Raw genomic sequence first — 144,179 nt, 5'->3', positions numbered from 1 at the left:
AATGGGGAATGGGTCACATGCTTCTGTTCGTGGCATTGGCACGGTGGATCTGAAGTTTACTTCGGGAAAGATCGTGCAACTAAGGAACGTGCAGCATGTCCCTACTATGAACAAGAATCTAGTTAGCGGCTCCCTTCTATGTCGAGATGGATTTAAGGTAGTTTTAGAGTCCAATAAAGTAATCGTGTCAAGATTTGGACAATTTATAGGAAAAGGCTATGAGTGCGGAGGCTTGTTCCGCTTTTCTCTTTCAGATTTTTGCAATAAATCAATAAACCAAATTTGTGCTAATGTTAATGATGATGCAAGTATTTGGCACTCTCGTTTATGTCATATTAATTTTGGTTTAATGTCTCGGCTATCCAGCATGAGTTTAATTCCGAACTTCACAGTTGCCAAAGGTTGTAAGTGCCATAGTTGTGTGCAATCTAAGCAACCTCGAAAGCCTCATAAGGCTGCCGAGGAGAGAAACTTGGCACCTCTAGAACTCATACATTCTGATCTTTGTGAGATGAATGGTGTGTTGACAAAAGGTGGAAAGAGATATTTCATGACTTTGATTGATGATGCGACTAGATTTTGCTATGTTTATTTGTTGCAAACTAAAGATGAAGCATTAGACTACTTTAAAATCTATAAAGCTGAAGTTGAAAATCAACTAGAGAGAAAGATCAAGCGTCTTAGGTCCGATCGTGGTGGAGAGTATTTTCCAAAAGTTTTTGATGAATTTTGTGAGGAACATGGTATTATTCATGAGAGGACGCCTCCCTATTCACCTCAATCAAATGGAGTGGCTGAGAGGAAAAACCGCACATTGACTGACTTGGTGAATGCCATGTTAGACACTGCTGGTTTATCTAAGGCATGGTGGGGGGAGGCTCTATTGACTTCATGTCATGTCCTGAATAGAGTTCCCAACAATAATAAAGAGAAAACCCCTTATGAGGAGTGGGTTGGGAGAAAACCATCACTTTCTTATTTGCGCACTTGGGGATGTTTGGCAAAGGTCAATATTCCTATTCCTAAGAAACGCAAACTTGGACCAAAGACAGTGGATTGTGTCTTTCTAGGGTATGCTCAACGGAGCATTGCTTATAGGTTTTTAGTGGTAAAATCTGAAGTACCTGATATGCATGTTGATACTATAATGGAATCTCGTGATGCAACATTTTTTGAGAACATATTTCCTATGAAAAATATGCATAGCATTGCTAGATTTTCTTCTGAGATAATTCCTGAATCTAGTACAACTGATGAATATTTCGAACAATCACATGAGGAAGTCGATAACAATGAAGTTCCTAGAAGGAACAAGAGACAAAGGATTGCAAAATCCTTTGGTGATGATTTCATTGTATACCTTGTGGACGACACACCCAAGACGATTGCAGAAGCATATGCATCTCCGGATGTAGATGATTGGAAAGAAGCTGGTCATAATGAGATGGAATCAATTCTTTCTAATGGAACTTGGGAACTAACTGATAGACCATATGGTTGTAAACCTGTGGGCTGTAAGTGGGTGTTCAAAAAGAAGCTAAAGCCTGATGGTACTATTGATAAGTACAAGGCGCGGCTAGTGGCCAAGGGCTACACTCAGAAAGAAGGCGAAGATTACTTTGACACCTATTCACCCGTTGCTAGAATGACCACCATTCGAGTGTTACTTTCCTTGGCTGCCTCTTATGGTCTTATCATTCATCAAATGGATGTAAAGACAGCTTTTCTCAATGGAGAGTTGGAAGAGGAGATCTATATGGATCAGCCTGACGGGTTTGTGGTAAAGGGTGAAGAGAGAAAGGTGTGCAAGTTGTTAAAATCTTTGTATGGTCTGAAACAGGCACCTAAGCAATGGCATGAGAAGTTTGAAAGAACTCTGACTTCTGCAGGATTTGTCATTAACGAGGCTGATAGGTGTGTTTACTATCGCCATGGTGGGGGCAATAGTGTCATATTATGTTTGTATGTGGACGACATACTGATCTTTGGTACAAACATTAATGGAATTAATGAGGTCAAGTCTTTTCTATCAAAAAGTTTTGACATGAAAGATCTGGGAGAAGCCGATGTAATTCTAAACATCAAACTTATTAAGGATGAGAGTGGGATTACATTAACGCAATCTCACTATGTTGAGAAGGTCTTGAACCGATTCGGTTTTATGGATAGCAAGCCTGCTCCAACACCTTATGATCCCAGCGTGACACTCAGAAAGAACAAGAAAGAAACGAGAGATCAATTAAGATACTCTCAAATTGTCGGTTCACTCATGTACTTAGCTAGCGCTACAAGACCAGATATCTCTTTTGCTGTGAGCAAACTGAGTAGGTTCATGTCCAACCCGGGTGATGATCATTGGCATGCACTAGAAAGGGTCTTGCGCTATCTGAGAGGTACTATGAGTTACGGAATTACTTATTCAGGGCATCCTGCTGTGTTGGAAGGATATAGTGATTCAAATTGGATCTCCGATGTTGATGTACTTTACGCAACAAGTGGGTATGTATTTACTCATGGTGGTGGCGCAGTGTCATGGAGGTCTTGCAAGCAAACCATATTGACGAGGTCAACTATGGAAGCAGAATTAACTGCTTTGGACACAGCTACTGTTGAGGCAGAATGGCTGCGTGAGCTCTTGATGGACTTACCGGTTGTTGAAAAACCTGTACCGGCTATTCTTATGAATTGTGATAACCAAACGGTTATCGCTAAAGTGAACAATTCTAAAGATAATGCAAAGTCATCAAGACACGTGAAAAGACGTTTGAAGTCTGTCAGGAAGTTGAGAAACTCCGGAGTAATAACTGTTACGTATATACAAACAGACAAAAACCTGGCAGATCCCTTTACAAAGGGACTATCACGAAATGTGATAGATATTGCATCGAGGGAGATGGGTATGAGACCCATAGATGTTACACCATAGTAGTAACCCAACCTTTGTGATCGGAGATCCCGTGAATTAGGATCTGGGAAGAACAAGCTATTGGTTAACTGAGGAGAGTAATAACTTATGATCGTCTCCAAGTGAAGATGCAAAACTCTCAGAGCTGTAAGGCTCAGATCTGTAAGGCAGGTTGGCAACATGCCTTAATGTGGTTCTATTGGCTATAATTAGCAAAGATGCTGTCCTACAGAGCAGTCTTGAAAGAACACACCTATATGAGTTGTGACTGTAAACGTCGCAGTCTATGAGATTTGGGTGATCTCTAGTAAGCTCACGAAGAGACCAGGGAGTATGACGTATAAGCTCCAAACCGCGGGGTAGCCTACTGGCGGTCAGGTACTGGTTAAGACTTTGAGTGAAACCTGTTCACACAAAACTAGCAATTCAAGGCATAGTCCATTGTCAAGTTGTGAATGGATGTAGCTTAAAGTTCTAGGCAGAAGTTCAACTTAACAGTCTCTGCTGAAACACTGGTATATTAAACAAGTGGTGAGAGAAGGCAAATCTCTAAATGGGTATTTGAGATCTGGTGGGGGATTGTTAGAATTAATGGGCTAGGCCCATAGCAATTTCTGAAATCTCAAAGCCCATGTGTAAAATGGCAAGTGGTGGTGCTAAGTTTAGTCCCACCTTGGAAGTTGAAGAAGAGTTGGACCTCTTTATATAGTGGGTTCTCTCCACCACTCTAAGTGGTGTGTGAGAAGAGAAAGGGAAAACCACACGCGCGCGCTCGCTCGCCTCGCCTGGCCTGGCCTGGCCTGGCCGTGGCGAGGCGAGGCGAGGCGAGGCGGCGCGTACATGCGACATGCGCGTGAATGGTCCGCCGAAATCCGGTCCGTCTCCTTGCAGGAGCGCAGCTTCCTTTTGCCGTTTTATTTTTATGTCTTGGCAGACAAGTTTTTGATTTCTTGTCCGGTAAGTATACGAATTAGAAACCGAGTCGGTTTGGGATTGTGGTCGCGACACAATACCGCCTCTGGTCCTAATATATATACAGCTACCGGCTGCGGCCAGAGACACACCGAAAAACACCTAGGGTTTTGCCTCATCTCACAACTTGCGCCGCCATCGTAGTCTACTCCATCCCAAACGCTGGCGTGCATCGGGGCGTGGGAGAGCAGGTCTCCGGAACCGTTCGTCTTTGCGATCCTGCACCGGGAGAGGACGAATTAGGTTTTTGGGAAGCGCTGTGCGCGACTGCTCAAATTCAACAATCACTGGTCGTCTTCCGTCCAAGTCGGGCGGTGCTACTCATCGTCGTATTCATCGCTGTCAGCAGCAGATCGTCGCCAACATCGTCATCAACACTGTCGCACCCATAATAGCTAACGATCAGTACGTCCAACATCCTCTGTTCATGTCTGTTTCTACAGCTATTGTTACGTGTTTGCTGCTGTTATGCATGTCTTGCTGTTCTTCTAGTTTGCTACATTATTGCATGCTAGTATCTCTTCTAGTCATGAATTATTTACTGGAATTAATCATGAACTTGCCTAATATTCCAACAATCCAAAAACCTAATTATAGGCAATTTCCTGAGTTAACTATGGCTGGATTCGCTGATGCACTGAGGCCGGATAAGTTTACCGGTGTGCACTTTAAGAGGTGGCAGGTGAAGACCACGCTCTGGCTTACTGCTCTGAAAGTTTTCCACGCTAGTGTTGGTGCTCCAGAGGGAATGACCGACGAAGATCGGAGAAAATTCCAGGAAGTCAATACTATGTTTGTGGGATGCATTCTGAGTGTTCTTGCTGACCGTCTGTGTGATGTGTACATGCACATAAACGACGGAAAAATTCTGTGGGATGCACTGAATGCAAAATTCGGTGCAACAGATGCAGGCAGTGAACTGTACATCATGGAGAGTTTTCATGACTACAAGATGGTGAATAACCGTTCTGTGGTTGAACAAGCTCATGAGATACAGTGCATTGTGAAGGAATTTGAACTCCTTAAATGTGTTCTACCCGACAAATTCGTGGCTGGGTGCATGATTGCAAAGTTGCCTCCTTCATGGAGGAATTTCGCCACAACTCTGAACCATAAGAGACAGGAGATATCAGTTGAAAATATGATTGCATCTCTTGATGTTGAAGAAAAAGCTCGGGCTAAAGATACCACTGAAAAAGGAGGTGAGGTTCAGCCTACTGCTAACATGGTGCAGAGGTACCCACAGAACAAGAACAAAGGGAAGAACAAACCTGTTTTCAACAAGCCTACCAAGACTACTACCTTCAAGAAGAAGAAGTTCAACAAGGCTGAGCTAGAGTGCTACGCCTGTGGGAAGCCTGGACACTTTTTCAAGGAATGCCCTGAACGTGCAGACCGCAGAGGGAAAACAAGCTCCAAGACTGTCAACATGGTGACCGCTAGCAATACTGATGGGTATGGTAATTTACCTATTGTGCTTTCAGTATTTCAATCATCTTCGTGGTGGATTGATTCGGGTGCTAACGTTCATGTGTGTGCTGACATCTCCCTGTTTACTTCTTATCAGGTCGCAAGGGATTCTTCCGTCCTAATGGGGAATGGGTCACATGCTTCTGTTCGTGGCATTGGCACGGTGGATCTGAAGTTTACTTCGGGAAAGATCGTGCAACTAAGGAACGTGCAGCATGTCCCTACTATGAACAAGAATCTAGTTAGCGGCTCCCTTCTATGTCGAGATGGATTTAAGGTAGTTTTAGAGTCCAATAAAGTAATCGTGTCAAGATTTGGACAATTTATAGGAAAAGGCTATGAGTGCGGAGGCTTGTTCCGCTTTTCTCTTTCAGATTTTTGCAATAAGTCAATAAACCAAATTTGTGCTAATGTTAATGATGATGCAAGTATTTGGCACTCTCGTTTATGTCATATTAATTTTGGTTTAATGTCTCGGCTATCCAGCATGAGTTTAATTCCGAACTTCACAGTTGCCAAAGGTTGTAAGTGCCATAGTTGTGTGCAATCTAAGCAACCTCGAAAGCCTCATAAGGCTGCCGAGGAGAGAAACTTGGCACCTCTAGAACTCATACATTCTGATCTTTGTGAGATGAATGGTGTGTTGACAAAAGGTGGAAAGAGATATTTCATGACTTTGATTGATGATGCGACTAGATTTTGCTATGTTTATTTGTTGCAAACTAAAGATGAAGCATTAGACTACTTTAAAATCTATAAAGCTGAAGTTGAAAATCAACTAGAGAGAAAGATCAAGCGTCTTAGGTCCGATCGTGGTGGAGAGTATTTTCCAAAAGTTTTTGATGAATTTTGTGAGGAACATGGTATTATTCATGAGAGGACGCCTCCCTATTCACCTCAATCAAATGGAGTGGCCGAGAGGAAAAACCGCACATTGACTGACTTGGTGAATGCCATGTTAGACACTGCTGGTTTATCTAAGGCATGGTGGGGGGAGGCTCTATTGACTTCATGTCATGTCCTGAATAGAGTTCCCAACAATAATAAAGAGAAAACCCCTTATGAGGAGTGGGTTGGGAGAAAACCATCACTTTCTTATTTGCGCACTTGGAGATGTTTGGCAAAGGTCAATATTCCTATTCCTAAGAAACGCAAACTTGGACCAAAGACAGTGGATTGTGTCTTTCTAGGGTATGCTCAACGGAGCATTGCTTATAGGTTTTTAGTGGTAAAATCTGAAGTACCTGATATGCATGTTGATACTATAATGGAATCTCGTGATGCAACATTTTTTGAGAACATATTTCCTATGAAAGATATGCATAGCATTGCTAGATTTTCTTCTGAGATAATTCCTGAATCTAGTACAACTGATGAATATTTCGAACAATCACATGAGGAAGTCGATAACAATGAAGTTCCTAGAAGGAACAAGAGACAAAGGATTGCAAAATCCTTTGGTGATGATTTCATTGTATACCTTGTGGACGACACACCCAAGACGATTGCAGAAGCATATGCATCTCCGGATGTAGATGATTGGAAAGAAGCTGGTCATAATGAGATGGAATCAATTCTTTCTAATGGAACTTGGGAACTAACTGATAGACCATATGGTTGTAAACCTGTGGGCTGTAAGTGGGTGTTCAAAAAGAAGCTAAAGCCTGATGGTACTATTGATAAGTACAAGGCGCGGCTAGTGGCCAAGGGCTACACTCAGAAAGAAGGCGAAGATTACTTTGACACCTATTCACCCGTTGCTAGAATGACCACCATTCGAGTGTTACTTTCCTTGGCTGCCTCTTATGGTCTTATCATTCATCAAATGGATGTAAAGACAGCTTTTCTCAATGGAGAGTTGGAAGAGGAGATCTATATGGATCAGCCTGACGGGTTTGTGGTAAAGGGTGAAGAGAGAAAGGTGTGCAAGTTGTTAAAATCTTTGTATGGTCTGAAACAGGCACCTAAGCAATGGCATGAGAAGTTTGAAAGAACTCTGACTTCTGCAGGATTTGTCATTAACGAGGCTGATAGGTGTGTTTACTATCGCCATGGTGGGGGCAATAGTGTCATATTATGTTTGTATGTGGACGACATACTGATCTTTGGTACAAACATTAATGGAATTAATGAGGTCAAGTCTTTTCTATCAAAAAGTTTTGACATGAAAGATCTGGGAGAAGCCGATGTAATTCTAAACATCAAACTTATTAAGGATGAGAGTGGGATTACATTAACGCAATCTCACTATGTTGAGAAGGTCTTGAACCGATTCGGTTTTATGGATAGCAAGCCTGCTCCAACACCTTATGATCCCAGCGTGACACTCAGAAAGAACAAGAAAGAAACGAGAGATCAATTAAGATACTCTCAAATTGTCGGTTCACTCATGTACTTAGCTAGCGCTACAAGACCAGATATCTCTTTTGCTGTGAGCAAACTGAGTAGGTTCATGTCCAACCCGGGTGATGATCATTGGCATGCACTAGAAAGGGTCTTGCGCTATCTGAGAGGTACTATGAGTTACGGAATTACTTATTCAGGGCATCCTGCTGTGTTGGAAGGATATAGTGATTCAAATTGGATCTCCGATGTTGATGTACTTTACGCAACAAGTGGGTATGTATTTACTCATGGTGGTGGCGCAGTGTCATGGAGGTCTTGCAAGCAAACCATATTGACGAGGTCAACTATGGAAGCAGAATTAACTGCTTTGGACACAGCTACTGTTGAGGCAGAATGGCTGCGTGAGCTCTTGATGGACTTACCGGTTGTTGAAAAACCTGTACCGGCTATTCTTATGAATTGTGATAACCAAACGGTTATCGCTAAAGTGAACAATTCTAAAGATAATGCAAAGTCATCAAGACACGTGAAAAGACGTTTGAAGTCTGTCAGGAAGTTGAGAAACTCCGGAGTAATAACTGTTACGTATATACAAACAGACAAAAACCTGGCAGATCCCTTTACAAAGGGACTATCACGAAATGTGATAGATATTGCATCGAGGGAGATGGGTATGAGACCCATAGATGTTACACCATAGTAGTAACCCAACCTTTGTGATCGGAGATCCCGTGAATTAGGATCTGGGAAGAACAAGCTATTGGTTAACTGAGGAGAGTAATAACTTATGATCGTCTCCAAGTGAAGATGCAAAACTCTCAGAGCTGTAAGGCTCAGATCTGTAAGGCAGGTTGGCAACATGCCTTAATGTGGTTCTATTGGCTATAATTAGCAAAGATGCTGTCCTACAGAGCAGTCTTGAAAGAACACACCTATATGAGTTGTGACTGTAAACGTCGCAGTCTATGAGATTTGGGTGATCTCTAGTAAGCTCACGAAGAGACCAGGGAGTATGACGTATAAGCTCCAAACCGCGGGGTAGCCTACTGGCGGTCAGGTACTGGTTAAGACTTTGAGTGAAACCTGTTCACACAAAACTAGCAATTCAAGGCATAGTCCATTGTCAAGTTGTGAATGGATGTAGCTTAAAGTTCTAGGCAGAAGTTCAACTTAACAGTCTCTGCTGAAACACTGGTATATTAAACAAGTGGTGAGAGAAGGCAAATCTCTAAATGGGTATTTGAGATCTGGTGGGGGATTGTTAGAATTAATGGGCTAGGCCCATAGCAATTTCTGAAATCTCAAAGCCCATGTGTAAAATGGCAAGTGGTGGTGCTAAGTTTAGTCCCACCTTGGAAGTTGAAGAAGAGTTGGACCTCTTTATATAGTGGGTTCTCTCCACCACTCTAAGTGGTGTGTGAGAAGAGAAAGGGAAAACCACACGCGCGCGCTCGCTCGCCTCGCCTGGCCTGGCCTGGCCTGGCCGTGGCGAGGCGAGGCGAGGCGAGGCGGCGCGTACATGCGACATGCGCGTGAATGGTCCGCCGAAATCCGGTCCGTCTCCTTGCAGGAGCGCAGCTTCCTTTTGCCGTTTTATTTTTATGTCTTGGCAGACAAGTTTTTGATTTCTTGTCCGGTAAGTATACGAATTAGAAACCGAGTCGGTTTGGGATTGTGGTCGCGACACAATACCGCCTCTGGTCCTAATATATATACAGCTACCGGCTGCGGCCAGAGACACACCGAAAAACACCTAGGGTTTTGCCTCATCTCACAACTTGCGCCGCCATCGTAGTCTACTCCATCCCAAACGCTGGCGTGCATCGGGGCGTGGGAGAGCAGGTCTCCGGAACCGTTCGTCTTTGCGATCCTGCACCGGGAGAGGACGAATTAGGTTTTTGGGAAGCGCTGTGCGCGACTGCTCAAATTCAACAATCACTGGTCGTCTTCCGTCCAAGTCGGGCGGTGCTACTCATCGTCGTATTCATCGCTGTCAGCAGCAGATCGTCGCCAACATCGTCATCAACACTGTCGCACCCATAATAGCTAACGATCAGTACGTCCAACATCCTCTGTTCATGTCTGTTTCTACAGCTATTGTTACGTGTTTGCTGCTGTTATGCATGTCTTGCTGTTCTTCTAGTTTGCTACATTATTGCATGCTAGTATCTCTTCTAGTCATGAATTATTTACTGGAATTAATCATGAACTTGCCTAATATTCCAACAATCCAAAAACCTAATTATAGGCAATTTCCTGAGTTAACTATGGCTGGATTCGCTGATGCACTGAGGCCGGATAAGTTTACCGGTGTGCACTTTAAGAGGTGGCAGGTGAAGACCACGCTCTGGCTTACTGCTCTGAAAGTTTTCCACGCTAGTGTTGGTGCTCCAGAGGGAATGACCGACGAAGATCGGAGAAAATTCCAGGAAGTCAATACTATGTTTGTGGGATGCATTCTGAGTGTTCTTGCTGACCGTCTGTGTGATGTGTACATGCACATAAACGACGGAAAAATTCTGTGGGATGCACTGAATGCAAAATTCGGTGCAACAGATGCAGGCAGTGAACTGTACATCATGGAGAGTTTTCATGACTACAAGATGGTGAATAACCGTTCTGTGGTTGAACAAGCTCATGAGATACAGTGCATTGTGAAGGAATTTGAACTCCTTAAATGTGTTCTACCCGACAAATTCGTGGCTGGGTGCATGATTGCAAAGTTGCCTCCTTCATGGAGGAATTTCGCCACAACTCTGAACCATAAGAGACAGGAGATATCAGTTGAAAATATGATTGCATCTCTTGATGTTGAAGAAAAAGCTCGGGCTAAAGATACCACTGAAAAAGGAGGTGAGGTTCAGCCTACTGCTAACATGGTGCAGAGGTACCCACAGAACAAGAACAAAGGGAAGAACAAACCTGTTTTCAACAAGCCTACCAAGACTACTACCTTCAAGAAGAAGAAGTTCAACAAGGCTGAGCTAGAGTGCTACGCCTGTGGGAAGCCTGGACACTTTTTCAAGGAATGCCCTGAACGTGCAGACCGCAGAGGGAAAACAAGCTCCAAGACTGTCAACATGGTGACCGCTAGCAATACTGATGGGTATGGTAATTTACCTATTGTGCTTTCAGTATTTCAATCATCTTCGTGGTGGATTGATTCGGGTGCTAACGTTCATGTGTGTGCTGACATCTCCCTGTTTACTTCTTATCAGGTCGCAAGGGATTCTTCCGTCCTAATGGGGAATGGGTCACATGCTTCTGTTCGTGGCATTGGCACGGTGGATCTGAAGTTTACTTCGGGAAAGATCGTGCAACTAAGGAACGTGCAGCATGTCCCTACTATGAACAAGAATCTAGTTAGCGGCTCCCTTCTATGTCGAGATGGATTTAAGGTAGTTTTAGAGTCCAATAAAGTAATCGTGTCAAGATTTGGACAATTTATAGGAAAAGGCTATGAGTGCGGAGGCTTGTTCCGCTTTTCTCTTTCAGATTTTTGCAATAAGTCAATAAACCAAATTTGTGCTAATGTTAATGATGATGCAAGTATTTGGCACTCTCGTTTATGTCATATTAATTTTGGTTTAATGTCTCGGCTATCCAGCATGAGTTTAATTCCGAACTTCACAGTTGCCAAAGGTTCTAAGTGCCATAGTTGTGTGCAATCTAAGCAACCTCGAAAGCCTCATAAGGCTGCCGAGGAGAGAAACTTGGCACCTCTAGAACTCATACATTCTGATCTTTGTGAGATGAATGGTGTGTTGACAAAAGGTGGAAAGAGATATTTCATGACTTTGATTGATGATGCGACTAGATTTTGCTATGTTTATTTGTTGCAAACTAAAGATGAAGCATTAGACTACTTTAAAATCTATAAAGCTGAAGTTGAAAATCAACTAGAGAGAAAGATCAAGCGTCTTAGGTCCGATCGTGGTGGAGAGTATTTTCCAAAAGTTTTTGATGAATTTTGTGAGGAACATGGTATTATTCATGAGAGGACGCCTCCCTATTCACCTCAATCAAATGGAGTGGCCGAGAGGAAAAACCGCACATTGACTGACTTGGTGAATGCCATGTTAGACACTGCTGGTTTATCTAAGGCATGGTGGGGGGAGGCTCTATTGACTTCATGTCATGTCCTGAATAGAGTTCCCAACAATAATAAAGAGAAAACCCCTTATGAGGAGTGGGTTGGGAGAAAACCATCACTTTCTTATTTGCGCACTTGGAGATGTTTGGCAAAGGTCAATATTCCTATTCCTAAGAAACGCAAACTTGGACCAAAGACAGTGGATTGTGTCTTTCTAGGGTATGCTCAACGGAGCATTGCTTATAGGTTTTTAGTGGTAAAATCTGAAGTACCTGATATGCATGTTGATACTATAATGGAATCTCGTGATGCAACATTTTTTGAGAACATATTTCCTATGAAAGATATGCATAGCATTGCTAGATTTTCTTCTGAGATAATTCCTGAATCTAGTACAACTGATGAATATTTCGAACAATCACATGAGGAAGTCGATAACAATGAAGTTCCTAGAAGGAACAAGAGACAAAGGATTGCAAAATCCTTTGGTGATGATTTCATTGTATACCTTGTGGACGACACACCCAAGACGATTGCAGAAGCATATGCATCTCCGGATGTAGATGATTGGAAAGAAGCTGGTCATAATGAGATGGAATCAATTCTTTCTAATGGAACTTGGGAACTAACTGATAGACCATATGGTTGTAAACCTGTGGGCTGTAAGTGGGTGTTCAAAAAGAAGCTAAAGCCTGATGGTACTATTGATAAGTACAAGGCGCGGCTAGTGGCCAAGGGCTACACTCAGAAAGAAGGCGAAGATTACTTTGACACCTATTCACCCGTTGCTAGAATGACCACCATTCGAGTGTTACTTTCCTTGGCTGCCTCTTATGGTCTTATCATTCATCAAATGGATGTAAAGACAGCTTTTCTCAATGGAGAGTTGGAAGAGGAGATCTATATGGATCAGCCTGACGGGTTTGTGGTAAAGGGTGAAGAGAGAAAGGTGTGCAAGTTGTTAAAATCTTTGTATGGTCTGAAACAGGCACCTAAACAATGGCATGAGAAGTTTGAAAGAACTCTGACTTCTGCAGGATTTGTCATTAACGAGGCTGATAGGTGTGCTTACTATCGCCATGGTGGGGGCAATAGTGTCATATTATGTTTGTATGTGGACGACATACTGATCTTTGGTACAAACATTAATGCAATTAATGAGGTCAAGTCTTTTCTATCAAAAAGTTTTGACATGAAAGATCTGGGAGAAGCCGATGTAATTCTAAACATCAAACTTATTAAGGATGAGAGTGGGATTACATTAACGGAATCTCACTATGTTGAGAAGGTCTTGAACCGATTCGGTTTTATGGATAGCAAGCCTGCTCCAACACCTTATGATCCCAGCGTGACACTCAGAAAGAACAAGAAAGAAACGAGAGATCAATTAAGATACTCTCAAATTGTCGGTTCACTCATGTACTTAGCTAGCGCTACAAGACCAGATATCTCTTTTGCTGTGAGCAAACTGAGTAGGTTCATGTCCAACCCAGGTGATGATCATTGGCATGCACTAGAAAGGGTCTTGCGCTATCTGAGAGGTACTATGAGTTACGGAATTACTTATTCAGGGCATCCTGCTGTGTTAGAAGGATATAGTGATTCAAATTGGATCTCCGATGTTGATGTACTTTACGCAACAAGTGGGTATGTATTTACTCATGTTGGTGGCGCAGTGTCATGGAGGTCTTGCAAGCAAACCATATTGACGAGGTCAACTATGGAAGCAGAATTAACTGCTTTGGACACAGCTACTGTTGAGGCAGAATGGCTGCGTGAGCTCTTGATAGACTTACCGGTTGTTGAAAAACCTGTACCGGCTATTCTTATGAATTGTGATAACCAAACGGTTATCGCTAAAGTGAACAATTCTAAAGATAATGCAAAGTCATCAAGACACGTGAAAAGACGTTTGAAGTCTGTCAGGAAGTTGAGAAACTCCGGAGTAATAACTGTTACGTATATACAAACAGACAAAAACCTGGCAGATCCCTTTACAAAGGGACTATCACGAAATGTGATAGATATTGCATCGAGGGAGATGGGTATGAGACCCATAGATGTTACACCATAGTAGTAACCCAACCTTTGTGATCGGAGATCCCGTGAATTAGGATCTGGGAAGAACAAGCTATTGGTTAACTGAGGAGAGTAATAACTTATGATCGTCTCCAAGTGAAGATGCAAAACTCTCAGAGCTGTAAGGCTCAGATCTGTAAGGCAGGTTGGCAACATGCCTTAATGTGGTTCTATTGGCTATAATTAGCAAAGATGCTGTCCTACAGAGCAGTCTTGAAAGAACACACCTATATGAGTTGTGACTGTAAACGTCGCAGTCTATGAGATTTGGGTGATCTCTAGTAAGCTCACGAAGAGACCAGGGAGTATGACGTATAAGCTCCAAACCGCGGGGTAGCCTACTGGCGGTCAGGTACTGGTTAAGACTTTGAGTGAAACCTGTTCACACAAAACTAGCAATTCAAGGCATAGTCCATTGTCAAGTTGTGAATGGATGTAGCTTAAAGTTCTAGGCAGAAGTTCAACTTAACAGTCTCTGCTGAAACACTGGTATATTAAACAAGTGGTGAGAGAAGGCAAATCTCTAAATGGGTATTTGAGATCTGGTGGGGGATTGTTAGAATTAATGGGCTAGGCCCATAGCAATTTCTGAAATCTCAAAGCCCATGTGTAAAATGGCAAGTGGTGGTGCTAAGTTTAGTCCCACCTTGGAAGTTGAAGAAGAGTTGGACCTCTTTATATAGTGGGTTCTCTCCACCACTCTAAGTGGTGTGTGAGAAGAGAAAGGGAAAACCACACGCGCGCGCTCGCTCGCCTCGCCTCGCCTGGCCTGGCCGTGGTGTGGCGAGGCGAGGCGAGGCGAGGCGGCGCGTACATGCGACATGCGCGTGAATGGTCCGCCGAAATCCGGTCCGTCTCCTTGCAGGAGCGCAGCTTCCTTTTGCCGTTTTATTTTTATGTCTTGGCAGACAAGTTTTTGATTTCTTGTCCGGTAAGTATACGAATTAGAAACCGAGTCGGTTTGGGATTGTGGTCGCGACACAATACCGCCTCTGGTCCTAATATATATACAGCTACCGGCTGCGGCCAGAGACACACCGAAAAACACCTAGGCTTTTGCCTCGTCTCACAACTTGCGCCGCCATCGTAGTCTACTCCATCCCAAACGCCGGCGTGCATCGGGGCGTGGGAGAGCAGGTCTCCGGAACCGTTCGTCTTTGCGATCCTGCACCGGGAGAGGACGAATTAGGTTTTCGGGAAGCGCTGTGCGCGACTGGTCAAATTCAACAATCACTGGTCGTCTTCCGTCCAAGTCGGGCGGTGCTACTCATCGTCGTATTCATCGCCGTCAGCAGCAGATCGTCGCCAACATCGTCATCAACACTGTCGCACCCATAATAGCTAACGATCAGTACGTCCAACATCCTCTGTTCATGTCTGTTTCTACAGCTATTGTTACGTGTTTGCTGCTGTTATGCATGTCTTGCTGTTCTTCTAGTTTGCTAGATTATTGCATGCTAGTATCTCTTCTCGTCATGAATTATTTACTGGAATTAATCATGAACTTGCCTAATATTCCAACAATCCAAAAACCTAATTATAGGCAATTTCCTGAGTTAACTATGGCTGGATTCGCTGATGCACTGAGGCCGGATAAGTTTACCGGTGTGCACTTTAAGAGGTGGCAGGTGAAGACCACGCTCTGGCTTACTGCTCTGAAAGTTTTCCACGCTAGTGTTGGTGCTCCAGAGGGAATGACCGACGAAGATCGGAGAAAATTCCAGGAAGCCAATACTATGTTTGTGGGATGCATTCTGAGTGTTCTTGCTGACCGTCTGTGTGATGTGTACATGCACATAAACGACGGAAAAATTCTGTGGGATGCACTGAATGCAAAATTCGGTGCAACAGATGCAGGCAGTGAACTGTACATCATGGAGAGTTTTCATGACTACAAGATGGTGAATAACCGTTCTGTGGTTGAACAAGCTCATGAGATACAGTGCATTGTGAAGGAATTTGAACTCCTTAAATGTGTTCTACCCGAAAAATTCGTGGCTGGGTGCATGATTGCAAAGTTGCCTCCTTCATGGAGGAATTTCGCCACAACTCTGAAGCATAAGAGACAGGAGATATCAGTTGAAAATATGATTGCATCTCTTGATGTTGAAGAAAAAGCTCGGGCTAAAGATACCACTGAAAAAGGAGGTGAGGTTCAGCCTACTGCTAACATGGTGCAGAGGTACCCACAGAACAAGAACAAAGGGAAGAACAAACCTGTTTTCAACAAGCCTACCAAGACTACTACCTTCAAGAAGAAGAAGTTCAACAAGGCTGAGCTAGAGTGCTACGCCTGTGGGAAGCCTGGACACTTTTTCAAGGAATGCCTGAACGTGCAGACCGCAGAGGGAAAACAAGCTCCAAGACTGTCAACATGGTGACCGCTAGCAATACTGATGGGTATGGTAATTTACCTATTGTGCTTTCAGTATTTCAATCATCTTCGTGGTGGATTGATTCGGGTGCTAACGTTCATGTGTGTGCTGACATCTCCCTGTTTACTTCTTATCAGGTCGCAAGGGATTCTTCCGTCCTAATGGGGAATGGGTCACATGCTTCTGTTCGTGGCATTGGCACGGTGGATCTGAAGTTTACTTCGGGAAAGATCGTGCAACTAAGGAACGTGCAGCATGTCCCTACTATGAACAAGAATCTAGTTAGCGGCTCCCTTCTATGTCGAGATGGATTTAAGGTAGTTTTAGAGTCCAATAAAGTAATCGTGTCAAGATTTGGACAATTTATAGGAAAAGGCTATGAGTGCGGAGGCTTGTTCCGCTTTTCTCTTTCAGATTTTTGCAATAAATCAATAAACCAAATTTGTGCTAATGTTAATGATGATGCAAGTATTTGGCACTCTCGTTTATGTCATATTAATTTTGGTTTAATGTCTCGGCTATCCAGCATGAGTTTAATTCCGAACTTCACAGTTGCCAAAGGTTCTAAGTGCCATAGTTGTGTGCAATCTAAGCAACCTCGAAAGCCTCATAAGGCTGCCGAGGAGAGAAACTTGGCACCTCTAGAACTCATACATTCTGATCTTTGTGAGATGAATGGTGTGTTGACAAAAGGTGGAAAGAGATATTTCATGACTTTGATTGATGATGCGACTAGATTTTGCTATGTTTATTTGTTGCAAACTAAAGATGAAGCATTAGACTACTTTAAAATCTATAAAGCTGAAGTTGAAAATCAACTAGAGAGAAAGATCAAGCGTCTTAGGTCCGATCGTGGTGGAGAGTATTTTCCAAAAGTTTTTGATGAATTTTGTGAGGAACATGGTATTATTCATGAGAGGACGCCTCCCTATTCACCTCAATCAAATGGAGTGGCCGAGAGGAAAAACCGCACATTGACTGACTTGGTGAATGCCATGTTAGACACTGCTGGTTTATCTAAGGCATGGTGGGGGGAGGCTCTATTGACTTCATGTCATGTCCTGAATAGAGTTCCCAACAATAATAAAGAGAAAACCCCTTATGAGGAGTGGGTTGGGAGAAAACCATCACTTTCTTATTTGCGCACTTGGGGATGTTTGGCAAAGGTCAATATTCCTATTCCTAAGAAACGCAAACTTGGACCAAAGACAGTGGATTGTGTCTTTCTAGGGTATGCTCAACGGAGCATTGCTTATAGGTTTTTAGTGGTAAAATCTGAAGTACCTGATATGCATGTTGATACTATAATGGAATCTCGTGATGCAACATTTTTTGAGAACATATTTCCTATGAAAGATATGCATAGCATTGCTAGATTTTCTTCTGAGATAATTCCTGAATCTAGTACAACTGATGAATATTTCGAACAATCACATGAGGAAGTCCTTGAGAAGGATAACAATGAAGTTCCTAGAAGGAACAAGAGACAAAGGATTGCAAAATCCTTTGGTGATGATTTCATTGTATACCTTGTGGACGACACACCCAAGACGATTGCAGAAGCATATGCATCTCCGGATGTAGATGATTGGAAAGAAGCTGGTCATAATGAGATGGAATCAATTCTTTCTAATGGAACTTGGGAACTAACTGATAGACCATATGGTTGTAAACCTGTGGGCTGTAAGTGGGTGTTCAAAAAGAAGCTAAAGCCTGATGGTACTATTGATAAGTACAAGGCGCGGCTAGTGGCCAAGGGCTACACTCAGAAAGAAGGCGAAGATTACTTTGACACCTATTCACCCGTTGCTAGAATGACCACCATTCGAGTGTTACTTTCCTTGGCTGCCTCTTATGGTCTTATCATTCATCAAATGGATGTAAAGACAGCTTTTCTCAATGGAGAGTTGGAAGAGGAGATCTATATGGATCAGCCTGACGGGTTTGTGGTAAAGGGTGAAGAGAGAAAGGTGTGCAAGTTGTTAAAATCTTTGTATGGTCTGAAACAGGCACCTAAGCAATGGCATGAGAAGTTTGAAAGAACTCTGACTTCTGCAGGATTTGTCATTAACGAGGCTGATAGGTGTGTTTACTATCGCCATGGTGGGGGCAATAGTGTCATATTATGTTTGTATGTGGACGACATACTGATCTTTGGTACAAACATTAATGGAATTAATGAGGTCAAGTCTTTTCTATCAAAAAGTTTTGACATGAAAGATCTGGGAGAAGCCGATGTAATTCTAAACATCAAACTTATTAAGGATGAGAGTGGGATTACATTAACGCAATCTCACTATGTTGAGAAGGTCTTGAACCGATTCGGTTTTATGGATAGCAAGCCTGCTCCAACACCTTATGATCCCAGCGTGACACTCAGAAAGAACAAGAAAGAAACGAGAGATCAATTAAGATACTCTCAAATTGTCGGTTCACTCATGTACTTAGCTAGCGCTACAAGACCAGATATCTCTTTTGCTGTGAGCAAACTGAGTAGGTTCATGTCCAACCCGGGTGATGATCATTGGCATGCACTAGAGAGGGTCTTGCGCTATCTGAGAGGTACTATGAGTTACGGAATTACTTATTCATGGCATCCTGCTGTGTTGGAAGGATATAGTGATTCAAATTGGATCTCCGATGTTGATGTACTTTACGCAACAAGTGGGTATGTATTTACTCATGGTGGTGGCGCAGTGTCATGGAGGTCTTGCAAGCAAACCATATTGACGAGGTCAACTATGGAAGCAGAATTAACTGCTTTGGACACAGCTACTGTTGAGGCAGAATGGCTGCGTGAGCTCTTGATGGACTTACCGGTTGTTGAAAAACCTGTACCGGCTATTCTTATGAATTGTGATAACCAAACGGTTATCGCTAAAGTGAACAATTCTAAAGATAATGCAAAGTCATCAAGACACGTGAAAAGACGTTTGAAGTCTGTCAGGAAGTTGAGAAACTCCGGAGTAATAACTGTTACGTATATACAAACAGACAAAAACCTGGCAGATCCCTTTACAAAGGGACTATCACGAAATGTGATAGATATTGCATCGAGGGAGATGGGTATGAGACCCATAGATGTTACACCATAGTAGTAACCCAACCTTTGTGATCGGAGATCCCGTGAATTAGGATCTGGGAAGAACAAGCTATTGGTTAACTGAGGAGAGTAATAACTTATGATCGTCTCCAAGTGAAGATGCAAAACTCTCAGAGCTGTAAGGCTCAGATCTGTAAGGCAGGTTGGCAACATGCCTTAATGTGGTTCTATTGGCTATAATTAGCAAAGATGCTGTCCTACAGAGCAGTCTTGAAAGAACACACCTATATGAGTTGTGACTGTAAACGTCGCAGTCTATGAGATTTGGGTGATCTCTAGTAAGCTCACGAAGAGACCAGGGAGTATGACGTATAAGCTCCAAACCGCGGGGTAGCCTACTGGCGGTCAGGTACTGGTTAAGACTTTGAGTGAAACCTGTTCACACAAAACTAGCAATTCAAGGCATAGTCCATTGTCAAGTTGTGAATGGATGTAGCTTAAAGTTCTAGGCAGAAGTTCAACTTAACAGTCTCTGCTGAAACACTGGTATATTAAACAAGTGGTGAGAGAAGGCAAATCTCTAAATGGGTATTTGAGATCTGGTGGGGGATTGTTAGAATTAATGGGCTAGGCCCATAGCAATTTCTGAAATCTCAAAGCCCATGTGTAAAATGGCAAGTGGTGGTGCTAAGTTTAGTCCCACCTTGGAAGTTGAAGAAGAGTTGGACCTCTTTATATAGTGGGTTCTCTCCACCACTCTAAGTGGTGTGTGAGAAGAGAAAGGGAAAACCACACGCGCGCGCTCGCTCGCCTCGCCTCGCCTGGCCTGGCCGTGGTGTGGCGAGGCGAGGCGAGGCGAGGCGGCGCGTACATGCGACATGCGCGTGAATGGTCCGCCGAAATCCGGTCCGTCTCCTTGCAGGAGCGCAGCTTCCTTTTGCCGTTTTATTTTTATGTCTTGGCAGACAAGTTTTTGATTTCTTGTCCGGTAAGTATACGAATTAGAAACCGAGTCGGTTTGGGATTGTGGTCGCGACACAATACCGCCTCTGGTCCTAATATATATACAGCTACCGGCTGCGGCCAGAGACACACCGAAAAACACCTAGGGTTTTGCCTCATCTCACAACTTGCGCCGCCATCGTAGTCTACTCCATCCCAAACGCCGGCGTGCATCGGGGCGTGGGAGAGCAGGTCTCCGGAACCGTTCGTCTTTGCGATCCTGCACCGGGAGAGGACGAATTAGGTTTTTGGGAAGCGCTGTGCGCGACTGCTCAAATTCAACAATCACTGGTCGTCTTCCGTCCAAGTCAGGCGGTGCTACTCATCGTCGTATTCATCGCCGTCAGCAGCAGATCGTCGCCAACATCGTCATCAACACTGTCGCACCCATAATAGCTAACGATCAGTACGTCCAACATCCTCTGTTCATGTCTGTTTCTACAGCTATTGTTACGTGTTTGCTGCTGTTATGCATGTCTTGCTGTTCTTCTAGTTTGCTAGATTATTGCATGCTAGTATCTCTTCTAGTCATGAATTATTTACTGGAATTAATCATGAACTTGCCTAATATTCCAACAATCCAAAAACCTAATTATAGGCAATTTCCTGAGTTAACTATGGCTGGATTCGCTGATGCACTGAGGCCGGATAAGTTTACCGGTGTGCACTTTAAGAGGTGGCAGGTGAAGACCACGCTCTGGCTTACTGCTCTGAAAGTTTTCCACGCTAGTGTTGGTGCTCCAGAGGGAATGACCGACGAAGATCGGAGAAAATTCCAGGAAGCCAATACTATGTTTGTGGGATGCATTCTGAGTGTTCTTGCTGACCGTCTGTGTGATGTGTACATGCACATAAACGACGGAAAAATTCTGTGGGATGCACTGAATGCAAAATTCGGTGCAACAGATGCAGGCAGTGAACTGTACATCATGGAGAGTTTTCATGACTACAAGATGGTGAATAACCGTTCTGTGGTTGAACAAGCTCATGAGATATAGTGCATTGTGAAGGAATTTGAACTCCTTAAATGTGTTCTACCCGACAAATTCGTGGCTGGGTGCATGATTGCAAAGTTGCCTCCTTCATGGAGGAATTTCGCCACAACTCTGAAGCATAAGAGGCAGGAGATATCAGTTGAAAATATGATTGCATCTCTTGATGTTGAAGAAAAAGCTCGGGCTAAAGATACCACTGAAAAAGGAGGTGAGGTTCAGCCTACTGCTAACATGGTGCAGAGGTACCCACAGAACAAGAACAAAGGGAAGAACAAACCTGTTTTCAACAAGCCTACCAAGACTACTACCTTCAAGAAGAAGAAGTTCAACAAGGCTGAGCTAGAGTGCTACGCCTGTGGGAAGCCTGGACACTTTTTCAAGGAATGCCCTGAACGTGCAGACCGCAGAGGGAAAACAAGCTCCAAGACTGTCAACATGGTGACCGCTAGCAATACTGATGGGTATGGTAATTTACCTATTGTGCTTTCAGTATTTCAATCATCTTCGTGGTGGATTGATTCGGGTGCTAACGTTCATGTGTGTGCTGACATCTCCCTGTTTACTTCTTATCAGGTCGCAAGGGATTCTTCCGTCCTAATGGGGAATGGGTCACATGCTTCTGTTCGTGGCATTGGCACGGTGGATCTGAAGTTTACTTCGGGAAAGATCGTGCAATTAAGGAACGTGCAGCATGTCCCTACTATGAACAAGAATCTAGTTAGCGGCTCCCTTCTATGTCGAGATGGATTTAAGGTAGTTTTAGAGTCCAATAAAGTAATCGTGTCAAGATTTGGACAATTTATAGGAAAAGGCTATGAGTGCGGAGGCTTGTTCCGCTTTTCTCTTTCAGATTTTTGCAATAAGTCAATAAACGAAATTTGTGCTAATGTTAATGATGATGCAAGTATTTGGCACTCTCGTTTATGTCATATTAATTTTGGTTTAATGTCTCGGCTATCCAGCATGAGTTTAATTCCGAACTTCACAGTTGCCAAAGGTTCTAAGTGCCATAGTTGTGTGCAATCTAAGCAACCTCGAAAGCCTCATAAGGCTGCCGAGGAGAGAAACTTGGCACCTCTAGAACTCATACATTCTGATCTTTGTGAGATGAATGGTGTGTTGACAAAAGGTGGAAAGAGATATTTCATGACTTTGATTGATGATGCGACTAGATTTTGCTATGTTTATTTGTTGCAAACTAAAGATGAAGCATTAGACTACTTTAAAATCTATAAAGCTGAAGTTGAAAATCAACTAGAGAGAAAGATCAAGCGTCTTAGGTCCGATCGTGGTGGAGAGTATTTTCCAAAAGTTTTTGATGAATTTTGTGAGGAACATGGTATTATTCATGAGAGGACGCCTCCCTATTCACCTCAATCAAATGGAGTGGCCGAGAGGAAAAACCGCACATTGACTGACTTGGTGAATGCCATGTTAGACACTGCTGGTTTATCTAAGGCATGGTGGGGGGAGGCTCTATTGACTTCATGTCATGTCCTGAATAGAGTTCCCAACAATAATAAAGAGAAAACCCCTTATGAGGATTGGGTTGGGAGAAAACCATCACTTTCTTATTTGCGCACTTGGGGATGTTTGGCAAAGGTCAATATTCCTATTCCTAAGAAACGCAAACTTGGACCAAAGACAGTGGATTGTGTCTTTCTAGGGTATGCTCAACGGAGCATTGCTTATAGGTTTTTAGTGGTAAAATCTGAAGTACCTGATATGCATGTTGATACTATAATGGAATCTCGTGATGCAACATTTTTTGAGAACATATTTCCTATGAAAGATATGCATAGCATTGCTAGATTTTCTTCTGAGATAATTCCTGAATCTAGTACAACTGATGAATATTTCGAACAATCACATGAGGAAGTCCTTGAGAAGGATAACAATGAAGTTCCTAGAAGGAACAAGAGACAAAGGATTGCAAAATCCTTTGGTGATGATTTCATTGTATACCTTGTGGACGACACACCCAAGACGATTGCAGAAGCATATGCATCTCCGGATGTAGATGATTGGAAAGAAGCTGGTCATAATGAGATGGAATCAATTCTTTCTAATGGAACTTGGGAACTAACTGATAGACCATATGGTTGTAAACCTGTGGGCTGTAAGTGGGTGTTCAAAAAGAAGCTAAAGCCTGATGGTACTATTGATAAGTACAAGGCGCGGCTAGTGGCCAAGGGCTACACTCAGAAAGAAGGCGAAGATTACTTTGACACCTATTCACCCGTTGCTAGAATGACCACCATTCGAGTGTTACTTTCCTTGGCTGCCTCTTATGGTCTTATCATTCATCAAATGGATGTAAAGACAGCTTTTCTCAATGGAGAGTTGGAAGAGGAGATCTATATGGATCAGCCTGACGGGTTTGTGGTAAAGGGTGAAGAGAGAAAGGTGTGCAAGTTGTTAAAATCTTTGTATGGTCTGAAACAGGCACCTAAGCAATGGCATGAGAAGTTTGAAAGAACTCTGACTTCTGCAGGATTTGTCATTAACGAGGCTGATAGGTGTGTTTACTATCGCCATGGTGGGGGCAATAGTGTCATATTATGTTTGTATGTGGACGACATACTGATCTTTGGTACAAACATTAATGGAATTAATGAGGTCAAGTCTTTTCTATCAAAAAGTTTTGACATGAAAGATCTGGGAGAAGCCGATGTAATTCTAAACATCAAACTTATTAAGGATGAGAGTGGGATTACATTAACGCAATCTCACTATGTTGAGAAGGTCTTGAACCGATTCGGTTTTATGGATAGCAAGCCTGCTCCAACACCTTATGATCCCAGCGTGACACTCAGAAAGAACAAGAAAGAAACGAGAGATCAATTAAGATACTCTCAAATTGTCGGTTCACTCATGTACTTAGCTAGCGCTACAAGACCAGATATCTCTTTTGCTGTGAGCAAACTGAGTAGGTTCATGTCCAACCCGGGTGATGATCATTGGCATGCACTAGAGAGGGTCTTGCGCTATCTGAGAGGTACTATGAGTTACGGAATTACTTATTCAGGGCATCCTGCTGTGTTGGAAGGATATAGTGATTCAAATTGGATCTCCGATGTTGATGTACTTTACGCAACAAGTGGGTATGTATTTACTCATGGTGGTGGCGCAGTGTCATGGAGGTCTTGCAAGCAAACCATATTGACGAGGTCAACTATGGAAGCAGAATTAACTGCTTTGGACCAAGCTACTGTTGAGGCAGAATGGCTGCGTGAGCTCTTGATGGACTTACCGGTTGTTGAAAAACCTGTACCGGCTATTCTTATGAATTGTGATAACCAAACGGTTATCGCTAAAGTGAACAATTCTAAAGATAATGCAAAGTCATCAAGACACGTGAAAAGACGTTTGAAGTCTGTCAGGAAGTTGAGAAACTCCGGAGTAATAACTGTTACGTATATACAAACAGACAAAAACCTGGCAGATCCCTTTACAAAGGGACTATCACGAAATGTGATAGATATTGCATCGAGGGAGATGGGTATGAGACCCATAGATGTTACACCATAGTAGTAACCCAACCTTTGTGATCGGAGATCCCGTGAATTAGGATCTGGGAAGAACAAGCTATTGGTTAACTGAGGAGAGTAATAACTTATGATCGTCTCCAAGTGAAGATGCAAAACTCTCAGAGCTGTAAGGCTCAGATCTGTAAGGCAGGTTGGCAACATGCCTTAATGTGGTTCTATTGGCTATAATTAGCAAAGATGCTGTCCTACAGAGCAGTCTTGAAAGAACACACCTATATGAGTTGTGACTGTAAACGTCGCAGTCTATGAGATTTGGGTGATCTCTAGTAAGCTCACGAAGAGACCAGGGAGTATGACGTATAAGCTCCAAACCGCGGGGTAGCCTACTGGCGGTCAGGTACTGGTTAAGACTTTGAGTGAAACCTGTTCACACAAAACTAGCAATTCAAGGCATAGTCCATTGTCAAGTTGTGAATGGATGTAGCTTAAAGTTCTAGGCAGAAGTTCAACTTAACAGTCTCTGCTGAAACACTGGTATATTAAACAAGTGGTGAGAGAAGGCAAATCTCTAAATGGGTATTTGAGATCTGGTGGGGGATTGTTAGAATTAATGGGCTAGGCCCATAGCAATTTCTGAAATCTCAAAGCCCATGTGTAAAATGGCAAGTGGTGGTGCTAAGTTTAGTCCCACCTTGAAAGTTGAAGAAGAGTTGGACCTCTTTATATAGTGGGTTCTCTCCACCACTCTAAGTGGTGTGTGAGAAAAGAAAGGGAAAACCACACGCGCGCGCTCGCTCGCCTCGCCGGGCCGGGCCGGGCCGGGGCGGGGCGTGGCGTGGCGAGGCGAGGCGGCGCGTACATGCGACATGCGCGTGAATGGTCCGCCGAAATCCGGTCCGTCTCCTTGCAGGAGCGCAGCTTCCTTTTGCCGTTTTATTTTTATGTCTTGGCAGACAAGTTTTTGATTTCTTGTCCGGTAAGTATACGAATTAGAAACCGAGTCGGTTTGGGATTGTGGTCGCGACACAATACCGCCTCTGGTCCTAATATATATACAGCTACCGGCTGCGGCCAGAGACACACCGAAAAACACCTAGGGTTTTGCCTCATCTCACAACTTGCGCCGCCATCGTAGTCTACTCCATCCCAAACGCCGGCGTGCATCGGGGCGTGGGAGAGCAGGTCTCCGGAACCGTTCGTCTTTGCGATCCTGCACCGGGAGAGGACGAATTAGGTTTTGGGAAGCGCTGTGCGCGACTGCTCAAATTCAACAATCACTGGTCGTCTTCCGTCCAAGTCGGGCGGTGCTACTCATCGTCGTATTCATCGCCGTCAGCAGCAGATCGTCGCCAACATCGTCATCAACACTGTCGCACCCATAATAGCTAACGATCAGTACGTCCAACATCCTCTGTTCATGTCTATTTCTACAGCTATTGTTACGTGTTTGCTGCTGTTATGCATGTCTTGCTGTTCTTCTAGTTTGCTAGATTATTGCATGCTAGTATCTCTTCTAGTCATGAATTATTTACTGGAATTAATCATGAACTTGCCTAATATTCCAACACAAGGGCTGCATAGGGCCGCTCGTCGGGATGGGTGGTGAACTGGTGATGCGCCGTTCGCTGAGGAGGGCGTTGTGGTCCACATCGGTGGTTCTGTGGGCATGAAGGTGTGGCGCGATGGTCCGGCTTCAATAGGAAGGCGCCGAGGTCTGGTGCTGGCGAATGGTAGCCGCCGGGCACAGCTGCCCGGGGACGCAGTCATGCGTCCTCCACTACCGAGTGGGCTGCCAGTGTGCTTGTGGTGGCGCGGATCTATCATGGAGGTGCTCATCGAGGGAGTCCGGGGTGCGCCGGCCTTGGCATGGAGGGGATCTGGGTCCTTGCACCAGATCAAGCCGTTGCGGTTGCGGCCGTCGCGCGTTCTCGGGGACTTGAGCGGTGGCTTGGAGGTGTCCTGGCCGTGGTACGATGTTGTGTGGAGGAGGTGATGCAGCAGCTGCGGATCTGATGCGGATGAGGTCATCGGCTGCGCGACAACCTGGTGAGGAGGTCATGAAGGTAGGCTAGATCGAGTCGGATCTGGCCATGAGGGATCGTTGGTGGGCTTGCAGATGTGTCGGTGTCAGTGTGGATTGATGTGCGACTAAGGGTGTGTGGGGAGCTCGGTGAAAACCTAGCAATGGCAGCGGCCGTGGGCGTCGTTTGCCTTCTTGGAGGCATCGTGTCATTGCTGCCACACCCCTCTCACATGGATTCGATCGCCGTGGTAGCCTCGGGAGAAACCCTAGATCCTATGACCGGGCGATGGCGACACCTCGTCGTTGTTTTCCCTTTTAGGGGCTTCGTCTTTGGAGCTGAGCATCTGGAAGTGGGACCAGCGGGTGACAACTTTGTTGACATTGAGGCTTATGTGGCAACGATGATGGGGCGAGTGATGTCGGAGGCACGACAATGGTTGAGGTAGTCGATTCTTCTTCGACGTGTCAACGAGATTACCTCGGGATGTTTTGTTGCGGTGAAGTCGGACCTGTGGCGGTGGGCCCCTGTGGCAACGATGACAGGCAAGCGGTGGTCTGTTCGGTGATCTTCAACGACGCCAATCTTGCATAGTTTATTTTTCGAAGCTCTCCTTCAGAGTCGGAGCTGCGTTGCCATCGGCGCGGGTGGATGCGTTTTTGGCACGGGTCTTCTCGTGTTTCTACACTGCCTCTATGGTGAGGATTGGTTTGACTTCGCCTTCGGCGAAGTCGGAGTCGCTTGCTCGAAGTTTAGGGAAGGCGATGACGCCTGTTGGTGAGAAGTGATGACGATGACATCGATGTGCGATCTTGACGAGGCCCTCTATGTTGAGTTATGTGTGGGGTATTATATGAGTGCCGCTCAGCAGTTTGTGCCTGTCTTCGTCCGGTTTTTTATTAATTAACTGGGTTATTCTCTTCTACTTAATTAATAGACAAGGCAAATCCGTTTCAAAAAAAAGCTGGCAATAAGAATATTAGATGGCGGCTGCTAGGCGTCAGCCGGCTGATCTTCCGAAAAGATCAGCCGCCTGGCCAGCCGTTGATTTGCGTAAATAGAATTTGATTTGGGCCGCTTGATTCCCTGGTAGTATCACACTATCATTTCCATCCACACCGTACCCCCATGTCTCTTTGCAGCGTTTCCAGCCACCAACACAACATCACTGCTGTCCCAACACCACGGGCGTAATTCCTTAAGGAACTGGTGATGCCCCGACAGCTCAGGCGATGCTCCTCCATAGCGTCGGCGGTGCTTCGGCAATGCTTCGATGACCTGGCAATGCTCCAGCGCAGCACGGATGATGCTCCGGCAATGCTCCGTCCGTCGGCCGACGAAGCTCCACTAGAGCACCGATGATGTTTCGGCGGCCTAGCGATACTCTGACGACCAGAGAAGCTCCAGTGCGGTACCGATGATGTTTCGTCGGCCTGACGATGCTCCGTCGCAGCACCGGCGATGCTCTGGCAATGTCCAATGGCCCGTGAAGCTCCACTGGAGCACCGATGATGTTTCGGGGCCTGGCGTTGCTCCGATGACCCAAGAAGCTCCACTGCAGCACCGATGATGTTTCGACGGCCTGACGATGCTCCGTCGCAACACCGGCGATGCTCCGGCAATGCTCCGACGACCCGATAAGCTCCACCGCAGCACCGATGATGTTTCAGCAGCTCGACGATGCTCCGTCGCAACACCGGCAATGCTCTGACAACTCGATAAGCTCCACCGCAGCACCGATGATGTTTCAGCAGCTCGACGATGCTCCGTCACAGCACCGACAATGCTCTGACAACCCGAGAAAGCTCCACAGCAGCACCGATGATGTTTCAGCAGCTCAACGATGCTCCGTCGCAGCACCGGCAATGCTCTGACAACCCGAGAAGCTCCACTGCAGCACCGATGACGTTTCGGTGGCTCGACGATGCTCCGTCGCAGCACCGGAGATGCTCTGACAACCCGAGAAGCTCCACTGCAGCACTGATAATGTTTTGGCGGCCCGACGATGCTTCGGTGACCTATCGAAAGCTCCATCGCAGCACTGGTAATGCTCCATTTGCTGCACCGCTGATGCTCCGACGGCTAGGCGATGCTTCAAGTCTCTGGCCCAGCCGCTCACCACTCAGTGCCATAGCAACCAGCAATAAACTGGCCCACCGCGTGTCCCCTTCGCAGCACCAGTCGCAACGTCCGCGGCCAGTTCACAACAGCCACTCCACGGCCCCTCGCAGGATGGTCGATGCCCGCCGCAACGGTCGCCTGACGCAGCCCTGGCTAGCAGCAGTCACTTAAGACCGCCCTTGATTTTTCTGAGCAATTGTATAGAAGCGGCTTGTTGAAAACTATGTTGATAATCATCCATCAGTAGAATCTTCATCATCACATTGCTGAGGCTCTGCAAGGAGAAAACGTTATGAACTATGCAACAGCAGCAGTAGACCAACTAGATAAAAAACCACAGTATCTCTAAATTGGCCACTACTTGATGAAACAACATTGCTAAAATGTCACTGCATCTACATTATGCATGTTATGTTACAAATAAAACAAAAAAACACAACACTCCGGATATAAACCCCCACTGCATGCATGTCATCCATTAGCCACTGTCCATTGACAGCAAAACAAATATGCAGCTGCTGCTAAGAAAATACACATTGCCTAGCAGCAAACATACAAGAGAAGTAAGCCTGCTGGTGAAACAAAGGTACTAATGAATCATTATCACATTATCTAGCACACCATGCTTGTAATCGGAAGCCTCATTTTTGCCAAAAGGAGTCCTAGAAAATGAACAAAAACCACTAGAGTCTGTTCTGCAATGAAACACCGTTCCCCAAGTTGCATAGAATCAGACCCATGACTAGAAAAAAGAAAAGAAAATAAGTTGCATAGAATCAGACCCATAACTAGAAAAAAGAAAACAAAATGCAGATCCCAATCTGAAGAACGAACATTCCTGCTGCTGCGTACAACTGCTGCTCTGAAAATGAACAAAAAAACCACTAGTCTGTGCTGCAATGAAGCACCACTCCTAGTCTGGAGAACAACATTCTTGTTGCTGCTCTGAACATTAACAAAGAAACACTAGTATGTGCATCCCAGTCTGGAGAACAAATATTCTTGCTGCTGCTCTGAAAATGAACAAAGAAACACTAATCTGTGTTGAAATGAAGCACCTCCATCAGTCTGGAGATTAACATTTTTGTTGTTGCTCTGAAAATGAACACAACATTCCTGCAGCTGTGAAACCCCAGATCACACCCCCTGCCGCAGGGGATTGCTGCGCTGGCTGTGGATTCCTTATCTGAAACGAATCAAATCCGCCACACACGCATGATCTATGCAGCACCGCCCCCCCCCCCCCCCCCCTCCGGCCTAATCGGCCCTGATCTAAACGGTCCCGACGAGCCCCTCCGCCCTACAATCGCCGCGCCATCAGGTCCCCCTCCGCCCCAAGAGGGCCGCTCGTCGAGCCCCCGCATGTCTACCCCTAATTTTGAACCGATACCTTACCATTTCAGCTCGATTTGGGGCGGGTGTGAAATACCTGTGCGGCAGAGCGTCGGTCGATGCTCTGTCGTCACCACGCCTCCACTTCCCTGTCGTCGCCATGGCTTTGCTGCTCCAGATGCTCGCCGACGCGTCGCCTCTCGCATCAGCTGCTGCTAGATCTGACGCCTCTGCTTTCTTGTTCGTGAGACACCGCGTGGTTGCGGCGTGGTCGAACCAACGAGATTGTGTCCATGATGCGAGAGAGAGACGCCAGCGCCGCACAATCAAACTTGATCGGACGGCTCGCGGGGAGGTTTGCAATAGACAAAAATCAGTCGGTCTAAGTAAAGAGTTTTCCATATTAGATTGGGTGCATATGCTTCCAGCACCAACTATGTTTTTTTCATGGGGTATGCACGCGGCGTGTAAAGGTGCAACAGGCTTTGTATGATCATACTAGTGTAGCATAAGTCTTTGTAGCCCCAGATGAGGCAGGGGAACCCTTGCTGAATCATACTCTTACAAGCTGAATCCGTGGTATTCAAAAGCAAGGTATCAAACTTCGGGGGCCATAGATCTGGGCCTGTTACTGCCAATCTCTCCGTGCCGCCTCGTGTTTGTGCACATGTCCAAGAGCTATGATGCTTTAGGTCAATAGATAAAAAACAAAATCCAAAAAAATAAAAGTTAAACTGAAACAAGCCATATAAAAAACCATCAGTGCTTCATGGCATTTGGTTGCAGAAAAGGGTAAAATATGGTGTGTCCGCAACACTGTTTTAGCTGGTATACATTCCTGAATTCCTCCTATCCCTGACAGCTATAGTCGTCAAATTTACATAAACCGATATCATAATTGTGAAAGATAGATAATATTCGGACAGGAAGTGAAGGTTTTGAAGATATCATAAATGCTTATGTGGGTTCAGTAGGCAAATCATACCATGCTAGTTCGCTAAAATGATTCCGCAATCCCCTTGGGCTCGAGAAGTAAAGGCGTCCCTGGAAATAAAAGAAAAACAGGAAGTCTGAACTAATTAGAAATGAACTCACCTGAATTGGTAGTTTGCATGTGTTGATACGAATACCAATGGACTTGCTCTCCCAAAATATTTGCAACTCTCAACAAACACCAGACAGTTCTAAAATTGCATATCTATGACCTGATAGTCTTAGTGACAAAACTGAAATATAAGATGGAAAAGGGTCGATAACCCGCTTGGCAAAAAAACAAATTCATCTAGCAGTGTCACCAGAATTCACGGAACATATGCCCATCAACCATTTGCCATGAAAGCGATTGCTCTCGCTTCACAATATAGATGCATCACAAGTACGAAGAACGCACTGATCATGCTAAGTTACAATAAGTTAATTCTACAATTGGTCCCTGCACGGAGCTCACTAAGTCTTGAAAGTATTACTTGGATAACATTCCTGACTTGCAATAAACTCACTGACCATCATCCAAGGAAGCTAACCATTATATTAGAACTGGTGCTAAAAAGAGTTTTGAGAAAGACCAGCAAGAGAGGGGAGAACAGTGCCCAGAGTACCCAGAACTGAAACTTGTAAGGATGGAAATAAAGAGACGATAACTGACTTTAGCTTCTACATTATGCAAATCTGGCAGAAGAAGGATTATAGATGAACAAGAGAAGTTTCGTACAGCTATTTGCTCAGTATACAGAGCACTCTTGCCCTTGATGGTGAAGCAATTCGTAACTCCGATCAGCCAACTGGGTCCTGGCTTTTGAGAATCACATCCAACCTCATGCACCTTTATGTAACAGACACAATGAGGTGCAACAAGCAAAACAGCAGTAAAAAGGGTGGAGGTTCAGTCTTGGCTTACAGTTACATCACACTATCCAAATCCGAGCAAAAGAAAATTGTGGAATGGGACTCAGAATTGCGATTGAGACTAGCTAGTACATGACCATCTGGAAGTAAACTGTTGCATCACGATTCTTCCTCGGTACGGCATTGCTAGATCTATATCATATCATCACTTCTGTAGCCAACCACATCAAAAACCATTTATCTCTGCTAGTAATTGGCTATTTTAGTAAGACGGAAAAAATATCACTTACATGGTGGAGAAGATATAGGCAGCTAAGCAGAGAGAGAAAAGAGACGGGTTGACCGTTGGAGCACACCAGCACCATCCTGGCCCGCAAAAAGGCAAGGAGGAGGTTGTCGGCGAAGGAAGGCCGGCACTCGCCACCCTTGCCCAACGCGGCGGCAACATGTCCACCTGCAACAGCAATACAAATCAAGAAAAGATAAAAGATACTTCCAATGTGAATCAATTTAACAAAATAAATAAAGCTCAGCCATAAAAAAGTTGACTGTTACGATATTGCACCATGTTGCTTGGATGGACTTGGCAACAACCAATAACTAGCTACTACATTTAAAGTTCGCTTAGATATATTGCTTGATTGACTCTGTTGAGGAACAAAAGTAGCAACTTGACTTTTCTGGCTCTCAGAAGATCTCCCATATTTATTTATTTATTTATCATCTTATAAAAGAACTCCTTTTAGTCTTAGTAGCAGCCTGGATATATTTCCCCCTTTTTAGGTTAGGTTAGAACTTGGCAGAAGACACAAGATCAATAATTGTTGCTTCAATGGAAATTTGGTGTCCTGGAGAGGAAGAAATGGAGCATTCCCTTACAAAAAGGAAGCAATTTGGGGCTAGCGTAGATCAGTGCGTGATACCATCATCACCTGAAGCTTTATACAGCTACCTTCTTCACAATGGTACAGTAATTTCATTCTTACAGAATACTAGAATAGGAACAGAACATGGGTCGATGTTATCTTTTCTTTTCCCATACATGTAACTGTCTGCTTAAGTTCTTAGAAACGTAAAAATCTGTTCATATAGACATAAAGGAACAAATAAAAAAATACTAAACCCCTTATAACGCAACAGGATGACCCTCTGAATCTGTAGCAAACAAAGCATGGAACAAGAGAAACCTGCTATCATGTTTCTTCTGCAACCATTCCTATGCAAACGATGTCAAATTACTACAGCTTTCATAAAGCTTTACAGGTAAACATTGCCAAGAGAAACACCAAATAACTGCATAGAAACATTTTTTGCATAGCCATGGACATAATTAAATGATGCACTGAACTACACATCAAATTCTGCTATGAAATGGCCAAAGCCAAACTTATACAAAGGTTTGCTTACCCAAAGACATAATTAAGTTCAGCTTGTGTTAAGGTTTGCTTACCCAAAAACCGTGGGGGCTTATTTATTATCAACTTTTCATCGATGAGCTTGTACTGAAGTTTCTGCACAAGTTTTACAACAAATTGGATATTACTCTGTGAAGCTTGTTTGCAGGTACTACCCAAACTTTGCCCCCCATGCCTCTAGGCTAGTTGGTTCCTTCTCATGTAGAGATGTTTTCAAGCTTGCAGTTTAGTTGATATCTTCAGCCTCTTGCTCCATTTTCAAAGGCGACGCATCTCTTTTTTTTGGAGGGTTGCTGGGCTGGGGATCCTGTTTAGCTCTGTTCTTTCGACCCCTCTTGCTTTGCACATTCTCCTCTGATCTTGTGCACACCCACTGCTTGTTTTAAAATAAAAAATCACCATCGGGGCCTTCCTTACAGTTTTCGGTTAAAAAATTCATTTCACAAAAGATTGTATTTGTATTCATTGCGCTTCTTCTGGAAAGAACACATGTCGATACCTTCCCTGTTCACAAGCAAAAACCATTATTCCAAAAATTGCAACCATTTGAATTAGATAACTCAGTCCACCTTTCGTTGTCCCACAAAGATTAGAAGATTCACAGATACTTCACATTCTAGCAATTTCAACACACAAGAAGATGCAGTCAATGAAAGAATGAAGGACCTACTTTCCACAAGCAGGTAACTTGCATTTCTTATACCAACACAAGGGTCTGATGGCAAGCAACAAATCAACTGTACCTTCTGAGCAGTTAAGATCATAAACAATGTATCAAGTACTCAACTGTGGTTCACTCCACTGAAAAAATGATATTTTGCAGGGAGCAAGAGTATGTGCTCCTGGTATTTGCCTCCCCTTGAGAAGAGGGACATCAGCAATGAAGTAGTTGAAGCTTCAAGCAAAATAATCTTCCCATCAACTTTAGACATATATTTTCCGGCCTTGACTATCTCCCCTTTTTCCAATAACATTCTGATGATATAATTTAAAAAATGAGAGCTAGGAGCACAACCACTCTTCTCCATTGATGAGAACATACTGTCAGCTTCTTCCACTGCTCCTTCTTTTAGAAGATTATCTATCATTACTCTGTAAGTAGAAGCATTAGGCACCAGCCGGCTGGCTGGTAATGCAGCAAACAAATCATGAGCTTCTTCTCTTCTTTGAACATTGTATAATGCATTGATGATGGTATTGAGTGTTGTGATATTGAACTTCACATTCACTGCACGTAATTTCCGGAATAGGACGATCGCTTCATCCATGCAATTATTTCTACAAAGTCCTCCAAGAATTATATTATATGTAGAAATGCTCACCATTACTCCACTTTCGATCATCTCATGGAACATTTTCTTTGCAGCAGCAGTTCTCCCAGCATTAAATAACCCATCCAGTATGGTGTTATAGGAAACAGTGTCAGGTTTAATTCTCTTATGCAACATTTCTCTGAATAGTGTAACACCATCGTCGAGCCTTCCAGTCTTACAATAGCCACTAATAAGTGAGCTATAAGTAACAACATCAGGCTCAATGCCAACTGATACCATGGCATCAAGTACCTTGAATGCTTTCTCCATCTCGCCAACTAAGCAATATCCGACCATCAGCATATTAAATGTTATAACATCAGGTTTCACACCTATGTCTGTAACCAAGTCAAAGATATCATGTGCATTCATAATCCTTCCTTCGTTGCATAGACTGCCCATTATTGAACTGAAGAATGCAATGTTTGGACGAGCAATACCTTTATTCATCATTTCAGAAATCAACACCTTCGCTTTCACCAAATCACCATGTGTACATAAGCCCTGAACTAGGGAGTGATAAACAACTATGTTCGGTTGTACTCCCGTACCAATCATCTCACTGAACTTATTCATTGCATCAGCCAGCCTACCCATTCTGCAAAGTGAAGCTATCACAATTGAATAGGTGACTACATTTGGATTGACTCCTTGTCCTGGCATTTCAGTAAATATGAGCATAGCTTCGTCCATCATTCCTCGTTGAGCATATGCATCAATTAATATGTTGAAAACTTGGCAGTTGGCTACAATACCGTTGCCTACCATTGAATTAAAGAGTTTCATCATATCAGCAAAGCTTCCTTCATTGGCATACCCATGAAGAAGAGTAGTGTAGGAGACGATATCAGGCTTGTGGCCCCTTGCAGCCATGGAAAAGAAAATTTCTGCAGCTTCTTTGCTTTTTCCATGCTTGCAAAGGGAGGCCATGAACGAGTTCCAAGTGACAATATTTGGTATAAGGCCCCTGCTTGTCATTTCTCTTAACATTTTAGTCGCCTCTTTCCAGCGGCCCAAAGTGGAATATCCATGGATCATGCTAGTATATGTCACCGTATCCGGCTGAACACTGTTATCAACCATCTGCCGAAGGAACAACTCTGCCTTGTCCATTGCTCCAGCCTTGCACAGTGCATCGATAATCGAGCTATACGTCACCACATCAGGCACAACCCCTTGCCGCATCATTTCATGGAATAGATTGCATGCCTTGCCTACTTCACCTTCCTTAAAGAAGCCATAGATGACCGTGTTATAAGCCACCACGTCGGGGGAACAACCATCTCCTTTTGCCATCACATGGAGCAGGTTGAGCGCTTGCTGGCTCCTTCCCTCTTTGCATAAGCTCTTCAGAACTATGTTATATGAGAACTCATCAGGCACACAGCCGAGCACAGACATCCTATGAAGCAGCACGTTTACTGCTTCATCTGTCCGTTTCGCGCAGCAGAGGCACATGAGGACGGTGTTGGCGACGACCTCATTTGTTTTGAGGCTGGTCCTTAGGAGGCGGCCGAAGTAGGCAAGCCCTAGGTCCGGACGACGCACGCGGCAGCAGCAGTTCATCAGAATGTTGTAGGTGCGGACTGTGGGCAGCGCCACCCGCCGGCCGGCTTCTTCTCGCCATACGCGGTTGAAGAGCGTGAGGGCAAGGGAGGGGCCGTCTCTGCAGACTTCGGTGTCTGGCGCACGGGCACGGGTGAGGGCGGCAAGGAAGCCGTTCAGGGCTTGCTCGGGGACCGGAGTGGACTGCTGTAGCAATTGGTCGAACAGGTGGTGTGCGTCTTCCGGGCTGAGCGTCCCGGCGCGGACGCGCTCTGTGGCAGCGGTAAAGGCGGCGTGCGGAGACCAGGAGGGTGAGGGCGGCGAGGTGGGAGTGAAGGAGGAGGAGCGGTGGCGGAGGAGGTGGAGGCTGGACATCGGCGAGCGGCGGGGGAGGCGGGACGGGACTGGACTGGTCAGCCGTTTGGAGGAGGATCCGGTATTGCTTTGCTTGTGGAGGTATACCACTCTCTTTTTTTAATCACAAATACATATTCCCTCCTCCGTCCCAAAATAGTGGTCCTAGTAACTTGTAATAAATCGCCCGGCCGATGTTTAGACCGTCGCCTCGACGATCATTGGATGCCCGAGCTGATAGCCGTCCGATGTAGCGTCCACGCCCCAAATGCCCACTCGTTACATCCCGCGATAAACGCTCTGTTGCAGAAACAAGACCGCATGCCCACTCGTACTTCCCGCAACAAACGTTCTGTTGCAGAAAACAAGACCGCATGCCCACTCCTTATTTCCGGCAACAAACGCTCTGTTGCAGAAACAACATACTCTTGCTCCCGGCTCCGACAGAGCTGCACCCCGCGCGGCGCCGCCGCCATCAAAAGACACTTATTTTGGGGGCAGAGGGAGTATTATTTTTGAATATTAACATAATTGTACTGCATTTTTTTAAAGATCATATCTATTATAAAGATATCGAATATTATATCGAGGTATATGGACCACCGAATGACCATTGTCGCTGCCAGAGCAAGTCGTTGCCGCTTCCATACCGGAGCTGGCTTGACCTTATCAATGAAAGTCTGAAAGTCTATGCACGTGCCCCTAAGGACCAGGACCCCGGACTTGCAGGCGTCATTGTTGAATCCTTAAATCGATCTAAAGAACCTAACGAGGTATGCTAACCTCGTCGGAGGAGGAGCTGGTAGGAATCTACAGCGAAGCCCCATCTAATTCATCCCAGTGGACGAACTTGAGGACGATCGGAGCCTGAAAGATTGACTCGGAAAAGAAGCGTCATTATCCCCCGATCACTATCCCTGTGAGAAACTAAATCCTAGCTATCTACTAATCGGAGCCGAGACAGCAAGAATCCCCTCCTCGCCACCAGTCGCAGGAGCGGCAAGCGAAGGAGAGGTGAATCCCTCAACAGAGGAGATCGAGGGAAGGAAGGCTTTCCCTAGTCACCTTGCAAGATTGGAAAGAAGAATCCCATGGGTGTACTGCATAACATCGATCACCAATTTTACTGAATATGCCTATAAAAACTAAGAACATTACTATTGTAGAAATACTTTCCCGCAGCTCAAAATTTTTTTGAGGCAAATCTATATGTACGATTTCAAATTTAAAATGTAAAAAATTGAAATGATATTTGTAGTTTAGATCTAAGATTTTTGACTAAAGGTGCAAAGCTTCACTTATTTGTTATGTCAATGGAGTACGATTAATTGAAGAATCATATGTCATTATCTACAAGAAAATGAGAAGACAACTATGGTTTTCTTGCACGTGTCGCCGGCTGCCGGTTCACCTCGCCTCTGGCTGGCGCCGGCGAGGTGCGGGAAACCTAGTTTTGAGGGTTGGACTTGTTGTTTGGGTCCCTTTAGTTTTGGCTAGGGCTTATTTTAGGTGGCAAGGCAATGTCATTGTTGGCAGCGTGGAATAAGGTCTCCTCAACATGTTCTCGGTCCTATCCGCAAAAAAAACATTTTCTCATTCCGGTGAAGCTATTTGACGCCCACAAAGGGCTTGTCGTGATTTGGTTAGGGCCAGATATGGGTCCATGACTTGTCTTGGTTTCATGTAGGTGGTCTCGACAGCATTGCTTAACAGTGTGGATAGCGATGGTTCGTGTTTCGATTTGCTGTTTCCTTCTTCATTCGATGAAGCTTGATCAACATAAGCTTCACCAAGAAGCTAGTGAGGCAAGAGTTCTGTCTCGTGAGATCTAGGATGATTTTCCGATGCGAACTATCTGACCCCGAACACAAATACTCCCTGGTGAACAATAAAATTGAAAGGAAAAAAATTAAAAATATCTGAATTTTTTTTGGCAAACTTTGACAAAGGTTTTGTGTGTTTGTAAAAAATCATCATGAAATGACATTCTTGGAAGTCGTGGCAAAAAAATTGATGCTCCAAAAATGCTTGAATGCATTTGGAGTGTTGTTTTGTTTTGTTTTTTTGCCCTGACTTCCAAGAATGTCATTTCATGATGAAAATTTTCATTCACTCGAAACATTTTTTTGGTTTTTTTCTTTGAAATTTACTGTTCAAATTTCGGTTGATTGTCCAGCTTTCTTCATCGCCTTTTTCTTAGCTATAGTGATCTGATCCTCAGTTCACGGTCGCCAACATCTTCTAGCTCCGACCAACGACTTTCTCAGTTTGTTGTCACCGACATCTTCTCGCTCCGACTAGCAACTTCCTGGCCGCTGCGTTAAGAACATTGGCCTGCTATGAGAGGGTGTTCCAAAGATCCAGAAATGACATCGATCTTTGTTCATGGTGCTCTGTCGACAAGTGGAGGAGGAGGACATCGTCTATATACCTAAGGACATCATGTGTTATTTTCTGTTTTTGTAAGGATGGTGTTGTAAGGGTTGGATGACTTTAATATATGGCCTTAGTCTTCTCAGGAGGAAAAAGTTAATTTGATGCAACCCAAAAAAAAGCTGGCAATAAGTATATTAGATTGGGTGCATATGCTACCAGCACCAACTATGTTTTTTCATGAGGTATGCATGCGGCGTGTAGCATATCGGTCTTTGTAACCCCAGATGAGGCAGGGGAACCCTTGCTGAATCATACTCTTACAATCTGAATCCGTGGTATTCAAAAGCAAGGGATCAAACTTCTGGGGGCATAGATGTGGGCCTGTTACTGCCAATCTCTACGTGCCGCCTCGTGTTTGTGCACATGTCCAAGAGCTATGATGCTTTAAGGTCATTAAATAAAGAAACAAAATCCAAAAAAAGTTAAACCGAAACAAGCCGTATAAAAAACCATCAGTGCTTCATGGCATTTGGTTGCAAAAAAGGTAAAATATGGTGTGTCCGCGACACTCTGTTTTAGCTGGTATACATTCCTGAATTCCTCCTATGCCTGGCAGCTATAGTCGCCAAATTTACATAAACCGGTATCATAATTGTGAAAGATAGATAATATTCGGACAGGAAGTGAAGGTTTTGAAGATATCATAAATGCTTATGCGGGCTCAGTAGGCAAATCATATCATGCTAGTTCGCTAAATGATTCCGCAATCCCCTTGGGCTCGAGAAGTAAAGGCGTCCCTGAAAATAAAAGAAAAACAGAAAGTCTGAACTAATTAGAAATGAACTCACCTGAATTGGTAATTTGCATGTGGTGATACGAATACCAATGGACTTGCTCTCCCAAAATATTTGCAATTCTCAACAAACACCAGACGGTTCTATAATTGCATATCTATGACCTGATAGTCTTAGTGACAAAACTGAAATATAAGATACCTCATAAAGTCTGTATCTTCACCTGGAGGGCTGCCATTGATTCTCTCCCTACTAAGGACAACAAGCACAGGAGGACTCTTGAATTAGATGGTATATGCAACTTATGTGGAGCTGCGATTGAAAACACACATCATGCTACCGTTGTATGCACAAAACAGAGAGCCCTTCGTGAGGAAATGAGTAAAATATGGAAACTGCCGGAAGACAAATCAATCATGTTTCATGCCCTTCTCCCCAGATTGGCTTTTGCAAAGCTTGAGTATTTGCCATGGTGAGATGAGGGAAAAGCTTATGCTAGTTCTTTGGAGGGCTTGGCACCTTAGAGATGATGTCGTTCACAACAAAGGTGAAGCTACTGTACAAGATTCTGTGATTTTCTCGAGGAATTATTTGGAGTGCTTATCCAGCCCAAATCCGGTTGTAAACGATGTGAAGGAGAAGCAAAAGTTGCATGGAGTTAATATACAGTCTTCTAGCCTGCCTCCCCATGTTGATGTGCTTGGCTGGACTAAGCCGCCCGCGGATCACATAAAGATCAATGTCTGGCTGCGCTGGGAGCGGTTGGTAGGGATTGTTTTGGTGATATTGTCTTCTCAGCTGGTTGCCGTTTTCATGGATGCTCGGATGCCGAGGAAGCTGAAGTCCAGGCCCTTTCTTTCGGCCTCAACCAGGCTCGTAAACTGAATTTGAACAAAGTGCAGATGGAGACCGATTGCATCGCTGTAGTGGCCGCTGTGAATGATATTAATGTTAGCAGGGCCAGCTGGTGGGCTTGTTATGAGAACTCTAAGGATATGATCAAGGAGTTTGGAGCTTGTTCTGTTTCCAAAGTCCATAGGGAGAGCAATGTGGCTGCGCATGAGCTTGCTGCCTATGCTAGAGTGAATGGGGATTTCTTTCTATTAGCTGATGTGCCACAAGCTTCGAAGCATGTAATTGCTTCTGATAGTAACTCAGACTTACTGATATGAATGAAGCTCTCCCTTTCCTAAAAAAAACTGAAATATAAGATGGAAAAGGGTCGATACCCCGCTTGGCAAAAAAACAAATTCATCTAGCAGTGTCACCAGAATTCACGGAACATATGCCCATCAACCATTGCCATGAAAGCGATTGCTCTCGCTTCACGATATAGATGCATCACAAGTACGAAGAACGCACTGATCATGCTAAGTTACAATAAATTAATTCTACAATTGGTCCCTGCACGGAGCTCACTAAGTCTTGAAAGTATTACTTGGATAACATTCCTGACTTGCAATAAACTCACTGACCATCATCCAAGGAAGCTAACCATTATATTAGAACTGGTGCTAAAAAGAGTTTTGAGAAAGACCAGCAAGAGAGGGGAGAACAGTGCCCAGAGTACCCAGAACTGAAACTTGTAAGGATGGAAATAAAGAGACGATAACTGACTTTAGCTTCTACATTATGCAAATCTGGCAGAAGAAGGATTATAGATGAACAAGAGAAGTTTCGTACAGCTATTTGCTCAGTATACAAAGCACTCTTGCCCTTGATGGTGAAGCAATTCGCAACTCCGATCAGCCAACTGGGTCCTGGCTTTTGAGAATCACATCCAACCTCATGCACCTTTATGTACAGACACAATGAGGTGCAACAAGCAAAACAGCAGTAAAAAGGGTGGAGGTTCAGTCTTGGCTTACAGTTACATCACACTATCCAAATCCGAGCAAAAGAAAATTGTGGAATGGGACTCAGAATTGCGATTGAGACTAGCTAGTACATGACCATCTGGAAGTAAACTGTTGCATCACGATTCTTCCTCGGTACGGCATTGCTAGATCTATATCATGTCATCACTTCTGTAGCCAACCACATCAAAAACCATTTATCTCTGCTAGTAATTGGCTATTTTAGTAAGACGGAAAAAATATCACTTACATGGTGGAGAAGATATAGGCAGCTAAGCAGAGAGAGAAAAGAGACGGGTCGATCGATGGAGCACACCAGCACCATCCTGGCCCGCAAAAAGGCAAGGAGGAGGTTGTCGGCGAAGGAAGGCCGGCACTCGCCACCCTTGCCCAACGGCGGCGGCAACATGTCCACCTGCAACAGCAATACAATTATACAAATCAAGAAAAGATAAAAGATACTTCTCAATGTGAATCAATTTATAACTAAATAAATAAAGCTCAGCCATAAAAAAGTTGACTGTTCCGATATTGCACCATGTTGCTTGGATGGACTTGGCAACAACCAATAGCTAGCTACTACATTTAAAGTTCGCTTAGATATATTGCTTGATTGACTGTGTTGAGGAACAAAAGTAGCAACTGGACTTTTCTGGCTCTCAGAAGACCTCCCATATTTATTTATTTATCTATCATCTTAAAAGAACTCCTTTTAGTCTTAGTAGCAGCCTGGATATATTTCCCCCTTTTTAGGTTAGGTTAGAACTTGGCAGAAGACACAAGATCAATAATTCTTGCTTCAATGAAAATTTGGTGTCCTGGAGAGGAAGAAATGGAGCATTCCCTTACAAAAAGGAAGAAATTTGGGGCTAAGGTAGATCAGTGCTTAATACCATCATCATCTGAAGCTTTATATTGCTACTTTCTTCACAATGGTAAAGTAATTTCGTTCTTACAGAATACTAGAATAGGAACAGAACATGGGTCTATGTTATTTCCCCATACATGTAACTGTCTGCTTAAGTTCTTAGAAAATCTGTTCATATAGACATAAAGGAACAAAGAAAAAAAATACTGAACCCCTTATAACTAGCAACAGAATGACCTCTAAATCTGTAGCAAACAGAGCATTTGCAATAAGTTGCTAACTACAGGTTGGCAACAAGAGAAACCTGCTATCATGCTTCTTCTGCAACCATTCGTATGCAAACAATGTCAAATTACTACAGCTTTCATAAATCTTACAGGTAAACATTGCCAAGAGAAACATCAAATAACTGCATAGAAACATTTTTTGCATAGCCATGGCCATAATTAAATGATGCACTAAGGGCCTGTTCGGTAGTTGCCCAGCTTCGCAAAATCTCCAACTCCCGCTCCGCATGCCAGCTTCCAGCTTCTACCGGCCGGAGCATCGCTAAGAAAATCGTTCGGTGAGATCGATCCGGCTTCTATTTTTTTATACAGGCCGTCAGCCCAAGAAGGAGAGAAGTTGGCCCGTTAGTGAGGTAAGGTGGCCCATTCAACATATGGGGAGAGTGGGGAGACAATATAACGAACCGGTATGTGCCCCTCGAGTCACTTAGCGGTGGCATTCGTTCGTAAATTCGGCTAACTCCAGATCTCGTTTTTCCTGGGATCACCCAAGACGCTGCTCCAGCTTTTTATACGTAGAACCGCATCAGATCTGAGAAGCCAGCTTCCAGGAGCCGGACTGTTCGGTCCAAATCCATCGTGGATTTCGTGGATCTGGAAGCTAGGGAACTACCGAACAGGCCCTTAAACTATACATCAAATTCTGCTACGAAATGGCTACAGCCAAACTTATACAAAGGTTTGCTTACCCAAAGACATAATTAAATTCAGCTTGTGTTAAGGTTTGCTTACCCAAAAACCGTGGGAGCTTAGTTATTATCAACTTTTCAATCAATGAGCTTGTACTGAAGTTTCTGCACAAGTTTTATAACAAATTGGATATTCCTCGTGTCAAGCGATGTGTTCAAGCCTGCTGTTTAGTTCAGATCAGCTTGTTGTTTAGTTCAGATCTGCAGCCTCTGGCTCCATTTTCAAAGGTGGCACGTATCTTCGTTTGGAGGGGAGGGTTGCTGGGCTGGGGATCCTGTTTAGCTCTGTTCTTTCGCCCCTCTTGCTTTGCAGATTCTCCTCTGATCTTGTACACCCATCTGCTTGTTTTTCAATAAAGGCCTTCCCTACAGATTTCGGTTAAAAATTCATGTTACAAAAGATTGCATTTGTATTCATTGCGCTTCTTCTAGAAAGAACACATATCGATACCTTCCCTGTTGGCAAGCAAAAACCGTTATTCCAGAAATTGCAACCATTTGAGTTAGATAACTCAGTCCACCTTTCCTCGTCCAACAAAGATTAAAAGATTCACAGATACTTCACATTCTAGCGGTTTCAACACACCAAAAGATGCAGTCAATGAAATAATGAAGGACCGACTTTCCACAAGCAGGTAACTTGCATTTCTTATACCAACAACTCAACTGTACCCTCTGAGCATTTAAGATCATAAACAATGTATCAAGTACTCAACTGTGGTTCACTCCACTGAAAAATTGATACTTTGCAGGGAGCAAGAGTATGTGCTCCTGATATTTGCCTCCCCTTGAAAAGAGGGACATCAGCAATGAAGTAGTTGAAGCTTCAAGCAAAATAGTCTTCCCATCAACTTTAGACATATATTTCCCAGCCTTGACTATCTCCCCCTGTTCCAATAACGTTCTGATGATACAATTTGAAAAACGAGAGCTAGGAGCACAACCACTCTTCTCCATTGATGAGAACATACTGTCAGCTTCTTCCACCGCTCCTTCTTTTAGAAGATTTTGAATCATTACTCCATAAGTAGAAGCATTAGGCACCAACCCACTGGCTGGTAATGCAGCGAACAAATCACTAGCTTCATCTCTTCTTTGAACCTTGTAGAATGCATTAAGCATGATATTGAGTGTTGTGATATTGAACTTCACATTCATTGCACACAATTTCTGGAATAGGACGATCGCTTCATCTGCGCAATTATTTCTACAAAGTCCTCCAAGAATTATATTATATATAGAAATGCTCACCATTATTCCACTTTCGATCATCTCATGGAACACTTTCTTTGCAGCAGCAGATCTCCAAGCACGAAATAACCCATCCAGTACGGTGCCATATGTAACAGTTGTAGGTTTAACTTCCTTATGCAACATTTCTCTGAACAGAATCAACCCATCATCGATCCTTCCACTTTTACAATACCCACTGACAAGTGTACTATACGTAATGACATCAGGCTCAATGCCAGCTGATACCATGGCATCAAATACTCCGCATGCTTTCTCCATCTCACCGACTAAGCAATATCCGTCAATTAGCGTACTAAATGTAATGACATCAGGTTTCTCACCTATGTCTGTAACCAAGTCAAAGATATGGTGTGCATCCACAACCCTTCCTTCATTGCATAGACTGTCCATTATTGAATTGAAGAATGCAATGTTTGGACGAATCATACCTTTATTCATCATTTCAGAAATCAACTCCTTTGCTTTCACCAAATCACCATGTGTACATAAGCCCTGAACTAGGGAATGATAAACAACTGTGTTTGGTTGTACTCCCGTACCAATCATCTGACTGAACTTATCCATAGCATCAGCTAGCCTACCCATTCTGCAAAATGCAGATACCAGAGTTGAATAGGTGAATACATCCGGACTCAGTCCTTGTCCCCGCATTTCAGTAAGTATGAGCATAGCTTCATCCATCATTCCTCCTTTAGCATATGCATTAATTAATATGTTGAAAACATAAGAGTTGGCTACAATACCATCGCCTTCCATTGAATTAAAGAGACTCATCATATCACCAAAGCTTCCTTCATTGGCATACCCATGAAGAAGAATAGCCTAGGAGACGATATTAGGCTTATGGCCCTTTCCAGCCATGGAAAAGAAAATTTCTGCAGCTTCTTTGCTTTTCCCATGCTTGCAAAGGGAGTCCATGAACGAGCTCCATGTGACAATATTAGGTATAAGACCCCTGCTTGTCATCTCTCTGAACATTTTAGTCGCCTCTTTCCACCGGCCCAAAGTGGAATATCCATGGATCATGCTAGTATATGTCACTTTATCCGGTGGAACAACGTTATCAACCATCTGCCGTAGGAACAACTCTGCATTGTCCATTGCTCGGGCCTTGCACAATGCTTCAATAATCAAGTTATATGTCACCACATCAGGGACAAACCCTTGCAGCATCATTTCATGGAATAGATTGCAGGCCTTGCCTATTTTTCCTTCCTTAAAGAAGCCGTGGAGAACTGTGTTGTATGAGAAGTCATCAGGCACACAGCCAAGGTCGGACATCCTATGAAGCAGCATATCGACAGCCTCGTCGGTATGTTTTGCGCAGTAGAGGCACTTGAGGACGGTGTTGGCGGCGATCAGGTTTGTCTTCAGGCCAGCCTTGAGGATGCGCCCAAAGAAGGCAAGCCCTAGGTCCGGACGACGTTCGCGGCAGCAGCAGTTCATGAGGATGCCGTAGGTGAAGATGGTGGGCGGCACCACCTGCATCCCGGCTTCTTCTCGGCAGACACGGTTGAAGAGGGTGAGGGCGAGGGCGGGGCCGTCTCCGCAGGCTTCAGAGGGCGTAGCGCGGCTGAGTGCTGCAAGGAATCCATCAAGGGAGCGCTCGGGGACCGGAGTGGCCTGCTGAAACAATACGTCGAACAGGTGGTGTGCGTCTTCCGGGCTGAGCGTCCTGGCTCGTACACGCTCTGTGGCCGCGGCAAATGCGGCGTGGGAAGACCAGGGTGGTGAGGGCGGCGAGGTGCAGTTGGAGAAGGAGGAGGAGGATGAGGAAAGGCGGCGGCGGAGGCAGACGTGGGACATGGGCATAGTGGAGCAGTGGCGGAGGTGGATGCTGGACATCAGCGTGATGAAGTGGAGGAGCAGCGGAGGCGGAAGCCAGACGTCGGCTAGGTAGAGGAGGAGGAGGAGGAGGAGGGTGACCGGCGGCGGCGGCGGCGGATGCGGGACACTCTGGCGCGTGAGCTGTCGGGAGGCGCGCGCAGAGGGGACGATGCTTCCGTGCATTAAGGCACCTACCTTTGTGTCTATGACATGTGGGTCCAACAGGTGGCTGGTCCACATGTCAGTGACCCAAAGACAGGTGCCTTTAAGGCACCGAAGCTGCGTCCACGCAGAGGACAGGGCGTGTGAGCTGGATTTTTTTGTCGAACGAGACCTTCTGCCCACTGGAATTGTCAAAAGAGACCCATGTGGACGAAATTGATAAAAAGAACCCCTCAGCCGTGGCGGCAGGCGTGGTAGGCGACACATGGCACCTGCCGCCACGGCAGGAGGCGGCCGCCCAGGTAAAACAGGAGTGGTACAGCGCCTCACGCTGGGACGGAACGGGTCGGGCCAGGTGGACCCTGCCGCCACTAGACGAGGCGGCCAACGTTGGCCCTGCCGCTCCCAGACCGGCAAGTCCTGCTGCACGCGGGCCCAGCAGGTGGGCCACGCCGCCACCACAGCAAGCGACTCCTCTGTTGCTACTGCACGCGCTACAGTTTGCACACGGCACTGATTCCCGCGCAGACGGCGCTGATTCCCACGCGACGATCATTTTCACGGGCGGGAATCTGTGCCTTTTATTTCTTTATTCGCGATGATTCGCTGCTGCCCGGGAGCTGGCTTTTGCCACTGTCTTGTATGCACTCGCATTGATTCCTACATAGACGACACTGATTAAAGCACTGCGTGATTCCCGCTTCCGTCTATTGCTACAGCCGAAGCAACAACACTCAGGCGTGCTGATTTCAACGCGTGATTTCCTGCCGCACACCCAAGAGCGTTGTTGTTGCTGCGTGTGATGAGACAACACGATGCTGGAATCCGAGGCCGCGGTAGGTGAGTTCTGGCTCGTTTTGCCGACAATACGGTGCTCCTCTTCTTTTTATACGCACAACCGCAGCTCCGTGCGCATACACTCTCGAATATCTCTGGTTGGCTTCTCTGCCCCTCTGCTCTCTCTAAGTCTACAAGAATACACAGAAAGAAAAACTTGGTAGCCACTTTCACTCGTGATTTTGGCCGATTTAGAGTTGGATTTCGAAGATGGTGAAGTTGAAGAAAAGATAGATTAAGGTAAGATCTATCCACTTTTGTTGGTTTCGTTCGCATGCATGATGTTTTTGTTCTGTTTGATTAGTTCCTAAGTGTGTATTCTCTATTGTTTTAGGCATTATTTCAGCACTTGGAGGAGTCATTTGGAGTTTCTGGAGTAGGATTTGCCGTGCAAAGTGAAGTACGAAGGGGAAGATCGAGGTATGAGCTTTGCAATATATGAATTTTGTGTGTGCATGCACAGTGGTAATTAGTTAGTCTTTTAGCACGGTATTAGCTATGCGATGTTAGTGATTGGAAGTTAGAAATAATTTCAAACGACATATGTTGCATTTATACTATTTTTTGAGAAGAGTAGGTTGAAGATGTTGTATCAATGTTAGTTGTGTCCATTAGTATTGACATGCGAGAAGATCTTAATACGGTAATTAAGAAAAAAATTATACTGTAACTGTTCATTACATGTGGTATGTTATTTCATGTGGTATGTTTATTAATAAGTCTATAGTTAGGAAACCGTAGGTCTACTTCGTTATGTCACAATAATCTAAATTTTCTATGTTAAGATTACATGCTAATGTACTTAATGATGTATGTAATTAGGTAAAATAATTCATCTTAGTAGCAAACAAGGAGGAGATGACGTGATTGAAGAAATTGTGTTTCCATCTTCGCTGTCCCTTTTGAGGATGACCACATACATGCAAGTGCTATTTTCATACTTTTGATAGCAGAAAGAAAAAGCCGTGTGTAATATTAATGTTCATGTGATAATAGGTCGACTCCGTTCATATAATACTGGTGACGGATATTTATTCGAACTATTTTGACGCTTAATTGCATTCGCAAGCACATCCATATTGGAGCTGAGGTATAAATGACGCCGTAATTTTGTTAATATTTTTTATATTGATGTACTGTTGTGAATAATGTGCATGCCGCTGCGAATATTATTATTTGTAAATAAATGATTATTATCGTTATTATCGTGTGATATGAAAAAATTATATAAAACCGGAAGATATTAAATGTTTTACTCATATGATATTAAAATGTTATTATCATACTACTATGTTTAGTGGTTGTTTGGATAGCGAGTAATTACCCTCGGTTTTGTCAAAACCTGTTGAATTGAACAAGCCATGATCCGAGAAGATGCAAAGACATTTGAACGAGAAAGCAAAGAAGTCCCAAAGTCATGGCTGCAGGAAAGTGGACGCACTTAGGAATAAGTGGGAGGTCAATGTGTGAGCTAAGTACGTTAAGGGTCACCACAGAGGATAAAAAAGCAAGTTGTCACCCTCGGCCCAACGTCCTGTGAGTGCACTTGTAACAAGCCCAAGTTTGAGGGCTACCCTTGCAGTCATGTGCTCCGAGCGACTGCAGATCAAAAAATCAGTGTCGAGCCATACATATCGTCGTACTTCAACATGTACAATCTGTACAACACTTGAAACGGTGAGTTTTGGGCCTGAGGCATTGATATGAACTACAAAATGATGTGGCCAGATGGGCCGAAATGGGTTCCGAACGCCGACTTGATGAGAACCGCCAAGGGACGATGTCAGTCTAGGCGTCATCGCAATGACATGGACCATAGCCAGATGAGAGAACCAAGGCGATGCCGCGTCTGCATGTGTCCTGGACATTCACGTAGGGAATGCCCGCATCGAGCCAACAACACCGAATGATGTTGATATATCTGTACTCGTGTTGTCTACTTATATCTGTACTCGTTATGTGTACTTATATTTAATTTAAATTGAATCTCCTTGTATTATTTTACTCGTGATGTTAACTTTAGATAATCAATGTAAATTGTATCTCTTTGTATTTGTGTCTTCCACATAAATTTTATTTGTATGTTTGTGTGTAGATTATGGCTGAAGTGCCAGTGCTTTTGCATGGGCCCCATGACGCCGGCCACCATTGCCACCTATTTTTCAACCCAAATCATAATCATGATTATCGAACTTTCAGACTTTGAACCATAAAGAAAACATGGCCAATACACAATTCTTTCCTTGCTCACCTTGACGCTTATGGACTACATGGTTTTGCTAGGCTCACATCATGCGAAGACCAATTACGTTTGGACCCATCCCTTTTGACATCCCTCATTGACCGGTGAAGACCTGAAACCCACACCTTTCACTTTCGTTTTGGGGCGCTTGCACCTACACTGAAAGATGTTTCTATGATCACTCCTCTACCAATTAGAGGTGAGTCGTTAGTCTCTCCACGAGTGTCTCCATCTTGGACATTAAATATATCAGCCCGTCTTGGGATGGCAATGCCAGAATCACAACATTCTGGTGGCCCTCGGGGCATCCCACTCGCCTGGCTTCGTGATAACTTTCATATTTTATCTAGCCACGCTGATTCTGAGACGAGAAAAAGACATCTGTTTGCGTATTTGTTGTGGCTCCTCGGGACTCTGTTTCCAAATTCACACGGGGACGTAGTTCTCCCTGGTCTCATCTACATTGTAGAGAATATGGTAGATGAACCTTTACCCGAGCAACCAAAATACAGCTTCGGTTCTGCCATGCTATGTCATACATATAGAGGCTTGTGTGATGCCACACAAAAAACTTCTTTCACACAAATAGCTCCATTACTTTGTATCGCCTACGAGTTTCTACAGTTGTGGTCCTGGGAATACCTCCCTGTAGGACGACCTCGTATACTAAATCACATACACCCATACGACTGTAGCGAGGGAAACAATGTAACTATGGCCACCGGGTGGACAAAGGCACGGAAACAATGGTCTCCAAATATTGCGAAGAATTGTTACCCTATATACCACCAGCAGTTTGAGATACTTGATGAGTCAGAAGTCACATGGAACCCGTGGACTCGGGAGCAGATACAAATGGTCTTTGATATATGATCCATCACAGCAGGCATCTTGAGCGGTAATGCATTCTGGCTGACTCGCTGCAACTTATTGTTCCTGTGGTGTGTTGAGCCTTACAACCCAGAGTGTGCCATGAGACAGTTCGGTCTCTATCAAGAGATTCCACCACCTTTTCCAAGATGTATCGACGAGGAAACCCATAAGTAAGATGTGACCTTCCTAAATAGTTAGTGTATTTTTTAATTTACTAAACTCACACTTTGTTACATAATTTGCAGGCTAACCAATATGGGCAAGGGTTGGAGTTGTTACAATTGGAAGGAACGCATCATTTAATTGGTACACAAGTGGGAAAATAAAGCGCTAGCAGATATAGTGCATCAACTTAGGTACATTTTGTTTACATTATTTTATTACGATGACCATATGATGCGTGAAGATGCTTTGCTTTCATCACAACGATTGATGTAATTATTTAATTTCGCAGACCGTACGATGGAAGTACAGCTCAAGCGTACAAGCAGTGGTACTGCATCAGCACGCGTACTAGCCTGGCCAGTCAACCAGCTACGATACCAACACATCTCACACAAGAGGAGCAGATGCAGAGACAGGTTGAGCTGCATGCAGCTTTCTATCGTGACCAGCTGGTAATCACTAGTAACTTTTTTAGGTCCATCATTTCATAATCATTTCAACCAAATAAAATATTGTTTAGCTTGAAACTTGCAACGAAGTAGGGCAGATGGCGACGGGATGCATGCAGGCCCGGGGCCCAGCTCGCAAGTCATTGCACAAACGTCTTCAAGACTACGTGACAACAAAGTTCAGATGCGGTAGAGGCGACGACGTTGTCACTGGAGCGTACAACATGTCGGTAGCGAGGTCAGCCAGACCGAGTGCAGCGTCGTCGTCCAGACCAAGCAAGGCGCGTACGAGCCATGCGCAGTAGGGGGAGGGTCCGAGTACTACAATGACATTGCCTCGACATGACTCATCTCTGCCCCTGCATCGCTCTTCTTCTGTGCAGCTTCGTCAGGGGCAGACATCTCAGGACCATGGCACGGGCTTCGATTCGATGCCCGAGCAGACTCTTTCCCCGAACCCATATGCGTACACAGGATATGGTGCATACACCCAAGGTGAGGGATCTCAGTCGTATCTCTCCACACGAGGGATCTCCATGCCCGAGGAGACTCGTGTCCCAGATTTAAATCAGTACCACGTACAATGTCCATACAGTACACGCGAGGGATCTGATCAGGTAGTCATGTTTACATTTTAATGCATTTACAATGATATCATATATTATCCTCTAACAATTTGTTTACAATGTTTCTATGTGCAGGACATACCTGATGTTAATCGGGACGATGAGGATGAAGGAAATATGCCCTAGAGGCAATAATAAAGTTGTTATTTATATTTCCTTATATCATGATAAATGTTTATTATTCATGCTAGAATTGTATTAACCGGAAACTTAGTACATGTGTGAATACATAGACAAACAGAGTGTCCCTAGTATGCCTCTACTTGACTAGCTCGTTAATCAAAGATGGTTAAGTTTCCTGACCATAGACATATGTTGTCATTTGATCAACGGGATCACATCATTAGAGAATGATGTGATGGACAAGACCCATCTGTTAGCTTAGCATTATGATCGTTTAGTTTTATTGCTATTGCTATTGCTTTCTTCATGACTTATACATATTCCTCTGACTATGAGATTACGCAACTTCCGAACACCGGAGGAACACTTTGTGTGCTAGCAAACGTCACAACGTAACTGGGTGATTTTAAAGATGCTCTACAGGTGTCTCCGATGGTGTTTGTTGAGTTGGCATAGATCAAGATTAGGATTTGTCACTCCGAGTATCAGAGAGGTATCTCTGGGCCCTCTCGGTAATGCACATCATTATAAGCCTTGCAAGCAATGTGACTAATGAGTTAGTTACGGGATGATGCATTACGGAACGAGTAAAGAGACTTGCCGGTAACGATATTGAACTAGGTATGAAGATACCGACGATCGAATCTCGGGCAAGTAACATACCGATGACAAAGGGAATGACGTATGTTGTTATGCGGTTTGACCGATAAAGATCTTCGTAGAATATGTAGGAGACAATATGAGCATCCAGGTTCCGCTATTGTTTATTGACTAGAGATGTGTCTCGGTCATGTCTACATAGTTCTCGAACCCGTAGGGTCCGCACGCTTAATGTTCGATGTCGATTTGTATTATGAGTTATGTGATTTGATGACCGAAGTTTGTTCGGAGTCCCAGATGAGACCACGGACATGACGAGGAGTCTCGAAATGGTCGAGAGGTAAAGATTGATATATTGGAAGGTTATATAAGGACATCGGAATGGTTCCGATAAGGTTCAGGGATTTATCAGAGTACCGGGAGGCTATCGGAACCCCCCGGGAAAGTTACTGGGCCTAATGGGCCATAGTGGAGGAGAAGAGGCAGGCCACAGGAGGTGGGGCGCGCCCCCCTTGCCCCAATCTGAATTGGACAAGGGGAGGGGGCGCGGCCCCCCTCTTTCCTTCTCCCTCTCCCTCCTTTCCCCTTTCCCCCTCTCCGTTGGAAGGAAAGAGGGGCCGAATCCTACTAGGTTTGGAGTCCTAGTAGGACTCCCCCCCTGGCGCGCCTCCCCCTTGGCCGGTCTCCTCCTCCCCCCTCCTTTATATACGTGGGCAGGGGGGCACCCCAAAGTACAATAGACAATCTCTTAGCCGTGTACGGTGCCCCCCTCCACAGTTTAACACCGCGGTCATATCGTCATAGTGCTTAGGTGAAGCCCTGCGCCGGTAACTTCATCATCACCATCGCCACGCCGTCGTGCTGACGGAACTCTCCCTCATCCTCAACTGGATCAAGAGTTCGAGGGACGTCATCATGCTGAACGTGTGCTGAACACGGAGGTGCCGTACGTTCGGTACTTGGATCGTGAAGACGTTTGACTACATCAACTGTGTTACTAAATGGTTCCGCTTTCGGTCTACGAGGGTACATGGACACACTCTCCCGTCTCGTTGCTATGCATGTCCTAGATAGATCTTGCATGATCTTAGGAATTTTTTTGAATTACTACGTTCCCCAACAGTGGCATCCGAGTCAGGTCTATGCGTAGATGATATATGCACGAGTATAACACAATGAGTTGTGGGCGATAATAGTCATACTGCTTACCACCAACGTCTTACTTTGATTCAGCGGTATTGTTGGATGAAGCGGCCCGGACCGACATTACATGACCGCGTTCATGAGACTGGTTCTACCGACGTGCTTCGCACACAGGTGGCTGGCAGGTGTCTGTTTCTCCAACTTTAGTTGAATCGAGTTTGACTACGGCCGGTCCTTCTTGAAGGTCAAAACAGCACACTTGACGAAAAATCATTGTGGTTTTGATGCGTAGGTAAGAACGGTTCTTGCTAGAAGCCCGTAGCAGCCACGTAGAAACTTGCAACAACAATGTAGAGGACGTCTAACTTGTTTTTGCAGGGCATGTTGTGATGTGATATGGTCAAGACGTGATGAGATATAAATTGTTGTATGAGATGATCATGTTTTGTAGAAGTTATCGGCAACTGGCAGGAGCCTTATGGTTGTCGCTTTATTGTATGAAATGCAATCGCCATGTAATTGCTTTAATTTATCACTAAGCGGTAGCGATAGTCGTAGAAGCAATAGTTGGCGAGACGACAATAATGCTACGATGGAGATCAAGGTGTCAAGCCGGTGACGATGGAGATCATGACGGTGCTTTGGATATGGAGATCAAAGGCACAAGATGATGATGCCCATATCATGTCACGTATATTGATTGCATGTGATGTTTATCTTTTATGCATCTTATTTTGCTTAGTACGGCGGTAGCGTTATAAGATGATCCCTCACTAAATTTCAAGGTATAAGTGTTCTCCCTGAGTATGCCCCGTTGCTACAGTTCGTCGTGCCGAGACACCACGTGATGATCGGGTGTGATAAGCTCTACGTTCACATACAACGGGTGCAAGCCAGTTTTGCACAAGCAGAATACTCGGGTTAAACTTGACGAGCCTAGCATATGCAGATATGGCCTCGGAACACTAAGACCGAAAGGTCGAACGTGAATCATATAGTAGATATGATCAACATAGTGATGTTCACCATTGAAAACTACTCCATCTCACGTGATGATCAGACATGGTTTAGTTGATATGGATCATGTGATCATTCAGATGACTAGAGGGATGTCTATCTAAGTGGGAGTTCTTAAGTAATATGATTAATTGAACTTTAATTTATCATGAACTTAGTACCTGATAGTTTTTGCATGTCTATGTTGTTGTAGATCAATGGCCCGTGCTACCGTTCCCTTAAATTTTAATGTGTTCCTAGAGAAAGCTAAGTTGAAAGATGATGGTAGCAACTACACGGACTGGGTCCGTAACCTTAGGATTATCCTCATTGCTGCACAGAAGAATTACGTCCTGGAAGCACCGCTAGGTGCAAGACCCGCTGCAGGAGCAACTGCGGACGTTATGAACGTCCGGCAGAGCAAAGTTGATGACTACTCGATAGTTCAGTGTGCCATGCTTTATGACTTAGAATCGGGACTTCAAAGACGTTTTGAACGCCATGGAGCATATGAGATGTTCCAGGAGTTGAAGTTAATATTTCAAGCTAATGCCCAAATTGAGAGATACGAAGTCTCCAACAAGTTCTATAGCTGCAAGATGGAGGAGAATAGTTCTGTCAGTGAACATATACTCAAAATGTCTGGGTATCATGACCACTTGACTCAGCTGGGAGTTAATCTTGCTGATGACAGTGTCATTGACAGAGTTCTTTATTCACTGCCACCAAGCTATAAAGGCTTCATGATGAACTATAATATGCAAGGGATGGAAAAGACAATTCGCGAGCTCTTCGCAATGCTAAAGGCTGCGAAGGTAGAAATCAAGAAGGAGCATCAAGTGTTGACGGTTAACAAAACCACTAGTTTCACTAAAAGGGGCAAAGGGAAGAAGGGGAACTTCAAGAAGAACAGCAAGCAAGTTGCTGCTCAAGGGAACAAACCCAAGTCTGGACCTAAGCCTGAGACTGAGTGCTTCTACTGCAAAGGGATTGGTCACTGGAAGCGGAACGGCCCCAAGTATTTGGCGGATAAGAAGGATGTCAAAATGAAAGGTCTATTTGATATACATGTTATTGATGTGTACCTTACTAATTCTCGTAGTAGCGCCTGGGTATTTAATACTGGTTATGTTGCTCATATTTGCAACTCGAAACAGGGGCTACGGATTAAATGAAGATTGGCTAAGGACGAGGTGACGATGCACGTGGGAAATGGTTCCAAAGTCGATGTGATCGCCGTCGGCATGCTACCTCTACATCTACCGTCGGGATAGTTTTAGACCTAAATAATTGCTATTTGGTGCTAGCGTTGAGCATGAACATTATATCTGGATCTTGTTTGATGCGAGACGGTTATTCATTTAAATCAGAGAATAATGGTTGTTATATTTATATGAGTAATATCTTTTATGGTCATGCACCCTTGATGAGTGGTCTATTTTTGTTGAATCTCGATTGTAGTGATACACATGTTCATAATATTGAAGCCAAAAGACGCAAAGTTAATAATGATAGTGCAACTTATTTGTGCACTGCCGTTTAGGTCATATTGGTGTAAAGCGCATGAAGAAACTCCATGCTGATGGACTTTTGGTATCACTTGATTATGAATCACTTGATGCTTGCGAACCATGCCTCATGGGCAAGATGACCAAGACTCCGTTCTCCGGAACAATGGAGCGAGCAACTGACTTATTGGAAATAATACATACTGATGTATGCGGTCCGATGAGTGTTGAGGCTCATGGCGGGTATCGTCATTTTCTGACCTTCACAGATGATTTGAGAAGATATGGGTATATCTACTTAATGAAACATAAGTCTAAAACATTTGAAAAGTTCAAAGAATTTCAGAGTGAAGTGGAAAATCATCGTAACAAGAAAATAAAATTTCTACGGTCTGGTCGTGGAGGAGAATATTTGAGTTATGAGTTTGGTCTTCATTTGAAACAATGTGGAATAGTTTCGCAACTCACGCCACCTGGAACACCACATCGTAATGGTGTGTCCGAACGTCATAACCGTACTTTATTAGATATGGTGCGATCTATGATGTCTCTTACCGATTTACCGCTCTCTTTTTGGGTTATGCTTTAGAAACGACTGCATTCACGTTAAATAGGGCACCATCTAAATCCGTTGAGACAACACCATATGAATTGCGGTTTGGCAAGAACCCTAAGTTGTCGTTTCTTAAAGTTTGGGGCTGCGATGCTTATGTGAAAAAGCTTCAACCTGATAAGCTCGAACCCAAATCGGAGAAATGTGTCTTCATAGGATACCCAAAGGAGACTGTTGGGCACACCTTCTATCACAGATTCGAAGGCAAGATATTCGTTGCTAAGAATGGATCCTTTCTAGAGAAGGAGTTTCTCTCGAAAGAAGTGAGTGGGAGGAAAGTAGAACTTGATGAGGTAATTGTACCTTCTCCCGAATTGGAAAAGTAGTTCATCACAGAAATCAGTTCCAGTGATTCCTACACCAATTAGTGAGGAAGCTAATGATGATGATCATGAAACTTCAGATCAAGTTACTACCGAACCTCGTAGGTCAACCAGAGAACGATCCGCACCAGAGTGGTACGGTAATTCTATTCTGGAGGTCATGTTACTAGACCATGATGAACCTACGAACTATGAGGAAGCGATGATGAGCCCGGATTCCGCGAAATGGCTTGAGGCCATGAAATCTGAGATGGGATCCATGTATGAGAACAAAGTATGGACTTTGGTTGACTTGCCCGATGATCGGCGAGCCATAGAGAATAAATGGATCTTCACGAAGAAGACTGACGCTGACGGTAATGTTACTCTCTACAAAGCTCGACTTGTTGCGAAAGGTTTTCGACAAGTTCAAGGGGTTGACTATGATGAGACCTTCTCATCCGTAGCCATGCTTAAGTCTGTCCAAATCATGTTAGCAATTGCCGCATTTTAAGATTATAAAATTTGCCAAATGGATGTCAAAACTGCATTCCTTAATGAATATTTTAAAGAAGAGTTGTATATGATGCAACTAGAAGGTTTTGTCGATCCTAAAGGTGCTAACAAAGTGTGAAAGCTCCAGCGTCCATTTATGGACTGGTGCAAGCCCCTCGGAGTTGGAATGTATGCTTTGATAGTATGATCAAAGCATATGGTTTTATTTAGACTTTTGGAGAAGCCTGTATTTACAAGAAAGTGAGTGGGAGCTCTGTAGCATTTCTAATATTATATGTGGATGACATATTATTGATTGGAAATAATACAGAATTTCTGGATAGCATAAAAGGATACTTGAATAAGAATTTTTTCAATGAAAGACCTCGGTGAAGCTGCTTATATATCGGGCATCAAGATCTATAGAGATAGATCAAGACGCTTAATTGGACTTTCACAAAGCACATACCTTGATAAAGTTTTGAAGAACTTCAAAATGGACCAGTCAAAGAAAGGGTTCTTGCCTGTGTTACAAGGTGTGAAGTTGAGTCAGACTCAATGCCCGACCACTGTAGATGATAGAGAGAAAATGAAAGTCATTCCCTATGCCTCAGCCATAGGTTCTATCATGTATGCAATGCTGTGTACCAGACTTGATGTGTGCCTTGCTATGAGTTTAGCAGGGAGGTACCAAAGTAATCCAGGAGTGGATCACTGGACATCGGTCAAGAACATCCTGAAATACCTGAAAAGGACTAAGGATATGTTTGTCGTTTATGAGGTGACAAAGAGCTTGTCGTAAATGGTTACGTCGATGCAAGCTTTGACGCTGATCCGGATGAATCTAAGTCACAAACTGGATACGTATTTATATTGAATGGTGGAGCTGTCAGTTGGTGCAGTTTCAAGCAGAGCGTCGTGACGGGATCTACGTGTGAAGCGGAGTACATAGCTGCTTCGGAAGTAGCAAATGAAGGAGTCTGGATGAAGGAGTTCATATCCGATCTAGGTGTAATACCTAGTGCATTGGGTCCAATGAAAATCTTTTGTGACAATACTGGAGCAATTGTTGGGGAACGTACTAATTTCAAAAACTTTCCTACGCAGACGCAAGATCATGGTGATGCATAGCAACGAGAGGGGAGAGTGTTGTCTACGTACCCTCATAGACCGAAAGCGGAAGCGTTAGCACAACGTGGTTGATGTAGTCGTACGTCTTCACGATCCGACCGATCAAGTACCGAACGCACGGCACCTCCGAGTTCTGCACACGTTCAACTCGATGACGTCCCTCGAACTCCGATCCAGCCGAGTGTTGAGGGAGAGTTTCGTCAGCACGATGGCGTGGTGACGATGATGATGTTCTACCGATGCAGGGCTTCGCCTAAGCACCGCTACGATATTATCGAGGTGGATTATGGTGGAGGGGGGCACCGCACACGGCTAAGAGATCAATGATCAATTGTTGTGCCTATGGGGTGCCCCCCTGCCCCCGTATATAAAGGAGCAAGGGGAGGAGGCGGCCGGCCAGGGAGAGGCGCACCAAGGGGGAGTCCTACTCCCACTAGGAGTAGGATTCCCCCCTTCCAAGTAGTAGGAGTAGGAGTCAAGGAAAGGGGAGAGAGAAGAGAAGGAAGGAGGGGGCGCAGCCCCTCCCCCTAGTCCAATTCGGACTAGGCCTTGGGGGGTGCCCAGCCTCTCCTCTCTCTTTCCCCTAAAGCCCAATAAGGCCCATATACTCCCCGACGAATTCCCGTAACTCTCCGGTACTCCGAAAAATACCCGAATCACTCGGAACCTTTCCGATGTCCGAATATAGTCGTCCAATATATCGATCTTTATGTCTCGACCATTTCGAGACTCCTCGTCATGTCCCCGACCTCATCCGGGACTCCGAACTACCTTCGGTACATCAAAACACATAAACTCATAATATAACCGTCATCAAACTTTAAGCGTGCGGACCCTACGGGTTCGAGAACAATGTAGACATGACCGAGACACGTCTCCGGTCAATAACCAATAGCGGAACCTAGATGCTCATATTGGCTCCCACATATTCTACGAAGATCTTTATCGGTCAAACCGCATAACAACATACGTTGTTCCTTTGTCATCGGTATGTTACTTGCCCGAGATTCGATCGTCGGTATCTCAATACCTAGTTCAATCTCGTTACCGGCAAGTCTCTTTACTCGTTCCGTAATACATCATCCCGCAACTAACTCATTAGTAACAATGCTTGCAAGGCTTATAGTGATGTGCATTACTGAGTGGGCCCAAAGATACCTCTCCGACAATCGGAGTGACAAATCCTAATCTCGAAATACGTCAACCCAACAAGTACCTTCGGAGACACCTGTAGATCACCTTTATAATCACCCAGTTACGTTGTGACGTTTGGTAGCACACAAAGTGTTCCTCTGGTAAACGGGAGTTGCATAATCTCATAGTCATAGGAACATGTATAAGTCATGAAGAAAGCAATAGCAACATACTAAACGATCAAGTGCTAAGCTAACGGAATGGGTCAAGTCAATCACATCATTCTCCTAACGATGTGATCCCGTTAATCAAATGACTACTCATGTCTATGGCTAGGAAACTCAACCATCTTTGGTTAACGAGCTAGTCAAGTAGAGGCATACTAGTGACACTATGTTTGTCTATGTATTCACACATGTATCAAGTTTCCGGTTAATACAATTCTAGCTTGAATAATAAACATTTATCATGAAATAAGGAAATAAATAATAACTTTATTATTGCCACTAGGGCATATTTCCTTCAGTCTCCCACTTGCACTAGAGTCAATAATCTAGTTCACATCGCCATGTGATTTAACATCAATAGTTCACATCACCATGTGATTAACACCCATAGTTCACATCGTCATGTGACCAACGCCCAAAGGGTTTACTGGAGTCAATAATCTAGTTCACATCGCTATGTGATTAACACCCAAAGAGTACTAAGGTGTGATTATGTTTTGCTTGTGAGAGAAGTTTAGTCAACGGGTCTGCCACATTCAGAGTTGTATGTATTTTGCAAATATTCTATGTCTACAATACTCTGCATGGAGCTACTCCAGCTAATTGCTCCCACTTTCAATATGTATCCAGATTGAGACTTAGAGTCATCTGGATCAGTGTCAAACTTGCATCGACGTACCCTTTACGACGAACCTTTTGTCGCCTCCATAATTGAGAAACATATCCTTATTCCACTAAGGATAATTTTGACCGCTGTCCAGTGATCTACTCCTAGATCACTATTGTACTCCCTTGCAAAACACAGTGTAGGGTATACAATAGATCTGGTACACAGCATGGCATACTTTATAGAACCTATGGCTGAGGCATAGGGAATGACTTTCATTCTCTTTCTATCTTCTGCCGTGGTCGGGCTTTGAGTCTTACTCAATTTCACACCTTGTAACACAGGAAAGAACTCGTTCTTTGACTGTTCCATTTTGAACTACTTCAAAATCTTTTCAAGGTATGTACTCATTGAAAAAAATTATCAAGCGTTTTGATCTATCTCTATAGATCTTGATGCTCAATATGTAAGCAGCTTCATCGAGGTCTTTCTTTGAAAAAAATCCTTTCAAACACTCCTTTATGCTTTGCAGAATAATTCTACATTATTTCCGATCAACAATATGTCATTCACATATACTTATTAGAAATGTTGTAGTGCTCCCACTCACTTTCTTGTAAATACAGGCTTCACCGCAAGTCTGTATAAAACTATATGCTTTGATCAACTCATCAAAGCGTATATTCCAACTCGGAGATGCTTGCACCAGTCCATAGATGGATCGCTGGAGCTTGCACATTTTGTTAACACCTTTAGGATCAACAAAACCTTCTGGTTGCATCATATACAACTCATCTTTAAATCCATTAAGGAATGCAGTTTTGTTTATCCATTTGCCAGATTTCATAAAATGCGGTAATTGCTAACATGATTCGGACAGATTTAAGCATAGATACGAGTGAGAAACTCTCATCGTAGTCAACACCTTGAACTTGTCGAAAACCTTTTGCGACAATTCTAGCTTTGTAGATAGTAACACTACTATCAGCGTCCGTCTTCCTCTTGAAGATCCATTTAATCTCAATGGCTCGCCGATCATTTGGGCAAGTCAATCAAAGTCCATACTTTGTTCTCATACATGGATCCCATCTTAGATTTCAAGGCCTCAAACCATTTCGCGGAATCTGGGCTCATCATCGCTTCCTCATAGTTCGTAGGTTCGTCATGGTCAAGTAACATGACCTCCAGAATAGGATTACCGTACCACTCTGGTGTGGATCTCACTCTGGTTGACCTACGAGGTTCGATAGTAACTTGCTCTGAAGTTACATGATCATCATCATTAGCTTCCTCACTAATTGGTGTAGGAGTCACAGGAACCGGTTTCTGTGATGAACTACTTTCCAATAAGGGAGCAGGTACAGTTACCTCATCAAGTTCTACTTTCCTCCCACTCACTTCTTTCGAGAGAAACTCCTTCCCTAGAAGGGATCCAAATTTAGCAACGAATATCTTGCCTTCGGATCTGTGATAGAGGGTGTACCCAACTGTCTCCTTTGGGTATCCTATGAAGACACATTTCTCCGATTTGGGTTTGAGCTTATCAGGATGAAACTTTTTCTTATAAGCATTGCAATCCCAAACTTTAAGAAACGACAACTTTGGTTTCTTGCCAAACCACAGTTCATATGGTGTCGTCTCAACGGATTTAGATGGTGCCCTATTTAACGTGAATGCAGCTGTCTCTAATGCATCACCCCAAAACGATAGTGGTAAATCAGTAAGAGACATCATAGATTGCACTATATCCAATAAAGTACGGTTATGATGTTCGGACACACCATTATGCTGTGGTGTTCCAGGTGGCACGAATTTGTGAAACTATTCCACATTGTTTTAATTGAAGACCAAACTCGTAACTCAAATATTCGTCTCCGCGATCAGATCGTAGAAACCTTATTTTCTTGTCACGATGATTTTCCACTTCACTCTGAAATTCTTTGAACTTTTCAAATGTTTCAGACTTATGTTTCATCAAGTAGATATACTCATATCTGCTCATATCATCTGTGAAGGTCAGAAAATGACGATACCCGCCATGAGCCTCAACACTCATCGGACCGCATACATCAGTATGTATTATTTCCAATAAGTCAGTTGCTCGCTCCATTGTTCCGGAGAACGGAGTCTTGGTCATCTTGCCCATGAGGCATGGTTCGCAAGCATCAAGTGATTCATAATCAAGTGATACCAAAAGTCCATCAGCATGGAGTTTCTTCATGCGCTTTACACCAATATGACCTAAACGGCAGTGCCACAAATAAGTTGCACTATCATTATTAACTTTGCATCTTTTTGGCTTCAATATTATGAATATGTGTATTACTACGATCGAGATCCAACAAACCATTTTCGTTGGTGTTTATGACCATAGAAGGTTTTATTCATGTAAACAGAACAACAATTGTTCTCTAACTTAAATGAATAACAGTATTGCAATAAACATGATCAAATCATATTCATGCTCAACGCAAACACCAAATAACACTTATTTAGGTTCAACACTAATCCTGAAAATATAGGGAGTCTGCGATGATGATCATATCAATCTTGGAACCACTTCCAACATACATCGTCACTTCACCCTTAACTAGTCTCTGTTAATTCTGCAACTCCCATTTCGAGTTACTAATCATGGCAACTGAACTAGTATCAAATACTTAGGGATTGCTATAAACACTAGTAAAGTACACATCAATAACATGTATATCAGATATACCTTTGTTTACTTTGCCATCCTTCTTATCCGCCAAATACTTAGGGCAGTTCCGCTTCCAGTGACCAGTTCCTTTGCAGTAGAAGCACTCAGTCTTAGGCTTAGGTCCAGACTTGGGCTTCTTCACTTGAGCAGCAACTCGCTTGCCGTTCTTCTTGAAATTCCCTTTTCTTCCCTTTGCCCTTTTCTTGAAACTAGTGGTCTTGTTAATCATCAACACTTGATGCTCTTTCTTGATTTCTACCTTCATCGATTTCATCATCATAAAAAGCTCGGGAATCGTTTTCGTCATCCCTTGCATACTATAGTTCATCACGAAGTTCTACTAACTTGGTGATGGTGACTAGAGAATTCTGTCAATCACTATTTTATCTGGAAGATTAACTCCCACTTGATTCAAGCGATTGTAGTACCCAGATAATCTGAGCACATGCTCACTTCTTGAGCTATTCTCCTCCATCTTTTAGCTATAGAACTTGTTGGAGACTTCATATCTCTCAACTCGGGTATTTGCTTGAAATATTAACTTCGACTCCTGGAACATCTCATATAGTCCATGATGTTCAAAACATCTTTGAAGTCCCGATTCTAAGCCGTTAAGCATGGTGCACTAAACTATCAAGTAGTCATCATATTGAGCTACCAAACGTTCATAACGTCTGCATCTGCTCCTGCAATAGGTCTGTCACCTAGCAGTGCATTAAGGACATAATTCTTCTGTGCAGCAATGAGGATAAACCTCAGATCACGGATCCAATCCGCATCATTGCTACTAACATCTTTCAACTTAGTTTTCTCTAGGAACGTATTAAAATATAAACAGGGAGCAAAACACGAGGTATTGATCTACAACATAGATATGCTAATACTACCAGGACTAAGTTCATGATAAATTAAAGTTCAATTAATCATATTACTTAAGAACTCCCACTTAGATAGACATCTCTCTAATCCTCTAAGTGATCACGTGATCCATATCAACTAACCCATAACCGATCATCACGTGAAATGGAGTAGCTTTCAATGGTGAACATCACTATGTTGATCATATCTACTATATGATTCACGCTCGACCTTTCGGTCTCAGTGTTCCGAGGCCATATCTGCATATGCTAGGCTCGTCAAGTTTAACCTGAGTATTCTGCGTGTGTAAAACTGGCTTGCACCCGTTGTAGATGGACGTAGAGCTTATCACACCCGATCATCATGTGGTGTCTGGGCACGACGAACTTTGGCAACGGTGCATACTCAGGGAGAACACTTTTATCTTGAAATTTAGTGAGAGATCATCTTATAATGCTACCGTCAATCAAAGCAAGATAAGATGCATAAAAGATAAACATCACATGCAATCAATATAAGTGATATGATATGGCCATCATCATCTTGTGCTTGTGATCTCCATCTCCGAAGCACCATCATGATCACCATCGTCACCGGCGCGATACCTTGATCTCCATCATAGCATCGTTGTCGTCTCGCCAATCTTATGCTTCTACGGCTATCGCTACCGCTTAGTGATAAAGTAAAGCATTACAGGGTGATTGCATTGCATACAATAAAGCGACAACCATATGGCTCCTGCCAGTTGCCGATAACTCGGTTACAAAACATGATCATCTCATACAATAAAATTTAGCATCACGCCTTGACCATATCACATCACAACATGCCCTGCAAAAACAAGTTAGGCGTCCTCTATTTTGTTGTTGCAAGTTTTACGTGGCTGCTACGGGCTGAGCAAGAACAGTTCTTACCTACGCATCAAAAACCACAACGATAGTTTGTCAAGTTGGTGCTGCTTTAACCTTCGCAAGGACCGGGCGTAGCCACACTCGGTTCAACTAAAGTTGGAGAAACTGACACCCGCCAGCCACCTGTGTGCAAAGCACGTCGGTAGAACCAGTCTCGTGTAAGCGTACGCGTAATGTCGGTCCGGGCCGCTTCATCCAACAATACCGCCGAACCAAAGTATGACATGCTGGTAAGCAGTATGACTTATATCGCCCACAACTCACTTGTGTTCTACTCGTGCATATGACATCTACGTATAAAACCAGGCTCGGATACCACTGTTGGGGAATGTAGTAATTTCAAAAAAATTCCTACGCACACGCAAGATCATGGTGATGCATAGCAATGAGAGGGGAGAGTGTTGTCTACGTACCCTCATAGACCGAAAGCGGAAGCGTTAGCACAACGCGGTTGATGTAGTCGTACGTCTTCACGATCCGACTGATCAAGTACCAAACGCACGGCACCTCCGAGTTCTGCACACTTCAACTCGATGACGTCCCTCGAACTCTGATCCAGCCGAGTGTTGAGGGAGAGTTTCGTCAGCACGATGGCGTGGTGACGATGATGATGTTCTACCGATGCAGGGCTTCGCCTAAGCACTGCTACGATATTATCGAGGTGGATTATGGTGGAGGGGGGCACCGCACACGGCTAAGAGATCAATGATCAATTGTTGTGCCTATGGGGTGCCCCCCTGCCCCCGTATATAAAGAAGCAAGGGGAGGAGGCGGCCGGCCAGGGAGAGGCGCACCAAGGGGGAGTCCTACTCCCGCTAGGAGTAGGATTCCCCTCTTCCAAGTAGTAGGAGTAGGAGTCAAGGAAAGGGGAGAGAGAAGAGAAGGAAGGAGGGGGCGCAGCCCCTCCCCCTAGTCCAATTCGGACTAGGCCTTGGGGGGTGCCCAGCCTCTCCTCTCTCTTTCCCCTAAAGCCCAATAAGGCCCATATACTCCCCGGCGAATTCCCGTAACTCTCCGGTACTCCGAAAAATACCCGAATCACTCGGAACCTTTCCGATGTCCGAATATAGTCGTCCAATATATCGATCTTTATGTCTCGACCATTTCGAGACTCCTCGTCATGTCCCCGACCTCATCCGGGACTCCGAACTACCTTTGGTACATCAAAACACATAAACTCATAATATAACCGTCATCAAACTTTAAGCGTGCGGACCCTACGGGTTCGAGAACAATGTAGACATGACCGAGACACGTCTCCGGTCAATAACCAATAGCGGAACCTAGATGCTCATATTGGCTCCCACATATTCTACGAAGATCTTTATCGGTCAAACCGCATAACAACATATGTTGTTCCCTTTGTCATCGGTATGTTACTTGCCCGAGATTCGATCGTCGGTATCTCAATACCTAGTTCAATCTCGTTACCGGCAAGTCTCTTTACTCGTTCTGTAATACATCATCCCGCAACTAACTCATTTGTTACAATGCTTGCAAGGCTTATAGTGATGTGCATTACTGAGTGGGCCCAGAGATACCTCTCCGACAATCGGAGTGACAAATCCTAATCTCGAAATACGCCAACCCAACAAGTACCTTCGGAGACACCTGTAGAGCACCTTTATAATCACCCAGTTACGTTGTGACGTTTGGTAGCACGCAAAGTGTTCCTCTGGTAAACGGGAGTTGCATAATCTCATAGTCATAGGAACATGTATAAGTCATGAAGAAAGCAATAGCAACATACTAAACGATCAAGTGCTAAGCTAACGGAATGCGTCAAGTCAATCACATCATTCTCCTAATGATGTGATCCCGTTAATCAAATGACTACTCATGTCTATGGCTAGGAAACTCAACCATCTTTGATTAACGAGCTAGTCAAGTAGAGGCATACTAGTGACACTATGTTTGTCTATGTATTCACACATGTATCAAGTTTCCGGTTAATACAATTCTAGCATGAATAATAAACATTTATCATGAAATAAGGAAATAAATAATAACTTTATTATTGCCTCTAGGGCATATTTTCTTCAGCAATAGCCTTGGCGTAGGAATCCAGATTTCACAAAAGAACCAAACACATCAAGAGACGCTTCAATTCCATCCGCGATCAAGTCAAGGATGGAGACATAGAGATTTGCAAAATACATACGAATCTGAGTGTTGCAGGCCGTTGACTAAGCCTCTTCCACGAGCAAAACATGATCAACACCAAGACTCCATGGGTGTTAGAATCATTACTATGTAATCTATATTGTTGACTCTAGTGCAAGTGGGAGACTGAAGGAAATATGCCCTAGAGGAAATAATAAAGTTGTTATTTATATTTCCTTATATCATGATAAATGTTTATTATTCATGCTAGAATTGTATTAACCGGAAACTTAGTATCATGTGTGAATACATAGACAAACAGAGTGTCCCTAGTATGCCTCTACTTGACTAGCTTGTTAATCAAAGATGGTTAAGTTTCCTGACCATAGACATGTGTTGTCATTTGATCAATGGGATCACATCATTAGAGAATGATATGATGGACAAGACCCATCCGTTAGCTTATGATCGTTTAGTTTTATTGCTATTGCTTTCTTCATGACTTATACATATCCCTCTGACTATGAGATTATACAACTCCCGAATACCGGAGGAACACTTTGTGTGCTATCAAACGTCACAACGTAACTGGGTGATTATAAAGATGCTCTACAGGTGTCTCCGATGGTGTTTGTTGAGTTGGCATAGATCAAGATTAGGATTTGTCACTCCGAGTATCGGAGAGGTATCTCTGGGCCCTCTCGGTAATGCACATCACTATAAGCCTTGCAAGCAATGTGACTAATGAGTTAGTTACGGGATGATGCATTACGGAACGAGTAAAGAGACTTGCCGGTAACGAGATTGCTCTAGGTATGAAGATACCGACATCGAATCTCGGGCAAGTAACATACCGATGGCAAAGGGAATGATGTATGTTGTTATGCGGTTTGACCGATAAAAATCTTCGTAGAATATGTAGGAGCCAATATGAGCATCCAGGTTCTGCTATTGGTTATTGACCGGAGATGTGTCTCGGTCATGTCTACATAGTTCTCGAACCTGTAGGGTCCACACGCTTAACGTTCGATGATGATTTGTATTATGAGTGATTTGATGACCGAAGTTTGTTTGGAGTCCCGGATGAGATCACGGACATGACGAGGAGTCTCGAAATGGTCGAGAGGTAAAGATTGATATATTGGAAGGTTATATACGGACATCGGAATGGTTCCGATAAGGTTTGGGGATTTATCGGAGTACCGTGAGGCTATCGGAACCCCCCGGGAAAGTTATCGGGCCTAATGGGCCATAGTGGAAGGGAGGAGGCAGGCCACAGGAGGTGGGGCGCGCCCCCCTTGCCCCAATCCGAATTGGACAAGGGGAGGGGGTGCGGCCCCCCTCTTTCCTTCTCCCTCTCCCTCCTTTCCACTTTCCCCCTCTCCGTTGGAAGGAAAGGGGGGCGGAATCCTACTAGGTTTGGAGTCCTAGTACTCCCCCCTGGCGTGCCTCCGCCTTGGCCGGCATCCTCCTCCCCCTCCTTTATATACGTGGGCAGGGGGGCACCCCAAAGTACAACAGACAATCTCTTAGCCGTGTGCGGTGCCCCCCTCCACAGTTTAACACCTCGGTCATATCATCGTAATGCTTAGGCGAAGCCCTGCGCCGGTAACTTCATCATCAGCGTCGCCACGCCGTCATGCTGACGGAACTCTCCCTCGTCCTCAACTGGATCAAGAGTTCGAGGGACGTCATCGTGCTGAATGTGTGCTGAACACGGAGGTGACGTACGTTCGGTACTTGGATCGGTTGGATCGTGAAGACGTTCAACTACATCAACCGCGTTACTAAACGCTTCCGCTTTCGGTCTACGAGGGTACGTGGACACACTCTCCCGTCTCGTTGCTATGCATATCCTAGATAGATCTTGTGTGATCGTAGGATTTTTTTTGAATTACTACGTTCCCCAACAGAGGACACCCAACGTGGCCTCAACACACGCATCCAGGGAGCATCACATGATCATGGCGACACGGTTACATCATTAGTTACAAAGTTCTTCGGAGGGGACGCTATTGGCCCATCTTTTATCCCCGAGGAGTCACAACCATACGCCTACAATTACGCATCAGGTTCGCAACAAGGATTCGAGACTCCACCACCTACGTAGGAGTCGCAGACACAGGAAGCCGAACTGGAGTATGAACGCGGTCTTCGTGTAACTCGACCACCTAATCGCTAGTCGCTTTCCGGTCCTAAGGAAAGGCCAGGTGGCCGTCGTCGACTAGGGTGATTCATCTATCCACGTGTGCGGCCCATTGCATCTACATATGTCAGTATCAGACTTTCTGATTTAAACATCTATGTATGCTGAAATAAAAATGCACTAGTCGACAACAATGTTTCCCGCCTATATCTTAATTTTGGCTTATGAATACTGTGCGACCATTGCCCATCTTAGACATTGAAAATATATATTTTCGCGCAACCCTTTCCCCTCAGTATTTTCCCGCCAACTCTTTCCCTCCATATGTTCCCGCCACCTGTTTCCCGCCAACCCCTTCCCGCCATATCTTCCCGCCACCCGTTTCCCGCCAACCCTTTCCCGCCATACCGCGGTCGTTCTTTCCCGCCATTTTCTCCTCTCTACTTATAAAACCCCCTTCACACGGAGGTGGATAAGCAGTCCAATGTAGTGTAGTCGAGATGTCCGATTATCCTTTTGATCGTAGTTTTCACCCTGGGATGAGCAGATGTCTTCTGAGGTTAGCCACCATTTTAGGATGGACAATAGGATAGTTCCATGGGACAAACTCACCGGTAGTGACACACCATAATGAATGAGTTGGCTCACGAACTACGTACGTCTGGGTGGCCTGAAAGGACCTATGAGGAGGTACGTAAAGAACTTCTTAGGTTGCATGAAAGGTGGAAGAAGGTAGTGAAGCTGAAGAGTGAAACTTTCAGAAGGACTGCAGCAAAGAATCCATATTTATGGACTGACGACAGCGAGACGAAGATGATATCTTCATGCCGCCGCTTCCGGGTTCTGCATCGTCGAAGGGCAAGAGTTCTGCATCGTCCAAGGGAAAGAGTTCTGCATCCTCAAAGGGCAAGAGTTCTGCATCGTCCAAGGGTAAGAGTTCTGCATCCTCGAAGGGCAAGAGTTCTGCATCGACGGAGGATGACGATGATGCCTTCATGTAGTTTTTAAGCTATATTTTTAGTTTTCAAGTCCAGTTCTACCGTTTAATTCAGATGTACTTGCATTATTAGTTTGTACTGTCTTATTGTAGGGCATTATGTTCTATCTTAATTTCATGATGTAGTTTTTGCATAACGTTTGATAATTAGTTTGTATTATTAAAGTTTTTCCAGTGGGGAGAGAAGGAAAGAAGGAAAAATTGGCGGGAAAGAAAATGACGGAAATAATTTTTGGCGGGCAAAAAATGGCGGCAAGAAAATGCCACATTTTATGCCAAAACTATATTTTTTTTCTTTACGACACGGTACAACTGAAATTAGATACATCCTTGGCCTCACGAGCCCTTTCTTTTTTTCTCTGTCTCTCTGCCTCACGAGCCTCCTTTCGCTGTCGTTCCTACTCCTCCACACGACGAGCCTCTTCCCTGTTTTAATCATGCAGTACTTTAATCAGTGTCGTCTGTGTATGAATCAGTACACAAGACGTCAAAGTTTAGGCGGGAATCTGATTCCAGAGCATCGTAACTTGTGGCAGAAAGCAAACCAAGGCATCGGATTCCCGCGCGTGGGAATCTGTCCCGTTGGCCGCAGCAATCAGCGTCTTTGGCCGCAGCAATCAGCGTCGTCTGCAACAGCCGAGGCTGTCGGAGCGCATGCACCAGCTACAGTCCTGCCACCTCACGTAGTGGCGGCATGGCCCGCCTGCTGGGCCTGTGTGTAGCTGTAGCTGTCGGCCTGGGAGCGGCAGCGGCAGCGGCGGCCGCCTTGTTGAGTGGCGACTGGGCCCACCTGGCCTGGCCCGTTGGAATTGTAGCCAACATTTCTGGTTTTCTAATTAGTGGGGTGTACTGGACAAAAAAAGAATAGTATGATTCCCAGTTTGATCAGAAAAGTAGAAGATCAATATGTGTATTACAACAGGAGAAAACATGCATTTAGTATGACAAGGCAGCTTATAACAAACAGAGACATCACTTGGCATTCCACACCCTTTTCATTTCCAATTTCAAATCCCCACCTAATATTTTCTCCAGAAAATTCCCATAAAAATCCACCACTTATCTTATTATTGAAGGTGAGGTGTGAGACAGATCTAATTCTCCTCTTATATTACATCATTCCTTGCAGTTTGAGGGAATTTTTTGTCTCCAGTAAGAGCAAATTAAGCATATACTACTGAGAAACAAGAGTCCATGCTATAATGAAGAACAAAACTTACTAACCTGAAAGTAGCCACATATGGTAAATTCCACGTCCAATGGAAAAATTAAATAATCATCTTATTAGCTATATATAGATTGGACCCAATGCCCAGAATTTAGCAGACAAAATAGTGTAGTTCAACAATTGTAACTATAGTTCATATTAATAATGTAATGCCCAGAATAAAAATTAATCAACCACCATCACGGTCCAAACCACATAATTCCATCTTCACATTTTCAATGTCAAAGCATGGACTGCACAAACAAATCACTGCTGTCTAAATTCAGCATTCATTGCACAAGAAAATTAAGAAGCACATGGAGAGATAAGAGAAGATGAAGCACATGGAGAGATAAGAGAAGATAACCAATTCGAGAACAGTTGGATGCCGACAAAATCATCAAAGAGTGTACCCAGTGCATGGTCCATCTCAACCCTCAACGAAGAACCACCAAGCATACTTGAACAACCAAGAAACATGTGACCAACTGAAGTTGTGTCAACAGAAGCTAGAGGTAGGAATCGACACCAAGATCAGTACCTGCAAAACAACACATAAAACATAGTGTCAATACTTGTAAATCTCATTAATTTTGGCCTGGAAGCATCACAATGGAAGTGTCAAATAAATAATGCTTAGTAAATAAAATTATTAACAAAGACATATTTAGCTACATCAAACAGTACCAACGGAAGTACATGCTGCTGCTCTCGTCGGACCTTTCCTCACACCGCACATACAGAACTACACCGTGTATCATTACATCAAATTTCCAAGGGAACACGGCAAGTGCTACAAATTCTGGATGAAGGTCATTTCCTGTTCTAGTTAAACTTGGATGTATGGATGGATGATAGAGCCCCAATAATCATTTCTAGACTTGCATCTATTTGAAAGTAAATTAGACCGGTATGATGGAGTGAAATAACAGGAAGGAAATGGAACAGGTGACATGGCACACAGAGTGATCTCAGGTGCATGTTGTATAGCTTGATTGGGTTGCTGCTACCTCCAGATCCATGCTGAAGGTTCTATTTTCCAAATTGTCTCATTTCTTAGAAAATAACCATATTCAAATATTTATCCAACGAATTTCTGAAATTTGCAAGTTGTGACTTGAAACTGATAGCTAGCTGACCCAAGAATACATAGGAAGTAAGATGTATTGTAGATACCTAGTGGATGAGTGCGTCATCGTGGATGAAGTGGCTGATCTTCTCCTCAAGCTCAATGTATCCACCGTCCCAGATCTCACAGCTTCAGAAGAAACTCGTGCGACGATCTCAAATGATTCCGGGGTAGACTCTCCAACCTTCAAATGAGTTCACTGTTAATGGGTGTGAAAGACCAGATAATAAACTAAAACGCCGAGGCACCATTCGTCAGTATACTGATCTACAAAGCATACAACTAAAAAATGAAAATTAATCTGACTTTATAAAGCACAAATAAAGAACTCTTCAGGTAGTACTAAATCAAATTTAATTGTTATCAACCCAGTAAGGTTTTCCATGAATTGTACACCACATACTTTGGATCAGATTTCATTTTTACCACTATCTATAAAAAATGAAAAATAACACCACATACTGCATTGCTGTACAATATACATGGGCTCCAGTAATCATTTATTTGCATTGAAAATAAAGAGCATCTTGCTATCAGAATAAAAGGGGGATGCACTTCTATAGTAACAAGAACAAAACATAGGATTGTTCTAGAATACAATATCAGAAGAAGTATCATTCTACCATTTAGAGAAAAAAATCAATAAGTAAAATCCCAGTACATGGAACTTACCAGGGAGGAGTCGCTTCAGATTTGTCGCTCTGACTTCTCGTCACACAGCCAATAATAAAATAGGAAAAGGAATACACAAACAGACAAAACATAATGATATGCCACAAAAAATCTAACCTATCTTCTGAACAATCAAACGATCACAAAAATAAAAAGAAAAGGAGCCTCACCCCATGGTCGCGGCCGAGCAACCACTACACGGACAGCACCTCGATCTTGCCTGTCGTCAGGTAGTTGGCCCACTCCAATGCCCCAGAACGATCAGCACGATCCACAAAAACCTTACAAAATCAACAAGTTCAAGGATGAGGGAAAGATAAAGCTAAAATCTTCAGTTAAGGCATACTTCCATTCTTTTAACAGTATATCAAGTGGTAGCTCGCTTAGGTAGCTATCGTTCCTGTAAAGAGCAAGCACGTGGCCAGTGAAATCTATAGTGTCATCACTCAATTCATGTTTCCTAGAAACAAAGAACAAAGAACAAATAAGATTACTTGAAAGAAAATGTTCTGCAACTCTTATCAATTTTCTCAAAAGAGAGTAAATTATTAAGCCAATCCCTACTTATGAAAAAATGAAAAAGAACCAGTGTAATGCTGAAGATGAATGTGCTCTTGACTAACAATGAGACTTACAGTTGGGCAGCACTTGACCAACTAAGGCTCGGATAGAACTGCAATAAAGACACAGGGGGGAAGCGGCAGTCAGAATTTTGCAGATATCTATTGTTGGAACCATTGGAGGAACAAGGAGAAACTCACTAAAAGGGGACTGACCGGGAAGCAGATTGGGCACTCATCGAGGTCAGGCCTGGGGTCGTCGGACCTCGAGGATGAGCTGGCGCAGCTTCTTGAGGTCGACGTCTGGGTGCGGGTAAGCCTCTGCGGCGCCGTGTTTTACAGGACGAACGCGCGATTCACACCCAAATCAGCCAGGAAAATCACAGAAAGCCATGAACGTGTTCGCTCTATCTATATCCAAAAGTAACAGTTAGTTTGGATGGGAAACGAGAAAGAAGGGAATGCAGATTAACAAGCAGCCCAACATGGCTCATGTGCCGCCCAAGATCGAGCTTGAAATTACCTGACGGCTGACTCGACTCGGCGTCCCTTGGCCTACCCTCTGAACAATTCCCTGCTGTGCTCCTCTCGTACCCAAGAGCAGCCTCCACCCCTGCTCCTCTCGTGGTGGCGATTGAGGTCGCCTACAAAAACCAAAGCAAGACCACTAAATAAATTTTAAAACATATAATGTGAAGGGGGGACAATGGCCAACATACAGATCCCAAATGGCCCAAGCAAAAGCTCCAAGAGGACTTTCATTCATGATTAGACAAAATATAAAGACATTTTTAACCCAAAAAACTTTCCAGCTGATAAATTTACTTGACACTCTCATTTTAAGCAACATGTGAGGGATCTGTACTGCACTAATGCATCATGTGATTCTAATAACCAATGTGGCAGTTAATATTAACAGCAGCAGCTTAAAAAGAGATTGATGACCAGTGAACTAAATAGCAAAGAGGATCATAACAAAGGGCCTGCTCTGACCAAAATAGATAGCACAATTTGGCAATCTGTTTTAATGACAACTCTTTGCAATCCCGTGGAGGATCGAAGTAACATGCTTACTAACAAGACAAACAGGACGACGGTATCTTGTTAACCACATGAATAAAACTGCCAATAGCTACAGGCAGTGGAGAAAAAGGACAATCGTGTAATACATATAGTATATACAACTAGAAAGGCAAAACAAACCCAATTATAAATCAATCCAAGTAGGCTTAGGGTAGTTGAGTTCATCACCAAAAGAAGACATAAATCCCAAGTCCAGGTGGATCTTCACTCACATCAACACAATAGAGAAATAGAACAGAAAGAAGAACACTGTACAGTAAATAAGGAAAATTTGTGTATTTGTAGCATAGCAAAAGAGGGCTCAGTTTTGTCTTCGATCTTCAAGCCCAACACTCACATCTCATGCTGCATAATATATCCATCGCAATGTAAACGAACTGCCCTGGTTATCGCTCATCAGAGTGACCATCCGAGGAGCAGAACATCGAACATTACCGATGAATTGAACAGGCTGCAAGAGAGGTAAGGGTGAGCTCTAATTTAGTACCCACAGGCCACAACAGTCTTGATTGCTCAAGACATGCTTATTTCAGCCAGAGTCATCATCATCGTCCCCCCTTTTTTTTTTACCGAAAAGGAGGTTCTACCCCCGGCCTTTGCCCACCAAGCAACATGAGCCTGATATTCATACATACATACATACAGGCGTCAGGCGTGCACACATCCACCCATCCATCAGCCTTTGCCCGCCAAGCAAAAGGAGGTTCTACCCCCCGCCTTTGCCCACCAAGCAACATGACCCTGACATCCATACACACATACAGGCGTGCACACATCCATCCATCCATCAGCCTCAAGAGCTACTCATACTGGCTTCGACCAACCAAACCTCCCGGTGCGTACCGCGTACAACGCATCAGACAACACCGCACGGTTCCCAGCCCACGCCACGACCGAATCCAAGGCACGTGGTGGGGCTTGTCCAGCACGACCATGAGCTGGGACTGCAGGAGCAGCGTGACCTGCTACTCGTCGTCGCAGGCGAGGGCGGGGAGCCGGGAGAGGTCACGCCCACCACGCGGTCCCTAAAGACCTCGTTGGCGCACCCGGCACCGTGGCGGCTACCCGAGCCCGGGCCTCTATGCCGGCGGCGGCGCGGCGCGGATGGGCGCCCTGGCCCGCGAAACGGAGGGATCCAAGGGCTGAGCCTCCACATGGCCCCTGTCCCGGCAACGGGCACCTCGCCTCCCGTGCGCTCCTGAGATTGAAATCGAGTAGATCGGGACGCTGGATGATAGGTGGAGCTTGGGACGGGAGGTGAAGCACGAGCGGCGGCGGCGGGAACCCTAACTGGGAGGGGAGAATGAAAGAATGGCTGGGAGAGAGAGGTGCGAGGGGTGCGGGCGTTTTGTTTCTGTCCTCCTCGACACAGTAAAACTTGCGAACGTGGCACTCGCGAGCCGGCGCCCTTGATGCGCAGCTTATTATTTTTGATGGAAAGGATGGGGCCAAGGGCAAGGACTGAGCCACCATAATTTGTGACCCTTGAAAGATTAAAAAACAGGGGAAAGAAATGAGAAGAACATGATCTCACAGAGATGATACTCTCAGATGCCAGATGAAAGATAAATTAAGCAAAACTGTATCCGAATGATGTATGAAAGAGTAGGTCAACAAAGTACAGTTTACAGTACAATTTCAGATTAAAGATAAATTAAGCAAAACTGTATCCGAATGATATATGAAAGAGTAGGTGAAGTAAGTCCAGTTTAAATTCAATAAACAGAACAAGCAAATCCTCCAGTCCAATGACATGCAAATGCATGTGCATACGAAACTCTATCCTCATCACAGCAGAGAACGATTTGGATAGTAAGCTAAAAGGATATTGGGCACATAAACACATTCTTCCTTTTGAGATACCTAGAAAGGAAATATGAAAGGTAATGCTGCTTTTGTTCAGCTTAATCGTGTCAAGCATAGATGCATTCGGTTGTTGAAACCACTTGACTATATGAATACCACAAACTATGCACACAGAGGAAAATAGATCTCGCTACAAGAATAGTAAAGGAGAGCTTTGAATCGTTTCCCCAAGAAGTGTGAAATTTCACATGTACATATGAAAACAAATTGATCAGCAAGGGCCATTCAGACATGGTATTAACTTGTTATATATGGATCTGTGTTATCTAGGAATTTACATGACCATCAACTCAGGGAGCGGATTGGCAGGAACAGAGTGGCCAATGAATCTGATAGCCCGGCTTCTTTCAATTCAGATCATGCAGAAATGGGTTCATTGCGGCGGCTGTTTTTGAAAAACTCAACCTCACCTCATTCAGATCACTATTAGTAATTACTAAACTTGCTTGAAGTACAAAAAAAAGCATAGGAATTTGAAGGAAAGAGGACTGTACACAGGCTTTATAAAAGAGTCCAGCCATAAAAATATTCAAACCATAAAAAACGGTAGTGCTACAACTAAAGCTGAATTTGAAGGAACGTCATTAATTTTCATGGTAGTGCTACAACTAAAGCTGTATACAAAAATGCAAATAAAAAAAGACCATTATACCTTGCTCATTCTTGTCTTCTCTTACAGCAATTTTTCATTCATCATAAACTGGAGGATGTACAGGAGATTGAATGAAGGTTCAGAGTTCATATACACACGTTTCAATAGCTCGAGTTTTGGTTCAGGTAGTATAATCATTAAAATCTCTCCATCATTGCAAGTAGTTGGTGCTGGAGGTTCAGAGAAAACCAAATAGCTTGATAACGTAAAATAGTCCATCGATTTCATTATAATTGCCCTCAGCCCAAAATGCACTAGATATGCTCAGGTTGAGAGAACTCGAAATAGCCTGATACAGGAGCAAGAGCTCGATAAACTCAGTGTTAGCATCCACCGTGAATTGCTCCTGAATATTAGTAAATTTTCACCATTAGCAAACGCATCACGCACTAGACAGCCCTTGCATAGAGACGGCTTGCAGAATAGGAACAATGCCCATAGGATGCACGCCTGGCAGCTAAGCACCGGCCCAGAACACCATAGTGGCACCATCACCCAGCTCAATCTTCATGAGCGCATGGAAGAGACACTTATCCACATCGTTGAGAGGGAACTCCGAAACATGACAAGGCTTATCTGCCAAGTCCAGTGCATCAAATGGTTCCATCAAAAAATTGGTACTTTGCAGGGAGCAATTGTATTTGTTCCCGATATTTCCCTTTCCCTGAAAAGAGAGACAACAACAACGAACTAGTTGAAGCTTCAAGCGAGATGCTCTTCCCATCAACTTTAGACATGTATTCTCCGGCCTTGACTATCTCCCCCTTTTCCAATAACATTCTAATGATATCATTTATAAGACGAGAGCTGAGAGCACAATCACTCTTCTCCATTGATGAAAACATATCTTCAGCTTCTTCCACTGATCCCTCTTTTAGAAGATTTCTTATCATGATTCCATACGTGGAAGCATTAGGTACCAACCCAGTGGTTGATATAGCAGCAAACAACTTGTTAGCTTCTTCTCTTCTCTGAACCTTGTACATTGCATTAATCATGGAATTGAGTATTGCAATATCGAACTTCACATTCAGTGCACCTAATTTTTGGAAAAGGGCGATTGCTTCATTGGTGCAATCATTTCTACAAAGTCCTCTAATAAATATGTCGTATGTATGCATGCTCACAGGTGTTCCACTTCCGATCATCTCATGGAGCATTTTCTTTGCAGCAACTGTTCTCCCAGCATGAAATAATCCATCCAGTATGATGTTATATGTAACAGTTGTAGGTTTAACTTCCATATGGGACATTTCTCTGAACAGATTCAACCCATCATCAATCCTTCCACTTTTACAGTATCCACTGACAAGTGTGTTATACGTAATGACATCGGGCTCAATGCCAGCTGATACCATGGCATCAAGTACTCCGCATGCTTTCTCCATCTCACCGACTAAGCAATATCCGTCAATTAGCGTACTAAATGTAATGACATCAGGTTTCTCACCTATGTCTGTAACCAAGTCAAAGATATGGTGTGCATCCACAACCCTTCCTTCATTGCATAGGTTGTCCATTATTGAATTGAAGAATGCAATGTTTGGACGAAGCATACCTTTATTCATCATTTCATTAACCAACTCCTTTGCTTTTACCAAAACACCATGTGTGCATAAGCCCTGAACTAGGGAGTGGTAAACAACTGTGTTCGGTTGTACTCCCCTACCAATCATCTGACTGAACTTACCCATAGCATCAGCCAGTCTACCCATTTTGCAAAGTGCAGATACTAGAGTTGAATAGGTGAATACATCCGGACTCAGTCCTTGTCCCCGCATTTTATTAAGTATGATCATAGCTTCATCCATCATTCCTTGTTTAGCATATGCATCAATTAATATGTTGAAAACTTGGCAGTTGGCTACAATACCGTCGCCTACCATTGAATTAAAGAGATTCATCATATCAGCAAAGCTTCCTTCATTGGCATACCCATGAAGAAGAATAGTGTAGGAGATGATATCAGGCTTGTGGCCCCTTGCAGCCATGGAAAAGAAAATTTCTGCAGCTTCTTTGCTTTTTCCATGCTTGCAAAGGGAGGCCATGAATGAGTTCCAAGTGACAATATTTGGTATAAGGCCCCTGCTTGTCATTTCTCTGAACATTTTAGTCGCCTCTTTCCACCGGCCCAAAGTGGAATATCCATGGATCATGCTAGTATATGTCACCGTATCCGGTCGAACACTGTTATCAACCATCTGCCGAAGGAACAACTCTGCCTTGTCCATTGCTCCAGCCTTGCACAGTGCATCAATAATCGAGCTATACGTCACCACATCAGGCACAACCCCTTGCCGCATCATTTCATGGAATAGATTGCATGCCTTGCCTACTTCGCCTTCCTTAAAGAAGCCGTGGATGAGCGTGCTATATGACAGAACGCCGGGGGAGCAATCATCTCCCTTTGCCATCACCTGGAGCAGGCCGAGTGCTTGCTGGCTCCTGCTGTCGTCACATAAACTCTTTAGAACTATGTTGTATGAGAAGGAATTAGGCACACAGCCGAGGACGGACGTCCTATGAAGCAGCACGTTCACAGCTTCATCTGCCCGTTTTGCACAGCAGAGGCACTTGAGGAGGGTGCTGGCGACGACCTCATTTGTATTGAGGCCGGTCCTTAGGAGGCGGCCGAAATAGGCAAGCCCTAGGTCTGGACGACGCACGTGGCAGCAGCAGTTCATCAGGATGCCGTAGGTGTAGATTGTGGGCGGCGCCACCCGCCGGCCGGCTTCTTCTCGGCATACGCGGTTGAAGAGCGTGAGGGCAAGGGAGGGGCCGTCTCTGCAGGCGTCGGTGTCTCGCGCACGGGCAAGACCGGCGAGGAAGCCGTTCAGGGCTTGCCCGGGGACCGGAGTGGACTGCCGCAGCAATTGGTCGAACAGGTGGTGTGCGTCTTGTGGGGTGAGCGTCCCGGCGCGGACGCGCTCTGTGGCAGCGGCAAAGGCGGCGTGCGGAGACCAGGAGCGTGAGGGCGGCGAGGTGGGAGTGAAGGAGGAGGTGCGACGGCGGAGGAGGTGGAGGCAGGACATCGGCGTGGAGAAGGAGGAGCGGCGAGGGAGGCGGAACGGGCTCTGTGCGCGTACTGGACTGGACTGCTATAGCTTGCTTTGCTTCTGGAGGCAGATCAGACTGTCATATACTACCACTCCTATATTTTTCTATCACGCAAAGATCTTATATTTTTTGATGCAAATCTATATGTATGATTTCAAATTGCAAATATAAATAATTTAACTGATACTTGTAGTCAAGATTTAAGATTATGACTGAAGGCATGTGCAAAGCATCACTTTATGATGCGGAGGGAGTAAGATTAATCGAACGACCGTATGTCATCATCTAGTAGAATAATGAGTTTTCTTCTCACAACTCGTGTGATAGGAAACACAGCTAGGGTTTCTTTCATCGATTGGGTGGCCAACTCGTTTCACGCCGCTGCCCTCGTCATCGGCAAGGGCAAGGCGAGGGGCGGGCGGACCGGGACGGCGCCCGTTGCTGACACGGGCATGCGCATGGCGGTGGCAGAGGAAGCTGAGCAGTATAGCTTTGCTTCGCATGTGGTGGCAAATCAGAACTGCTATGCCCATACATGCCCTTTCGTCGCTAGAAGGACCATGACGACAGCGATGGGGCGGGCCGACGACGAAGGTCCCGTCAGCCAGGAAGGCCATGCAGACGAAGGTCCGCGCCGACCGCCCCTGAGCTCCTTCTCGTCGCAGGGGATGTTATAGTTGCTTCCGCCTTCGTGTCACATGCCCATGAGCTCCTCCTCATCGTACCAGGGTGTAAGGCACCAATCGTCGAGCAACTACGTTGAGGAGTTCCAAAATCCGGACACGGGCGCACGCGTATGGCTTGGCACCTTCAACACCACAGAGGTATCATCAAACTTGCCGCTATCATCAAACAGGGAAACCCTAGCCGCCGGTCCCCACCTCTCCCCCTCCTCCCCCGCCGCCGCCGGCTGGTGCTGACAGGCAAAGCCCGGGTGGCGCGGCGGCGGCGGGGCCCCTTCTTCTCCTCTGCTCGGAGTGGCCGGCGCAGGACGGCGGCTCCCGGTGGCGGCGCGGGGCTGCTGCGAGGCCCCGCGGCGCGGCGGCGGGCGCGTGGTGCGGCGGTCGGAGGCAGCGCGTCGGCGACGCGTCCTGGTGAAGCGCAGCGGCTGCGGTGCTCCTGCTCGGGAGGCGGCGCGCGGGCGAGGCTCTGCCCAGATCCGCTCGATCTGGCGCAGGGGCTTGGTCGGCGGCACCGGCGGTGGCATGCCCGTCCTTGCGCTGGCGGCGGGCGGATGCAGCGGCTGCCACATCTGGCGGGCGGCGCGGGCTGGGTCTCTGTGGGCAGCTTGGGCCACGGTCGGCCATCTCTGCGGTGATAGGTGGAGTGGCGGCGTGGTGGTGGAGGTGGTGGTTTGTGCTGGTGGTGGCGCTGGCGGCGGTGTGGGCTTCGGCCGACCTTGCGTGCGGCGGCTGTTGGCGGCGAGGGTGGTGGCGATGGTTCGGGGCTGCCCCTCGGGGTCCCGACGCGGATGTGGGCTGCCACGGCGTGGTGGTGGCCCATGGCGGTGCTCTGGGTCGTTTCACGGCGGCGGCTGGACTTCTTCGGCGTCTGCTTGTCGGTGAGCGGTCTTGGCGACCTTCGATTCCTCTCCCCGTCGTTCGGGCGCTACCTTCATCGGAGGGTTGGCCCTCTCCCAGCGGCGCCCATCGCCCGTCTCGCGCCCGGCGGCAAGACCGAGCTCGTCTCGCGCCCGGCAGCAGGACTGGACTCGTTTCGCGCCCGGCAGCAGGATCGGACTCGTCTCGCGCCCGGCAGCAGGACCTGACTCATCTCGCGCCCGGCAGAAGGACGGGTCGATGGTGGCCAGTTTTGGCCGGTCTATCGGGTCTCGACGCCGGGGACTGCTCAGGAGTGAGAAAGGCGGTTCCTTTCCGTTCGTCTCTTTGGTTGGGGTAGCGGTGGGTGGCGGGTGAGGTGGCGTCAAGGTCCTGGATGCTGGGGCGGCGGCCCTGGTGATGGTGTCACGGTGCTCCTGGGCAAAGCCCATGACTTGGTGCTGCCTGGTGGCCATGGCCGTGTGGGCGGCGTGGTAGCCAGGGTGTGGCGTTCGGTGGCGGTGAATATTGGTCGGGGTGAAAACCTGTTCTATCTTCGGATTGACCGGCAACGGCGAAGCTCGTTCCCTTCTTGAAGGCGTCGCCGCGACTCTTGCTGTCCGTCGTGTTGCTCCGGGGGAAACTCTGATCCTTGGGTCAGGCGGTGGCGGCACTTCGGTGTCGTAACCTTCCTGTAGGCACCGCCTTGGAGCCCACGGTGCGTCGTATGTAGCTTCTTCTCTTCGCGGTGGCATGTTCACGGTTGAGGCCCCCGGTGGCTCTTGTAGTGCTAGGGGTGGTGTTGCTGCGCTCAGCGCCTATGTATCCTGCCTTGCGTGTGTGCGTGTGTTTTGATGACGTGTGTTGTACTGGGTTGGTGATGATCTTTGCTTTATATATAAAACAGGGCGAAAGCTTTTTGGGTAACACCACATAGGTGTCGGCACGCGTACGACACAACGAGGAGTTGGACAAGACTCAACTTCCCCGCCGACGCTCCCTCCACGGCCTTCCTCGCGCCTCGTGTTAAGGATATCTCTCGAGACGAGGAGAAGGAGCACTGCAAGGCAAAGGCACAGCTCAAGGCCGAGTGTGATGATGCCTCCTTGGGGCAAAGCTCATCGACGACTATCCGCAACTCTCGATGAGAATCACATGTTTTTTCGAGTTCAAGGTGGATGCACGCAAGACGGGGCATGAGCTGCCATTTAATTGTCCATTTTTACTGTTTACTACATCGTAAAGTGTGTAAGTAGCTATAATGAATTGGACTTTCCCCTTGTTCTTCTCATTCCCTCGTGTTTCCGTTGAATTTAAAATCCGAACCACAACACGGTGGAGATGTGACTCATTGGCTGCACAGGAGCGAGATGGAGTCGGTGCATAGCAATTGGATTACACGAGAAGGGAGATCATCGGCCAGGGGGTTTCGTGTGTGACCAAGTGTGGTCATCATTGGTGATTAACGTTGGAGCACGTTGTCGACCAAGATGAACAAGCAAGGCAACATTGGGTCCTCTTAATGGAGCCTGTGTTGCGCTTGTAATCAATTCCGGGATACACGAAATTGTTAGATGCTCTGGATCGGGTAGGCTAGATGATTCGCGGTAGTTTACCTTCTCCTTGTCTTCAGGAGCTCCTGGTGCCGGTGGTGAACAGAGGGGAGATCGGCGTAGAGGTCGACGGTGAAGTGGCTGGTGGCGCTTTCCATCGCTTCAGTGCCTCCCTTTCGATCGGACTAGGATTAGAAGTGGGAAACAGTGACGGCGGCAAACCTCGTACCTTGTGCCGTGGTTCCCACCTCCTCTATATGGCACTGCGCGACAGGGGCCCACCAGCCTTGCTTGGGCTGGACGCCCCCGGTCAAGGGTGGGTCAAGGGTCCAATGGGCCGTTGGGGAAGAGATCAATCTAACATTCTCCCCCTGATCTCATCATATACTTTTAACTTTATACTTTGAAATAACTCTTTTCAAAGTACTCGTTCCATCACAGATTTGTATGTAGAGCATGTCTCATCATCACGGTCTATCCCCGATAGAATCAACACCTACAACACGCTCCTCTGTTTTGAAACAGATTCTTTAACCTTGGGCCCTTTTATTGTCCGGAAATCTTAGACTATACCATAAAACCCATGTTGACTGTGTGTTCTCCGAACACACTGGGCGGTAAGCCTTTAATAAGCAGATCTGGAAACACTTGTCTGTTGCTTTTATGCTTCAAGCATTTCTACATAATTCTGGACTTTCTCCTTTACAACGCATAACTCTGTGTCAGTGTGTTTGGCATCAACACTTGACTCGTTGTCATAGGAGCGAAAAACTTAAAATGGTTATCGTTGTTGTCGACCATTATCAACTCCGGGTACAGGTCTGCTTAACCATTTTGCCTGTCCCTCGGCCTCATATCGAGCTATAACATGTGTTTGCATCACATTGATGATAATTGTTTCATTCTTTGGAGCTTTCCACACAAAAACTCCAAGTGTGAAAGTTAGCGACAATTGTGGATTTCGCTATACATTTCACAAGTCCTGTCTTTGTACTCACAATCTTTTGAGAGCACTTATTTCTTTCAGCATGAGGCCGATATCTTTGACTCCATTCCAGTGATTTATATATATATGGACTAGACATGCCAAAATAATCCGGATACGTGAACTATGTAATATATTGAGCTTCCAACAGCTGAAGCATATGGCATCATATGCATTTTCAATCCTTTCTCATTAACTTTTGGAACACCAAAGTTTCCAGTTCCATTACCCTTGACTATAAGAATAGGTGTAGGTTTTCTCGCATGCATACTTTAGAGACATTTCTTAGCATGTCCATGCGACATTCCTAATACCCCCTTTTATTCTTTTCTTGGTGAATCTCGATAATTATAACGAGAGACGCTCTACCGAGAACATTATTTTAAACTTTGAGGACAAGACCTTCTTTTCTCCTCCTGCAGTAGATTGACATGACCACTAGCAAGTAGGATGTCATCCACATGCACAGGATTAGAATGAATTTCCTATTCTATAACTTTGAATGAATACAATTGTCCTCTCATTTTCTTTAACCCAAAATAACATCTGATTCTTTTAACTTTAAAAGCCACTCTCTAGAGACTTGCTCTAGTCCATAAAAAACTTCTTGAAGCAGTATCCCTTGTGTTCTTTACTTTCATCTGATGTAACTCAGATCATGATATGCCAGTAACACTCATTGTAATCTATTCATTCTCTTTGCACAAAATCTTTCGATTTAAGTCGCGCTTTACACCTTTACATATTTCCTTTGGAGTCACATTGGCCTTGTAGACCTCCATTGAGTGCTTTAAATGAGGTGGGATCAACTTCCATTTGAATTTCACCAACATAGACTTTATAGTAATCAGAAGTATCTGATTTTCTCATTCCTTGAGACCATCTGTGTCTCATATGGGGTTGTTGTTGCTCTGTCATTGCCAAGAGGCAAATTAGTTCTATAGTCTTTCATTTCCAAAAGGCAATTTTACAGGGACCTGTATCACAAGATCCATGTTTTACTCATTCATCCTTTATAGAGCTGACAATAGGTGTTGTATAGGTCATACAACGTGCTCCCCCATATTACTCCATCTTCACTAAAAAAATGGTGTATCTTTAAACTTTATTATTTGGGTTTATTCTGTTAAAACTTTCTTCTTTATGACACTTTAAACACCGTCTTAGTATTCCTTTTTCTGCTTTCGGAACTGTAAAAGATCCAGGAATACAACTATTTCTTTTCTTTAGGGGTATTGTTATGACCGCCGTACTCCCCCAGACAATCACATTCTTCATTAATAGATCACTTTAGATGCATAATGTGCATCACATTATCTAAAGTATAGGGGAGTTATAGCATTCTTAATTTATCTCATATTTCTTTCTCCCCCTTGCAATGTGGCAAGAACTTTTCTGCCACAATTTCGAAAAACCATTCATAACTCTTATGAATTGAGGAAACTTCGATTATCTACTTCATTTATCTGATTACTTCATACGAAATGAAGTTATCTGTTAACTAGTGTGGGAGTACTTTTTTCCTCATTCCATTTCAGAAACTCAACAAAGTTCTTTATCATTAGTACTTTTGCAAGTCACACTTGCATATCATTCTTATCTTTAGGTTTGTTTGTAACTTTTATTCTCTTTGGATTTATTGAGTGCTTAATGACCATTACACATAAGGTGTACGGTTGATACTAGGAAAGCAGAATAGCTACTCCATACTTTTCTCCCAGAGTGGGACACATTTAAAAGCACACGAGTCATCATATCTTTCTCCTGTCATACAGGATAAGTCCTTTGCCAGAATTTCTCCCGCCATACGGGATTTTTGACATAATATTATGTCAACTTTACCCCGTTACGTAGGTATTTTCCCAGACTTTTCCCGCCATGCGGGTTTTGTCATAATCATCTTTTCCCGCCATGCGGGTAATTCCCTGTAAGGGACATAAATGCCAGAATTGGCTCTTTTAACTGCATATTCAATCATCAAGTTTAGGAATACATCCGAATGCTCTTTTACACACATGCTTGATCCAACGTTGGTCAAATTAAACACGCATGTTGCTTGTTTCATCTCAAATCATGTTGACTGAAAAATCTTCTTCATAGAGAGTAAGTGAAAGACATTCGTCAACCAAGACTCTCAATGATCTATCTCTTTTCTTTTGAAGCCATTCTTTAGAGAGAACATACTCACTCACGTTATGACCTTTCTTGGTCATCTTTCGGGTCACAAGTACCCAGCCATTCGCTTTCACAAATGAAAGCATGGAAAAACTTTTGGTATGAGAAAAATTAGCCAATACTCAACTGTAATGAGCATAAAAATAACCCCATGTTGGTATGGTTAAAAAAATTCGCAAATTAAACTTTTAAAACTTTGTTTTATATTCTAAATCACCGTTGGGCAGAATTGGAATAAAACATCATCCTTTTACATTAATTCCATATCACCATTGGGCGAAAATGGAAATAATGCATATAACTCATAAACAATGTGTATGTCTATTAAACAACTTTGCTAAGAAATAATCATCATGATCAAATTTATTGCAGCGGGAACAGGAAATATACATTTCTCTAGTTCAAGAGCATTTTTTTATCTTTATCTGTTCTCTGAAAATTGATCACTTTAATACAAAATTTATCAGAGATTTAAGCTTTGAACATAAGACTCATAGAATTATAGTATTGTTATCATCAACGTTGGTCAGAACATAACAATACCATATTTTAACTTTAAAACAAATATCTTTCTTTGGCCATAGCAGAAACTATCTGCATCTTATTTCACCCACGGGGGAAAAACATTGTTAAGAACAGTTCTTCCAATTAAATTTTCCCGTTGGTTCCAATTTAATTGGAGGATAAACCTTTTACTTTGCAGCGGAAACTTTACAATATTCTATTCAGAAACAATTATGTACTCTTTTACTCTCTAAGCAGTTTTGACTGGTTGGTTTAAAAATGCATTCCCGCAAAAAAAAGGTTCAAAAATGCATTAGAGAAGCAACAACTTAATCTTTTACTTTAGTTCTATTCACTTTTAAAAGAGCACTTTTATTTTTATCTGCAGTGGAAAACGTGAATAGAAAATTCATGAACTTTTTATTCTTTACAAAAACTTTCTTTTACTTTTCTATTTTCTAAAACAAAATTTTCGTTGAAAAAAAAGGCATAGAAAAACTATTTGAAATCTGCCCAAAATCTGGACAAATAGCAACAAAAAACCAAAATGAAAACAGCAGCAGCCGGCCTCGATTCGGCCTGGGCCGCCCGGGGCTGCGGCCTCGGCCCAGCTCGCGCGGCAGTGCGCACGCTGCTGCTGGCCTCAGCCTCTTTCGGCCCAAAAAGCCCATGGCCAGCTAGGTTTTTCATCGCAGCCATACGATGAGATCGACGGTCCAGCTCGATTTTCACTGGAACAAAACAATCCCACCGCGCCGCTAGGGGGAAACCCTATTGGGGGAACGTAGCATGCAATTTTAAAAAAAATCCTACGCTCACGCAAGATCTATCTAGGAGATGCATAGCAACGAGGGGGGGAGAGTGTGTCCACGTACCCTCGTAGCTAAATTATATAAACACCCTCCAGTCCAATGACATCAAATACTTGTTTTGTACGAAACACTATCCTCATTGTTAGAATATAACTTGTATTAGGATTAAGACTCCTACTCGGTTTGTAACAAGGCTAGGTCAGGTGCGGCTTGACTCTTATATATACTTCTTATATCGGTACAATATTGTATCAATAATTATTCAATACAATTCTACATGGTATCAGACTTTCGATCCTAGGGTATGGCTAACCCGCCAGCCCCGCCACCGCCGCCGCCGCCCGGCTACTTCGAGCGACGCGCCGCCATCGTCGCCGCCAAGGTCGCCGCGGCCACGGTGTCCTCCGCCTCTACCTCTACTCTAGCTCTACCCCACCAATACCCCCTTCCATCTCCTTCACCGACACCATCTCCAATATTAGCCCCTACATCCCCATAACCCTAGACCTCGCTGCTCACAACTACTACCATTGGCATCACCTCTTCGACGTCCACCTTGGGCGATGCAATCTCCGCTCTCAAGTTGCCGACGACTCTCTTCCTCAACTTCATGACCCGCGATGGGTCAAGGATGATCTCGCCATTATTCAATGGATCTACATGCGAGTCTCCACAGAGATCTTCAATCTCGTCCACTGTGACGGTGCCTCCGCCGCCAATCTATGGCGGCCCTTCGTCAGCTCTTCCAGGACAACATCGACGCTCGCGCCAACAATCTCCACAAAGAGCTTCGGAATACGGTGCAAGGTGATTCACCAGTCGGCGTCTATTGCCAATGCCTCAAGGCGATTGCGGATGAACTCCGCGAACTTGGTGATCCGATCGACGATCGCCAGCTCATCAACGTCCTCCTCGTCGGTCTCAGCGAGCGGTTCGAGAAGTAGGCCTCCTTCATCCCTATGATGCGTCCACGTCCCTCCTTCGCCGAGGTTCGCTCGATGCTCCAATGGGCCAATCGTGCCCTAACTACGAAGGACTCCCGTCCTCAGGTCTTCACTGCTTATCCTCGCCCGCCTGTGTCGACGCCGCCACCGCCACCTCCACCAATAGCACCTCCTCAACCATCCGGCTGACGTCCAAGTCCCAACTACCGGGGCAAAAACCCTAGGCCACCGCAGTTCCGCACGGTGCCCGCTCCTGCTCCGCCCCCGGCTCCACCGACTGCACCACCACCGCCCCTGGCTTCATCAACTTCACCACCACCGCCGCCCGGATGGCGCCCATCTCCTGATCCATGGACAGGGCTAGTCCAGGCGTGACCTATGCCCTGGTCCGCCCCTACGCCATATGGTGCCCCGCCTGCCTATACCGGTGGCTGGCAGCCCGGTGCTCGCCCTCACACCAGCGCGCCTGTTCTCGTGCCCCGACAGCCGACGGCCGCGTACCACGCTGCTCCCTCCTACGCGCCACCGATCTACAACACCAGTCCTTATGCATCCTATGGCGCTCCATCGCCCCCCTACATGCAGCAGTACAATGATGGTGCCTCTCTCTTTACGTCGATGCCGGCCCTACTGTCGACGCCACCACACCCGCAAGCTCCCATGACTACACCGACCTCTACTTCGACTCTGAGCTAGGACCAAGCTGCTTTTCTACAAGCCATGAACAACTTTGCTGCACAAGGGAACTCAGGTACGGATTGGATTTTCGATTCTGGTGCTTCTCGTCATATGTCTGCATCGAGTAATTTGCTTTCTTCTTGCACACCTTCCTCTTTTCTCTCTATTACTCTCGGTGATGGATCTTCTATTCCTATTTACTGTGTCGGTCAGGCTCAAATCCAATCCCCAACTAAGCCTTTGCTTCTTCGTGATGTTCTTGTAGCTCCTGCTCTTATTAAAAATCTAATTTCTGTTCGCCAAATCACCACTGATAATCATGTTTCTGTTGAGTTTGACTCCTTTGGTTTGTCTGTGAAGGACTACCCGGCCAAGGCCGAGATCGCTCGATTCAATAGCTCCAGTGTTTTATATTCTCTCCATGGTGCTCCGCTCGCTGCTCCTCCAACATCTATGGTGGCCTCTATTGATCTGTGGCACCAACGTCCCGGCCATCCCAATAAAAATGTGTTATCCACACTTCTTAGTGAATTTTCAATACCTTGTAATAGAGATTCTCATAATTCTTCTATGTGTCAGTCATGTCAATTGGGCAAACATGTTCGCCTTCCCTTTAGTTCCTCTCAATCCTCTAGTACTTTTCCTTTTGAATTACTTCATTGTGATCTCTGGACATCACCAATAGAAAGTGTATCTGGTTTTAAGTATTATCTCGTGATTTTTGATGATTTTACTCATTATGTTTGGACTTTTCCTTTACGCAACAAATCCGACGTTCATAATATATTCCTTAACTTTCAGCGCTATGTCTCGGTCCACTTTTTCCTCCCTATAAGATTCATACAATGTGATAATGGTCGTGAATTTGACAACTTTAAAAATCAAAATTTCTTTCTACAATATGGAATTCTCTTGCATTTCTCCTGTCCTTATACCTCCCCTCAAAACGGCAAAGCCGAGCGTTCTCTTCGTACTCTTAATGACATCATTCGCACTCTGCTTGTTCAATCTTCTATGCCTCCGAAGTTCTGGGCTGAGGCCCTCCACACGGCCACATATTTACTCAATATTCGTCCATCCAAGGTTAACCCACAAACTACTCCTTACTTCTCTTTATTTCTCTCTCATCCAAATTACTCCGACGTTCGCGTCTTCGGTTGTCTTTGTTTCCCAAACTCCTACTCCACTTCTCCTAACAAACTCTCCCCGCGCTCTACCCTGTGTGTCCATCTAGGTTTTTCTGACGAGCACAAGGGTTGTCGTTGTCTAGATCTTGTTAGTGGTCATATTCATGTGTCTCATCATGTAACATTTGCTGAAAACATTTTCCCCTTTTCCGAGCGTCAACAATTAGATCCCAACTCACCCACGCCGTCCACTAGTCCCTCTCGTCGCAATCATCTTCCCTTCTTTCACCCGCCGACCTATCCAGCGAAACCAGCCGAATCCTCTGCCGCGGTAGAGGATCCTGCCGTGACCACTTCTGTCATCACCTCTGTTCCGGCAGAAAGAGGAAAACCCATTACACTCTGGCGCGGCAGACCTCCTGCCGTCGCAGTCTTCACCGCCATCTCCCGCGCCTGCTTCCTTCGTTGCGCTGGACGCGTCCACCACATCTTCCCCCACCCCTCCCGCTCGTGCTATTCCCGTTCCAGCTCCTACTAACGATCATACCATGCGCACACGTGCCAAGTCCGGGTTTCGTTTACCTGCAAAAGATCGTCTCAATCTTCATGCATCTCTATCTCCTTCCTCTCTACCCAAACCTTACAAATCAGCTCTCCTAGATCCTAATTGGGCCGCAGCTATGAAAGATGAACATGATGCCCTTCTGCAGAATAACACGTGGCAGTTAGTTCCTCGTCCTTCCAATAGAAATATCGTTTCGGGCAAATGGGTTTTTCGCCATAAATTTAATTCTGATGGGAGTCTTGCACGTTATAAGGCTCGATGGGTATGCCGTGGTTACTCTCAGCAACACGGCATCGATTATGACGAGACTTTCTCTCCAGTTGTCAAGCCCATCACTATTCACACTGTCCTTAGCATCGCCGTCTCATCTTCCTGGCCAATTCATCAACTAGATGTCAAAATGCTTTTCTTCATGGCTCTCTTCAAGAAACAGTCTGTTGTCAACAACCTCTTGGCTTCGAACATTCCTCCTATCCTAATCATGTTTGTCTTCTTCAAAAATCTCTTTATGGTCTTAAACAAGCACCACGTGTCTGGTTCCAACGCTTTTCTACTTATGCTCAAACCATCGGTTTTACCCCTTCCCATTCTGACACTTCACTCTTCACCTTTCATCACAACAACAACACTGCTTACCTTCTTTTATATGTTGATGATATTATCCTCACAGCTTCCTCACAACAATTTTTAGATCATATTATCTCTCTTCTTCGCCACGAATTCTCTATGACAGATTTAGGTCTTCTTCACCACTTCTTAGGTATTGCTGTTATCCATGACTCCTCTGGTCTTTTCTTGTCTCAACGTCAGTACACTCTGGATCTTCTTTCTCGTGCTGGTATGCTTGATTGTCAAACTTCCCGTACCCCTGTTGATACAGGTTCCAAACTCTTTACCGACGGTGATCCTTTCTCTGATCCTTCTCTTTATCGTAGTCTTACCGGTGCACTTCAGTATCTTACTCTCACTCGTCCTGAAATTTCTTTTGCTGTCCAACAAGCTTGTTTATATATGCATGATCCTCGTATTCCACACTACAATCATGTCAAACGTATTCTTCGGTATCTCAAAGGCACACTAGACTTAGGTCTTCATATCAACAAATCCTCTCCCACCTCCTTGACAGCTTACTCTGATGCAGACTGGGCTGGTTGTCCAAATACTCGTAGGTCCACATCCGGATTTTGTGTTTTTCTTGGTAACAATTTGGTTTCTTGGTTTTCAAAAAGGCAGGTTACGGTCTCCCGCTCGTCTGCTGAAGCTGAGTACTGCGATGTGGCTCATGCAGTTGCTGATACGGTTTGGTTGCGACTGTGATAATATTTCAGCTGTCTACATGTCAGGGAATCCGGTTCAACACCGTCGCACCAAGAATATTGAGATCGACATTCATTTTGTTCGAGAGAAGGTGGCTCTCGGTCAAGTTCACGTTCTCCACATGCCTACTTCTGCTCAGTTTGCTGATATCTTTACTAAAGACCTGGCGACTACTCCGTTTCAAGACATTCGTTTCAGTCTCAACGTCGTCGAGCCTACCGTTGACACTACGGGGGATGTTAGAATACAACTTGTATTAGGATTAAGACTCCTACTCGGTTTGTAATAAGGCTAGGTCAGGTGCGGCTTGGCTCTTATATATACTTCTTGTACCGGCACAATATTGTATCAACAATTATTCAATACAATTCTACACTCATCACATGAAAGAACAATTTGATAACCTAATAAGAATAGTTTTGAAGAACATATTAGCTCAGTAAACATAAAAATCTTTCAGTAGGTAACTAGGGCTGAATTTGGCAATTATTTCCTAAAAACAATTGACATTACATAATATAATACAAACTTTTAAGACCTTAAATATATTATCAGGTGCAACTCATGCATAAGGTGTACATTGACAGCCTGGCTTTGGTTACGGTCTCCCGAAATCATGATTGATACACTGCTGCTTTGTGGGTGAATCTACATACAGACGAAGAAATAGCATATTTAATGGGCTCTGTGCTGCACAGTTTGGAAACACTGAGTCAGATCAGGAAGGACACATACATACACATAAGTGATGGCGAAAAATCAGGTATTGATCCTGGGAGATTGAGGTGAGATAGATCCCTCAAAATGCAAAGTAACACGAAGCTCTTAGAAACAAAAGTTTAAGTATGATAGAATAAATTCCCCTGATTTGCCCAATGAACTTTTGGATTGAGATGTTTAGTACTTCAAGCTCAAAAACAAAAAAGAACTGAACTCGAGGTTTGACATGCGTACCATGTTTGAAGAAGTCAGACAAATACTGTTTAACAATAAAATACAAAGATAATTTTAACATTTTACAAGCAATGTAGTTTGAGGTCCTATGGTAATTTGTTACTGTAGTTTAGAAAGAGACAGAGCATTGAGCGGTCAATGGCCATACATGTCCAGAAATGCAAGCACTGTTAATTCAGAGACTAACAACTAAGGAAAGAATATGTTCTATGAGGAAGTCTGAAAAGACATATTTGTAGAACGTACATGTTGGAGCAACGTTAGATGACCAGAAGTGCCAATTTCAATACCTCAAGATTGTTCAGGTAGTAAAATCATCAAGCTCTTGGTGCTGGGGGGGGGGGGGGGGGGGGGGGGGGGGGGGGGTGTTCAGAGAACGCCAAACAGCTTGATAATGTAGAATAGTCCATCGATTTCACTATAATTGCCATCGGCCCAACACACACTTGATACGCTGAGGTTCAGAGAATTCCAAATAGCTTGATATCTTTCACCATTAGCAAACACATCACACACCAGACGGCCCATGTGTGGAGGTGGCGTACGGATCAGGAGCGATGTCCATAGGATGCACGCCCAGCAGCTAAGCACCGACCAGAACACCATGGTGGCAGTGTGGCACCATCACCCAGCTCAATCTTGGTGAGGCACTTGTCCACATCATTGAGAGGGAGCTCCAAACCACGCAAACACTTATCAGCTGATTCCAGTGCATCAACTAACTCCATCAAAGAATTGGTACTTTACAGGGAGCAATTGTATTTGTTCACGATATTTACCTTTCCCAGAAAACAGAGACAACAACAATGAACTAGTTGAAGCTTCAAGTGAGATGCTCTTGCCATCAACTTTAGACATATAATTTCCGGCCTTGACTATCTCCCCCTTCTCCAATAACGTTCTAATGGTATCATTTAAAAGACGAGAGCAAGGAGCACAACCACTCTTCTCCATTGATGAGAACATATTGTCAGCTTCTTCCACTGATCCTTCTTTTAGAAGATTTCGTATCATTATGCCGTATGTAGAGGCATTGGGCACCAACCCGCTGTCTGATATTGCAGCAAACAAATCTTTAGCTTCTTCTCTTCTCTGAACCGTGTACATTGAATTAATCATGGTATTGAGTGTTGTGATATTGAACTTTACATTAATTGTGCGTAATTTCTGGAACATGACGATTGCTTCGTCGGTGCAATTATTTCTACAAAGTCCTCTAAGAATTATGGTGTATGTGGACAAGCTCACTGTTGTTCCACATCCGATCATCTCATGGAGCATTTTCTTGGCAGCAACTGTTCTCCCAGCACGAAATAATCCATCCAGTATGATGTTATATGTAACAGTTGTAGGTTTAATTTCCTTATGTGACATTTCTCTGAACAGATTCAACCCATCATCGATCCTTCGACTCTTAAAATAACCATTGACAAGTGTATTATATGTAAAGATGTCAGGCTCAATGCCGGCTGATATCATGACATCTAGTACACTGAATGCTTTGCCCATCTCACCGACTAGGCAATATCCATCAATCAGCGTATTAAACATAATGATGTCAGATCTCTCCCCTATGTCTTTAACCAAGTCAAAGATATGGTGTGCATCCATAACCCTTCCTTCATTGCATAGACTGTGTACTATTGAACTGAAGAATGCAGTGTTTGGACAAGGAATACCTTTGGTCATCATTTCATAAACCAACTCCTTTGCTTTCACCAGATCGCCATGTGTACAGAAACCCTGAATTAGGGAGTGATAAACAACTGTATTCGGTTGTACTCCCGTACCAATCATCTCACTTAACTTATCCATAGCATCAGCGAGCCTCCCCTTTCTGCAAAGTGCAGATATTAGAGTTGAATAGGTGAATACATCCGGACTCAGTCCTTGTCCCTGCATTTCAGTAAGTATGAGCATAGCTTCATCCATCATTCCTCGTTTAGCATATGCATCAATTAAAATGGTGAAAACAAGGCAGTTGGCTACAATACCGTCGCCTTCCATTGAATTAAAGAGACTCATCATATCAGCAAAGCATCCTTCCCTTGCATACCCGTGGAGCAGAATGCCATACGTAACAATATTAGGTCTGTGGCCCTTGGCAGCCATGGAATCAAAAATTTCAGCAGCTTCTTTGCTTCTTCCATGCTTGCAAAGGGAGTCAATGAACGAGTTCCAAGTGACAATATCTGGTATAAGACCACTGCTTGTCATTTCTCTGAACAGTTTAGTCGCCTCTTTCCACCGGCCCAAAGTGGAATATCCATGGATCATGCTAGTATATGTCACTTTATTCGGTTGAACGCCGTTATCAACCATCTGCCGAAGGAACAACTCTGCATTGTCCATTGCTCGGGCCTTGCACAATGCATTGATAACCGAGTTATATGTCACCACATTAGGCACAAACCCTTGCTTCGTCATTTCATGGAATAGATTGCATGCCTTGCCTATTTTTCCTTCCTTAAAGAAGCCGTGGATGACCGTGTTATATGTGACCACGTCAGGGGAGCACACACCTTCTTCTTTCGCCATCATCCGGAGCAGGTCGAGCGCCTGCTGGCTCCTGTTATCATCACATAAGCTCTTCAGGACAATGGCGTATGAGAAGGCATCAGGCACACACCCCAGCTCGGTCATCCTATGAAGCAGCACTTTCACAGCGTCGTCTGTCCGTTTAGCGCAGCACAGGCACTTGAGGACAGTGTTGGCGACGGTCTTGTCTGCCTTCAGGCCCGTCCTTAGGAGGCGGCCGAAGAAGGCGAGCCCAAGTTCCGGACGACGCGTGTGGCAGCAGCAGTTCATGAGGACGCCGTAGGTGAAGATGGTGGGCGGCGCCACCCGCATGCCGGCTTCTTCTCGGCAGACACGGTTGAAGAGGGAGAGGGCGAGGGCGGGGCCGTCTCTGCAGGCCTCGGAGGGCGTGGCACGGGTGAGGGCGGCAAGGAATCCGTTGAGGGGGCGCTCGGGGACCGGGGTGGCCTGCTGAAACAATTCGTCGAACAGGTGGTGTGCGTCTTGAGGGCCGAGCGTTCCGTCGCGGACGCGCTCCGTGGCCGCCGCAAAGGCGGCGCGGGGAGACCAGGAGGGTGTGGGTCGTGAGGTGGAAGAGGAGAGGCGGCGGCGGCGGCGGAGGCGGGACATGGGCGTGGTGGAGCAGTGGCGGAGGCGGAGGCGGGACATCGGCGAGATGGAAGAGGAGCAGCCGCGGAGGGACGTCAGCTAGGGAGAGGAGGAGTTGCGGAGGCGGAAGCCGGACGTCGGCTAGGTAGAGGAGGAAGAGGACGAGCGGCGGCGGAGGCGGGACGATCGGGGCGGGAGGGGATTACTGTTGCTGGAGCGTGTTCAATTCAGGTCTGCGCTAAGGAATGGGATTTTTTTCTTCTTCGTTTTTTGAAAGGCTATGGAATGGGATCTTGGCAGCGTTGCGACGTACGAGTATATGTCAGGTTTGGGCGTTACATTCAGAGAAGAAGGCATCCAACGCCCGCCTCTCAAATCGCAATTCCTGCAAACCAGCATCAAACCTGAGAGGTTGCTCACCCAAACTCATCGTCATGCGTCACGCTCTATAGCGGACGCGACTCGACGGCCTTGACACAGATTGGAGAGACGCGTTCGCGTAGGAGGGTGGCGCCGCTTTAATGCAGAGAAGCCTACTCCGGACATTATGCTGCAATGAAACGGTGTCGCTTCGCATGCCCCAACTATTTAAGCAGGGCGTCGGCCAAAGCACATCTCATATGCCCTCCACACACAGCCGAGGAGCTCCTCTCCTCTCCTCCACGATGGGGTATGGCCATAACGGCTGGTTTTCAGCTAATTTTTTTTAAATAATACAATTATTTTCTTAAATTTCAGAAATATTACGGCATAATTATTTTTTTCAAAAATAATACCCAGTCAGCCTACTGCTGGCCGATTGGATCCAGTCGACCTACTGCTGGCCGATTGGACCCCAATCGGCCAATTGCTGGCCAAGTGGCGCCCAATCTGCTTCCTCTAGGCCGACAGGTGCATGCATCCATTTATCTATTGAATAAGTATTTGAAAAATGTTGAAGAAGTATTGAAAAAAATGTTGATCATACATATAAAAATGTTAATCAAGCATTTGAAAAAAATATTTGAAAAATGTGGAAAACATATTTGAAACTGTTGAATAGGTATTTGAAAATTGTTGAAGAAGTATTTTAAAAAATGTTGATCATGTATATAAAAATGTTAGTCAAACATTTGCAAAAAATGTTAAACAAGTATTTGAAAAATATTGATCATGTATATAAAAATGTTGAACAAGTATTTGTAAAAACGTTGATCATGTATATAAAAATATTGATCATGTATATTATGCACATGTTAAACATTTTTTTCAAATACTTGTTCAATTTTTTAAAATACTTGTTTCACATTTTTTCAAATACCTTTTCAACATTTTTATATACATGATCAACATTTTTACAAATAATTGTTCAATATTTCTATATACATGATCAATATTTTTGTTAAATACGTGTTCAACATTTTTTAAATACTCGTTTAACATTTTTTTGCAAATGCTTGATTAACATTTTTATATAGATGATCAACATTTTTTAAAAACTTATTTAACATTTTTCAAATACCTATTCAACAGTTTCAAATATTTTTTAAATACTTGTTCAACATTTTTTTAAATGCTTGATTAACATTTTTATATGCATGGTCAACATTTTTTTAAATACTTCTTCAACAGTTTTTCAAATACCTATTCAACAGATAAATGGGTGCATGCACCTGTCGGCCTAGAGGAAGCAGACTGGACGCCAATCGGCCAACAATGGGCCGACTGGATCCAATCAGCCGGCAGTGGGCCGACTGGATCCAATCGGCCGGCAGTGGGCCGACTGAGGTCCAATCGGCCAACAGTAGGCCGACTGGGTATTATTTAAAAAAATATAATTACTGCATAATATTTCTGAAATTTAATAAAAAAATGTATTATTTTAGAAAAATTAGCTGGTTTTTAGCGCCGAAGGGTGGATCCAACTCTTCCGGCGGACCATGGCGCTGCATGCCACGTTCTCCAGGCCCTTCCTCCTCCACCACTGTGACGGACAAGGAGGAGATCATGGTCTCCTCCACGACGAGGAAGAGCCGCCGCTCGTCACGGAGGCCGCCAAGGAGCACCTAGAGCTCCCCCTTGAGCGGTCACACACGGTCTGACGCCTCCCTCATCGCCATAATTAGCTGGTTGAAAACTTGATATTGATGTTTTATGTACTGCTATTCACACTTGTGCTGGTCCACATCTTATTCCTTGCACTAGCTAATTGCTTGGGTTATCTTATTGCATTTGTGACTCAAAAATTGTGTGAATGAATTTTAATTCTTGTTAGACTATTTGTTTGATTGGCTGCATAACTCTAGTATTAAAAGGGAGCCCCTGGTTGTTTAGTAGTTCGTTTTGCGTGCACCAAAAATTTACCCAGTTGCCTTTTGCCCAGTCTCTTTTTGCCCAACGCCTCATCATGCAATTAATTAGTCATACAGTTAATTATGCATATTAACTAACCATGCATTAATTTATACTCCCTCCGTTCCTAAATATTTGTCTTTCTAGAGATTTCAACAAATGACTACATACGGAGCAAAATGAGTGAATCTACAATCTAAAATATATCTATATACATCCGTGTGTGATAGTCCATTTGAAATCTTTAAAAAGACAAATATTTAGAAACGGAGTGATAGAAGGTATCTTCAAGCGTGGGCCCAGCTTGTTCAGCCGCCTAAGCCCGAGCCCAGCCAAGCCTCGTATTTCTGTCGTAAAAAGCCCGAAAGAATGAAACCGAAGTAGCATTGACACTTTGAACGTCAACAATGCCCAAGCACTACACATTTGTAGCCAAGGAACTTCTCAGTCTGCACTCACAATCTCTAACGATGAGTGTTTACAAATTGAAAACAAAACCTAAACAACTCGAATAGTGAGCGAGGTGTTTGCCACAAAATCGAATGATCTATCTTTCCTATTAATAGCAATACATATATCACAAGTGTAACAACACCAAAATTGGCGGACTGCACGTCTGCGTAAAAGCTGCAGCCCTGACTGGTACATTCTCTGCCACAATCACATCGCACAAATAAGAAAGAACGCAGACCTCTGATTAGCAGCATTTCAAGAAGTTGAATGACCCCCCGCCTGCTGATCACCTGACAAGATCACATGAATAGTTTACCCCAGCAAGCAGACGCCTCCTGCGCGTTGCAGGAGCAGGAGCAGGAGCAGTGCCTCCTGCATGTGTAGCAAGGTTTTGCACATCAGGCTCTACAAATCTCAACGAACTCCATTGCCTTCTGCTTCACATGCTTGATTCTTTCTTCATCGCCCTGAGCCTTCTCATATCGCAGGTATTTCTTGAACAAGAACTGCAAATGGCAAGCATCGTATGAAAAAACTTAAATCAATACATGGAACGGTAATAAAGCAAATGATGGCATGAAATTCTGAATGGCAGATATCAGGTAGGGCAAGGTCCTCAGTCAAACTTATAATGCATTTCCAGACAATAACACATAAATTAATGAATGGCAGATATCAGGTAGGGCAAGGTCCTCAGTCAAAAACTTATAATCCCACGGGGAAAGAGAGTAGATACTAGCAAGAGATATACAGGGAAGGACAGATAACAGTGGAAGAGAGAGATGGCTTTTGAGTTTTGAGTAGAATACACAAAGAATGAGCCAAACCTTCATCTTTCTTGGAGGAAGACTAAGGCATGTCACCCTATCAAATAATGCCCGTATAATTTCCGTGTCACCAAGTCGAATTTCCTACAAAAGACCATGCTTGTCAATGACTGATTAAGTTGACAGAATAAACTGATACAGGTGACGGTTTGCTAATGCAATATTACCTGGTCTAGGTAAACACTCCAAATATCTGTTCTTTTCGGATACTCCCTTAGGATCAGCTCAAATCTGGATCTCCCTTCCTCAGCCACCCCACACTTGAACTCCAGGATAGCAGTCTGCGTGAGAAACTTTATACGCTTGTTTTGCGGCAGACTAAGAAGCGCACGGTTTACGACAGATTTGATGTATTCAACATCCTTGCCTTGAGTGAGAGAGAACTGAATGCGGCGCAACCAGATCTACAATTGCATAATGCAAGTCATAAAGTTGCTCCATATACAAAAAAAAACTAACCTTGCACGAAGTTTGGAAGTCATAAATATGCTCCAAATACAAAAAACAAAGTGATAAACTAACCTTGCACGAAGTTTTGAATCTTTTGGTCATTCTATCGAAAAGTTCATCTGCCAGTTCATTCTGTTTAGTCCTCTCGTACATTCCAAGAAGAGCCAAGTGCACCTTTTTGGGATCACAATACTGCAGGGCTCTTTGGAATATCTTCTTGACAGCATCCTTGCATATACCAACAGCAGATCAGTATCATCAACTGGAGCAGCAGAAAGAAACATAACGTAGCGTCATTTTCAACTTACCTCCCGTGGACTCCCGTACTCATTTTCAAGGTTGAAGTATGCTACCCATACATTGAGTTTCTCCTCCTCCTCTCTAATGTTTATTGTTCTCAAAGCCCTAACAACCATGAGGGACACTTGCATTAAGATGACAATCCATGCAACAGGTTCGAAGTAAACAAATATTCGGCAAAGAAAACATAGATATCTTTGCATAATAGACTAATAAGAATGGGAATTTTCATGGATTTTTTTTTCAGAACAGTAAATTCCTATTGTCAAAAATTAGTCAGAACAGAATTTCAAAACAATTATCCTTATACTGCAATCGTACCTTTCAGCTACTGAACGTGCTTTCTCGACATCCGCAAGGTCTAACAAAAATGCCATATACTTTATCCAGACGAAGCTACTATTTGGAGAGGTCCTCACCAACTTTTCGAATTCATCTGGAGTCTGTGGTATATCTTTCTGTAAAGCCCTTTCCTCCAAGGCACTGATTTCTATTTCCCTGGGGAAAAAATGGTGTAAGAGTCTGCGATGCCACTGTTAAAGGTACAAGAATGAAATGTGTGAAAACCTTTGTTTTCTCGCCTTCTCCTTTAACCGTCTATCGCTCTTTTTTACATTTGGTTCACTTCCATTAGCAATTTCATGAGCTTTCTGATCACCCTCTTGGTCAGAACCTTCGTATTCGTCCAAGGCGACCTGAAGTGGGGGAACAGAAGCCCTGGGTTCAGGTCCAGGAAGAACTAAAGTGCTGTTAAAACCTCCAGACATCTGAGGGGCACGGCTGATGTCCATGGGAACCCTTCCACCATCATTCTCGTTGCCATTTTCATCATCAGTCAGATCAGAGTCAAAGTAAGATTCCTTAAGGCCAAGGGATACTCGGTGTCGATCCTCGTCAATCTGTATGAAGAAAATGAAAATGAAATTTAGCACACATGCAGTACAAAAGACCAGTCTAACCATAGATAAAACTTGCCTTCAAAATTTTAGCTTTAACCATATCGCCAGCTTTGTAGCAAGCGTTGATATCAAGAACTGGTTCATCAGAAAGTTCTGATACATGACACAAGCCCACCTACAAAACAACGATCTACATTAACATACCGATTACTGATAAACACTTGCAGATTCAAAAGGACAATAGCATACCAGTTCACTGCTCTTGATTGTCACAAATAATCCATAGGATTCAACCCGTTTAACTTGACCATCAACGATGTCCCCAACATGCAGGTCACTGTAGCTAACATCATCCAACTTCTGTGATTTGCTACCAGTGCTCTTCCTAAGTGATACCTCAACTTTCCCTGATAGTGGTTCCGCAGACAATACCCTGCGGGATTTTTCCATTAGATCGGGAAGAGATATTTTTGTAGTTATATGTGCATTTGTCAATGGCGAGATCTAACCTTCCCTGTACAAGCATTCCAACTGAGAAATCCTTCTGAGGATTTTCGACATACTCATCTGACAGATTTGACAAAATAATCCTAGCCTCAACCATTCGAGAAAGCATGATGAAACACCCTTTGGGATTCACATTCTTCACATAACCCTACAATGTTTAGAAGAAAATCACGTAAATTCACCATAGTCGCAACTTAAATATCCAGAAAAGGGGAAAGTAAAAAAAACTAATTTCCTTTTTTTACACACCATCAGCAACAATTTCTGCTCATTTACATGCCCAGTGGCTCACAGCCCAACAAATTGAGGCTAAGAGCATGCAGTGTAATTTTTTAAACACTTCAAAGTCTAAAACCAAAAGAAATTTAAGGCATTTGTGCTCGGTTGTAACAGCTTCAAGAGAACTTCCTCCAAGTTTCATATTACTAAGTTGTATGAAGATAGAAAATACCTTAACCTCTGTACCAGGGCACAGATCGTTGATCTTCTCAAACCGGGGAGCGCAAGTTGTCCTACAAAACAAAGATGTCACAGAATGACAGACATAATATTTTTCTGGACAACTAAAAAATTGTGTACAAAATTCACCTCTAACAGGCCTATTTATGTGGGTGACTGTCTTGGTATTTTGTTTGAGAAGACGATCACGGCACAATACCCCACATCCAAAAAAGCAGTTGCCACTAGCTAGTGTTAACTTATATCTAAGGTCTGTTTAAATTATAGAGTACCCATATGACTTTTGACAAAAAGAAGCATATTTAACGCTACTAAATATTGCTGTATTTATTATGAACAATACTTTGGAAGCGACAAGACTTACGAATCATCAAGTTTTCTTGAGCGAAGTGATAGGTCAACTCGGACAGATCCTTCAGCTTGGCGGCTTACAGCCAGGACCTTGCACTTTACAAATTGACCTTCATGGATCCCAGATAGGGGTTCAGGTACCCACAAATCAACAATTTCAGTATAATGAACTCTTCCATGAAGATGAGGTCCAATCTGGATGACAAGCCCACCAACACCAGGTAGAATCCTTTGGATGCGTCCACCAATGACATCTCCTTCCTTCGTGTGTTCAGCAATAGAAGATACTGTTTTTTGTGTGTCATCTATATTCTCGAGCATGCATTGGTTATCAAACGCTTTCAGCCTCAACAACCTTTTCTCTCTGTTCACCCCAATAATGCGTCCTTTCACTGCTTGACCGACACTATAACGCTGTTGGAACTCTTTTAGTTCGCTCGGCTCAACTGAACTATCAAGAATAAATAAATGTGCCATAACCTTTCTGGATACAGTTAACCAGACCCATTCCGCATCCACCTTGACGACATAAGCACGTATGATGTCATTAATTGAGTGATTCAATTCAGCTTCAGATGCAGTTGATTCTTCCAAGTCTGCTGTTAAATTGTTCCAGAAAAAGAAAGGCCAGCATCAGGAAACCAAGTCATCGCAAGTCACAAGAAGCACCAAGGGTATATAGTTGGTTAGGCTAAACAGAGAGATTTTGGTACAGCCTACCTTTAAGCAAGGATGGCTTAATAGATAGTTCCCATTTCAAATTTCTGCCAGTTTTTGCTGAATGTTCAGCTTGTGCAACAATTCTTGCATGGACCTTTTGCCCGATTTTGAGTTTACTAAAGGGATGCTCGCTGCAATCTTCTTCAAGGACCTGAGAGAAACATATACCAATTACTGATCCATAATTACTTATGAAAATCACTATAAATAAACTAATAAAGTCTAGTATATACCTCAGTAATATGAATCCTTCCATGAAGATTGACACCAAATTTCAAAATAACCTCAAGCGGCTTGATATCAATAATCTGCAACCAAACATGATTAATATTTATACGCAAACTATAAATAGAGAGTAAACGACTGATCATACGATTGCTATGAAAATAGTTGCACCTCTGCTTCAACAAGTGACCCAACTTTGTAGTCTGATTTCTTCTTAGCCCTTTTAGAACTAGAGATATTAGAATCCTGGGCTGATCCTTTCGGGAGAAGGATAAGTCTTCCAGAAGGGTCAGAACTTGGGATACTTCCAACGACAACGGTAATGCTTCAATAAAACCAAACACAAAATAAGAGAACAGCACTTCGAACTGTAACTGCATTTGTACTAAGAAAAGAAGGTAAGGGTTGTTAAATTTTAACACCAAAGTGATATAGGCTCGATAGTCTGCCGACCTTGAAAATCGCAAATGGTACATCTGCTAGTCATTTGCATGTGTTCGGTGCAATATAAAATGTTGCTTTATACTAACCCTTTCATGATAATACACTAAACTTGTATTGTTCAGCAGCAAACATGGCAGATGCTCCTATATTATGAGATGATACGGCTCGACACATTTTCTACCATGAATAAAGTGAACTTGCAACAACAGAAAATGTAACGCTTCACCGCACGAGACATTATCAAACCATATCAGAGAGTCCAGACTGCAAAGCATATATAGGACTAGACTAATAATCATTCGACTGAGTTTCCATTTTAAAGGGACAATGTGAGATCAACAATGATGGTAACAATGCAGATACAATATCCACAAACATTATAAATTCAAGGAAAAGGTGGGCATGTGAAGTGCATCAACATTTCTACCAGGCAAGTGCGTACGTGCAAAAGAAGCTTGGACTCAACAAGCTGCTTGAGCAATACAATACTTGAGCTAGAAGACTTCATTGAGAAAGCTTAAGGTCAATTATGGTTGAATATATATACATATTTAGTATGTAATGCAGAAAATCAAGTCTAATTCAAGTGAGGTGCGAACTTGTCTTGAGCGCAATAATCAATGTTGGGTTGCATACTTGCATTGTCAACCCACTGACAAGTTCAGTCAAGCTAAGCTAGAGCTTATTCAATCTATAATAATGTCAGGTTCAAGACGGCCTCAGCTAGATTGACTCACGTTTGACTCATTTAAGCTCCTAGATGCCTTGCATGTCCTGGCGACAGGACAGTTTACTAACACAGTATGTTCAGAGTAATATGTATCTATGAACCAAAAACCAGAGACAAATTATAACATGTACAATCATAACCAAAAGGGCAAAATAAAGTATTGCCAGTTGTATCTGAAAAAGCCTGATCTGCAGTAGGCATACTGTAGAAATTATTAGAATTCTAAAAATGAACCCTTCAACTTCTGCTCCCCGACCATTCAAACAAGTAACTAATCAAAGCAATACACTGAAGTAAGTTCACGTGATTACCACTGCCCATTATCATAGTGATGTTGAGGAAGCAATTGTGAGTTGTAATCCATCAACGGTGCAAAGCCTATTGCATGATTATACTCAGGGACAGAAAGAACCTGGATAGAACAAAATGATGAGAAAAGAACAGCAGTCAACCTTTAAGGAAGTAATAAGAATAAACTAGTCAGATGAGTAATTTGCACACCACATAGCTGTCTTTGACTATCTCCACAACTGCATTGACTTCTTCCCGAAGCTCCAAGTCCAAAACCGCAGCTCTGTGACGTTTCTGAAGTGCAACAAACAAACCGGTCCAATATAACTAAAGTTAGTGTCAAAGCAATTGAAATTGGTACCATTAGAAGACTTGTAAATAGGGGGAGTAGCCATGCAGATGTTTTATTTGGTGAACTAAAAACAAACAACATGCAAACAGAGATTTTCAGACACAAATGTTGACAGTATTTTTTTCAAGTTATGAAGCTACACTGCTAAATATTTAGCCCATTGTGAGCAGTTTCAAGCAATGCTGTAGATAGGAAGGGCACAATCGCAAGAAGTACTTCAGTAGAAGTAAACTACTAAGCTACCCACAAACAACTACTAGTACCAAGTGACCAAAAGATAATGGAAGAGACAATCCTTAACCGGATAGACACATATATTGCTGACAGAAGGGCATCTACAACTATTACCTTCTTTTTCCCATCCTTGCTGACACTGCCAACTAGTTCAGGTTTAAGCGATAAATTTACAACTCCATCAGATAAATCCACAACAAGACCCTTCACAGAAGAACCCACTTTTACAGTACTGCCACCAACTGCAGAAAAGGAAAAGTTTTGAATGATCGTAATCAGTAATAGTTAATATGCCATATAAGGAGAAAATGAGTTACTTACGCTGATGATGTTCAATTAGACCAACAACATCCGGATGGTCTTTGAAGTTAAGGATAACACCATATTCTTCTATTGCTCCCACCTCACCCTTAACCAAGCTACCAATGCCAAAATATTTCACCCAATCATGAGAAGTACTAGGACCTGAATACTTCAATGCGGCAATCTGGACAAACAACAAGGTAACACCAATTGTCAGTGCACATGTTAAAGCACATTGTAGAACAAGGGTTCACTTAATTGTCAGTGTACTTGAACCATTTGTCTGCTTTTGGATAAGTCCTACCCCACAACCACCACCACACACACACAGCCCATTAACTTAGCGAAACAGGCCTCCACAAGCAAATAATAGTTGCACTTGTAAGTTCGACCCAAACCTCACCAGTCTCTGCTTTCACCAAAATCTATTATTATTGACCCCAGCCCAAATTACCACATTACTAGCAGCTACTCCCTCCATTCACAAATATAAGATGTTCTAACCTTTTTCTGAATCGGATATACATATAGACACAAATATAAGATGTTCACTCATTTCAGTCTCTATGTAGTCTATATTGAAATATCCGAAACATCTTATATTTGTGAACGGATGGTTCTAGATAAGACTTTCCTTCAGCCGTTTAATCTTTTTTTCATCAAGGTTAAGCCATTTAACTTTGAGTAAGACACAAATAGATTTATATTATGACCTTCTGATCGAGAAGAAAATATCCTTGAATAAATGAACAATCAGGTGAAGAGCACATGGACTGTTGGAGTGAAAGCTTTACTCGAGCAGATTCTGCATTCACCTATAACAAATAATGAACCATTCAGTAAAGCAAACAACATAGTATCCAAACACGAAAGTATCAACAACACTATGTTATACGTACATTGAGGACATGACTACGAACTGATTGGCCAACACAGAATACATCAGAAAGCTTTTCTATCGGCCTGTCAACCGCCTTCAGGAAACACAAGGTTAGGCTTTTTTCAGAAACAGAGAGAACGACGAAGCCAAAACTTGCAAGATAAGAGGCTGTTCCAAGATAAAGAGAGCAGCAGGGCTAATACATGCTTACTTTATCCTTGGGAGAGAAACCAGTTAGATGTCCAAGAAAGCGAACAAAACAACCAGCTTCGATGATGTTGCAAATGTAACCCTAAGGTAAAAAGAAATGTCAACTGACTTGCTCGTTAATTATAATGTAACTGAAACAAAATGAAGAACTATATACATGAACTACAGCTCCTGCTTGCATCTGTGATATCTCTGATGGAATGTCATTTGCAGTGTTGATAAGTGAGTGTTTAGCGGAAAGAACTAAATTTTGGCCTTCAGTATCTGAAACAGCATAATACGAAAGGCAATACTTAGTCAAGTAAAGTAAGATCCACGTGTAAAACAACCAAAAGTGCATCAGGAAGGATATGTAAATAAAAAGTTTATGTGAGAAAATTCCTATATACAGACTGAGTTATGCTACAGCTCAAAGTTCTTTGTCGTATAAAAGTACAAATATTACTAGCATTGTTTATGTGCTCGCCATAGGTCGCCTTACCGCCCTATAAACAATGATTACTAGTACATTGTACTCAGAAACTGAACAGCGGGTGGAAAATTGTCAATTAGTTCATACAAATCGTGGAATAACAAAAGAGCCAGAACTTCAATGACTTTACCAAGAACTAAAAGCTGGTTGAACTCATGGCCAGGCTTCAACAAATTCTTCAACTGAGCAGCTTGGCCTAATTAAGAAGAAAAGGTGTAAATGGGTGAACAGAACAAAGATGTACAGATGAGCCGGGGAAAAGGATTGTGGATGTGCAAGCTGTCTTCGTGTCTGTGTCTGTGCGTGTGGGGAGTCCAGACCGAATGAACCAAATATTCGAAAATCACAGGCAAGGATATACCATGATGATCTGCCAACTGTTCATTAAGTATAGATCCCTTGGAGAAGCCATTGACACTGACCACAACAGTTGCAGGAGTAAGTCGCTCCACAACACCAGAGACAATTGTACCCACCTTTGCAGTATCAGCTTGAATGACCCTGCATGAGAAAGTAAAATTTTAGTTGTCAAGCTACACAACACAAAAGGAAAATTGCGTGCCAAGAACACAGGCGCAAGTCTACGAACCAAGCAGGGATCTGCTCAGGACCTTTCCTGGTTAAAATTCGGTTCCTAGGTGTCAGCAGAAGCCAACAAGAAACTGAAAGTATTGGCAATGACCATAGAAGGAAAAGGAGAGATCTAGTACCGTAGCACAGCGTTTAAGAATGCAACTGCCCTTTACCACACAAAAAAAAACATGTATGCAAAAGCTTCAGCAATAACCTTGTGTGCTAAATATAATATTATGGGTTCAAAAACACCAATGTATGTAGAGGTATCTGATAGTACAGTTCGTACAACTGCTAGCAGTGTAAAAGCATCTGGCCATTTCTTCTGTGCCAGATCTTTCTTTTGTGCAATGAGTGAAAGTGTGATCAATGGTGCGAGAGTTGGAATATGGGATATTGTGACACGGGCTGAACACCTACGATTTTTTTTTTAGTGAATCAAACTTGCTCTCACAAAAAGTGTGGACTCAGGATTTGGCGAGGCTGGCTCACCCACGCATACTCAGTTCACTCCAGTTGATGCATGGTGGGATGGCATGTGGCTGCTGCACCAAAACCTGGCACTGTAAAGGGAGAGGACAACTCATCTACACCTGTGGAACGTGTCGAAGGAGCGGAATCAACATATCTTCATCAGCAATAGACAAAGCTAAGGTGGCCTCTCTTGCTTTCGAGATATACGTTCACATGTGGACTAACGTTGTATTGGATGTGCTAAAAATAAGCCTGCGCAACTGTTATTACAGATTCTAATCTCATCTTAATGAGTAAAGTGTTACTGCCAGTTTCAAACGTACTTCAAATCCAATAAAAGTTGTTTGTTACTCCCTCCATCCAGAAACGTTGGTATTATGGTACTCCCTCCATTTAAAGTGTTGTTAAGACAAGGTTTTGACCAACAATTACTCTATTAACACAGTTTATGTGATACATCATCACATTCATGAGTACTTTTGAGCACTGTTCAAGAATTCATCCGATTAATCAGTTAATGGACCAGTTAATCGCTACTTGTAGGGTGGCCGAATCGAATAACACATTCATTGCGTTAACTTGTGAGGCCAATTAATTGGCCTATCAGACCGATTAATCGGTTGTTAGGCCGATTAATCGTTGCTGACCCATTAACTTGTGGGCAAACAAAGCCCAAAATTTTGCCCCGTAATCCCTCCCATCCCCCTCTTGCTCCTCAATAGCTATGGTTCGACCAAACAGTAGCATATTTCGGTATATTACATAGCTGAGAACATGAGAGTATGGTATGATACATAAAAAACTAGATATATGTTGGCAAGTTCCTATTTAATCTGCCGATTAATGGTGGACCGATTAATCCAGTTAATAGGCCGATTCACCAATTCATCGTTACTCCCAAGTTGACCGAGCAGCTACCAGTTACTGATTTCCTGAACAATGCTTTTGAGCATGAATCTAATGACATCAATTATACGTAACATTAATTGCATTGTTACTTTGTTAGCCAACTCCTTATCAGAACAAAATAAAGACCTAACATCGATCTCTTCAAAAAAGGACTATTTAAAAAAAACTTTCAAAAAGAATAGAAAGATGACAGAAAATATAATCACATAATGACCTTTAAAATATTTAAGAACGTACAAGGATAAAAACGACGGCCCAGTTACCCGTAACCATGTAAACCAAAAACTGATATGAGCAAGAGAGCAGAAAAAACAATAAAAGAACAAGAGAGAACACTCACCTATTAGAAGACATTGTAAAACTAACATATAGTTTCCTTGAAGTGGGGACCACGCTTACAATTCTACATTTGACAACTTGTCCAACATGATAAACACTTTCAGCTTCAATGCCTGGCTCTAGTCCAAGTTCAGATCTAGTACAGATAAGGAAATATGTCAGAGGCATATATTCAATAAAAACATTGTCGCTATCAAGAACAGTATAAGACAAATCACACTCATGGCTATATGCATCAATCGATGCAGTGGCCGGTGGTACTCCTTTCAGAGAGAAAATCACAGTCAAATCCGATTTTCAATTCATTAAACTCAACAGACAGAGACTTCAAAGACAAAAGGAGCATGTTTTAACCATTAAGATCATCACATGAGTGTGGGAAAAATATGCAGGTTAAGAACATATAGCTGATGAACTTCATAAGAATGAGAGGTCAACCTGCTAACAAACCCCTGAACTCCATTGTAAAATCTCACGAAGCACCCATGCTTTTCTATTTTAGTAATCCATCCATGAGTCACTAAACCAATCTTGGCATCAGCATACGAGGCCAACACTTCAAGTTTTGATTTGACCTGAAGGAAATCCAGAATTTTATTATGCAGCTCCCAGAGGCAAGGAAAGCAATCTGAAGAACAATATTCCATCATGCTCTATATAATATACTCCCTCCGTCCCAAAATAAGTGAATAAGTGTCGCTGATTTAGTACAATTTGTACTAAATCAGCGACACTTATTTTGGGACGGAGGGAGTACAATTTGCAGTATACTAAACATCATGGGTGAGAGTGCAGTTAAGGTACCAGAGACTTCTTGTATGTCACTGTTATTCTCTTGGATTTGCAACCCAAAACACGAAAAAGTAGTTCAGCTCCAGCCTACACAAAATTAACAAAAAAAAGAGGAAGTGCCAATGGTGGACATGTTATGCATCTTAATCATATATACCAGTCTTATGGTATATGCAATGGAAATTAAGAGAGGAAGAAAAAGAACAGAATGGCACCTTAAATTTCTTCGGTGGCTTTACAATGTTATCTAACTCAGACATGTGAGGAAGTGGACAAAGTGCTTTCACACCACTTGAAAACTGCACAATTGCACCAAAAGGCTCAACAGTAACAACCTTAGCTCTCACTACCATTCCTGGTTTGACATCAGCATGAGTGAAAACAGAACCTTCAAAAGCACTGTCCTGGAAAAGGATACGATATGGAGATCCTCAGAAACAACCTCTTTTGCTAGTTTAAGAAAAGGAGGTAAATCTGATTTACAGGACTGCCTGGCATGCTTTGATATTAATTAAGCACATGCAACAGCTGGAAGCAAAATGATTTTTCAGATGCATGTCAAAAATAAAGATGAACCAACTTAATACATTTCAAAACAATGGAGCTAGAATAGAAGAAGCCACATGCTTTAATGACAGACAATGAACATACCTTGCCATCATATTAATTATAAACCCAGTACTATCACAAACAATTTTATCATAACTAATAATTAAGAAGTAAAGAAGTGACTTGTAAACAGTGACCAGGAAAATTAAGCAGCACCACAGAAACTAACATAACAATTATCATCAGATGACCCCCTCCATGATACATTCAGTACCTCAGTTTTGAACACGTGCACTAACATATGGTATGGATCAGGTACCCATCTCATCTTTTATAACCATATGAACTCCACTGTACAGCTTAAACCGACCTTTGCAGAACATAATTGCTAGATAAATACATAATTGCTAAATAAAGAAGATGGTACAAGAGTTCAAGCATCGAATGAGCATATTGGGTATAAAAAAAGGTAGGATGTAACACGGGCCAGGGTGTATCAACTAAGAAGGAAAACTGAGCATCAAAATGGGTTAAGTACTTAAGTGTATGGATATTCAAAAGTAAACAAAGGCACAGAATAAAAATTTAAGTGGCCAGATGTGATTACTTTTAGTGTGCCTAGTGCAACTCCTTCAAGATGTCGCACTCCAAGTACACGGACACGTGTCAAGCTGCCTTCCCTAAACTTCTTCTCCACATTCTTCACATCCTTGTCTGATACATCGTGTATCTATGGATCACAAACATTAAGATGGATCTTAATGAATAAGGCCTTCAGTTATGGCAAGCAAATAGCAACATAAGATTGGCCCTTTTGAAAACAAGAATAGGCCAAGGCAATAACATATTTGAAATAACACATACACTAACAAATCCAGGTGATGGAGTTGGAGAAGGTATTTCAAGAAAAAGACCAGCTTTTTTATCCACCCTCAGCACCCGTGATTTGTCATATATTTCTCCAACTTTAACATTCTGCACAAGGAAAATCATCAATAAAAAATGAATAAGACTAGGACAGGAAAGCCCCTCTTCGAATATAGACTAGACTAAAGTCAACTATGCAGGCATAAATGAAAATATTCAAGAATGTACCAAAAGAATTGGTCAGGCAAAAGCAGTAAACTTACAATAGGGGGTACATTAAGACGAAGTAAGTGTTGGTTCAATGTAAGCCCAACTGCTCTTGTTGACGGATCAACAAACAAGATGCGGGCATTTACCTGCAAATTGTAGCACAAAGCGTAATGAGAAAATCACAAGTCCTACAGTCCAAGAGAATAACCAACAATATGTTTCAACAACAGGACCATCATTTGAAAACTGGACAAACAGAAACACAAAAGAGAGAAGAGGGATCATCATGCAGATCAAGTCATGTGCAACATGGTCACTTGTCATTCAATGATTAGACTCATTGTGATACGTGATAGTTGACTTTTGCCGTGTTACAGGGTCATTCGTTACTACCTCCGGACCGGTTTACAAGTCCCCCTGGACTTTTGAGCCTCACTATGACCACCAATTTAACCAACAAAATATAAGTCATATGCCACAAAAAGTAAATCACTGGAAACTTCTTCCGAATGTGAATCAAATGATATACTTTTTGTGGCATGTAAATTATATTTTGTTGGTTATAAATCGGTCAAAGTTAAGATCAAAATAAGTGGGGGCATGTAAACCGGTTTGGAGGGAGCATATTCTAACACATGAGACAGAATACAGGAACAGGACACATTCATGTAGTGTTCTTGTCTTACTAGAACCACGCAGACAGATGAGCAGCCTAAGAGGTAAAGGAGTGAGTAACCAAACAAAGTTTCTCGGATTATTGTTATTGTTATTATTGCTACCCCAAGCTTACAATCTGAGAAAACGTAAGTCTGATCTGAAATAAGTAAAATGTCAAGAAAAAGGAACATTTTTGGCAAGGAATCATAACCGACCACCCTACAATTTTGGGTACAATTGAAGTACCCAAAACCCTGCGCACAGATGATAAAAGGAGAATTCACAGTAAGCGTCAATGAATGTAAAATAGGTACAAACATTGTGCAGACTCATTATTAGGACCGATTAATGCAAATATTATAGACTCCATGGCCACAAGCCCATGACCATTATCAAATCTATAGGGAAGAATTACTGACCTTCTTATTCTTGCTGTAATCATCTTTCCAATTACCAGAAGGGAAGGAGCTCGACAAATTAAAAATATCAGCCTGATAAGGAAAATACGCTCAATGTAATTAAATAAGTAAAATCCAAACCATGGGAAAGTTAAAAAAGAAAATACTGAAGTGTTGAAAAAAAGTTACCGTTCCAGTGAAGTAAGTAAGAAATGATAGCATAACTCCATTTTCAAGGACTGAATGAACACGTGCACTCATCATCATGCCAGGAATTAGATGATCAATGGAAAGGCCTTTCAGATCTTTAATCTAGATAAAAACAGACTTATAAATTAGCAATAACTGACATGATACAGAATAAACTCAAAAGCCACTGACTAATAATTGATAAGCGTACAATGGATTTAGAGATCAAGTCTTCATCAGAACTCAAGTGAATAATAGAGCGAGCTTTATCAATCCCCTTCACGACACATTGTATGAGTTGCCCGCTCTCAATCTTCACAGTTTCTACAAAAGAATACCAGTTGATTAGCTCATAGGTACATCCCAAAACAAACATCATGATCAGCATTTTACAATGCTGGCGAAGGTCAAAGAGAACCGTTTGAAGAATACAGCAGACACATACTCCCTCCATTTCTAATTATAAGATGTTCTAGATATTGCAATATGGACTACATACGGATAAAAATGGGTTAACATACACACTAAAACGCGTCTAGATGCATACGAATCTCAGAAAATAGATAAAAGCTAAAACATCTTATATTTAGGAACGGAGGGAGTACATCAGTAACACTATCCCAAATAATGTTAAGTAGTAAGCCAGCAGACAGCCTAGCAAGCTTTGTCTTACTGTGCTACGTGCCTTGAGTTCAGTAATTTATTAGAAAAATACGCTTATAATCAAATATGCCAAATCAGGAGTCTAGGCACGAGCTAAGTTTACAAATTTCCTCCTATTTAACTATATTTTGTACACTATGCCTTGCACACAGTGTAGGTACTGCATATATTAATAGTTTAAAACAACAAAGGGATACGTCTGAGTTAATAAAAATGTACCTACAAGTACACCAAATAACAAAAAAAGGTGCAGCCTGACAGCGGTTTTTTTTTTCACAAAACGCAATTGCTAGAAATTGGACTATTGATATTATCAGCACTAAATAATTATATTGCCATAAGTCTGTAAACAAATATGTTGTTCTAGCAGCTATCTGAAGCTGCTATGTAGAACAATAACTGGCATGAAGTGCACACTTATCTAGGCATGTGTAATTTATTAACAATCAATAATTGTAACTGTGACCTTATTAAGCAATGTCTACCTTTGCCAGCTTTTGGCATAAATCCACTAAATGTGGATACTCCGAAATAAAGAATGTAACCATGGTCCTCGACGCTTTTCACTTGAGCAGTGAGCACCTGAGAAACATAATATAAAAGAGTTGGCTCAGATCTAACACATCAAAGTTTGTCAGAGGTATAAGAGAAGTGTAGGTAGATAAGGGACAGCCGATTGAGCAGACTATGGACACCGTACATGTTACTGAGTGTGCAATAGCACCTTAATAGAACTATCAACAAATGAACAAGAAGCCATTTCAGTGCGTACATAAAAGACCAACGATGAGCTGACTGTTGATCTGGGTGAGCAGAAATAATTTAATAATAATTACCAACCATAGTTCCATAAGTTTTTCTTTTTTATAAGCAGTTGCAAGGATGCTTTGTTTGCTGCCATTACAACAGCCCAGTTAGGGAGGCAACCTCATTCTTAAAAAATCAACCCTTTGTGCAAGTTGATTGCCAGTTTGCCACCACGTGCTGAGCCTGGATTTCTCACCCGTGGCTGACCAGTCAAAAGCTCATGCCCTGACTAAACTTTCAAGCAACAGTAGGGGCCAATATTGGCTATAAGCGAAACACCCCTTCATTTATACACAAAATTCCAATCTCGGCTATCAGCGAAACACCCCTTCATTTATACACAAAATTTATAAACAGGTCGACCACATTTACTTTACTGAAAAGATAGAAAGGATGATGGGTGGTGGGAGCGAAGGGTGACATTAAGTTGCCATTGTTTGACCAAAATGTTGACTACCTAAAGAAAATTAAACAAGAGCAGTGAGTTTTCCATGATAGCTTCAGTAGTTCTCATTGGATGTTCACATCTTCTTTCTATTTTGACTGTTGGGAGGGCTGGACGAGAACATGCTTGGATGCATGCTCTGGCATGTTTCGGTTCTGTTGGGGTGTAATTGTTTTATGCGTGTGAGTTTTTGCATGGGTACAAAGTTCTGAGCAATTACACATTATGCTAGAATTGTAAATCTGTAGTCAGAGACTACAGTTGTGGGCTATGACATTGTACGTATCAAGAACTAAGATGGGTAAGGATAAGGAAAATGTACACATTTCACTGTCCTAGCAGGAGTTAAGCTGGTATCATGCATATCTAGAACCAACAAGAGCCAAGGCAAATATAAATACCATTCCATCCTGGATAGCATCCAGAGAAAGACCCTTGTACATCCGGCTCAACCGCAATGATAACCAAACCCGCTTGTGTGCTTTTCCTTCTTTCTTATCATCATCAACTTGCAGAACCATACAAGGTACCAGCTGACCAACATGAACAACTTCAGCACATACACTGCCCTCATTATCCTGCAGTCAAACAGATTAACAGAATAACAAAAATCAACATCAACATCAATTGCATTTTCTGGATAGCAACTTCGAGAAGAGAACACAACTAAATTTTCATTATTACAGGCAAAATATAATTGCAGAAACCTTGGAAACAAGAAGATACAAAAAAAATCAATACCTTGCTATTTCCATGCAAAGCAATGTCCGAAACTTCCTCTGTGCGAACAAACCCTCTCATTCCGCCAGGTAGACTCACTATAATGTCTTTTTGGTTAACTTCGATTACAACACCCCAAAGCTTCATGCTTGGTGAAATATTCTGATAAAACAGAAAAAAGAAAGGTTGGTATGGCTGTTTCACCAAAACAGCAGCAATTAATCCAAGAGTCTCACCAACAGAAAAAACATCCCAAATCTAATCAGTAATTTCTGTTAATGTAGACAGATAAAAAAACATAGCTGACAATTAAAAGAGACATTGTGCTAATGAAAACTCTACCTGAGTTTTGCTCAATTCACTGATTCAAATTGGTCCTTGTAATTGCCTAATACAAGGGAAGCCACATCTAACCAAAGGCATTCGTTCAGGTTATTCTGATATTAAGAATTTCACAATTCACTTTTTCTAATCGTCTTACACTTGATATATTGTATTATGGGGAAGGTGAGTGAACTGATGCTACACCTCACGAGCACCCGTCAAGACTTCCTCTCATATGGGGAAGGTGAGTCAACTGATGCTACACCTCATGAGCACCCGCCAAGGAGCCAACTTAGGACTTGTACAATGCAAGGTGCTTAGGAAGATGCTTAGTGAAATAAACCGAGTTTTTCCTAAGCACCAGTGCTTATCTCTAAAGGAGAGGTGCATAAGTAAGTGTCTACCCTCTACAACGAAAACGGTGCTTGAAGAAAAACTGGTTTATTTTTCTAAGCACCTCTACTAAGCATCTTGCACTGTACAAGGTCTTATGCTGTCATAAATGTACCAAGTTAACATACCAGGTAAAAATCAACTTGATGGGGTTGAGGCACCTTTAACATTTTAAAATGCAAATGTTGTGTCACTGGAAACTACCACTTGTGTGACTTACTTTGGGAGCGCTCTGTGGCATGTTGTGTCAAATTCCTAAAGCTTGTGTTAGGCATATACCGCATGTGGGGTCAATGGCTCAAAGCTAAATTCGCAGTCTGGAGCTGATGATGCTTGATGAACAAAACTAGCAGCACAGGTTACACGACACACCATGAAATTGGCAAGGCTAGGACGCGATCATAAAAGGGCATTGCTGCATACAACCTACCAGCCACTGATTGGTACATAACACAAGGGCTGCAAAGCAAATCCTACAGAGGAACAGTTTCAGAGAGTTCAAAACCTTCAAGGTGATGCGATTGGCGAAGCGTGGGAGCTTCCCAGTGGTAGCCCCGCCGAAGAGGGTCCCGAGGTCATCATCGCCGTCGATTCCTGAAGAGACGTTGGCTTTCCTCTTCTTCTTCCCCCTCCTCTCCTCCTTCTCGAACTCCACCTCGGCCTCGGTGCGCGCCTCGGCCATCTCGTCCCTGCTCAGGAGGCTGCGCCCTCCTGCGTAACGGAACACAGAGACCCCACGTCAGCATATACGAAACCAAAACGCAAAGGACGGGGCCAGGCCGCACGCGCAGCCGCCGCTCACCTCTGGGGAAGTCACCGTCGTCGGCGGCGTTGAACAGAGCCGCCGGGTGCGGCGCCGGCTGCTGCTCCTGCTCCTGCTCCTCTGCGCCGCCCGCCTTCTCCCCTTCCTCCTTGCGGTGGTTTTTGAACTCCTTGCGGTTGGGGCCCAGCCCCGGCTTGCCCGGGCGGTCCGCGCCCTTCCCCTTCTTCCTGTCGCCGTGCGGCGCCATGGCGGCGAGCGCCCGGGGTGACGGGGGGAGGGGGTGGGCCAAGGGCTCGGGGGTTTGGAGCCGGCCGGGTGGAGGAGGCGACGGGCACTGGGGTTGGGAGCGGCGGCGCCGACGAATGGGGGAAGGGTTTTTAGGTTTTAGGTGAGGTTTTAGGGGAAGGGGGTACCGGAGAGGAGATGACGGACTCTCGTGCCCGCGGCGTTGCTTTCCCTGGGCCCGAAGGGCTTCGAATTTTGGGGGTCGGTCGGTGAGGGCAGCCCGACAAGCGGCTGAAGCTGGGCTTATTGGGCCGTCCAAGCATTTTCCGCGAAAGAATCCAATAAATAAAATTTATTACAACAATATACATAGACATTGATCATTGAATTTTTCAATTCTGCGAAGACATCGTCAAGGACAAAACAAGTGAGGAGGACATTTCCCCGTGTTGTTACGCATGATCAACTCCAACCAGTCACGTGAACCAACCTGTGATTGAATGGTTAGGAGGACAGTGATATCCCCAGGCCATCGGGGTTCAAATCCTGATGCTCACATTTTTCTGGATTTATTTCAGGATTTTCGGCGATGCGCGTTCAGTGGAGGAGACAAGCCATTGACTACGAGGCGCCTTTAGTGACTTCGTCAATCTCAAAATAATATGCCGGCTGAGTCTCTCGGATCATATTTATCTTAACTAATATGATGTGGCGTGCTTACATGTTGAGATAAATATGTTAGTGGGGATTATTCTCTTAGCAGTTGTTTGCATACCAAAAAGTAGATGTGAGATTATAGAAAAGCAGTTTTTAGAGGATTTTTAGAAAAAAACCATTTTAGTTAGATTTTTCATTAAAAAAGTAAGTCTATGGAATTCCATGTTTGGACGGGAAAATAAGAAAAAGTAGATACGCCATTTAATGACAAAGCGGCTTCTTCAAAATACCCTCTCTCCTTTTTGAGAGAGAGCTCAAAATACCCTCTAGTCGAACTGGATGTGTAGGATCCGGACCCGGGCATGAGGGTTGAGCCAATGCAACATGCTGCTGTCAAGAAAAAATTCAATGCAACATGCGCTCTCTCGTTGCTCCTTCCTCCATGTGCCCATGCCACAAGCCGGCCGGCACGTCCAAGCGCGCGAGCTCGCTCATCGCGGCAAGTTACAACGCCGCCTCTGCTCGTGCATGCAGATGACGTTGCGGCGCTCTTGATGCGTCTCTATGCCAGACGACAGTGAAAGTGCTAGTTATCGACTAGAGGGGGCTGAATAGGCAATTTTTATGAACGTCTTCAAAACATGGGAGTTTCGAAGAGAAAACAATAGAAATTAACCTATTGACATGCAGCGGAAGGTAGACTACACTAGGCAAGCCATAGTCAAGTATTCAATGAAGTGAAAGCACGAAGACAAATAGCAGCTAGGTAGTAATGATCAGGATGGAAGATAGTATGAAGCCAAACAACAATAGAAGTCACACAATGAAGTCAAACAGGTAGCTCAGGCAGGCAATGACTTCACGAAGACAAACTGTAAATAAAGAGAGGGAGAAGATAGAACCAGTCACTTGATGAGGACAAGGATTTGTTGGACCAGTTCCAGTTGTTGTGACAACTGTACATCTGGTTAGGGAGGCTGAGATTTAACTCAGAAGACCGTGTCTTCACCTTATTCCCCTTGAGCTAAGGACACCCAGTCCTCGCCCAAGCACTCTGGTAAGTCTTCAAGGTAGACTTCCAAACCTTCACGGACTTCGTTCACCGGCGATCCACAATGACTCTTGGATGCTCAGAACGCGACGCCTAACCGGCTGGAGGATTCACAATCCTCAAGTGTAACAAGTCTTCAGGTCACGTGGACAGAAAGACTTCAGTGATGCCTAACACTCTTTGGCTCTGGGTGTTTGGGCTTTGTCCTCGCAAGGATTTCTCTCTCTCAAAAGCTTCGGAGGTGGGTTGCTCTCAAACGACAAAAGCTGTGCACTAACTCTGAGCAGCCACCAATTTATGGTGTAGGGGGTGGGCTATTTATAGCCACTAGGCACCCCAGCCTGATTTGTCTGAAATGACACTAGGTCACTAAGGAACTGCCACGTGTTCCAACGGTCAGATTTCAAACACACGCGGCAGCTTGACTTGGGCTACAAGTAAGCCGACTCATCCAACTCTGGATAAGATTTGATTTCATTGTCTTCGCTCGAAGACATAGGTTTTGGTTGAGCATCACTTCAGTCACTCTGACTTTGTTCACTGGGACCCCACTTAACAGTACGGTGGTTCCTATGACTCAACAAAGAAGAAAAGGAAACAACGAAACAACTAAGTCTTCGCGCTCCATAGTCTTCACACGATGTCTTCTCTTGTCATAGTCTTCAATGTGAATATCTTCACATACCACCATTGTCTTCAATGTCTTCATACATTTTTAGGGGTCATCTTCGGAACACTCCGGTGTCCGAATATAGTCGTCCAATATATCAATCTTTATGTCTCGGCCATTTCGAGACTCCTCGTCATGTCCGTGATCACATCCGGGACTCCGAACAACCTTCGGTACATCAAAACATATAAACTCATAATATAACTGTCATCGTAACGTTAAGCGTGCGGACCCTACGGGTTCGAGAACTATGTAGACATGACCGAGACACCTCTCCGGTCAATAACCAATAGCGGAACCTGGATGCTCATATTGGTTCCCACATATTCTACGAAGATCTTTATCGGTCAAACTGCATAACAATATACGTTGTTCACTTTGTCATCGGTATGTTACTTGCCCGAGATTCGATCGTCGGTATCTCGATACCTAGTTCAATCTCGTTACCGGCAAGTCTCTTTACTCGTTCCGTAATACATCATCCCGCAACTAACTCATTAGTCACAATGCTTGCAAGGCTTATAGTGATGTGCATTACCGAGTGGGCCCAGAGATACCTCTCCGACAATCGGAGTGACAAATCCTAATCTCGAAATACGCCAACCCAACAAGTACCTTTGGAGACACCTGTAGAGCACCTTTATAATCACCCAGTTACGTTGTGACGTTTGGTAGCACACAAAGTGTTCCTCCGGTAAATGGGAGTTGCATAATCTCATAGTCATAGGAACATGTATAAGTCATGAAGAAAGCAATAGCAACATACTAAATGATCGAGTGCTAAGCTAACGGAATGGGTCAAGTCAATCACGTCATTCTCCTAATGAGGTGATCCCGTTAATCAAATGACAACTCATGTCTATGGCTAGGAAACATAACCATCTTTGATTAACGAGCTAGTCAAGTAGAGGCATACTAGTGACACTCTGTTTGTCTATGTATTCACACATGTATTATGTTTCCGGTTAATACAATTCTAGCATGAATAATAAATATTTATCATGATATAAGGAAATATATATAATACTTTATTATTGCCTCTAGGGCATATTTCCTTCAGTCTCCCACTTGCACTAGAGTCAATAATCTAGTTCACATCGCCATGTGATTTAACATCAATAATTCACATCACCATGTGATTAACACCCATAGTTCACATCTCTATGTGACCAACACTCAAAGGGTTTACTAGAGTCAATAATCTAGTTCACATCGCTATGTGATTAACACCCAAAGAGTACTAAGGTGTGATCATGTTTTGATTGTGAGATAATTTTAGTCAACGGGTCTGTCACATTCAGATCCGTAAGTATTTTGCAAATTTCTATGTCTACAATGCTCTGCACGGTGCTACTCTAGCTAATTGCTCCCACTTTCAATATGTATCTAGACCGAGACTTAGAGTCATCTAGATTTAGTGTCAAAACTTGCATCGACGTAACCCTTTACGACGAACCTTTTGTCACTTCCATAATCGAGAAACATATCCTTATTCCACTAAGGATAATTTTGACCGCTGTCCAGTGATCTACTCCTAGATCACTATTGTACTCCCTTGCCAAAATCAGTGTAGGGTATACAATAGATCTGGTACACAGCATGGCATACTTTATAGAACCTATGGCCAAGGAATAGGGAATGACTTTCATTCTCTTTCTATCTTTTGCCGTGGTCGGGCTTTGAGTCTTACTCAATTTCACACCTTGTAATACAGGCAAGAACTCTTTCTTTGACTGTTCCATTTTGAACCACTTCAAAATCTTGTTAAGGTATGTACTCATTAAAAAAACTTATCAAGCGTCTTGATCTATCTCTATAGATCTTGATGCTCAATATGTAAGCAGCTTCACCGAGGTCTTTCTTTGAAAAACTCCTTTCAAACACTCCTTTATGCTTTTCAGAATAATTCTACATTATTTCCAATCAACAATATGTCATTCACATATACTTATCAGAAATGTTGTAGTGCTCCCACTCACTTTCTTGTAAATACAGGCTTCACCGCAAGTCTGTATAAAACTATATTCTTTGATCAACTTATCAAAGCGTATATTCCAACTCCGAGATGCTTGCACCAGTCCATAGATGGATCGCTGGAGCTTGCATATTTTGTTAGCATTTTTAGGATTGACAAAACCTCCTGGTTGCATCATATACAACTCTTCATTAAATCCATTAAGGAATGCAGTTTTGTTTATCTATTTGCCATATTTCATAAAATGCGGCAATTGCTAACATGATTCTGACAGACTTAAGCATAGATACGAGTGAGAAACTCTCATCGTAGTCAACACCTTGAACTTTGTCAAAAACCTTTTTTCGACAAGTCTAGCTTTGCAGATAGTAACACTATTATCAGCGTCCGTCTTCCTCTTGACGATCCATTTATTCTCAATTGCTTGCCGATCATCGGGCAAGTCAACCAAAGTCCACACTTTGTTCTCATACATGGATCTCATCTCAGATTTCATGGCCTCAAGCCATTTTGCGGAATCTGGGCTCACCATCGCTTCTTCATAGTTCGTAGGTTCGTCATGGTCTAGTAACATAACCTCCAGAACAGGATTACCGTACCACTCTGGTGCGGATCTTGATCTAGTTGACCTACGAGGTTCAGTAATAACTTGATCTGAAGTTTCATGATCATTATCATTAACTTCCTCACTAATTGGTGTAGGTGTCGCAGAAACTGATTTCTGTGATGATCTACTTTCCAATAAGGGAGCAGGTACAGTTACCTCATCAAGTTCTACTTTCCTCCCACTCACTTCTTTCGGGAGAAACTCCTTCTCTAGAAAGGATCCATACTAAGCAACGAATGTCTTGCCTTCGGATCTGTGATAGAAGGTGTACCCAACTGTCTCCTTTGGGTATCCTATGAAGACACATTTCTCCGATTTGGGTTTCAGCTTATCAGGATGAAACTTTTTCACATAAGCATCGCAACCCCGAACTTTAAGATACGACAACTTTGGTTTCTTGCCAAACCATAGTTCATAAGGTGTCGTTTCAACGGATTTTGATGGTACCCTATTTAACGTGAATGCAGCTGTCTCTAATGCATAATCCCCAAACGATAGTGGTAAATTGGTAAGAGACATCATAGATCGCACCATATCTAGTAAAGTACGATTACGACGTTCGGACACACCATTACGTTGTGGTGTTCCAGGTGGCGTGAGTAGTGAAACTATTTCACATTGTTTTAACTGAAGGCCAAACTCGTAACTCAAATACTCTTCTCCACGATCAGATCGTAGAAACTTTATTTTCTTGTTACGATGATTTTCCGCTTCACTCTGAAATTATATGAACTTTTCAAATGTTTTCAGACTCTTGTTTCATTAAGTAGATATACCCATATCTGCTCAAATCATCTGTCAAGGTCAGAAAATAATGATACCTGCTACGAGCCTCAATATTCATCGGACCACATACATCTGTATGTATGATTTCCAATAAATCTGTTGCTCTCTCCATAGTTCCGGAGAACGGGGTTTTAGTCATCTTGCCCATGAGGCACGGTTCGCAAGCATCAAGTGATTCGTAATCAAGTGATTCCAAAATCCCATCAGTATGGAGTTTCTTCATGCGCTTTACACCAATATGACCTAAACGGCAGTGCCACAAATAAGTTGCACTATCATTATTAACTTTGCATCTTTTGGCTTCAATATTATGAATATGTGTATCACTACGATCGAGATCCAACAAACCATTTTCGTTGGTGTGTATGACCATAGAAGGTTTTTATTCATGTAAACAGAACAACAATTGTTCTCTAACTTAAATGAATAACCGTATTGCAATAAACATGATCAAATCATATTCATGCTCAACGCAAACACCAAATAACACTTTATTTAGTTTCAACACTAATCCCGAAAGTATAGGGAGTGTGCGATGATGATCATATCAATCTTGGAACTACTTCCAACACACATCGTCACCTCGCCTTTTACTAGTCTCTGTTTATTCTGCAACTCCCGTTTCGAGTTACTACTCTTTAGCAACTGAACCAGTATCAAATGCCGAGGGGTTGCTATAAACACTAGTAAAGTACACATCAATAATATGTATATCCAATATACCTTTGTTCACTTTGCCATCCTTCTTATCCACCAAATAGTTGGGGTAGTTCCGCTTCAAGTGACCAGTCCCTTTGCAGTAGAAGCACTTAGTCTCAGGCTTAGGACCAGACTTAGGCTTCTTCACTTGAGCAGCAACTTGCTTGCCGTTCTTCTTGAAGTTCCCCTTCTTCCCTTTGCCCTTTTTCTTGAAACTAGTGGTTTCGTCAACCATCAACACTTGATGTTTTTCTTGATTTCTACCTTCGTCGATTTCAGCATCACGAAGAGCTCGGGAATTACTTTCGTCATCCCTTGCATACTATAGTTCATCACGAAGTTCTACTAACTTGGTGATGGTGACTAGAGAATTCTGTCAATCACTATTTTATCTGGAAGATTAACTCCCACTTGATTCAAGCGATTGTAGTACCCAGACAATCTGAGCACATGCTCACTGCTTGAGCTATTCTCCTCCATCTTTTAGCTATAGAACTTGTTGGAGACTTTATATCTCTCAACTCGGGTATTTGCTTGAAATATTAACTTCAACTCCTGGAACATCTCATATGGTCCATGACGTTCAAAACGTCTTTGAAGTCCCGATTCTAAGCCGTCAAGCATGGTGCACTAAACTATCAAGTAGTCATCATATTGAGCTAGCCAAACGTTCATAACGTCTGCATCTGCTCCTGCAATAGGTCTGTCACCTAGCGGTGCATCAAGGACATAATTTTTCTGTGCAGCAATGAGGATAATCCTCAGATCACGGATCCAATCCGCATCTTTGCTACTAACATTTTTAAACATAATTTTTCTCTAGGAACATATCAAAAATAAACACAGGGAAACAACAACGCGAGCTATTGATCTACAACATAATTTGCAAAATACTATCAGGACTAAGTTCATGATAAATTTAAGTTCAATTAATCATATTACTTAAGAACTCCCACTTAGATAGACATCCCTCTAATCCTCTAAGTGATCACGTGATCCAAATCAACTAAACCATGTCCGATCATCACGTGAGATGGAGTAGTTTCAATGGTGAACATCACTATGTTGATCATATCTACTATATGATTCACGCTCGACCTTTCGGTCTCCATGTTCCGAGGCCATATCTGCATATGCTAGGCTCGTCAAGTTTAACCTGAGTATTCCGCGTGTGCAACTGTTTTGCACCCGTTGTATTTGAACATAGAGCCTATCACACCCGATCATCACGTGGTGTCTCAGCACGAAGAACTTTCGCAATGGTGCATACTCAGGGAGAACACTTTTATCTTGAAATTTTAGTGAGAGATCATCTTATAATGCTACCATCAATCAAAGCAAGATAAGATGCATAAAGGATTAACATCACATGCAATCAATATAAGTGATATGATATGGCCATCATCATCTTGTGCTTGTGATCTCCATCTCCGAAGCACTGTGCTCGTGATCTCCATCTCCGAAGCACCGTCATGATCACCATCGTCACCGGCGCGACACCTTGATCTCCATCGTAGCATCGTTGTCGTCTCGCCAACTATTGCTTTTACGACTATCGCTACCACTTAGTGATAAAGTAAAACAATTACATGGCGATTGCATTTCATGCAATAAAGCGACAACCATATGGCTCCTGCCAGTTGCCGATAACTCGGTTACAAAACATGATCATCTCATACAATAAAATATAGCATCATGTCTTGACCATATCACATCACATCATGCCCTGCAAAAACAAGTTAGACGTCCTCTACTTTGTTGTTGCAAGTTTTACGTGGCTGTTACGGGCTTAGCAAGAACCGTTCTTACCTACGCATCAAAACCACAACGATAGTTTGTCAAGTTGGTGCTGTTTTAACCTTCGCAAGGACCGGGCGTAGCCACACTCGGTTCAACTAAAGTGAGAGAGACAGACACCCGCCAGTCACCTTTAAGCAACGAGTGCTCGCAACGGTGAAACCAGTCTCGCGTAAGCGTGCGCGTAATGTCGGTCCGGGCCGCTTCATCCTACAATACCGCTGAACCAAAGTATGACATGCTGGTAAGCAGTATGACTTATATCGCCCACAACTCACTTGTGTTCTACTCGTGCATAGCATCAACGCATAAAACCAGGCTCGGATGCCACTGTTGGGGAACGTAGTAATTTAAAAAAAATCCTACGCACACGCAAGATCATGGTGATGCATAGCAACGAGAGGGGAGAGTGTTGTCCACGTACCCTCCTAGACCGATAGCGGAAGCGTTAACACAACGCGGTTGATGTAGTCATACGTCTTCACGATCCGACCGATCAAGTACCGAACGCACAACACCTCCGAGTTCAGCACACGTTCAGCTCGATGACGTCCCTCGAACTCCGATCCAGCCGAGTGTTGAGGGAGAGTTTCGTCAGCACGACGGCGTGGTGACGATGATGATGTTCTACCGACGCAGGGCTTCGCCTAAGCTCCGCAACGGTATTATCGAGGTGTAATATGGTGGAGGGGGGCACCGCACACGGCTAAAATATCGTATATCAACTTGTGTGTAGAGGTGCCCCCCTGCCCCCGTATATAAAGGAGCAAGGGGGAGGCCGGCTGCCTTGGGCGCGCCAAGGAGAGGGGGGAGTCCTCCTCCTAGTAGGAGTAGGACTCCCCTTTCCTAGTCCAACTAGGAAGAGAGGGGGGGGGAAGGAAAGAGAGGGAGAGGGAGAGGGAAAGAGGGGCTACGCCCCCCTCCCTAGTCCAATTAGGACTCCTCATGGGAGGGGGCGCGCCACCTCCTGGCTGCTGCCCTCTCTCTCCCCTCAAGGCCCACTAAGGCCCAATACTTCCCCGGGGGGTTCCGGTAACCCCTCCGGCACTCCGGTTTTTCCGAAACTTCTCCGGAACACTCCCGGTGTCCGAATATAGTCGTCCAATATATCAATCTTTATGTCTCGACCATTTCGAGACTCCTCGTCATGTCCGTGATCACATCCGGGACTCCGAACAACCTTCGGTACATCAAAACATATAAACTCATAATATAACTGTCATCGTAACGTTAAGCGTGCGGACCCTACGGGTTCGAGAACTATGTAGACATGACCGAGACACCTCTCCGGTCAATAACCAATAGCGGAACCTGGATGCTCATATTGGTTCCCACATATTCTACGAAGATCTTTATCGGTCAAACCGCATAACAATATACGTTGTTCCCTTTGTCATCGGTATGTTACTTGCCCGAGATTCGATCGTCGGTATCTCTATACCTAGTTCAATCTCGTTACCGGCAAGTCTCTTTACTCGTTCTGTAATACATCATCCCACAACTAACTCATTAGTCACAATGCTTGCAAGGCTTATAGTGATGTGCGTTACCGAGTGGGCCCAGAGATACCTCTCCGACAATCAGAGTGACAAATCCTAATCTCGAAATACGCCAACCCAACAAGTACCTTTGGAGACACCTATAGAGCACCTTTATAATCACCCAGTTACGTTGTGACGTTTGGTAGCACACAAAGTGTTCCTCCGGTAAATGGGAGTTGCATAATCTCATAGTCATAGGAACATGTATAAGTCATGAAGAAAGCAATAACAACATACTAAACGATCGAGTGCTAAGCTAACGGAATGGGTCAAGTCAATCACGTCATTCTCCTAATGAGGTGATCCCGTTAATCAAATGACAACTCATGTCTATGGCTAGGAAACATAACCATCTTTGATTAACGAGCTAGTCAAGTAGAGGCATACTAGTGACACTCTGTTTGTCTATGTATTCACACATGTATTATGTTTCCGGTTAATACAATTCTAGCATGAATAATAAACATTTATCATGATATAAGGAAATATATATAATACTTTATTATTGCCTCTAGGGCATATTTCCTTCAGTTAGTCCCTCAACCAGGGTTGTCATCAATACTCCAAAACCAACTAGGGGTGGCACTAGATGCACTTACAATCTCCCCCTTTTTGGTGATTGATGACAAACTGGTTGAAGTTTTCAACGGGGATAAAAGTATGTGAAATTGTAAAGGTTTAAGGTATTGTCTTCATAAGTAGCAAAAGGCTCCCCCTGAAGATGTGCATATAAGTAATTTGCTTTTGGAATGCAAATGCACATGGTAGGTTGTACTTGTGGAGAGGCATGATTTGATATAATGAAGATAATGACATGCATAATGAAAAATGGACGTCTGCAATATGACTTCGTGCGGGATTTATCATCGCACATGCGGAATTTATCATCGCATCACAGAATAGCAAACAAGTAGCAGACGACCATCAAGTTTAAGTGTTACAACTCAAAGAACCAAATGTATCAAAAGCGAGAGTTGTAAACACTTGGCAAAATATAAAGCAACCACCCATATGGACCCGCTTGAAGACTATCAACTCATATGCTTCTCCCCTTTTGTCAGTAAGGACCAAAAAGGTTTGAAGACATAGAGCCGCTACTCGTCCCCATGAGGAGTAGGAGGTGAAGCAGCAGGGTCGTCGTTGAGGTTAGGTGGTGCAGAAGAACTTGGTGCAGTGTTGATACACGCCGAAGTTGGAGGTGGTGAAGTAGCATCATCTTGGTCATCAATGACTCTCGCATTCACCGTTGCAGCTGAGGAGGAATAGTCAGAGTCTTCAAGAGAGGGAGTCCAACACAAGACAACATTCCTTGGAGGAGTGGAGTCAAACTTGAATCTTTCAGTGAAGCCATCGTCTTGAAGATCAGCTTCAGCACTGAGCAAAGTCAAACTCTTCCATGACCTTCGACAGGTTTCATGAGTGACAAATGCATTCTTGGTGGCAAGGTTGCGAATGCGATTGACGTCCACCAAGAGGCTTTGCATCTGACGCTTCAGCCAGTCGTGATGCTTATCCTGTTTCTGATGCAGGGCGACGAGAAGCTCTCAGTCATTGAGAACACGAGATCGCTTCCGAGGCCGTTGAGCAATAGTGCTTTCAGTGGCTTCAGTATGGGCACGGTGAGGTGCACGTGTATTGCCAGCCAAAGGATAAACACGAGTGACGGCCTGGACTCCTTCAATGGGCTGTGTGAAGCTTTGGTGATCCGCATTGTGAAGATAAATTGGCTCCTTGGCAGGCTCTGGGTATATGGCTTCAACTGACATATCAACCTCTGGCAGAAATATCAGATGGTTGCGTGCAGAAGGCTGATAATTGACAGCTGAATGAAGCTTGATAAGGCGCATAACCCATGGAGCGTAGAATTTCAGACCAAAGAGGTCAGAGCCTGATGCAGCCAATTGCTTGATAAAGAAGTCTTGAGCATTGAAGCCGATGCCATTGAAGATATAAAAGACCAATGTCTTCATCGCTCCTTCAAGCTTCGCTGTAGAAGAATGTCCCTTGATGGGCCATAGAGTTCGCCTTATGATATGATAGATTGTTCGGGGCAGATACTCTAGGTCTTCAACAAAGAATTCTCTTGGGTTCAGCGTCGCGTGGCAGAGGCTTCATCATGCTCAACATTTGGCTCATGTTGGGCTCTGGCTTCTGAAAGATGCTCTCCAAAGCATTGCGGTGAAGCTGACAACCAAGCTCGAAGAGTTCACCTGGAGTGGGCAGGCCTGTAAGCTCAATGATATCCAGAGCTTTGGCTTCGTGATGAGTATTGCCTGTCATCCACTCAAGGACCCAAGTTTTCGGATCCCTGTTGTAGCCGCGAATGTGAAGGGTAGCATAAAATTGTAGCAGAAGCTCTTCATTCCAATGCTCTTTATCAGTCACAAAGTTCAGAAGACCAGCATCACGGAAGCAGTCAAGGGCTTCTTCGAGGCAGGGCAGTCCAGCAATAGCTTCACGGTCTAGACGCATATGTGGAGAATGCGCCCTTGATCATAGAGAACACAGTGCTGCTGATAGCTCCAGAACCGATCAGATGAAATTCTTGGCTTGGAGTAGGGGTTCTTGGCACTATCAAAGAAAGTGTTGTGCGCAATGAAGCCATTTGCATTGAACGACCCTGGTGAAGTTACAGTACCTGGAAACCTGGGCAACCTTGGCTTAGGCTTCTGGACCTGAGGCCTGTGCTCGACATGATAGTCAAATTGTGGACCGGCAGCAGGTGGAGGAACCAGAATGGGCCATCTAACAGTGACCAGCTGACCATGATCAAATGCTTGCTCGATGGTGTGCGGCCTTGGAGGCGGTACAGGAGCAGTGGCAGTGGCAGTGGCATTGACTTCAGGCTGTAGATTGCATCAAGTGCATTCACTTCTGGCACCAGCTTCAGCCATGACAATGTCATTGGCTTCAGTATTGGTGTTGGTGGTCCCCTCAATGTTATCAACCTCCACTCGAGTAGCTGGAGTGTCGGACACGTTCTCCTCGAGAACAACTTCAGGGTTGGTCGGGGGTGCAGCAACACGTTCTTCTTCATCTCTTGGCTCTTCTTGTTCATCGGCTGATGCAGCCAGAATGTCTTCAGCCGCTTTGGCTTTAGAATCGGAGATGTTCATAGTTGGAGAGGCTTCAGGAAATACTTGGCGTGATACTGAGTGGTGCTCTTCTCCTTCTGGAACACTCAAAAGAGTGACTTGTGGCCTCGGTCCTTTGCGAAGCCTACGTAACGCTGGTGACGCTTGTGGAGATGGAGTTGTCTGGGCCACAAAGTCTTCATCATCAAGCACCGGAGTGGTGACTTGAGTTGGGGGAGTACGTGGTGATTCTTCTTGACGGGGGAGTCTTGAGGGTGATCAGCCCATGAATCATCCTGAGCGATTGGCGTCAAAGGATGACCAATGCTGATGAGTTCATTGTTCGTGAGAACAGGCGATGATACCATGTTGTGCTCGATCTGAGGAAGGACTTCATCATCTTCTACATTGTCTTGGGGACCAATGTCTTCAACTGCGGTGGGGTTGACAGCTGAAATGTCTTCAGCTTCTGGAGCCTCTGTGGAAGCAGGCTCATGAACTATCAAACGACGCTCTTGGAGTGCAGACGCAGGACGAGCAACAGAAATTGGCTCGACGACAAGGGGCTCTGTGGGAGCAGCCCGATTTTTCTTCTTGGTTTTTCTCTTCTTTGTTGGTGGAGCCTCATCAGTGGTGTTCTTAGTCTTGCACTTTCTGGCTTCGGCTTAAGTTGCCCTTGTTTTCTTGAGCTCCGAAGCCACTGTGGGGACCTTAGGCTTCACGCCTGTCATACTGGCGGGGAAGACAATGCGAGGTTCATCCCGCCTGGATGCTTCGGCTTGGTCCACAGCAGGCTTCTTCTTCTTAGCAGCCATCTTGGGGTCTATGCCAGGACGCCCAAGTGCCTTGCGCTTCTCAGCTTCATTGTAAGCTTGAACACATTTGGCAGCCAGATGTTTCATGCGCTCCCGAGAGCCTTTAGCTTCGTCATGTTTCTTGTGAAACGCCTCCTTGAGCTCATGCATCATTAGCTTGAAGTTTTGGACGTCTGTCGAACTGAGCTGGGCCATGTGCTTCTTGAACTGAGCCTTTTCATAGTCAATCTTGTGCTTCAATTCAACAATTCTTTGAGCTAGAGCTAGCTCAGGAGCAATGGCTCCATGGAAGGAGACGCTGAGGCCAATGGGGAGTTGGAGATCATCAAAACTGAGGTTTGGGCTGTCAAACCACTCGTCAATGAACTTGTTCAGGATGTCCACATCGAAGAGGGGAAGATCATTGAAGATTTCCGCCTCTTGCTTGCTCTTTATAAGCATCTCAAGAGCATCATCGCCAAGATCGTCGTCACTAGACAGATCAATGGCGTCGTTCTCATTCCTTAGAACGGCAGCAGGGGTTAGTGCTTGACCAGTAGTCTGCAAGGGCTTCTTCTTCTTCTCAGACTAGGAGATGCGTGAGAGATCTTCAGAATGCACACTTGGTGCAGGAGGGGCAGTGGCCAGAGGCTTCGCTCGCGAAGCTCTTGGTGCAGAGGAGGGCTTCGAAGCCTTGGGTTTCTTCAGCTTCTTAGGCTTCGGTGGTGCAGGCACTTCGTCAGAATCAGCGTCATCTGCAGAGTGATCCACGGCTGCCCCTTGAACCATGATGTGAGTGATGAGACCCTCGAGGTTGTAGAAGGGGCCAACAATATTGGGTTCAACATCGCGTGTGCCATCGGCACGAGGAGCAGAGGGACCGGGGTTGAAGTCTAATCCCCGCGACTTCTTGTTCTCTTTGGCCGAGTTCTTGGCAAACTGGTAGTTGCGCTTGAACAGATTGTCTTCACGACACCATAGCAGAGAAGATGGGTTGGCATCAACAGGCTGTGGTCCACGGACCATGCAAGGGTAGAAACCTTGATCAATGGCTTCAGTTCTGGACCTGGGTGGAACATTTTTGTACAAGATGTCTCCCAGGGTCGCTTGATGGCATTCTTTTCAGCATATTCCTGGGTCACAAACCTGTACTTGAACCATTGCTCGGCCCAATATCTTCGAATCCATTGGGTTCGTGTTTTGCGCTGATTGTAATCCTCTTCTGGATCTGTCTTGTACAGCTCATAGAGGTCAGGTGGCAAATCTCTTGATGTCCCCCCACGGCGCTGTCTGCCTCCCTTCCTTGCTGACTTATCTGTTGCCATGAAGTTCAGACTGAATGGCTTCAAAACTGTCAAAGGCTTCCGTCTGCTGGTCAGACAGGAACTAGCTTCGGGAGAGTTGATATGATGCTTTAAGAATTCTGCAAATGAATGCAGACTATGAGAACCAAGGGATTCTCCCACGGACATGTACCTGTGATAGCATTAGAGATGCGAGGGAAGGGGAAGAGGTCATATGCATTCTCAGAAGATTTTGAAGATAAATCAGTTTAGAAGACATTGACCTCATAGCGCGAAGACATTCACTTATATGTTGAGAGTTGGTTCCAGATTTGTACGAATCCAAAAATAGGTACAAGTAAGGAATCTAACTATGTGTGAAGCATAAGTGAATATACTAGGCATATTATGAGATGCAGAACAGGATAGATCCAAATTTGTGGAGGCAGAAACCACTTTTGGTAGGAAGGATGAAACTATCGGATCAAAAAGACAGTAAAAAGAGAGTTTTAATTTACGACACGATGAACTGCTAGACGGAACAGAAGAGGAGGCCGAGCAGTTCGATCTTCTGTGCCCTAACTTGGCGACGGAGGACACCTACGGCAACGGCGGAGAAGACGTTGTCCGCAGCCGACGTGAGGACGGCGTCGGTGAGGTCGCGGTAGCTAAGCGCTTCGTCGCCGGCGTTGTCGAGAGCTAGCGGTGGCGCTAGGGTTTGTCCGAGGTGGAGAGGTGGAAGAAGGATTTTGACCGCGATGTGATGTGCATTTATAGGGAGAGGGACAACACAACATAATTACGCAGGTGCCCCTGGCGGTTCACATCTGAGGGACACGTGGCGAACATGCAACACATTGGGAGTTGTTCCATGTTCCCACGCACGCCTGGACTGTCGGGTGGTCGTTCCGGCTTCTCTGGGTTTCAGGCAATAAGGATTGAGCATTTAAAACAGATTTAATGTTTGTCTCTGTATCTTCTGCTGACAAGGATGCAGAGAAGACATTTGACGGTTTCAATAGAATGCATATGATTTGGATAGATAGATTTGAGAAGGAAGCATAGAGAGGTTAGGGTCCGATCACATTCACTTACTTCAAAAGATTCAAACGAGAAGACATAGCTATAAGTGAATGCTGTAGAGGACAAAACACTAATATATGTATATATCAGAATAAGACCAAACCAAATGCGAAGACTTTACAAAAGTAACGCCAACAGAAAACACTCCAAACAAAAGTTTGGTGGTGGTGTTACCCACCGTATAGGAAGTATTAGACCCAGACACGGCGCACAATTATCGTGGCGCTCCGAAGTCAAATTCCGCATTAATGTATTCACACTCAGAGTGTAAGTCTTCATTGATTGAAGATATACATTACTTCGTGTGTTGCACATCTAAGTCATCATCATGCACAAGTGTTAGGATGTGTGCCTGATCACAGGACATTCAAGGATTCCAAGATATTTAGCTCACACCGCAACTTGCAAAACCTTTTCTCATCCAAAGGCTTTGTGAAGATATCTGCCAATTGCTCTTCAGTGTTGACGTGAATGATATCAATATCTTCCTTCATAACATGATCTCTGAGAAAGTGATGACGTATTTCAATGTGCTTTGTCTTCGAGTGCTGAACTGGATTGTTGGCAATCTTGATGGCGCTTTCATTGTCACAATAGAGTGGTAATTGTTTCAGATGGATGCCATAGTCCTTGAGTGTTTGCTTCATCCATAGAAGCTGAGCACAGCAAGATCCAGCAACAATGTATTCAGATTCAGCAGTGGAGAGAGATACACAGTTCTGCTTCTTTGAAGACCAACAGGCAAGTGATCGTCCCAGAAAGTGACATGTGCCTGATGTAGACTTGCGATCCACCTTGTCACCAGCATAATCAGCATCCGAGAATCCAACTAGATCAAACTCTGAGCCCTTTGGATACCATAATCCTAATGTTGGGGTGTAAGCCAAATATCGAAGAATTCGCTTCACAGCTAAGTGATGCGATTCCTTTGGTGCTGCTTGGAATCGAGCACACATGCAAACACTAAGCATGATATCTGGCCTAGATGCACATAAATAAAGTAAAGAACCAATCATGGAGCGGTATACCTTTTGATCGAACTCTTTACCATTGGCGTCAGGACCCAGATGACTCTTGGTTGGCATTGGCGTCGTGTAACCTTTGCAGTCTTGCTTTCCAAACTTCTTCAGGCAATCTTTGAGATATTTCCCTTGAGATATGAAGATGCCATTGCTTTGCTGACGAATTTGAAGACCAAGGAAGAACTTCAGCTCACCCATCATGGACATATGTTATTGCTCTTGCATCATGTGTCCAAATTCATCATTGTATTTCTGGTTGGTGCAGCCGAAGATAATGTCATCCACATATATTTGGCACACAAACAGTTCACCATCATATGTCTTCGTGAAGAGTGTGAGATCCAGGGAACTAGGTTTGAAGCCTTTGCTCTTCAGGAAGTCTTTGAGTGTGTCATACCAAGCGTGAGGGGCTTGTTTGAGGCCATACAGTGCCTTGTTAAGCTTGTATACCACGTCAGAATGTTTTGGATCTTCAAAGCCAGGAGGTTGTGCAACATACACTTCTTCTTCAATCTTGCCGTTGAGAAAAGCACTCTTCACATCCATTTGATATAGAAGGATGTTGTGATGATTTGCGTAGGCTAGCAGTATGCGAATGGCTTCAAGCCTAGCCACGGGAGCAAATGTTTCATCGAAGTCAATCCCTTCAACTTGAGTGTATCCTTGAGCAACGAGACGGGCCTTGTTTCTGACGACTTGACCATGCTCATCTTGCTTGTTGCGATATATCCATTTTGTGCCTATTATGTTGTGCTTGCGAGGGTCAGGATGCTTGACAAGTTCCCAGACATTGTTCAGCTTGAACTGTTGAAGCTCTTCTTGCATAGCTTGAATCCATTCAGGTTCCATGAAGGCTTCAGCAACTTTCTTGGGTTCAGATATTGAGACAAATGCAAAGTGCCCACAGAAATTTGCTAGCTGTGTTGCTCTTGAACGTGTGAGTGGACTAGGCGCATTGATGCTATCAATTATCTTCTCAATATGTACTTCATTTGCAACACGAGGATGAACTGGACGAAGATTTTGCTCTTGCTGATCATTGTCATCGTTAGGAGGAATGTCTTCAGGCTGAGTATTGTCTTCAGGTTGGTTAGGTGCAGAAATGATAAGTTCCTCTTCAGGCTATGCTTCATATGGTATGATTTCTCCAGTTCCCATAAGCTTGATGGATTCACTAGGTGGAACTTCATCTAGCACATTTGGCAGGTGCTCTCTTTGCGAGCCGTTAGTCTCATCGAACCGCACATCCACAGTTTCAACCACTTTATAGTGAAAGAGGTTGAAGACTCTGTAGGAGTGCGAATCCTTTCCGTAACTAAGCATAAAACCTTCAGTGCTTTCGGTGCAAATTTTGAAGTGTGATGTGGATCCTTGATCCAGCACCTGGCACCAAATACTCTAAAGTAACTTACATTTGGCTTTTTACTAGTTAGGAGATCATAGGGTGTCTTCTTTAGAAGCTTGTGAAGATAAAATCGATTGATGACATGGCATGCAGTATCAATAGCTTCAGGCCAGAACTTCCTTGGAGTCTTGTATTCATCAAGCATCATTCGAGCCATCTCAATGAGGGTTCTATTCTTACGCTCCACGATGCCATTCTGCTGAGGTGTGTATGGAGCGGAGAACTCATGGGTGATGCCTAATGTATCCAGGTAAAGGTCGAGGCCGGTGTTCTTGAACTCTGTGCCGTTGTCACTTCTGATATGCTTGATCTTGACGCCATAGTTGTTCATGGCACGGTTGGCGAAACGTCTGAAGACATCCTGCACTTCAGTCTTGTAGATAATTATATGCACCCACGTATATCTTGAATAATCATCAACAATGACGAAGCCATAGAGACAAGCATTAGTAGTGAGAGTAGAGTAGTGAGTAGGGCCAAATAAGTCCATGTGTAGCAGCTTGAAGGGTTGAGATGTCGTCATGATTGTCTTCGAGGGATGCTTAGCCCTTGTCATCTTTCCAGCTTCGCAGGCACCGCATAAGTGATCCTTCTTGAACTTGATGCCCTCGATGCCTATGACGTGTTTCTTCTTTGCGAGCGTATGCAAGTTCCTCATCCCAGCGTGCCCTAGCCTCCGATGCCAGAGCCAGCATTCTGAAGCTTTTGCAAGAAGACATACGGCAAGCTGTGGTCCTGCTGAGAAATCTACCATGTACAGATCATCTTTCCGATACCCTTCAAAGACTAGAGACTTGTCAGATTCCATTAGAACAAGGCAACGGTATTTTCCAAATATCACAATCATGTTCAAATCGCAAAGCATTGAGACAGACATTAAGTTGAAACCAAGGGATTCAACAAGCATCACTTTATCCATGTGCTGATCCTTTGAGATTGCAACTCTACCTAGACCCAATACCTTGCTTTTACCAGTGTCAGCAAATGTGATGTGACTCTTGTCAGGTGGACGTAAGGTTGAGTCCATGAGAAGACTTCGATCACCAGTCATATGATTAGTGCATCCGCTGTTCATAATCCATTCTGAAGCATGATGTGTCATACCCTATAGTACAGTTAGGGGGATAGGCTTCACCAAGAGTATTGTGAAGCATAAACATTTGACGCACAAGAGGATTATCAAAGCTCAGATCAAGATTAGGACTGATAGGGTGATTGGCAAGCGATTCAGGAATAAAATACATAGTGAGACCATTTGGGCATTTTATCTTGCGCCCAACAAGATGTTTTAGGTCCCCAGCAATAGCATCAGACGCCTTTGATTTCCGGCTGGAGACCTTTCCCTGCAAAAGAAAGTTAATTTTTCTTAGCCACCCACATCTTCAGGGGTGGCTTAGAAGCAATGAGTCTAAGTGCAGCATCCGAGAACTTCGGCTTTGAAGCCCTAGCAAATAGCCTTGCAGGAGGTGAATAGTACTCATATGAATAAGCAGAATAGTTCTTAGTCTTATGAACATAGCGGTTTGACGATACTCACTCATATTCATAAGTTTGAGTATGATTTCCCTGCAAAACATTGGCGTTAGGGTGACTCAGGTGAGTCCTCTGTCTGTATGAAGCCTTTGGACCATATGAAGCCTTTGGTCTGGGGTTTGTCTTCTTCCCAGGCGATGTCATGATGACATTCACTGGAATATTCTCAAGACAACTTTTGGGAACCCAGATCTTCTTCATAGGTGGTCCATTCATGCAGTTAGTACCAATATACCTGGCAAACACTTCACCATTCTGATTCTTAAACAGTTTATATTTTGCATCAAAGGATTCATCAATGATAATAGGGTTAGCACAAGTGAAGCCAGATAAGGTGGATGGATCCACTGAAGGTTCCTTTGCAGAAACCCATGTGGTTTTGGGGTACTGCTCAGGCTTCCAGTAAGAACCATCAACATTAATTTTCCTCTCGAACCCAACACCCTCTTTCCTAGGGTTTTGGTTCAGAATCTGCTTTTTGAGAACATCGCACAGTGTCTGATGCCCTTTGAGACTTTTGTACATCCCTGTTTCAAGCAATGTCTTCAACCTAGCATTTTCATCAGCAATGGTGGTGGCATCCTCAGCAGAGGGGTTAGTTACCACATCAACAGTTGAAGATATTGCAACAGTAGTAGCAATAGAACATTCAGCAACAGAAGTAGCGTTATCACGCTCAAGGCATCTTAGACATGGTGGTTCAAATCCTTCCTGAGCGGGACTGATCTGTTGAGCGTGTGACTCATTCTCTTTTTGAAGATCTTCATGAGCCGCTCTCAATTTTTCAAGCTCTTGCTTCCTTTGAAGATAATCATAGGAAAGCTTTTCATGAGTGGTTGAGAGCGTTTCATGACGACTTTCAAGTTCCTGGTACTTAACATGAAGATTTTTTATGTCTTCAATTAAGGACTGAGATCGGGTCATTTCCGCGTCCAACAGGTCATCGCTTTTGTCTAACAGTTTTTGAGTGTGTTCCATAGCTTTCTGTTGTTCAGTTGCAATTTTAGCAAGTGTTTTGTAGCTGGGTTTGGATTCACAATCAGAGTCATCTTCACTTGATGTTTGAAAGTAAGCATCGCGTGATTTTACCTTGGCACCACGTGCCATGAAGCAGTAGGTGGGAGCCGAGTCGTCCTTGTCATTAGCATCAATGTTGGTGACGGGGCCATTGTCTTCAGTGTTGAAGATGGACTTGCCAACGTAGGCTGTAGCTAGAGCCAGACTTGCAACGCCAGAGTCGGACTCCTCCTCAGACTCCACCTCCGCCTCCTCAGAATCAGACTCCTCCTCTGAATCCATCTCCTTGCTAACAAAAGCACAAGCCTTGCCAGATGAGCTCTTCTTGTGTGATGAAGACTTGGACGAAGACTTGGAAGAAGACTTTGAGGATTTCTTCTTCTTCTTGTCATCAGAATCATATTCCTTGCTCTTCTTCTTCTTCTTGTTCTCATTGTCCCACTGTGGACACTCAAAGATGTAGTGTCCAGGTTTCTTGCACTTGTGACATGTTCTCTTCTTATAATCATGAGTGGAAGCTTCATCATTTCTTGAGCTGGATCGTGAAGACTTTCTGAAGCCCTTCTTCTTAGTGAACTTCTGGAACTTCTTCACAAGTATAGCAAGCTCCTTTCCAATGTCTTCAGGATCACCAGAACTGCAGTTAGATTCTTCTTCAGATGAGGAAACAGCTTTTGCCTTCAAAGCGCGAGTTCGGCCATAATTTGGACCATAGATATCTCTTTTCTCAGATAGCTGGAACTCATGTGTGTTGAGCCTCTCAAGTATGTCAGACGGATCGAGTGTCTTGAAGTCAGGGCGTTCTTGTATCATCAGGGCAAGGGTGTCGAACAAGCTGTCAAGTGATCTCAGGAGTGTCTTGACGATTTCATGCTTGGTGATCTCAGTGGCGCCGAGAGCACGAAGCTCATTTGTGATGTCGGTGAGGCGATCAAACGTGAGCTGGACATTCTCATTGTCGTTTCTCTTGAAGCGGTTGAAGAGGTTGCGAAGAACACTGATCCTTTGATCTCTCTGGGTTGAGACGCCTTCGTTGACCTTGGAGAGCCAGTCCCAGACTAGCTTCGACGTTTCCAGAGCACTCACACGGCCATACTGTCCTTTGGTCAGATGACCACAGATGATGTTCTTGGCAGTAGAATCCAGTTGAATGAACTTCTTGACATCAGCAGGGGTGCCACCTTCACCAGTCTTGGGAACACCATTCTTGACGAGATACCAGAGGTCGACATCAATGGCTTCAAGATGCATGCATGCGCATCTTATTCTTCCAGTAGGGATATTCAGTTCCATCGAAGACGGGGCACGCAGCGGAGACTTTGATTATCCCTGCAGTCGACATAGCTAAAACTCCAGGTGGTTAAACCGAATCACACAGAACAAGGGAGTACCTTGCTCTGATACCAATTGAAAGTGCTAGTTATCGAATAGAGGGGGGGGGGTGAATAGGCGATTTTTATGAACGTCTTCAAAACATGGGAGTTTCAAAGACAAAACAATAGAAATGAACCTATTGACATGCAGCGGAAGGTAGACTACACTAGGCAAGCCATAGTCAAGTATTCAATGAAGTGAAAGCACGAAGACAAATATCAGCTATGTAGTAATGATCAGGATGGAAGATAGTATGAAGCAAACAACAATAGAAGTCACACAATGAAGTCAAACAGGTAGCTCAGGCAGGCAATGACTTCACGAAGACAAACTATAAATAAAGAGAGGGAGAAGATAGAACCAGTCACTTGATGAGGACAAGGATTTGTTGGACCAGTTCCAGTTGCTGTGACAACTGTACGTCTGGTTAGGGAGGCTGACATTTAACTCAGAAGAGCGTGTCTTCACCTTATTCCCCTTGAGCTAAGGACACCCAGTCCTCGCCCAATCACTCTGGTAAGTCTTCAAGGTAGAATTCCAAACCTTCACAGACTTCGTTCACCGGCGATCGACAATGACTCTTGGATGCTCAGAACGCGACGCCTAACCGGCTGGAGGATTCACAGTCCTCAAGTGTAACAAGTCTTCAGGTCACGCGGACAGAAAGACTTCAGTGATGCCTAACACTCTTTGGCTCTGGGTGTTTGGGCTTTGTCCTCGCAAGGATTTTTCTCTCTCAAAAGCTTCGGAGGTGGGTTGCCCTCAAACGACAAAAGCTGTGCACTAACTCTGAGCAGCCACCAATTTATGGTGTAGGGGGTGGGCTATTTATAGCCACTAGGCAACCCAACCAGATTTGTCTGAAATGACCCTGGGTCACTAAGGAACTGACACGTGTTCCAACGGTCAGATTTCAAACACACGCGACAGCTTGACTTGGGCTACAAGTAAAGCTGACTCATCCAACTCTGGATAAGATTTGCTTTCATTGTCTTCGCTCGAAGACATAGGTTTTGGTTGAGCATCACTTCAGTCACTCGGACTTTGTTCAATGAGACCCCACTTAACAGTACGGTGGTTCCTATGACTCAACAAAGAAGAAAAGGAAACAATGAAACAACTAAGTCTTCGCGCTCCATAGTCTTCACGCGATGTCTTCTCTTGTCATAGTCTTCAATGTGAATATCTTCACATACCACCATTGTCTTTAATGTCTTCATACATTTTTAGGGGTCATCTCCGGTAGGTAAACCGAATCAATGAGGGACTACTACCTGTGTTTTCCTGCAATTCTCACAAACACATTAGTCCCTCAACCAGTTTTGTCGTCAATACTCCAAAACCAACTAGGGGTAGCACTAGATGCACTTACAGACAGGCACGTCCGAGCCCGAGCAGCGAGGTCACCCAGCCATGCCGACTTCCGCCATCGCCCGACTCGTGCGTGTAGAGGACGTCGGGGTGCTCGTGATGGGCCTTCATGCCACACGCGATGGCCACTCTAGAGAGGCGAGCTCGCCCAGCCGTGAGGACTTTGGGCGCCGCCTCGCTTGTGCCTGCGGTGAACGCGTTGCTCGTGATGCGTCACCATGCCACACAACGACGACCACCTCCTGTCCCCGAGCGGCGAGCTCGTCGCCGACTTCCGGCGTCGCCTCGCTCGTGCGTGGATGTCCCGGTGCTCGTGATGTATCGTCGTGCCACATGACGATGGCCACGTTCAGGCCATGTCTCCTGTTCAATGACTTTGTCCCAGCCGATCTTGGAAAACTGATTTATACATAAACGTTAATTAGTCATTTTTCTATAAGCTGGGTTTTGGGGTTTTGGAGAACTCGGTTTTGTGTATCTATGATTCTGTTAGACAATCCAAATAGAATTTTAGAAATCAAGTTTATCTAAGACTAATTCTCCATAACCTTGGTATCCAACCAACCCCTTAAGTATATACGATTATTATAGGCATTTCCATTCTTGGAAACATTTATACTCCCTCCGTCCCAAAATTCTTGCCTTAAATTTGTCTAAATACGGATGTATCAAGTCATGTTTTAGTATTAGACACATCCGTATCTAGACGAATCTAAGACAAGAATTTTGAAACGGAGGGAGTAATATTCATGAGAATATGATATTGTCTAAATTAGATTGTGTTATACTGCTCACGACTGAAGGGTCTAACATGGACAATGGGGATAAGTATTGAAGCATGATCCCCTTTTCCTGAACTAAATCACCCAAAGACCACTAATTAGTACCTCCGGAACCTAGGTCAAAGTAAAAAATCAATAAAAGAAAACGTGAAACTTGTTAGTAACAAGCATTGTCTAGTGAACTACTCATGTGTAATGACTTCTGTGTTATTGTTGAAAAAAAAACAAAATTGTAAGTACAAACTATGTGAATAGTAAGCTTAGTATTTAAAATAGTGTTGGTTTTGTTTTTACTCATTTTGAATACCACGAAAGTCATTTTGACGCAAAACTTTACATGTGCGTAATATACTAGACCATGCTTGTGTTTAAAAAGTTTCATTTTTTTTTACCATTTTTAGTATTTTTTTAATTGGGCTTATTCCATCTGTGCCCCCAATTCCTTAGTTGTGCTAAGTTTTCCCCACGCTTCAAACTTTTGCTCACTTTTCCCCATTCCCTTAGCTGAAACTCTCACAAATGTTCATAACAGACGTTTGCCGTCTTGGCTGTTAACTGACTTGTGGGGCCACGTTGGACTCTGTTGACTGTGGTTGTGGCTTCGCTGGTTGGGCCGTGTTTGTGTTCATAGGACGGGCCCGTTAGTTTGTTGGGAATAAATTAAAAAAGCCTTCTATCGATGGATGCAGCCTGCTATGCATGCCCGGCTTTGGCATCGATTTAGCCTGCTATGCATGCGAACACCGCCACGCACGCATCTAGTGACCTAGACCTAAACGCATGCATGCACGCCGAGACGCAC

At 43.9% G+C, this 144,179-nt stretch overlaps 4 protein-coding genes, 1 long non-coding RNA gene, 1 other non-coding gene and 1 pseudogene across 20 annotated transcripts; 1 reads left to right on the top strand and 6 right to left on the bottom strand.

Annotated features, from left to right (window-relative positions):
* Nucleotides 1-27,852: 27,852 nt before the first annotated feature.
* LOC109742510 (uncharacterized) lies at nt 27,853-36,774 on the bottom strand. The gene is made up of 3 exons (XM_073507956.1): nt 33,541-36,774; nt 30,343-32,544; nt 27,853-29,187 (listed from the first exon to the last, which is right to left on the bottom strand). The coding sequence occupies exon 1, from the start codon at nt 36,736-36,738 to the stop codon at nt 34,288-34,290; it is 2,451 nt and encodes an 816-aa protein (XP_073364057.1). The 5' UTR covers nt 36,739-36,774; the 3' UTR covers nt 27,853-29,187; nt 30,343-32,544; nt 33,541-34,287.
* Nucleotides 36,775-39,595: 2,821 nt separating this feature from the next.
* On the bottom strand, nt 39,596-46,888 carry LOC109742513 (uncharacterized; annotated as a pseudogene).
* Nucleotides 46,889-47,478: 590 nt separating this feature from the next.
* Nucleotides 47,479-49,719, top strand: LOC120972777 (uncharacterized). Of its 2 annotated transcripts, none has more exons than XR_006669018.2 (3): nt 47,479-47,907; nt 48,002-48,087; nt 48,664-49,719. It is a non-coding gene; the product is annotated as an uncharacterized lncRNA (long non-coding RNA). The 2 variants fall into 2 exon arrangements; XR_005767002.2 differs by having other exon boundaries at nt 48,490-49,719.
* Nucleotides 49,720-70,885: 21,166 nt separating this feature from the next.
* On the bottom strand, nt 70,886-76,616 carry LOC109742514 (uncharacterized). 13 transcript variants are annotated; one of them, XR_006669015.2, is made up of 7 exons: nt 74,709-76,612; nt 74,402-74,596; nt 74,261-74,298; nt 73,796-74,085; nt 73,626-73,658; nt 73,001-73,137; nt 70,886-72,365 (listed from the first exon to the last, which is right to left on the bottom strand). It is a non-coding gene; the product is annotated as an uncharacterized protein (transcript). The 13 variants fall into 13 exon arrangements; XR_012201750.1 differs by having other exon boundaries at nt 73,001-74,085; nt 74,402-74,592; nt 74,709-74,829; nt 75,606-76,615; XR_012201751.1 differs by having other exon boundaries at nt 70,886-71,466; nt 72,238-72,365; nt 73,001-74,085; nt 74,709-76,614.
* A 970-nt stretch (nt 76,617-77,586) lies between these two features.
* LOC123493365 (uncharacterized) lies at nt 77,587-81,196 on the bottom strand. The gene has a single exon (XM_045232351.1). It carries the CDS (start codon nt 80,816-80,818, stop codon nt 78,380-78,382), a length of 2,439 nt encoding a protein of 812 aa, XP_045088286.1. The 5' UTR covers nt 80,819-81,196; the 3' UTR covers nt 77,587-78,379.
* A 12,313-nt stretch (nt 81,197-93,509) lies between these two features.
* LOC109742515 (uncharacterized) lies at nt 93,510-97,770 on the bottom strand. The gene is made up of 2 exons (XM_020301609.3): nt 94,286-97,770; nt 93,510-93,731 (listed from the first exon to the last, which is right to left on the bottom strand). Exon 1 carries the CDS (start codon nt 97,179-97,181, stop codon nt 94,710-94,712), a length of 2,472 nt encoding a protein of 823 aa, XP_020157198.1. The 5' UTR covers nt 97,182-97,770; the 3' UTR covers nt 93,510-93,731; nt 94,286-94,709.
* Nucleotides 97,771-99,819: 2,049 nt separating this feature from the next.
* LOC109742512 (rRNA biogenesis protein RRP5) lies at nt 99,820-119,022 on the bottom strand. Of its 2 annotated transcripts, none has more exons than XM_020301607.3 (40): nt 118,671-119,022; nt 118,374-118,579; nt 117,173-117,313; nt 116,833-117,009; nt 115,665-115,761; nt 114,728-114,840; nt 114,517-114,639; nt 114,349-114,420; nt 113,326-113,418; nt 113,060-113,170; nt 112,803-112,925; nt 111,862-112,050; nt 111,659-111,733; nt 111,293-111,429; nt 110,856-110,990; nt 108,921-109,060; nt 108,690-108,755; nt 108,245-108,351; nt 108,089-108,169; nt 107,897-107,971; nt 107,711-107,812; nt 107,016-107,181; nt 106,809-106,936; nt 106,319-106,402; nt 106,129-106,229; nt 104,815-104,968; nt 104,652-104,726; nt 104,419-104,569; nt 103,712-104,297; nt 103,340-103,400; nt 102,891-103,036; nt 102,631-102,814; nt 102,458-102,556; nt 102,050-102,381; nt 101,804-101,980; nt 101,491-101,587; nt 101,255-101,410; nt 100,900-101,136; nt 100,733-100,816; nt 99,820-100,411 (listed from the first exon to the last, which is right to left on the bottom strand). In XM_020301607.3, exons 1-40 carry the CDS (start codon nt 118,876-118,878, stop codon nt 100,304-100,306), a joined length of 5,697 nt encoding a protein of 1,898 aa, XP_020157196.1. In that variant the 5' UTR covers nt 118,879-119,022; the 3' UTR covers nt 99,820-100,303. The 2 variants fall into 2 exon arrangements, with proteins under 2 accessions (XP_020157196.1, XP_020157197.1); XM_020301608.4 differs by having other exon boundaries at nt 103,712-104,294; nt 118,671-119,020.
* Nucleotides 119,023-144,179: the final 25,157 nt, after the last annotated feature.

This window comes from Aegilops tauschii, chromosome 1, assembly GCF_002575655.3.
Source record: "Aegilops tauschii subsp. strangulata cultivar AL8/78 chromosome 1, Aet v6.0, whole genome shotgun sequence".
Lineage (NCBI taxonomy): Eukaryota > Viridiplantae > Streptophyta > Magnoliopsida > Poales > Poaceae > Aegilops > Aegilops tauschii.
The sequence above is the reverse complement of the archived record's forward strand: the minus strand, read 5'-3'. Positions and strand labels throughout refer to the sequence as shown.

Bases quoted from the DNA above. Each gene is read 5' to 3' on its own strand.
- LOC109742510 (XM_073507956.1), bottom strand. From the start codon at position 36,738: ATGTCCAGCCTCCACCTCCTCCGCCACCGCTCCTCCTCCTTCACTCCC.
- LOC123493365 (XM_045232351.1), bottom strand. From the start codon at position 80,818: ATGTCCTGCCTCCACCTCCTCCGCCGTCGCACCTCCTCCTTCACTCCC.
- LOC109742515 (XM_020301609.3), bottom strand. From the start codon at position 97,181: ATGTCCCGCCTCCGCCTCCGCCACTGCTCCACCACGCCCATGTCCCGC.
- LOC109742512 (XM_020301607.3), bottom strand. From the start codon at position 118,878: ATGGCGCCGCACGGCGACAGGAAGAAGGGGAAGGGCGCGGACCGCCCG. The intron at 117,314-118,373 runs GTTTTGAACTCT...CTGTTTTATCAG, and splicing joins CCAATCGCATCACCTTGAAG to AATATTTCACCAAGCATGAA. The intron at 113,419-114,348 runs GTCAGTAATTCT...TACAATTTGCAG, and splicing joins ATTACAGCAAGAATAAGAAG to GTAAATGCCCGCATCTTGTT.